This window comes from Arachis hypogaea, chromosome 16, assembly GCF_003086295.3.
Source record: "Arachis hypogaea cultivar Tifrunner chromosome 16, arahy.Tifrunner.gnm2.J5K5, whole genome shotgun sequence".
Lineage (NCBI taxonomy): Eukaryota > Viridiplantae > Streptophyta > Magnoliopsida > Fabales > Fabaceae > Arachis > Arachis hypogaea.
In genome coordinates, this window is record NC_092051.1 from 146,019,069 (window position 1) to 146,124,926 (window position 105,858).

Below are 105,858 nucleotides of genomic sequence, written 5' to 3' on the forward strand. Positions count from 1 at the left end.
ACAAAGTGGATAGAAGCAGAACCATTGGCCACCATCACTACTCAAAGAAGTCGGAGGTTCCTCTACAGAAATATCATCACAAGATATGGGATACCTTATTCCATTACTACAGACAATGGAACCCAGTTCACCGACTCTACCTTTAGAAGCCTAGTAGCCAGTATGAAAATCAAGCACCAGTTCACCTCGGTGGAACACCCGCAAGCCAATGGGCAAGCCGAGGCAGCCAACAAAGTCATACTGGCAGGGCTAAAGAAAAGGTTACAAGATGCAAAAGGAGCCTGGGCAGAAGAGCTCCCACAAGTGCTATGGGCTTATAGGACGACCCCCCAATCCGCCACGGGAGAAACACCCTTCCGACTAGTTTATGGCGTAGAAGCCATGATACCAATAGAAGTCAATGAACAAAGCCCAAGAGTGATTCTCCATGACGAGATCAGAAACATACAGGGGTACAAAGAAGAGCTCGACCTACTTCCCGAAGTACGAGAACAAGCCCAGATAAGAGAAGCAGCGCTGAAACAAAGGATGACTACAAGGTACAACAAAAAAGTCATTCGAAGAACATTTGCCCCGAACGACTTGGTCTTGATCAAAAATGATATTGGAGTCAACAAATCGGGGGAAGGAAAGCTCGTTGCAAATTGGAAGGGACCATACAAAGTCAATGAGGTCTTAGGAAAAGGTTATTACAGAGTGACCGACCTGAACGGCACTGAGATCCCAAGGTCGTGGCATGCTTGTAATATGAAAAGGTACTACAGCTAAAAGCGAACTCTACTCCCTGATGTACTCTTTTCCCAACTTCATGATTTTTTCCCAAAATCAAAGGGTTTTTTCTGGAGGAGGGTTTTTAACGAGGCATCATAGTAGAGGCTAAGGGAAAATAGGCTATCAAAAACCCTTAGTAGCAAGAACGTACCTCCCCAATCAATAAAAAGATCTTTTTTTTTTCATTTACAATATCTCTTATAAATTCCTTTCTATTTTCTAAGTCTTTCTACGAAACGCGCCGACTTAAGCTCGACAAAACGTGAAAATCCCATGAACTGATCTAGATGGTCGTCAGGATAAAACGACGAGGTACAAGTCGGTGTAAAGAGGTTATATACGTTGATCGTAAAAAACTTGGAAACAATCCGACTCATAAGTCGAAATGAAAACCCGAGTAGAGAAGCTCGGAAACACTTCGACCCGTGAATCGGAGTGAAGAACCGAGTAGAAGAAAAACGCATCGCAAAAATAACCTAAGTCATAAGAACTCAATAAAGCAAAGTTGAGTATAAGGAATAACAAAAAAGAGATTGAAAAACCTAGGAAAAAGTTTAAAGGCTTGTCCTAAAATCCTTAAACAAAAAGGCTCAGAAAAACGGACAAGCCAAAGGGAAAGGTTTTCAGGAAAAGATCAAGGGGACTTCGAAAAATCAAAATCAGAAAAGCATACACGCATAAGGTAACTTAAACCCTTATCCAAAAAAGGGTATTTATTTTGTTAATTTAAAACCCTTATTAAAGGGGTATTTTTAAATATTTTGTTTACGGCCTCGAAAGGCCAAAAGAAATTGTTCAACAAATACCACCAACCAAAAGCAAATAAAAGAGTTTAAAAATGGGGGACCCACAAGCCGGGCCCCCAAATAGCCCACAAATCATTTTTTAGAAAAAGGAGTAGACAGATCACCACCACCGGAGTCAGGAGGAGCGCCACCAGGACCGCGAAGAGGGGCATCCATAGAAGATGAAGAGGAAATAGGAGGAACTACTGAAGAACTCGGAACATCCTTTCCACGAGGAGGAAACTCAATGATCCTCTGCCCTCGAGTCTTCAACTCTGATTCAGAAACGATCACAGGGACAGGGGGATCAACTATGGCTCCGTCAATAACAACTTTGTCAGGATGTAAAGGAGAAAGATCCAAGTCGGGAGCAATAACTCTGACTTGCTCCAGGAAGATCCTCCAAGACTCCTCGGCGCCATCAGCAATAGAGTCCTCCAACTCATCGTATGCCTTCCGAGAATTCAGCAGATCATTCTTCACAGACACAAGGTCATTGAATAAACTTTGATAGCTGGCCTGCGCTGTTTTCCTCAAATCCATCTCCATGTTGCATTGGGCTTGTAAAACTTTCCCCTTCTCCCGGAGGGTATCTCTCTCCTCCTTCAGTTTGGCGACTTCCTCCTTCAACTCCCTCTCATGCTCTTGGTATGAGCGAAGCCTTCCTTCCAGCTCCTCGACCCTCGAGGTCATCCCTAAAGAGCTGAGAGGAGCCTTCTCAAAAATATCCAAAAGTTTGCTGCAAACCCCCGCCGCCTTGAGACTCTCCTCAACCATATTGGTAAGGTGGCTCCGAACAGACACATCATCCATGCTTATACGAGCATGGGGGTAGATGTTCTTTCAGACGAATGCAAGAGCATCCGCCTTAACCTCACTAGAAGAGCCAGACTCTAAGGTCTTGCGCTTCTTCTTTTCTGGCTCAGGGGAGGGTCGGACGACGGGGGACGGTTGAGAGGAAGCTGAAGAAGAAATCACAATGGGCTTGGAGAGAGTCCCAACGTTCCGAGGAGGAGGAGGAGGAGAGATAACCCTGGTACCACCAGTCCTGGCGCGAGACTTTGCTTTAGCCTCCTGGACTCTCTGGTAAGATTCCTGAGCATTCGTCTTCGCCATTTCTGAAAAATAAAGCAATAGCTAATGAATTAAACAAGTCGGAAAGTTCAGTTAACGAGTCAGAAACCTAACAAACGAATGAAAGCTACCTAACTGTGCTTGGATAAAGGTCAGAGACCCTTGGAGAAACTTTTTAGTGTCCAAATAAGGGGTCCTCCCCCACACTTCTCGGAGGAACCCCACAATGGTGGCCTCTACTTCATCCAGGTCATCCAGACCATATTTCTCACAAGGGGAGGCCTCCAGCCAGTATAAAGGAAAGCGAGGAAAAGAATTATCATCCAGGAAAAAAAGGTGGTGACCCTCTACAGCTTGCACTTTGAAAAAATAATTTTTAAAGTCGTGGAAGGATTCATCAAAAAGGGTGAAGATTCTCCGACCTTGTATGGCTCGGAAGGAAACCCATTGTTGTTTATTGTTTAGCCCACTGAAGGGCTTAGTCATATGGAAAAGATGGAAAAAGATTTTCAGAGAGGTCGGGAACTCCAAAGCATGGCTAATAAATTGATAAATTTTTAAAAAACCCCAAGAGTTGGGGTGAAGCTGGGTAGGGGCAACCTGGCAGTGTTGTAAAACAGACATCTCAAAATCTGAAAAAGGTAGAAAAATGCCCAAACGGGTGATCATGCATTCATACATAAAGAAGAAATGAGGGGCCGTTCCGTTGGCCCTCCCATGGCAAACTCGGTCCTCTGGACTTGGGATAAGCAATTCATACTTAGGCTCGTCCTCATCCGAGGTACAGAGCCGGTGGTGAGTACGAAGATGGGTAATAAATTCAACATCAACCAACGGCTCCTCCCCTAGGACAGTAACATCAACCCAATCTACGAAGGCCATTTTCTTTTCTTAAAGAAGATGAGGAAACCTACAAAGGGAAAAAGAAAAGAAAAAATCAAAAACATGGTCTCTAAAGGGAAGAAAGAGGAACCAAGCAGAAGTCTACAAACCTACTTATCTACAAAATAAAGGCATACGAAAAATACGAAAGAGAAAAAGAAACTGACCTTTATCTGAAGATGAGGGTTGCAGGAAGTAAAAGCTTCGAGATGCAGAAGTGTGGCACGAACGAATGAAGAACGAACGAAGAGAAAAATTAGAAAAATCGCAGAAAGAAAATAATGAAAGAGAGGGAAAAGTATTTATAAATACTCTAGGGGCATAATGGTAAAAACTGGGCAGTCATTAATAAGAGTGCACCGTTACCAAAGCCATCAATCCCTAGGCGCATCCCTAACGGACACGACGCTTGAATAGACGTAACTGTCAGAAACAAAAGGTCGCAAAAATCACGTCGGTTTAAAAACCCTCGTCTCCTCTAGGAAAGTCGGCTACGAACCCGAGTAAAATACTCGAACCCAAGTCTTAAAGAGATCTTGGGCTCGAGTAGGGGCACTGTTCATACCCTGGCCCAATAATAAAGGCCCAGGTCCAAACGAAAGGCCTAGTCCAAAGGATTGAGCCTTGCTGAGCACCGACCTTCGTACTGAGAAGTCGGTCTTGACTACGATTTGCTCTAAAGAAGTCGGGACGGAGAATAGTTGGCAGATCAACATCAATCCAAACGAGTAACTGCCCCTAAAATCTCTCTAACCACTTCCAGGAGCCATATCTTAACCTCCCTAAGATAAAGGGACGGTTATCACCCTAAAAGGGTGGCACTACTTCAGCGGTGGTTATTGGCTCACCACTATAAATACACTGACACTCTTCAGGTATCTCTAAGCCCAATACATTTTATACCTGCTCACACCCTTGCTAACTTAGGCATCGGAGTGTCTTTGCAGGTACCACCCCCCATTCACTCACGAACACAAGTCGGAAGGAGGTTCCAGCGCACAAACCTGCTCTGAGGCTGCAATCTGCTGACGATCGGGCCGGCTAATACAGTCCAGTCCATTAATCTCCGGTTATCCACCGTAACACAAACCAATGAATCTTATGTATATACACACTTGATTCACAGAGTTCATCAACTCCCAGCATCCAGAATTTACTCTAATGAGACTGGCTTATCAATACAAACCATTATTTTGCCACAAATTTATTATTCTTAGCTGTTTTTTTTTTATCCTTTTATGGACCTTTTCATCAATACACATTATGCAAAAGGACAAAAATTTTACTGATCACCGATTTATACACGTTATTCTGCTGTACCTAAAATGGCTGGTATATGTGAAAATTTTCTTATTTTATTTATTGGTGGTATATATCATTATAAATTAAAGTATATATTTTTTTAATAATAATTTTGCATCTTCACATTTGACATGTTATATATGTTTTAGGGTAAGTATATGAAATTAAGAGGTTACTAGTCAAAAATTAAATAAAATCACATTAATTTATATTAATAATTAATTTTAAATTTTTTAAATTTAAAATTTAAAAAATTTAAAATTGATTAACTAAACTTAATTAAAACCTATAAAAACATACCTCTTTTCTCTCACATTAACCTACCCATCTTTAATAATCATACATATAGAGCTCTCTCTCTCTCCATCAAGTCCTCTCTGCCTCTCCACCGCGACCTACTCCTCTGATCGCTTCCGCTTCCAGCTGAAACTGTCTTTACCAGATCGAGAGCTCGTGAACCTTATGTTTGGACTCGGTTCGGGTCTCGTAGCTTCCGCACGTCAACGCACGTGATTTTCTCCTCGGCGCCGGCGCTAACAGCGACAGGAACAAGCGCGTCGAGACCGAGTAGCTCCGGCATAGGCCTGAAGGAGCCTCCTCGGAGCACCGTTTCGACGGCGGCCTGGCACATGTGCCAATTTTCAGTCCAGTAGTCCAACGTCACCGTTAACCGGGTTAACCGTTCGTCCACATGCATCGAAAAGTAAAGATTGAAAAAGAGCTGCACAGAATATATGTTCTTGCTTTTGAAGATGGACTTGGTTGTAGGGTACTATGATGCAAGTGATCATGTGAAGTTTGAATTGTCAATGACTTTCACAGTAGTCGCACGGTAGCAGCATCATCATGATGTTGCTATCTGCGTTTTGGGATATTAGGTGCTATTTTGATGATTAAAGAGACTACAAATTACACAATAACAGAAATATAAAAAAAATATTCATTTAATATGAAAAAAAAATTCTAATACTTAACAAAAGAAATATTCAGTTATATTTTAACAAAAATAATTAAATATTTATAAAATTTAAAAAAATATGAAATCTTTAAAAAAATATAGACATTCATATTTATAATACAAAAAAATTCAAAAAAATATATAAAAAATATCTATTTAGTATAAAAAAATATTCTAACACTTAACAGAAGAAACATCCATATATATTAATTTGTAAAGATTTTAGATTCACAAAAAATATTTTAACTGATTTTTAACTAATATCATTTTAATTCTCTAACATTATTCTATACTTTAAAGTTAGAAATTAGTATTACCTCTCGCAGTGTTGGAATACAGATTTATAGGACCGAGACATAAAATTATAATGGATTTTTTTACTCTTGATTAATATCTCAATGGAAATGAGGTGTACCTGAAAGAGAGACTGATAATTAAGTTAATAATAGTCTAAAAAATATAAAAATTAAAGATAAATAATATATTTTAAATATATGTTAATCTTATTTATTTATATTATTCAAAAAATAAATTTTAAAAAAATATAAATACAAAAAATAATTATTCTACATAGATATAATTCGAAGTACGTTTTTGTTAGATCGACGTGTCCTCAAACAGGATGCTCTTGGGCCGATTAGGGGTATATAATTAATTTTAGTTGGGTGTGTGTACTTTAAATCTACTATTCCTGACTCTCCTAAAGCACAAATGTATGTATGCCTCTCAAGTCGCACCTATAATTTTAGTGAAAATTATTAAAATTTAATATTTTTTATTATTATTTAATTATTAATTTAATTTATTTAGTTTATTAATTTAATAATATATTTTATTTTATATTACTTTTAAATATTGATAATTAATTAATATTTAAAAATAATAAATTTTGATAATTCTCCAATATTATTTTTTATTTTAAAATGATGCGTAGAAAAAGGATATTTAAATAATTACAATATACACCATGACGAAGCCAAACCCTCAAAGTCTTCGTGAAAAAACTCAAAAAGTCTCTTAAAACTAGTGTAATTATTAAATGAGTGAAGTTATTAGGGCTTTTAAGATTTACAAGTGCATTTAAAAGGAATAAGTATGATTTTGGTCTATAATATAGAGACTAAAAATTTATTTTGTTTTTGATTTTTTTTTTTACTACAAAATAGTTCTCAAGATTTTAGTTTGTTTTAAAATCGTCTTTCGGACGAAAATATCCTTCTCTCCCATCTTCTTCCTCAACACCCCTCTTCTTCTTCAACATTAACGGAAGCAAAAACAGATACACAAATGCAAAAAAAAAAAAAAAAAAAAACAGCCAACAATGGATAACAACAACAATAATAACAAAATTGAAAATCAGAAGAATTCACCACCACCACCATTATCATCATGGTCATTATCATCATCATCAGAACCATCAACAAAATTGAAAATCAGAAAAACCATCAACAAAAAACAGAACATCAAACAGAAGCAGAAGAACAGTAGAAATAATTTTCAGCAATTCAATAACAGAAGCTCAACAACAACAACAATTCAACAGCAATTTTCAACAATTCAATACCCTAAAATCAACTAACAGAAAATTAAAATCCAACTAAACTAATCCATAATCAAATCAAGCATCTAACACTAACAAAAAACAGAAATTAAAAGCAAAATGATAACTAAATTATGAAAATAGAAAACAGAAAAGATGGGACAGGGAAGGCAGTGGTGGAGCGCCAGTGGTCTGGACATGATAGGAAGGGGCTGGAGGAAGGGTAACGGGCTGCGGTGAGCTCTGATTCCTTCTGTGACAGAGATTGAGGGACGGGAAGCAGAGAGGCTCGCTGGCGATGGTGAAGCAGGTGAGGCTCTATGTTGCTGCGCGATGATGAAGCAGAGGAGGCTCGCCGGCGGTGAGCTCTAGTTCGAGGAGTTTGAGACAGGAAGGAAGAAGAAGAAGAAGAAGAAGAATAAGAAGAAGAAGAAGTGGCGGGCGACGGTGTGGCGGCATGGCATCCCTCTTCTCTTCCCCCTCCACATACACTCCCCCCTTTCTCGTCCTCCCTCCCCCCCCTTTTCTTTCTTTCTCTCCCCACCCACCCTGCTTTTCTGTATCCCCTTTCTTTCTTTTTATATTTATTTTATATTTATTTTATTTTAAAATTTTTTTAATGAGGAGTAATTTAGTAATAGAAAATAAAATTGGTAAAAAAATGATTTTAAAACAAACTGAAATCTTAGGAACCATTTGGTAGCGAGAAAAAGGTTGGAGACGAAATAAATTTTCGACTTCTACATTTGGGACTAAAATCGTACTTATCCCACAATTAAAATTAACTCAAATATAATAAACAGAAATATTAGTCAATCAAATTTTTTTAGTCAAAATTAATTAAGTTAAATTTATGTATGTATATGTGTATGTTAAAAATTTAAATTTCGTTTTGTACATAATAATTTATTAGTAATAAATTTTTTAAATAAAATTTTAGTCTATAATAAATTAATCATTGACATATTAAATTAGGAGATACAAAAAAAAGATATACACTTTTTTAAATTTATGTATGTTTTTGTTCTTCTACTTCAATTTTTTCGTCTTCTTCCATCATTATTATCATCATGATCATCATTATTATCACCATTATCATCATGGCTCTCATCCACTTCTTCCTATTTCTCTTATTTTTTTTTTTGACTTTTTTTAATATCTCTCTCCCTCTCTTTCTTATAAAAGAATAAAAAAAATACATAACAAAAAAAAGATAAGAGCAACAACGAAGAAAGAAGGAAAAAAATTAAAAAAAATTACGACATTAATTCTAATACATTATTTAGTTAAAAATAGTATCAAAATTTGTATGTATAACATAAGAAATCTTTAAAAAATCACTAAATTCAAAATTGTCAACTGAAAATTTTTTTTACCACAATTAAAAATTAATGTCATTGTTAAAAATTGTCGTTGCTATTTTTTTCTAACAGCTTCTAACAGTTAAGAAATTTCATATACCACAATTAAAAAGTTTTGGTATAAAAATAAAAAAGAATTTATGTCACAGTTAAAAAATTTTGATATTATTTTTTTTCATAATTTTTTTATATTTTTTGTTTTACCTCTTTATAATTAAAACTCTATTTAAAAATTTTTTATTGACTAATAAATTATTATACACACAAAACAAAATTCAAATCTCACATTTGATTAAACAGACTAACTAACCGCCAAACTTATCAAATTGGATTTTCAAACCTAATTTATTATTTGACGATGAACACAAACTCTGTAAGTAACACTGTTCTTCTCCTTATAAAGAAAAAGTATAGGGAGTCAATAGCCTAAGCGTATAATGTGTATAATGGAGGTTTAGGAAATATTAGAGATATGACCATTAGTGATATATTGTCGTGTCAGATTACGCTTTTGGGATGAGTGGGTTCATGACATGGTATTAGAGTTCTAGATCCGAAAGGTCAAGAGTTCGATTCTTGATAAACCCAAAAAATCCATTGTACACATCATATACTTAGACCATTGATTCTCTAGTACTACTCTCTTATAAAATCTGGTGCTAGGAGAACAAGACATTCAGCCAACCATTACAAACTCATTACATTCTTTGACAAAACAAATTAAATAAGAAAATGGGTTCTGTGAGCAGAATTGATTCGAAGCCTCATGCTGTGTGCATAGCATACCCAGCACAAGGCCACATAACTCCAATGCTGAAGCTAGCAAAGCTTCTTCACAACAAAGGCTTCCACATAACTTTTGTTAACACTGAATACAATCACAGACGTTTTCTCAGATCAAGAGGACCCGATTCGCTCAAAGGCCTTCCCTCGTTCCGATTCGAAACCATCCCAGACGGCCTTCCTCAGGACCCTGACGACCATGCTGACGTCACTCAGGACGTGCGTTCTCTGTGTGAGTCCACAAGAACGACTTGCTCTCCGCACTTCAAGAAGCTCATTTCCAAGCTCAATAGTGATGGCGGTGTTCCTCCTGTGACTTGCATTGTGTCTGATAGCATCATGAGTTTCAGTGCTGATGCTGCTGAAGAATTTGGCATCCCTTTGGTGATGTTTTGGACTGCAAGTGCTTGTGGATTTGTGTGCTATATGCACTATCATAAACTTGTTCAAAAAGGCTTAATACCATTCAAAGGTAAATTATTCATCATTTCATTTCTTTAACAGACTAACAGTATTTGGTTGAACTTTAAAAAAAAATAGTTTTTTTTTTCTATTTTATAAAAAAATAAAAATAATTTTATGTTTGGTATTTTATGTAAATTTTTTTTATATTTATCAATTATATTTAGACATAATAATATAAAAATATTTTTTTGTTTATTATTACGTGAAAAATATATTCTTTTAAGAAAAAAAAGATCTTTGAGAAAAAGGCGGAAAATATAACTTCTCAAGAGGTTTTTTTTGGAAAAGTACTGTTTTGGTCCCTAACGTTAAGGGCCAGAATCGAAACCGTCTCTCATGTAATTTTCGACTTAAAATCGTCCTTAATGTTGCATTTCATTTTAAAATCGTCATTTCTAATAAAATTTTTTAATTTATTTCGAAATTACCTTTACTTTAATAAAAAAATATAAAATTAAAAAAAAGAAAACGCGTTTTGTGGGGGGGGGGGGAGGTAAAGGGTATACGAAGGGGGAGGGGAGGGGGACGGCGCCGGCGGCGAAGCTTGGAGGGGAATGGGAAAGGACGTGGGGTGGAGGTGGGGGGAAGGGGAAAGGCGAAGGGTGGAGGGGGGAGGGGGAAGGGGAAAGGGGAAAGGGGGGAAGGGGACGGCGGCTGTCAGGGTCACCACCTCGCCGCCTCGCCACCTAGCGAGCCTCGCCTACCTCGCGGTCTCTGCCTCCTCCTCCTCTTCTCACCTTTGCCGCTTCATCAACTCGGGTCGTCGCAAGCTTTCACTTCGCGGAGGCACTGCTTACTGCCGCGTCCGTGACCTCCTCGTCATCGTCGGCTTCTGCTCCGCTGCTCCTCGCCGCCTCGCTGCTACTCCTCGCTACCTCTGCTTCTTGCTTCGATCTCTATTTCTGCTTCATCTTCTGCTTTTTCTGTTTTTTGATTTGTTGAATTTTTTATTTGTTGAATCATTGTTGGTTTTGAGTTGTTGGTTTTCTTGATTTCTGAATTTTTTTATTTCTAAATTGTTGTTTACTGTTGATGAAAGAAGTTTGTTGATTGATCTCTATTTGTTATTTGCTGTTGTGTTGGTAGTGGTGGTGGTGGTAGTTGTGTTGGGGAGAATGGGAGGGGACGTGGGGTGGGGGTGGGGGAAGGGGACGCAGGATGGTGGTGGTTGGAAGGGGACGTGGTGGTGGTGGTGGGTGGAAGGGGACGCGGTGTGGTGGTGGTGGTGGGGTGGGGGTGGAGGGGGAGGGCATTTTTGTCCCAAAAAAAAATAAAAAAGGACGATTTTAAAACGAAAAAAAAATGTTAAGAACGATTTTAAGTCGAAAATTACATCAAGGACGGTTTCGATTCTGACCCTCAACGTTAGGGACCAAAACAGTACTTATCCCTTTTTTATTTTTCTAATACTTTTTACTATTAGAAATTTATCAAATACGCTAAAAAAATATTTTTTTTAATTTAATGATGTCCAAACAAATACAATAAATTTATTTGGGTGAGTTTCTAAAAAATATATTTTTCAATTTTTTTTAAAAAAAAATTATAAAAAAATAAAAGTAATTTTATGTTTAGATATCTCATGTAAAAAGATATTTTTATTTATTAATTATATTTGAATATAATAATACAAAAATACTTATTTATTTATTATGTAAAAAATATTTTTTTTTACAAAAAATATTTTAAAAAATTATATAAATTATAACTTTTTAAAAAAAATATTTTTTATTTTTCTAATACTTTTATTTTTATAACTTAATAACATCCAGACAAATGTATTATGTTATTTGATTAATTTGTATTCTCTTCCACTCCTTTCTAGCGCCAACCCAACAGAAACTCACAAAAAATTTAGCCACCATAAAAATAATCTCTAAATTGTTGTTAATTTGTTGCAAATAATAATTTGGACTAATTAACTATCATTTAATGATCGATATTTCTATGGTTTTCGAGAACGAACCGAATCAGCCAGTTTGAGACTTTGAGTGAAATAATTGAAGGATGAAAATGTTAAAAATGTCCTTTTTTTTAAATGTTTTTAAAATTTAAAATTTAATATATATAATTAATTAAATTATATTATTTTTATTAAAATTAGACCGTATAAATCAGTTTAATAAAAAAATTAATAAATTAAATTTTGAATCAGTATAAATTAATATTTTTTATAAAAATAATTACAATATTTTTATTATAAAAAATAATTAAAATACGTCTATTTTATATATATATAATTATATATATATATTAATTTTAAAAATTCTAAATTTTAATCATTTATAAAAAAATATTAATTTAGACTGATTCAAAATTTGATTTATCATTTTTTGATTAAATTAATTTATTTAGCCTAATTTTAACAAAAAAAACAATTTAATTGATTATATATTAAATTTTAATTTTTAAAAAAAGATGTTTTAGACATTTTCATGAGAATGAGTTTCATAATTAAAACTGACTATTTAATTGTCAATACTCAATTCAAATTAAAATTTAATGGCCTGCAAATCGGTCAAATACTGAATCGAACCAATTTTATTTTGTAGCAATTAACCGCTTTAAAATAATTAATAAAAAATTATTGTTTTTAAATTATAAATTTTATATATAAATATATTATTTTATTTTATTCAATTTAATCATTGTTAAACTTTTAATTTAATTTTCAATGCCACCTTAGATGATTCCGTTACTAATTTCAAATCATTAATTAATAAGAAAAACAATTATTCATTAATCTATCGCAAATTCGTTAAAAAATAAAAAATTAATGTATTTTTTATTAGAATTTTATATTATTCTATCAAATATTTTGATGGTTTGAGTTTGTGAGATACGACAGATTAATTTATTAAATTACTTAAATTAGTATTATTTTTCAGAATAAAAGTATTTAGATTAATTTAAAATAGCTATATAATTTTACAATTTTGGAGATATTTTTCGCTTTAAAAATACTTTTCAATTTCACTTTTAAAATAGTTAATCTTGCCTAAGCAAAGTAATTATTAGAACATAGCATATATGAGTATATTAAGTAAGTAAATTATGTGGATTGACATGCAGATATGAGCTATGTCACAAATGGATATTTGGAGACTACCCTAGATTGGGTGCCCGGAATTAAAGAAATTCGATTGAGGGATATGCCCAGCTTCCTCAGAACCACAGACCTAAAAGATATTATGCTTGATTTCTTCATAGGAGAGTGTGCAAGAGCTCACAAAGCTTCAGCAATAGTAATGAACACATTTGATGCTTTGGAGCATGATGTTTTGGAAGCATGTTCTTCCATTCATAACATGCCTCCTATTTATCCCATTGGTCCCTTGAATTTTCAACTGAACCACTTCAACAACGAGCACTTAAACAAAATTTCATCCAACCTTTGGAGAGAGGATCTAGAGTGTCTTGAATGGCTAGACAAACAAGAGCCCAATTCAGTTGTGTATGTGAACTTTGGTAGCATCACAACTATGACCAATGAAAACTTAATAGAGTTTGCTTGGGGACTTGCCAATAGCAACAAAAAATTCTTTTGGGTAATTAGGCCAGATCTTGTGGCTGGTGAAATTGCTGTGTTACCTCCTGAATTTGTGGAAGTGACAAAAATTAGAGGCATGTTAGCAAATTGGTGTCCCCAAGAACAAGTTTTGGCTCACCCTTCAATTGGGGTGTTTTTGACACACAGTGGTTGGAACTCAACATTGGAAAGTGTGTGTGGTGGTGTGCCAATGATATGTTGGCCCTTCTTTGCTGAGCAACAAACCAATTGTAGGTTTTGTAATAAGGAGTGGGGAAATGGGTTGGAGATAGAACATGTTAGTAGGGAGAAAATTGAAAGCCTTGTGAGGGAGTCAATGGATGGAGAGAAGGGTCAAGATATGAGACAAAATGCTTTGCAATGGAAGAAATTAGCCAAGGATGCTGCATCTGCCCCACATGGATCCTCATTTCAGAATCTAGAGAATGTGCTTCATCAAGTTCTATTGAACAATTTCACTACTACAAAGTAGCTAGCTTTTTTCTTTTATGCATAATGTGTTTAACTCTACCTATATATATGAATGCAGGCATGGATAATTTTACATACATATGTTGTATTACATCTTACATCTATTATATGTATTTATCATTGCCATCTTTTCTAAACTACTTAGTAGGGATGTTCAAATCTAAATCGATCCAAAATTAAACAGTTCATCCAATCAACCTAAATAAAAAATTGATTAAAACTATATTAATTTGGATTTGATTGGATTTTATTTTTGACAAACCGCATAGATCGGATCGGATTTCAAATCTACTTCTCAAAACCAATTCAATTCAATCAAAACCACACAATGCGCTATAATATTATTATTTTATTATTATATTTATAATTTTGCTTATAATATATTCAATTTGTTATATATTTTTATATTATTCATATATTATTATTATTTAATATATAAATATTTTATGTTCAAAATGTGATTTATTTATTTATTTTAACTAATTTATAATTTTGTTTTTATTGTTATGTTATTATTGGTTTTTTAAGATATTATTGAGACTTATTATATTATTGTTAGTTATTTAAAATTTGATATTGAGATTTGTTATATATATTTAATTTTTTTTGTTTACAACACTACAAGAAAATAGAGTTATTTTGACACTTTATTTTTTAACACCATAATTAAATGTCAAAATTAATATATATTTTTGACAAATATCACAAATGTCAAATTTTCTATATTTTCTTGACGAAAAATTTGACCGTAGAAAATTACTCCTCAATTTTGACATTCATTTGTTTTCAATTTACTCTACTATTTTTTTTCTTCTTTGGGCTCTGTTAATTTTGACATCACACTGCTCTCAGTTTAGGATTATACTACTCATTCTTTATCTTCAAAATCTCAATTTATTCTTTAGTTTCAAGATCACATCTCATTCTTTGTTAAAATTTTTTGTTGAAAATATTTTATAGTCAATAAGTGTCAAAATAAATAGTATTTTTGACAATTAATAAGTATCACAGAAAATATGTTCTCAAAATTTTCTAACAAATTATTTTTGACAGCCAATATTTATCAAAATAAGATTTAAATTTTTTTCACAATCGCTTATATGTTAAAAATACTATTTTTGACAAAACTTTTATTAACATATTTTCATAGTTAAAATAGTGTCAAAATTTATTTTTTTGACAAATTTTAATTTTTTTTACACATTATAACCCTCAAAAATAATCTATATTGTTGTAGTACAAAACTGCAACTTCAATCTAATTCAAATTGCTTGAAATTAGATCAGATTTTTTTTTAAAAATATCATCAAATTTAAACTACATCGCAAATAAAATTGATGTTCGAATTGAATAAATTTTTTATTCAAAATTAATCCAAATCGTAATGTAAACACCCATACTCTTTAGAACATGCATAGCTGGTAAAGTATTGAAATAATAAGGGTGTACTTAGATGGTATTATATGTGAGTTTTCTTTATTTAGTAATCAAATATGAAGGTGGAGGTTGTTGTGTCTGTTTGGAAGAATGTTTTTATATTTGTGTTTTTTTTTTCGAAATATAATTTTTATTTAGTTTTCAAAGCAAAAAATTAGAGTCGTTCATGGATTAGATTTAGTTATATTGAAAGAGGAAATAAATAGAAGAGTTGAATTGGATTAGAATAATCTGTGTCAATCACTATCTCCTCATATAAAGGCAAATAAATGAAACAATAAGGCTGTACTTGGTTAGTGTATATTAAAGATATAGACATTGAGACTTATAAAAAAGATTTAGACACAAAATATATGTATATATATTTTATGTTTAGAACATAAATACAAAAGACACATAAATTATTAAAAAATTTATAATATTTTTATCATCTATTTTTATCACCATTATTAACAGACTCTTCGTTAATTCCAAAAAATAAATAACAAAATTTTTTAATAATTTTAACAATAAATTTAATCATTAATAGCAACAAAAACTCTATTTAATAATCAATTTAACAAATTTTTTAAGAAAAAAATTAAAATAAATTTATAAAAGAATGGACAAAGAAAAAGAATAAGAGAGATGCGGCAGTGAAGAAGCAGCAAAGAAGAAGCGGAAGTGGCAGTCTCAAAGAGGGAGAAAAAGAGCAGCAAATTTAGAGATAACGTGAAAAACAGATTTGGAGACAACCATGGCAAAAGGCGACAATAACAATAATGGAATAGAAGCGAAGAACAAAAAAAAAAGAGAAAGAAAAACAAGGAAAAGAAGAGAGACAACGGTTGTCTGGTTGGAGAAAGGGAGGAGAAAGATGAAGATGATGATTTGGGTGCGAGGGAGAAAAGGAAGAAAATCTGATGTAGAGAGATAAAACGTGAAAAATAGAAGAAGAAGAAAGAAGATCTATAAAAGGTATAATTGAAAAAAAAAATTTGTGTCTATGTGTAAAAATTTGTATTCTATCCCTTAGTTCAGTACACAAATTTTGTGTATTTGTGTACTTACATATTCATTTGTGTTTGTTAAAAATCTGTATCTCAACAAATAAATAATAAACATATTATATATATCATCATATTTATATTTTAGTGTCTATGTCTCTCAAACCAAATACTACTTAATGCCACCAACACTCAATCTACAAATCATCATGATTGTTCCATTATAAATATTTTGTAAAGATTAATAATAATTTTAATGTGATGGACAAACACTATCCCAAGTATGCCTTCATCAGTAAAAAAATGTTGATCCTCTTCATTGATTTTCGATTTTCCATAAAGTATTCTATATCAAACTATGAATATGGATACTAATAAGGTTACCTGAAACGGCTAGGCATGGCTTGGAGATGATTCAAACACCAATGAGAAGACTCATGTCCACTTCCATGATGACAGTGAAGTACATGTAAGAGGCTTTAATACATAAATTAGTAAGAGTTTAAGGAAGATGTGTGTAAGTATAATACCCACAATTTACTTGGCCTTAGAATCACTCACTCATATAAAAGATACTATCATATTTTTATCTCTCAAACTCATTAACACTCACAAAATAAGGAGAGAATTTCAAAACATACACATTTCATTATGAAACACACACATACATTTCACAAGGCATATGTGCCTTTATATAGGCAATGTTTCCTACTAAAATAATAATTTATGAATTACAACTCAATTTTGTAATGACTACTATTTTATGAGTTTGCTTCATGAATTTTCTTTCAACTTGTATTCATGTAGTTTCCATAATATTCTAATTTGCTTGACTTCCAATTTCAATTCAATTTGATTTTAAATTTCTTCAATGTTGTAGAATGTTGTAGGTATACTACTCTCTTGAATGTTTTTAAAAAATCTTCAAGCTTCCAACATTAGCTTCTAGCAATATCTAGCCAATTGATGATTATTGTATTCAACTAAAACTTTGCTTCTTCTTTGACCATTTTGACTTCAAAAACTCTTCATGAAAATTCTAGTGATGCAAGTTGATTTATAATGAATTAACATTGCCTCCCTTAAATCAAGCTTGCAGAATTAATCATTCCAAGCATCTTCTTCAATTTGTAAAATAACTCTGTCTTCAATGGCTTTGTAAAGATATCTGCAACTTGTTCTTCAGTTGGACAGTACTCGATCACAACTTCTTTCTCATTTACCAACTCTCTGATTTTATGAACCCGAATATCAATATGCTTCGATCTTCCATGGAATACTGGATTTTTGCAAAGTGCAATAGCTGACTTGTTATCGCAAAATATTGTTGTTGGAGTATTTTGTTTCTCGTTCAATTCCTCAAGAATTCTTCTTAGCCAAACTGCTTGTGTTGCACAACTTGCTGCTGCTATATATTCTGCTTCTGCTGTAGAGAGAGCCACTACTGGTTGTTTCTTTGAAGACCAAGAAATTGCACCAGAACCAAGATGAAATGTGAACCCTGAAGTACTTTTTCTTGTTTCTATATCTCCAGCCCAATCACTATCAGTGTAGCCAACAAGGTTTACTTCATTAGTATTCTCATAATAAATTCCATCATTTAAAGTACCTTTGATATATCGAAGAATTCTTTTTGCCGCTTGCAAATGGTTGGTACAAGGTTCCTCCATGAATCTGCTAAGCAAACCAACTCCAAACACAATATCTGGTCTAGTCGCAGTCAAGTACCTTAGACTTCCAATCAAGCTTTTGTAGTATGTGGGATTTACTGCTTCTCCTTTATATTCTCTCAGCAATTTGAACTTCTCTTTGACTGGAGTAGAAACTGGCTTTGAATGTTCCATTTGAAATTTTTTCAAAATATCATTTGCATATTTCTTCTGAGAAATGTAAATTCCATCATCTCTTTGAACTACTTCAATGCCAAGAAAGTAAGACATCAAACTACTTCAATGCCAAGAAAGTAAGACATCAAGCCCATATCTGTCATTTCAAAGTGCTTTATCATAGCCTCCCTGAATTCTGCAATTATCTTCAAATTGTTCCCAGTAAAGATCAAATCATCAACATAAAGACACACGATCAAGATATCTCCATTTTCAACGAACTTGATATAAAGAGTATGCTCAAACGGACATCTTCTGAAACCATTCTCAATGAAATAAGAATCAATCTTCTTGTACCATGCTCTTGGTGCTTGCTTTAATCCGTACAAAGCTTTCTTCAATTTATAAACTTTATCTTCTTTTCCAAGAACTTCATATCCTACAGGTTGCTCAACATACACTTCTTCTTCTAAAGTGCCATTTAGAAATGCAGACTTAACATCCATTTGATGTATCTTCCACTTATTTTGAGCCGAGAGTGAAATAATCATACGAATAGTATCTAATCTAGCAATAGAAACAAATACTTCAAAGTAGTCGATACCTGGTTTTTGTTTGTATCCTTTTGCAACTAATCTTGCTTTGAAACGATCAACTTCACCACTAGGTTTGTACTTAGTCTTGTAAACCCACTTTACTCCAATCGGCTTCTTATTTGCTGGTAAATCTGTCAGCTCCCATGTGTCATTCTTCTCAATGGCATGAATCTCCTCATCCATTGCTTTCTTCCAATTGTTGTCTTTAAAGGCTTCTTCAAAGTTCAACGGCTCACAATCTGAAAATAGAGCAAAGTTTATGATTTCTTCATCGGACTGAACGTTGTCATTGCCAACCTCATAATCTGCTAATCTAGCAGGTAGTCTCTTCTCTCTTTGAGGGCTTCTAGATGATTCTAGTTGCTCGGTTGCATCAGGTTGTCTTTCTTCTTCATCATCACATGTATTTGAAATTATAATCGGATGCTTTTCTGTCTTTGTGTTCCAGTCCCATATGTCTTTCTCGTCAAACGTCACGTCTCTGCTGATGATCACTTTCTTTGTTTTTTGATTGTACAACTTGTATGCTTTTGAGTCTGTGATATAGCCAATAAAGATACACTTCTCGCCTTTGTCATCTAACTTCTTCCTTAATTGATCTGGTACGTGGGCATAAGCGATACACCCAAAGACTCTGAAATGATGAATGGAAGGCCGCTTTCCACTCCAAGCTTCCTCTGGAGTTTTATCACGAACACTTTTTGTTGGACACCTGTTTAAAATATGATCTGCTATTGCGACTGCTTCTGCCCAAAAATTCTTTAGGCATTTGTTTTGACTTGAGCATGCATCTGACCATATCCATGATGGTTCTATTCTTTCTTTCAGCAACTCCATTTTGTTGAGGAGTGTATCTAGTTGTTAGTTGGTGTTGAATTCTGTGTTGCTTAAAGTATTCTGAACATGTAAGGTATTCTGTTCCTCTGTCTGTTCTGAGAATTTTGATTTTACAGCCACTTTGTTTTTCGACAAACGCCTTGAATGTCTTAAAGACATCACATGCTTCTGATTTTTGCTTCAGAAAGTATACCCATGTATATCTACTAAAATCATCAATAAAAGTGATAAAGTACCTGCTACTACCATTACTTGGAACTTCTACAGAACAAAGATCTGAATGCACAATTTCAAGTAATCTTCTAGCTCTCCAAGACTTTCCTGTAGGGAATGGATCTCTGTGCTTCTTTCCCAGTTGACAAATCTCACAAACACAATTGGGAATATGAATCCGCGGTAGACCAGAAACAAGTCCTTTTCTTGACAGGTAGTTTAGGCCAGAAAAATGAAAGTGCCCAAACCGCATATGCCACAACCAGTTATTATCAAGTATCACAGAACTCATACAAGAGGGATTAACATGTTGAATTTTTAACGGAAACATTCTGTTTGAAGTCATCTTTGCTTTATCAATGAACCTTCCATTATAGTCAAATATAGTGCAATATCCACGATAAGTTATCATCTTATATCCCTTCTCAGATAATTGCCCCATACTCAGTAAATTGTAATCAAGTTCAGGAGCATAGAAAACATCAGAAATATAACTCAGAGAACCATCTTTCAATCTAATTGGTATGTGCCCTTTTCCTTCAATAGGGATCTTTGTACTATTACCAAACTTCAATAATAGTTTAACTGAATCATCTATTGAAGAAAATAACTCCTTTCTACCAGACATATGATTACTGCAAGCATTATCCAAGTACCATATATTTTCATCTTCAGCACATGAATGACTTGTAAAAAATAAAGTCTGAGTACCCGGATTATCATAAGTGTTTTGATGCTGATTTTCTGCAACGTGTGCTTGATTGTTATTCACCATTTTGAATCTGCAATCTGCTACTTTGTGTCCATACTTTCCACAATGAAAACAATTGAAATTGGTTCTTTCTTGATAAAAATTGCCTCGACCTCTTCCTCGGTTGACAGGCCTGAAATTCGTTCCACCTCTTCCTTGATTAGGTGGTTTAAAATTGTTGTAACTTCCTTGGTTGTAATTGCCACGACCTCTACCTCTAAAACTTTCTCTGCCTCTACTGTGAAAATTAAAACCACAACCTCGTCCTTCTTGTGTACGGTTTGATTCTGCAACGTTGTTAAAATTCACTCGACTTTTCAGGGCTTCCTCGGTTGATTTTTCTGACTTCTCCAGTATTCTACTGATGTGGCTTTCCATGGTTCCTTGCAACTCTGCAATCGTCATAGTATCCATATCGTGGGACTCTAGTATCATAGTCACCACATGGTCATACTTCATCGACATGGTGCGAAGAATTTTCTCCACCACTTTGCTATCGGGCATATCTTCTCCATAGACTCTCATCTTATTGACAAGATCTGTAACACGAGTAAAATATTGCTCAACGATTTCTGAGCTAGACATCTCGTACCTTTCATATTCTCTTCTTAAAGACTGTAGCTTTGCTTTCTGAGCTTTATCTACGCCTTTGTATGACAGCTTCAATGTGTTCCATGCTTCCTTTGCACTTTTGGCATTTGCTATTTTGCCAAATACCGTATAATCTACTCCTTGATGAATTTGAGATAGCGCCAATTGATCTCTCCTTTGTTGGGCAGCATCTGCTCCTTCTTGCAAACCTGGTTCAATGAAATTTCACAGGTTCTGGGCCTTCAAATGGGTGGACATCAAAGTCTCCCAATAACTATAATCAAGTTTCCCATCTAACTTGGGACCGGACCACACAATATTGAAAGTGTTTGCCATACTGACTCTATGAATAAACAACTATGTGAGAACTCTCTCACACCTCACAAACTCTCAAACACCAGGCGCTGGATTAACCAGCTCTGATACCAAATGTAAGTATAATACCCACAACTTACTTGGCCCTAGAATCACTCACTCATATAAAAGATACTATCATATTTTCATCTCTCAAACTCACTAACACTCACAAAACAAGGAGAGAATTTCAAAACATACACATTTCATTATGAAACACACACATACATTTCACAAGGCATATGTGCCTTTATATAGGCAGTGCTTCCTACTAAAAAAATAATTTATGAATTACAACTCAATTTTGTAATGACTACTATTTTATGAGTTTATTTTATGAATCTTCTTTCAACTTGTATTCATGTAGTTTCCATAATATTCTAATTTGCTTGACTTCCAATTTCAATTCAATTTGATTTTGAATTTCTTCAATGTTGTAAAATGTTGTAGGTATACTACTCTCTTGAATGTTCTTCAAAAATCTTCAAACTTTCAATATTAGCTTCTAGCAATATTTAGCCAATTAATGATTATTGTATTCAACTAAAACTTTGCTTCTTCTTTGACCATTTTGACTTCAAAAACTCTTCATGAAAATTCTAGTGATGCAAGTTGATTTATAATGAATTAACAATGTGTATAAAAATTGAATGAAAAATATATGAAATATTAAAATATTTATAGAATGAAATAATGACTAATGACTTAGACACTTAGTCATTAGTAACATAAATCTTTTTGGACAACCGTGGGTGATTATACTTGCATTGTGTAAAAAGTTATGCAAATTTGGATTGGTTATTTGGGTATTGAAACGGGACTGGATTGGTTATTATCTAGACGATCATAACGAAGCACAAGGATCCTTTAAGTCCGGTGGAGCCAATGGACCACAATTCTAGGGGACTCGATCTACTTCCTTTAATCCGGTTGATCCATTCAAGAGAGGAAAAGACAATTCTAATTTATTGGGCCAAGTCGTACAAAAAAGTCTAGTTTGACTTCCCATTTTTTTTATAATAAAAAACTCGCAAGGTTTGTCGGTACAGTTAGAGAGTCTCGGCAACAAGTAAAACAATACCAACAGCTACCAAGATACAACCCCAAGAGAGGAGATCAGTTCCAATCCAATAGTATTTGGTGGAGAGACAGAGATTGAAAGATTGAAATTGAGAGACAGAAATTAAGAGATAAAGATAGAAATAAATTTTAGTATTCTATTTGGTGTAAAGTGAGAGACAAAAATTAGAGCAAGAATGAAATTCTAATTTAATTTGTACAAAAAATAAAATTGAAATTAATTAATTAAAATGAGGGTATTTTAGGTATAAAATATTATTAAAATTTCAGTCTCAATCTCTAAAAATTTTAGTCCTATGTGTCCTCACTTTTTGAAGGTACTAAAATACTGAAATTTTAGAGATAGAGACAAAAATTTTAATACCAGTCTTTAAATCAACGAACATGATATTGAATTTCGGTCTCTGTCTCTTCAAAACAAACACTACCTACAAGTCTACAACCAACAAAAGCCCAAACTTAAAATTGTTAGACCTATATAGGAAGTAGAAAGTAGAAACATAGGAACAAATTTTACTAAGTTATTATGTCAACATGTCAGATATTAGGGGTGTACATGGCCCGACCTAAAGACTTGATCTGGCCCCGAACACTTTAGGAGTTAATTTAGTGTGATTTCATCAGGTCTATAACGGGGTAAGGGTCTCAAAAATAGATCCGGTCATTATTTCAGGTCAGATCCAAACCATAACTCGGGTCATCCGAACTCGGACCGGTGGCCCGGTCATCATACACAATTAATATTTTGTGTTATTAGTGTGGATGATAGTTATTCTTATGTGGAATTTAAATATTGTAAATCTTAATATTTTGTGTTATTAGTCATTATAAAATTATAAGTTAATGTTTAAAATACATAAGACTTTAGACTAATGCATAATATTGTGTTATTTGTATTGATTTAAATATTTAGTGTTATTAGACAATATTAGTATTAATTATGGTTATACTTTAATTCTAGAGAAGGGTTGGTTTTTGTTATATTTTTTAAGTGAATTTTACTATGTGAATTGGGAAATAATGGTTGAAGATTAGGTGATTTTTACATGCTAAAGATGCGGTTTTCATCCAACACGAATGTGCATAGGTTTCATTGAGTTTAAGATCGGGTCATGGTCTAAAAATTAGGTCCGGTTTATATTTCAAATCGGATCTGGATTAAGTCAAACCCAGTATGATCCGGGCCATGTACACCCCTATCAAACACATTTTAGACATAATATTTTTTGTGTGTTATTTTATGTCAAAATATGTCTTAAAAACACAAAAATATATATTTTTAGTTTGAGCACATTTAAATACGAGTCAGTATATTTAATTTAATTTTTAACTAATATTTTTGAAATAAATTTAAAAATTATATATATTATTATTTATTAAAAAATATTTTAAATATCATCATTACAAAATATTAAAAATACTTAAAAATGTTAGTTTGTATTTTAATATTAATAAAGTATTATTATAATCTATGTTTTATATATATATTTTGATTGTCTACGGTATCTCTCAGTTCAACAGGTCAAATACTAATTTATTACGAATTAGAACTCTATTTAAGGGTTTGTCATTAGCTAATAAATTACTGTATATACAAGATAAAATTCAAATTTTTGACATTTATTTAAGCTGGACAAGTGAGTTAATAATTCCGACCAATCCAAATTGGCTATGATATATATGTATACAAATTCCCATTGTGACACTTCCCTGATTATTCATTAATGCAAAGACTTTCCACTTTCCACTTTCCACTTTCCACTTGCTTTTTGATTCGACACTTTCCCTCTTAAATGATTTTACTTTAAATAAGCATATTTTTTCTTATTTAAACGGTTAAATCCCTCCTTCCATATGAATATTTAATCCTTACATGTAAAATTAAGAAGAGAAATATAAAAAAATTGTAAAATTAAGAAAATAAAAAATTGCCACAATGGTCAGAGGCACACTAATTTACTCTCCTTAGTCATTAATCATTATCCAAATCCAAAAAATAAATTATAGAAGACGGTTTGTGTTGTTCACGTGTAGCCACAAGTGACCTATAACATAATAGTGACCGAGAATGGCCCAAGTCTCACACCACCAACAACGACAACTCACAAATTCGCTTCCATTCGCATCAAAACCCCCACTCACCAATAACAACTTCAACAATTCTCTGCAAAAATGGCTTCTTCTATGGCTTTCTCTGCCGCCACCTTCTTCACTACTACTCAAGCTAGAACAGCAAATTCAAATTCTTCTTTTTCTTCGCCATCTATTCCCTTTATCAAACCCTCCTCCTTTGGTTCCTCCAAGTCAGTGTTTTTTCAAAATGGGTTTTCTTTGAACTCATCCAATCTTCCTGGGTTTGTAGTAAAGCCTCGATCTTTTTCAGTTAATGCAAGAGCAGCCACTGAGAAAACCATTTATGATTTTACAGTCAAGGTATCAAGTTCTATTTCTTCATACTCTTCATTTGATTATTATAAGGTGCTTTTTTTCTATTTTGTTAATAAGAAAAGGATTTTGGGGGGTTAATCTTATATTTTAGCTATGTACTTGTGGAATTTGAATTTGGTGCGTGAAGTAATATGGATGGCTTAACTTGGAGGGTGCCAGGAATGGTTATTTGTTAGAAGAATTTCTTAAGATGCATTTAGAATTTGTTTGGTAAGTGTTTTTAGAAAGGAAATATAGAAACACTTAGACCGGGATAAGATAAAACAAGATAAGAAAGTTGTATCTTTGACTCTCTCTTCACTGCCCCAATTTTCAATGGATAAAAATTTGGATATTTTCCTCTAGGACAAAAGTATTTTAGCTTTTTCTCCGGTATATGAAAGTTTAGGTATGTTCGGCACCAATCTGTCATTCTATCTTACTAGTGTCAGGCTATTAGCTCACCCTACTAGTGTTCTCTCTCTCTCTCTCTCACAGGATGTTTTTCATGGTCATGGTGCAGGATATTGATAAAAAGGATGTTCCTCTTAGCAAATTTAAGGGCAAGGTTCTCTTGATTGTCAATGTTGCTTCAAGATGGTATGGACTATGGACTGTCATCAAACATATCTAGTTGTTAACCATAGTGAAAAATGCTTTACCTTACTAGGGTGTATAATCAATAAATTAAAGAGATATTAAAGATACTAACTTTCCTTATTAGGGTGTTAGGCATATTGTTAGGCACATTTGTTTGTAGGATATACCCAACTGATACCTTAGTCTACAAGTCTTAATTGTGCTATGGCCTAATTTTTCCTCTTTTGATAGATGCTTCTTCCTTGCCATATCTTACTCAATGTGAACATGAATGCCAAATCCATAGCTGAAATTATAATTTCTGGACAGTTCTGATTAAACTGAATAACATTACTTTGAATGACAGTGGTTTGACATCATCGAACTACTCGGAACTGGCACGCTTATATGAGAAATATAAAAATAAAGGTATGTTATGCATAAAGCCATAGAGGATAGTTATTTGCTTGGTGAGCATGACAAATCAAATGGTCATGTTCCCTGCACTTCAACTTGATGTTTCTACAGTGCAATTGTTTTGTTCTGAAAAAATCTAGTTCCTTTTCAAATCATTCTGCTTTGTCTTTTTGGAATTTTTTATTTATGGTGGGGTGCAGTTTTTGTGGGGGGCTGGGGTTGTAACATTGTAAATAAATTAGAAGAGAAGTGCTGTAGTCCTCTATGTGTGTCTATAATAGACATCCTGCTAATCTCCTCCACGACACTAATTTGTTAATAAGGACTCCATGGAATATTTTAAGAACCATTTGCGGATAGTGGTTAAGACCAAAAAAGAGAAAGAAACACAAGATTTACAAATTATTTATCTTACATTGATGCCAGGTATGACCAAATGAAGTGGAATGTATTACATTCTTTCTTATCTATACCAAGAGCATCTTAAGCTACTTATTAATATAGGTGGCGTAAGAGATTGAAAATTACTTACTTAGTATGGGTAGAAAATGGGTAAATTTGGCCTTGGATGCATCTTTGATCTCTTCATATTTGAAGAACTTTTGTGGTTTCCTTTAGGTTTTTTAAAAAAGAATATAGGAGATTGAAAAGTGACTTAAAAAGTTAAAATCCAACTTTATGCATCATCATAGTCTTATTGTTTCTCTTGCACACAGCTCTAAACTGTACTTAAAAAGTAATATATTTTCTCATCAACACCACTTATGGAGTTTCTTTCCAGGTTTGGAGGTTCTAGCATTCCCCTGCAATCAGTTTGGTATGCAGGAGCCTGGATCTAACCAAGAAATTAAGCAGTTTGCTTGCACTCGATTTAAAGCAGAATTTCCCATTTTCGATAAGGTTTGGTAGTGTTTTTCTCCGTTGAGTAGTACGGTTAAATTTGAATAAGCAACCTAATAAAGTTTTGTAAAACAGGTTGATGTGAATGGACCATTTACGGCTCCAGTTTACCAGTTTCTGAAATCAAATGCTGGAGGCTTTCTAGGTGATCTTATCAAGTGGAACTTCGAGAAGTTCTTGGTTGATAAAAATGGTAAAGTTGTTGAAAGATATCCACCAACTACCTCACCTTTCCAAATTGAGGTATGTTAAGCACTCCCCTGGTCCTTGAGATTCAGTTCGTAGTTGTTACAATGATGTTGAATTTGTTAAGTAATAAGGTACACAAGAGGTTTAGGGTTCTTGATGTTCATAAAATAATTGGGATATCTAGCACTAAAATTCAGAGTTGAAACTTTAATGCGGAAGACTTCACTACCAGATCCTAAGGTTTGAATTTCATCCGCATGGCATTTCCCGTAACTTAAGTGTTATAATAATCTCCACATACTATCTTCAAACTTAGGATAAAAATACTGGAGGAGATTATCTATTTCATTCTACCCATGAAGTACCGAGTTTTAATTTAGAGATATGATCGATTACTGTTGGGTTTGGTTTTGTCATATCAATGGAGAAATTTGGTTGTAGCTCACTTTTTCTTCTATGTTGGGTTTGTTAAAGATAAACAATTCCTTGGAAATGTGTTATTTTACTAAGAGCGATGGTCTTTTAATGAAGACTGAGAGCCATTCATACAATGTTTCTATTTTGAAAAAGTGTTCAGCAGAAAGTGCTCCTTAATTGATGCTAATGACCAATAGCAGAGACGTTAGAGACCATAGTTAGCTGTGAAGTTCATAGCTTATAGCATCATTAGTGATGCTTACTATGAGCTCATATCCACAAATGATGACATATCCTCTTTTATCAACGCGTAATTTTGTCAGTTCTTAAAAAGGCTTGGTACTTGAAATGAGGAATCTTGAGTTATTGGCTAATCATACATGATGGTTGTTTTGATAGAAACCACACTAAATTAGGCAAGTAATACTAATAGTGTGTATTATTCAAACCTTAAGACAGATATCAGTGTGATATCAAGATAGGAGAGGAAGAGTGTGCAGAACTTTGACCCAGGAATATTGTGAATGAACGGATTCTTGTAAATTGGATTAGATTTCATCAAGGGAAAGGCGAAAATGGCACTTAACCCTTAGAATACAGGCTATGTGCACTTTAGGTCCTACAATTTATAAGTAAAGTTGAACCATTAAACTTTTGAGTGTGAATTTTAGTCAAAATAACTATATTATACCCCGAACATTAGGTCATGTGCAAATCGACCCAGGAAGTTTTTTGAATGTGCAACTCAATATCAATAAAGTTTAGGGATCAATTTTCACTTTTCTCTGTGTTAAAGTTCAAAGAATTAGAATGCTCTCATCCCTTTCATAATTTTGATGTCTACCACTCTTGCTTTTTGTATTTTGGTTGACATGTCGATATGTAAATAATTGTCGCGACAACTTCTGATGAAATACTAGAATGCCAAGTGAGGCATAGACACTGTTACTCACCGGACCCAAAGTTCCACCACCTTGGATATCTTCTCTTGTAGGCATAGCATTTTGAGATTTATTTGCAGTCCAAAGAAACTTTTCTCCATATATTCATGCAAACATGTTTAAGGATGCCACAAACATGTGCTATTATTATACTAAAAGCTCTTAGAAAAAGGCTTACCCTTTTCTTTTTTAACATTCTTCAGAAGGATATCCAGAGGTTACTTGCTGCATGAGTTGGAATCAAGAGACACAGGATGAGTACACCTAGGAGCAAGAGCCGAGCAATACTCTCATGTTACAGACGATGAATAATTTCTATTATTATCAATCAAATTATTGTTTTGTTGACTTTACTAATGTGATTACCAGTATAGAGAAGTCAAGTTACATGTTACTAGCAAATGAAAATAAATAAACTGGTAATAGAAATGGGTATAGATTTGCTTCTTTTATTTTTACTCGAAAGAAATCTTTGGTATGAAAACTTTTACTGATCTTGTTATCCCTTGATTAAGAGGTAAAATATGAGATCAGTATGGGAATAAAAAGTTACAAATTTTTTAAAATCATTTCATGTTATTTTTTTTTAAATTTTAATGCCACAAATGTACCAATCCCTTAAATTAAGTCAATATTTTTTGGACATAAGTAATCATTTTTGTTGTCACAAAAATGCTATCTTTTTAGTGTGGAAAGAGGGCCTAAGCCCAAAGAATGAACAAGGCGAGGCATAGCAGCCCTTGCAAGTTGCAATATCATCAAACAATTAGACAAAAACAATGCAACTGGAAGCATTTAGTTGAAGTGGTAAATCATGGCGTCTTTCAAATTTTAATGTGCTGCACTCATGTTTTAAAATTTGATGAGACGAAGTAGTGAATAAAAACTCTTGGGTGAATTTGTGATATTGTAAATTTGTAATACATAGAATTAAGAATTGTCTAATCCATTTGAAAAGAGAAAAAAGAAAAAAAAAAACCACGTGTGGTTTGGTGCTTCATTACTTGATCTTTCAATTAAAATAATGTTGGGAGTTCAAATCAAAAGCATGATAGTGTGATGGTAATGGTATGGCTAGCTATTGTATATTTGTATTGGCTGTGGATACCCCTAAAAAATAAAATAATTAGACAATAAACAAAGAAATTTCACCAGACAAGATCTCCCTTACTGAAAACTCTACAAATTACTATTTTGGCAAACAAATAATATAAATGCAAATACTATATAACCAGATCCGGAGACTTTGACTGAAACACACTGGGAAGTCTCAAAGTCCCAATCAACCTTCAATATAAGCAAGCAAGCAAAGCAATAACATAAACATTGACTCTCAGACTCTCACTCCTAAAACTAAACCATGTCATCAATCACTACTCAAAACAATGACCCTCCTCCTCCCAACACCCATTTCTTCACAACAAAACCCAAACATAACAAAACCGTTATCCTTTCAACCATAACTCAACCATTTCAATGGCTCCAAAACCTCTCAACCCAGCTAAACCCAACCTTCATCCTCGGAATCTTCCTCATCCACGGCCTCCAACAAGGCTTCACCGGCTCCTTCTTCCGCGTCGCCGCCGACTACTACTGGAAAGACATCCAGAAGCTCCAACCCTCACTCGTCCAAATCTTCGCCGGAATCTACTTCATCCCATGGGTACTGTCCTACGAACGATTCGATAAAATTCTAGATTCTACGCCAATAAAATATTCTATAATTATTTTCCGTCATATTCATAACAGGTATTCAAACCCCTATGGGGAATCCTCACCGATGCTTTTCCGATCAGAGGATACCGGCGGCGACCATACTTCATCGGCGCCGGAGTGATCGGTACGGTTTCGGGGACGGTGCTGGCGGCGAAAGGGGAGATGGCGGCGGGAGTGGCGCTGGCTTGCTTCGTAGGGGTTTCAGCGTCAATGGCGATTGCTGAGGTCACGATTGACGCATGTATCGCGAGGAATAGCATTGAAGTGAGATCTCTGGCGCCTGATTTGCAGAGTTTGTGTTCGTTTTGTTCTTCTTTTGGTGCTCTCGTTGGCTTCGTTTCTAGTGGTTTTTTTGTTCATCGTCTTGGACCTCAGGTAAAGTAAAACTTATCGAATTTTATTTATTAGAATATACTAAAAAGTCATTTGAATTTGACAAAATAAATATTTTAAGGAAAAATATGGAAGCTAATGGAATATTTATACAATGCGTACAATAGATAAAGATTTAGACAGTATTAGAAATATACTTAGTGTTACTTTTTTTATTAGTGTAGACCTCTGAGAAGAGTAGTATACTTTAGATCCAAAAGCTTAAGAGTAGCTTTTGGAATGAGTAGTTTTATAAAATAAGATGTTTATTATCTTTAATACTTAATAGTTATTCTGAATATTATGGATAATATTTATTTTGTAATTCATATAACTCATTATACACATCGTATAAATAAGTCATTCGTTAAATACCATTATTGGCACCTGTTTGACTGTTTCGCAAAAGGAGCCATCGATTTTGACAAATGAACGAAGCTAGATCTAAATATTCTGTATTTGTATGAACATAACCCAACGAATGAATATTTGGTAGGATAATGTTAGTTATAAAGTTAAAAAGGGCACAACTAATAATTACACTTAAAAAGTCCTGATTGATTTTTATGGAGTCTGTTTTTGTTTTTCATATGAGGGCAATTAATTTTTTTAAAATGTAATTTGATTTAATTTTTTATATATATATACACACTATGTAAAACTTTCTACACAGTTATGAATTATCTAACAATTATATTTGTTTTTTATAACTATTTATAATTTACACAATAAATATAAAAAAATAATTATTTTTTTTATCGAAATTAAATTAATACTAATTATCGGTTGTTGCTTTTTTTAAAAAATTGTATAATTAGCATTCCCTATAAATGCCATATCGATTATCTTCTACTTGTGTATATATTGTAGGGATCACTGGGTGTTGTGGCGGTTCCTCCAGCTTTAACAATTTTGCTGGGATTCGTGATTTATGAACGCAGAACAGATGCCTTGCATAATGAAAAGAAGCAGGTTTGACCACGTTTTCTCCTTTCGACCTCCCAAAAATTTAGCTTGCTTTGTCCTAAAATTGTTAATTCATGATGGCACAAATACGAGAAGAGGACAAATAGCTTTTCGAATTTTTAATTCGCAAACACATGTAGTGAATAAAATATAAAAATATATTTTATTTTTTAAAATACGAAATATTTAATTTTTTTTGTCTAAAATATATAAAAATAAATAAATTTTTTAAAAAGATTTAGATGCTCATATTTAAAAAAAAAAATTTAAATTTTTTAATTAATCAATAACTTATTTACTTTTAAGATAAAAGACTAAAAATCTATTTATGGTTTTCTCTAAAATAATTAACGTTGTGGTTGTTATAATTGATAGATCGCAAAAGGTCCAGTTGCGTTAGATACCATATTTTTATTTGTTTTATGTCTAAATTTTCTCCATTTAATTTCCTTTACATTTTTCGGAAATTTAATTTAAGGAGCTTAGACCATAATATACCTTTGCTGTGAAGGAGGCCTCTCCTTTTTCGTGTTATATGCTGAGAGATATTATCAAGAGTAGGATGCACATGTTTAGGATGCAATTGGCTTAGTTTTCGTTTTTTATTTTTAGTTTTAATATTTTTATTTTAAAATAAAAAATAAAAATAGAAAATCAAATTCTGTTATTTTTATTATTTTTTATTCTTCAGTAGAACCTAAAAAATTATGATCTTGACAATTTAACTTTTAAAAAATATATATACATAAGTAATTCGTAAAAGATGAATAATATTTTAACTAATATCTCTAAAAAATAAAAATAATTTAATTCCCCTTTCATGGATTCATTTGGCACATTTTAAAATTTTTTATTATAGTATATATTAGTAACGAGTACATTACAAATTTTTATAGTATTCACGATAACATCTTTTAAAATTTTATAAAAATGTTCAATTTAAAATTGTTATGATGAGTACTATAAAAATTTGTAATGTATTCATTACTAACCTGTACATAATAAAATTTTTTAAACTTTATAAAATATATTTTTTTCCAGATCGTGTTATCAAACTAATTGAATTCGATTTAGTATTGACTTCATATAGATATAATTGTTAGTGTATCAAAATACAGTAAATTGAATTTTATAGATTCGATTTATGCAATTTGTGCATTTTGCACATCAATCGAATTTAATCGCTTCAAATTGTTTATATGCATGCTAAATTGAATTTGATAGGGTCGATTTATCTCGAAGCAAATTTACATCAATGCTAAATCAAATCATATCAATTCGATTTTACCCTTATGGCTAATAATTCGAATTTAATCAATTCGATTTATTACTTGTATGCCTAAATTGAGTTGCATCAATTCGATTTATATAGAAATATGCTCCATGACATGCACGTAACAAATTTTGATTTGGGGATTTACGTAAAATCCATCTCCCTTTGGCCTATGAAGGTGTTTTACCCTAGTTTTGTTTGTTAGGGTAAACTATTAACCCCCCAAATCTCCAAATTACTAGAATGCCGACAAAATAATCTTTATTTTTGTTAACGATAAAATATTCTCTTAGGCTATGTTTGGTTGAAAGGAAAGAAATAGAGAGGAAGGAAATAGAAAGGAAAGAAAGGAAAGGAAAGAAATTGAGTGGATTTTTATTTTCTTTAGATGTGTTTGGTTGGAAGGAAGATAAGAAGGAAATAAATGTTATTACCCCTATATTATAATATATATTGAAAAAGTAAAGGGGTAGTATTGGAAATAGAGAAAAAAACATTAGTTTTCTCTCCATTTTCTTTCCAATGTTAGAGAGAAAAAAAATTGGTGGGCCTCGTCAATTTTTTTTCCTTCCATTTTCTTTCCCTTCAATTTTCATCTTCAACCAAACAATGAAAAACAATCATTTTCCTTCCCATTTTCTTTCCTCCCTTTTTTTTTCTTCCATTTCCCACTCAAACAAACATAACATTAATATTTAAAAATCTACAAAAATACCCGATTATAAAAAAAAGATTTTTCTTTATTAATGAAATAGACTGATATAACAAATGAAAATGTCAATGTGACATCTATTACATACTAAATCCCGTTAGTAGTGTATGTTTAATTTGCTAGCCAGATGATCTTACTAGTAACTTAAATAAGACATTTTTGCAGGCAGTGGAGGGAGTAGGAACAAAAATTAGAATTATGTACAAAACAATGAGACACCCTCAAGTATGGAAGCCTTCTCTCTACATTTTTCTCTCCTTGGCTCTTAGTGTAACCACTCACGAGGGACATTTTTACTGGTATACTGATCCAAAAGCCGGCCCTGCATTCTCTAAGGTTACCATTATATCAAATGTTATTCCGATTTGCACTTTATTTACCATTAAATAGAATATAAAATTTATTTAATTTAAACTCACATTCCATTTAACATTGTATCTCATTATATATGTGCACATATTACCACTGTTTTCCTTTTCTTATTTTTTGGGAGTAACTATTATTTCTAATTATAAAAAATTTAAGCTTCAATAATTATAATAATCATTAATCATGAAAGATGTAGATTAACTTGATAGCTCAGAAAAAACAATTTTCGCAAGATAAAATTATTTTCTTACGAGATTGTTTTCTATGCAGGAGTTTGTTGGAGTGATATATGCAGTAGGTGCATTTGCTTCAATACTTGGTGTCATGCTCTACCACAAGTCTCTAAAAGACTACCCATTTAGAACCTTAATATTCTATGCACAACTTCTATATGCGATTTCTGGGGTAATAGACCTATTCTTCATCCTCCGTTGGAACCTAAAAGTTGGAATCCCTGATTACATCTTTGTGATCATAGAAGAATCATGCACAAGAATCACAGGCAAAATTAAGTGGATGCCCATGTTGGTTCTAAGCACACAATTGTGCCCTTTGGGAATTGAAGGCACATTTTTTGCATTGTTAATGTGCATTGATAGCATTGGTGGGTTAATTTCCAAATGGGGTGGAGGGTTGCTTCTTCATGCGGTTAATGTCTCTAGGACTGATTTCACTAACCTATGGTTCGCTGTGTTTGTAAGAGACTTGCTTAGATTTGGGACACTGGCTTTTGTTTTCCTTGTACCTAAGAAAGGTCAATCTGAGGGGTTGCTCCCTTCTGAACTTTCCGGAGAGAATGTGAGTAGTGATGGCAATGTGGATGAAGAAACCTTAGAACTTGTCCCCCCCAATGTAAAAAATGAAGTATAGATAGATAGTGACATTTTTATATTTGTTACAATGATTATGCAAATATATATTTTTTTCACCCACTTTATAAGAGGAGACAATATCAATTTAATTATGGCAGTTTGAGGTACACCTATCATAATTCTTATGTAATATATAAGTAAAATTCACCTAACTTAATTAATATTTCTGATGTAATTATTGTTCTTTGTTTTATATTACATTATTTTACCACAATAATTTGCTCTAGTTGTACTTTCTATACTCATCTAGTCATATATTTTTAGATTTAATGCATTATTCCTACAATTAAAATATTAAAATATTAAAATATTTTTTATTTTTATATTTAGAAATTAACTTTTACTACCCTAGTTAAAAATTTCACAACCCAATTATGTATGTGTGTAGTATATAAAATGTTTTAATAGGCATGAAAACTTTTTAGAAAAAAATAACATAATAAATTTTATAAGACTGTGTAATTAAATTCATATATGATGATTATCAGTGGCTAAGAGAAGGGGGTTGAATCTTAACTTTTTTTCTTCTAAAAATGCTTTTTGATTTTTCAAAGAAAATTATGAGATATTTTTATTTTTGTCTCGTGATGAGTTAAGAGACACTTTAATTTTATCTCCTAAGTAACAGAGCCAAAATTGAAATAGAGAAGAAGAAGTAACACACAGATATATCCTGATTCAGCTGTCTAGTGCAATGTAGCCTACATCTAGTCTCCATCACAACAGTGACGGAATTTTACTATCTTTCAACAAGATTATATTCACCAATTCTTCCCTAGGATCTATCCAATCCTATTTGGGACAAATCCAGATTCTAACCCAACCTGAACTTGACTAGGACTCAAACCTAGCTTTCAACAGTCAAGTGCTAACCCAACTTACAAGGAAATTTCTACAGGATCATGAAACAAAACAGAAAGATGTATAAAGGACCTTTGAGATATCTTATGACTTTTTCTCACAGTTTAACTCACTGCATTTTTACCTCTCATTGGCTTTTTCTTACAAACCTCACATTGTTTGCCTTTTTCAATGATACTCAAATAGACTAAATTGAGAAAAAGAAAATACTAAATGAACATTATGAAGGAAAAGAACTCAATAGGTTTGGGTAGCTATGAGAAATGAGCTATGTGCTTTTCACTTATTCTCCTTGTCTTCAACCGTTGGCCGTTCACCCTTAATATAGAAGAGTGAAGCTTTCAAGGTTGAATCACATTCAACCCTAACGCTGTCTTCTTCTCCATCATCAGAGACTAGCAACGGTTTCATCAGAGAAGAGAGAAATCTGATTCTTTGCATGCAACTCAACTATTATCTCTCATCTTTTTTCTTCAAACTTGACCCTAAATTCTTGCTTTGGCTCCAAGTTTTAATTTTGAGCGTTGATGCATTTCTGACCATGATAGACCTCACATTTTTCATGGTTGCTTCTTCAGTGTTTGAGACCTTGTTGATTTCTTTCTTCGTTCCTTGGGCTAGCGCAAAAGAGTGAAGAATTTTCTTGATATGCTTTTGGCCGAGAGAGACTAGCTACTTTGTAGTCATTCCTTCTTGTTTTGATTTGAAAATAATCCTTTTGCCTTTTTCCATAATTTCTGAAATTTCCATTTTCTTCTTTCTTCTTCTTTGAATCACGTGACCGAGACGAAAGAGAGAGAAAAGGAAAGCTTTGGCTTTGGGTAAAAGTTTCAAGAAAATTAATTGGAGTTTAAGATACTTGAAGTGATGCTTAGGTTATTTCACCTAATAGGCTATGATCTTTTCATTGGACCCTTTTTGTTTTCTTTCTTCGGCCACTAGTTTTTGCATCATTTTAGTATAAGGCTGAATTAATCAAGATGGACTTGCTGAATTGGGCCAACATGAAAATTAGTTTGCTTTCCTGCACACTAAACTAAATACATTATCAACACAAGTTGGCACAGATGGATGAGGGTCTGTGTTCCTTAACCATCTCTCCCGAGTTCGATACTCACTGGAGGATGGGAATAGAGCTTTACTTGCTTGGAAGAGTCGCCTACTTTGCCTCTGCAGTATCCGAGGAATTAGTCATTGGGTTTCCGGCCTTATGGATACCCTGGTGCAAACAAAAAAAAAACTAAATACATTAAACAAACAAGGAAAAACTACCGAAAGTATCCATGAAGTTTACGAATGCTGACATAAGTACCTATAAACTAAGAAAATTAACGATGTACCCATGAAAGATGAGTTTCGTACGACAAAAGTATCCAAACCCTCATTTTTTGTTAATTTTTTAATAAAATTCCCAAACTACCCCACCCTTACCCCCATTTTACCGTCACTCCCTCTCTTCTCACTTCTTCCTCTCTCCTCGCTTATTCCTCTCTCAAAAACCCTCACAGAGTATTCTCCCTTTCACTCTTAAGGTGACTACAACACCTTCAATGCGCGCCTGTGACCCAACCTGGGGAGAATATCACCGTGGCGCACCTGTTGCAGCCGAAGAGAACGTTATCGTGGCGCGCCTGACCCAGTAGAGGAGAATACCATGGTCGCACACCTGAGAAGAGAGAGGGGTTGTGGTGCTCTCACATGTAGGAATAGGGTTCGGTAAATAGAAATCAAAAAAGAAAGGGAGGTAGCGCTGTGGATGGAGGTTCTGCCATTGACGATGTTACAACCGGCGAAGAAAAGATATTTCTTTTTTTTTTTTTGCTGAAGGATGAGATTAATTTACAGAAGATCAGGTTGATGGCTACTTCTACTTCTGATTTTTGCTGAAATAAATTTTAAATTTGTTGAATGGATTTGTTGATTTTTTATGGTTGATGACTGTTTCTACTTCTAGTTTTGCTAAAGTGAATTGAAATTGGATGAATGGATTTGAAAATTTTTATATGTTGAGTATTTTTTGGTGTTTGATTGATTTGGTTTGGGTATGGATTGTAAACTTATGAGTGAATCGGTTGAGATCCGATCCTCCACCACCACCATCACTACCATTGATTTCGTCTGGTTTGTTGTAGGAGTAGTTTCGGACTCCATGGCAAGGGTTGGTGCAGATTGGGTTATGAAATGTTGAAAAAGTGAGTTAAGGTTGAGTGTAGGGTAGTTTAGAAATTTTATTAAAAAATCAACAAAAATTTAGGATTTGGATACTTTTGTCATACGGAATCCATCTTTCATGGGTACAACGTTAATTTCTTTAGTTTATGAGTATTTTTGTCAGCGTTCGTAAACTTCATGGGTACTTTTGGTTGTTTCATCAACAAATAATTTATAACAATATAATAATGTTTGTTCATCACTTAGATTAGTTTTTCAAACTCAACAATATATGTTAATGACTTTTAAAGTAATAAATTTAAAAATAATTTATTTTTATGAATGTAAAAATATACGTTTAATTATAATGTTAGCATACATTAAAATTTCTTTCTTAAGGTAAATATTTTAATTAAAAATATTTTTTTTAGTTGTGCAAAATATTTTATAAACAGATTAATGATTAAATTTTTATTGATCTGAATTCTATTTAAAAGTGTGCTATTAATTAATAAATAAAAATAAATTTTTTATTTTTTTCAATTAAAAGAATAAAATATAATTTTTAATTTTTTAATATTTTTTATCTTATTCACAAAATATATAATAAAAAATATAAAAATTCATATATAGTTAATTTTATAAAAAATTAATAATTAAAAATTAATAAATAATAATTTAATCAAATTTATCAATACATTTAACTATTTTCAACTTTTAACTTCACTAAATTGCACTTAAATTTTTACGAATAAAAAATCACTAATTATCCTTTCAAAAGTAAAATAAAAAATTGAGAGCATCCGTTTTCAATCCAACATGGCAATATTTCAACCTTTCCAGGGACCAAAACGAAAAAAAGAAAGTTACGTGGATCAAACCTAAACAATTTTGTGTTCACCTGACATTTCCGGAGCGTCTTCGTGTCCCTCATTTCATTTCCGAACCTCCAAAAACAAAAAAGTTTCGACTTTCGAGTCTGTGTCGTCTACGCGTGCCGTGCCCTGCTACCTACTTCGGCGTCGTTTCAACGTCCCACAACAGCAAACGACACTGCAACCACTTTCTTCCTTCTCCTCCACCGCTACCGCCACCACTACCTTAGCTGCTGCTGCTTCTTCTTCTTAGATGGTAAAAAACTTTCTTCCCACTCTCGCATATTTTCTTTAAAAACACCGTTTATTCATCACTGCTTCCAAATTTCCTTTCTCAACTAACAAAAATTAGGGTTATTCCTTCTTGTCTTTAGTTCCTGTTTCCATCACTTATTACTACTAACTTACTCTGCCGCTTTTGGTTCTTATTTTTTGTTGTTTGTTTTTCTACAGGCTAATCGCCACACGATTATTCTAATGCAGACCTCTCCGAACAGAGCAACTAGAACTTTCATGGATTTTGAATCAGTGGCTCAGGCCATGGATGGTATTTAACTCTTTCAACCATGTTCTTGTAGTAGCTGTACTAGTTTTTATGACTTCTTTTTTGTTCTAATTAATTGTTTATGGTTGTGGTATTTTTCATTTTCAATTGATTGAACCTCACTTTGGATGCTTTTGGTTCTGCTTTAACACTTGGAATATCATAAAACTGAAAAGTGATAAGAACATAGTGATAAGCACAGCCTTTGTGTTGCTGTGATGGTATGTTCCCGCCACTACAATCCGGGGTGGGGTGGGTTTTTTTTAGTGTTTTTGTTTTGTGTTTCATTCTGTATTTCATTGCAATGCATGAACAAGTTTGTCATGGTCGCAGAGTCCTGACAGTTAGAAGCTTAGGGCTTGCTTGGTGTTATATTTCCTTTACAAAATCCTATAAACAGGAAACAACTTAGGTGACAGATTCGTATTTCGTAATTAATTTTAAGGGTTTTGGGTTTAGTCTTGATAGTTAGTAAGTTGAAACCTAGGATATGTTTTAGTTTTTTTTTTTTTTTTTTACATTTACAAAATCATATAAGCAGGAAACAAATAATGTGAGAGGTTTATAATTGATATTAAGGATTTGGGGTTTAAACCTTACAGTTAGAAACCCATGTATAATTTTGTATTTCCTTTATAAATTTCTTTAAATAGGAAATGCTATAAAAATAAGGTGGCAGGTATATAATTAATATTGAAAGCAAGAAATTCTGGAAATAATTTTATGAAAGTAAACAAAGCCTTTAGAATGTTAGCTAGCCTTGTACATCGATTGATGCATTGTGCACCTTCTAGTTTAGCGGCAGTATATAATCAGTCTAGGTTTGATGACATAGTAGTGACGTGAACTTCTGCTAGTGAAACTGTAAAGATTGAATGAAGAACGATCAGAATCTTCAGATTGAACTTATTATATTTAGAAGCAATGAGTTTGAATTATTATATTCTTTGGTTTGTTTAGAATGGTTTCCTAACAATTTGAAGAGCCCTAATCCTACTTTCTAGTTGTAATGATGCTTTCTTTCACAGGTAAATCATAGTCAGATTGATAAATTATGCACGCTGGTATAACTTAGTCATTTAGAATTTCAGATCTTTATGTGTATCTCATAAGAAACACTGGCTGTCACTTCTTATTTATGTGTATTTCATGGAAACAAACTTTTTGGGCTATTTCAATGAATGTCTATTACTTATCCCTATCATAAATTTAAAACTTAGTTTGCAAATCATGAACTGAATTTTATCATGATTTCAGGGATCTCATGGTCAATAATTATAAATAGGCAATAACTTAAAATATCTTTTAAATCAATGAGCATATATATTTACAAGTTTAATTGCATGCATCAAAATAATTTATGATTCAAGTCATGCTAACCAAGACTATGTGATGCAAAGCTCATGATTCTTTCAAAGGTCTTTTCCTCTTTAGACATATTGAGAGATTGGAAAGCTATGCTACATAAAGAACAGAAAAGAAGAGAATTCATAAGTCACAGTGACGATAATAAGGGAGTTATTGTTATTATTTTTTTAAAGAACTAGGTTGAGCATGACTTGACTAACCTGCACACAAATCACAGAATGTGATCCATATTGCAAACAATATTTGCTCATGATTCTTGCTATTCAGAGCATGAAACAGAGCATAAAGGATTCAGTTCACAATTTGTGTTGCTGAATCTTAGAGTTGCATTGAATCATGAGTCTTGTCTGGCGATTCAAGCAATACTAACTACCATGATACGCATACATCCACATAATTCTGTCGCTGCAGCAAAATGGTAATAAAGCAAATTAAAATGGTTATTAGTAGATAATCAAAGTTTGCCGTTGATATAGTTTCTTATTATGAAAATCTTTCTTGATGTTTTTGCCTATTGTGGATTAACTTCCTAGCATTAATTAGAGGTTTTTACTCTATCTATACAGGCATATGTGCACTGTATGAAAGAAAACTGAAGGAGTTAAACCCAGCCATCAGAAATCTCTCTTATGATATTGCAGATCTCTACAACTTCATAGATGGACTTGCAGACATGAGTGCTCTAGTGTATCTCTCTCTCTCTCTCTCTCTCAAATCATTTGCATCATAGAAGTGCTTTGATTCAGTGACAAAGCATAACTATGTCTCTATATTATGATTTGCAAAAGTTAAATGAAAAATTATATACAGCATATAAATAAAATGAAATGAAAAACGGAGTAGAGAAATTTAGAGGTAAATGGTAGATTGATGCTGAACTAGAAGTTGAGTGTTCTTTTCCGCATGACATGAAAAACATAGATCTATGACACTTGACTAAAATTGTGATCGAGACATTTGGAGCAATTTTGAGCCTTAACTGGATAGTTTTGCTTAATTCTGATGCTTTCTTGCTGATGAAATATATGGCCTCTTAAAAAAAAAAAACACCTTGTCAGTGTCCGAGAGAACCTGGGTTCTACTTTTGAAGAGAACACTAGTTGGGAGAGAAAATAAAACTGACTAAGCTCAGAAGAATTAGTCTCTCTCTAGGACTAAAGGCGAGGAATACATTGGGAAACGTAAAACGCTCTCGATAGTACCTACCTCTTTTGTTATTATGGTTCATTAGTTTTTGTTTGAGCATCTTATTGTGGAAGTGACTAATACGATTTGTTACCTGGTTTTTCCTTGCAGTTATGATAGTTCAATTCATGCTTACTTGCCGCATGATCGACAGTGGATCAAACAAAAAACCCTTCAACATTTGAGGAAGTTGGCACATTGATGATAAAAATCAGGATAGAACCGGTCTTTCATGTGATCTATACACTATGCTCTGATCTTCTATGTTGTTTAACATGAAAAATGGCACTTGCCTTTGGTATGTAATTTTAATATCAGTAAACGGTGCTGCTAAAATTTTTCTGAAAACAATGATTGTTGTAGGCATGGTTTAATTTTGTATGTGTAGTTAAAACTTGTCCTTTTTCGAACAATCTCCTTCCTTTAATGTTCATAAATCATAATTGAGTTGCTTACTTGCATGATTGGGTATATGGAAGAGAATTTTGAGAGTTCATATCCCACATCCTCATGAATAATTTGCCTTGAAAATGTATACGGGTTTATTAACTTAATGGCTTGAGGAGAAATGAATTTCATGAAACCCAGTTTAGGAAGCGTTTCAAGTATTCCAAGTATTTTAAGAATATTTTAAGAATATCAGTATTCTTAGAATAGTTGAAAATTTTTTTTGAATGTTTAAGCTAAATAGCTAATCACATGTCATGTCACAACTTAAAAGTTATTTTCTTATTGGTTATAGTATACACATAGCGATAGCGTTCCATGACTATTCTATTCTAGTGTTCTGTTGGATTGTTAATATGTTCTATTATAAACAGCACAGTATACAGAAGTTTAGAACAAATGAGGGGAGTAAACACCAATCCGGTCCTTGTCTATTTTTATGAAGGACAAAACGATCTCTGTCTAAAAAAAAGGACATTTCGACCTTCGATCTTTTTATTTTGGGACAATACGATCCCTCTATTAAAAAAATTATTTAAATAATAATAAAAATTGATTTTGTGGGGGGTTTTATTTGTATTTTGTGGGGATTTTAAACCTTCACAAAATTATTTTCAATAATATAGATAATTACTACCACTAGTACCACTACCTTCTTCATCCTCATTATTATTGCTCCTACTTCAATTATTTTTATTGATTTATCATCATCATTATCTTCTCTACCGTCATCATTACTAATACCAATATTATCAACATTAAAGTTTTCTTTTTTTCATTTTTTATTTGATGTTATTTTTTTCTTTTAAAAAGTATTTGTACTATAATTATTATTTTTTTGTGGCATCATTTTCATTGATAGTTTTTCTTCACTTAACTACCATTGGTGAAGAAATTTTTCAAAAACAAACTTATTAATAGTTTGTGGAGGTTTAAAACCCCACAAAATACAAATAAAACTCCCACAAAACCAGTTTTTATTATTATTTAAATATTTTTTTTAATAGAGGGATCGTATTGTCCTAAAATAAAAAAGTTGAGGGTCGAAGTGTCCATCTTTTTGGACAGAGATCGTTTTGTCCTTCGTGAAAATAGACAAGGACCGAATTGGATGTTTACTCCAAATAAGGGTCTTGCTTACAAACAGAATACTATGAAATGAAATTAAACACTTAATTTGGGACTAAAAAACTGAACTGCAAACAGAATAAGAAGGTAATCTTAGTTACTATTACAATAGTAATTGTAACATATAATTAATTATTGCAATATTTGTGATTAAATAAAATTTGACAATTTTTTTATTCAAAATAATAATCTATTGATGATAATTACGGTAGTGTTTTTACTTTGTAATTGGGCCATTAATTTACACAAATATACTATAAATCAAATTGGACCATCAAGTTTTTAATTTATATTTCATTCGAATCACAACCATAATTTTGTATTAATTTATAACTTTTTTTTAATTTTAAAGATGCATTGAAATAGACATATAATAAAAAAAATAGAAAAGATATCTATGATGCACGGATACGGGACACGACACGACGTATAAAATATAAAGTATTTTTTAGATAAATCGTAGTGATATTTTTATATTTTTCTTGATATTAAAACATCAATTTTTTTAATTATTTTTAATGTTTTATTTTAATTATATAAAATATTTAAAATATTTGTTTTTTAAATAAATAATAATATATATTATTTCTAAATTTATTTTAAGAATACATGTTAAAAATAAAATTGAACACGTTAACATGATGGTATTTAGATGGTTGAACACAACAAGCGGGTAGGACGAGTGTCAGTGAATGTGGTCGCAACTCAATGTTTGTACTTCATAAATCATAAAAAGATATAAATATCACCGTTCAAACAAATTCAAAGAATTAAATAATATAAAAATAAACAAAACACATGTTGTTATCTTTTATGTATTAGAAAATAATTAAAAACTAATTTTTTATAAACAATTATACTATTAACATGGTTAATTTGCTTGATGCAATTAATAGATGGAGATGGATTGATCCGGACTGGAGAAGGATGTTTTCAACATAAAGGGGAATTAATGTGGATCTTAATGTAGAAGATCACAAAAGATACAATCATTTTAAGTTGAAAAATGTTTCGGAGAGTGGAAGCTGTGGACCAATAGAGGAGAAGTATCTATTGAGGATATGGAAGTAGCTATTATTTTAAAACTTAAACCAGAGACATATTTGACAGGAGTGGCTTAAGACTATTGCTGTTATTGCATTATTGCTGAGTCAACTAAAAGAGATTAGGAAGCATATTTTTCTGTTTAAGAGAAGTTAGATAGAAGTTAGCAATTCAGTTAGCAGTTAGTAATTCAGTTCAATAGTTAGTTACAAGTTATCATTTTTATATTCTTTTAGAAGGATTTTTTTTAAGTATAAAATGACTCACTCACTGTATACTTTCTTTTACTAATTACACATTTAAAATGGATTCAGGTCACATTTTTTTTTTCTATATTTTTGAAACTCTGCTTCATTACTCACTCTCCCTCTCATATCTGATTCTTTCTATCACACACCACAAATTTCTGATATCTTTTAATATCATCTAAATATTTTTTTTTTTGAAAAAATAGATTGGAGATATTTTTGTAAGATTCCTACTAAATATGTAAGCTACACCTACAACAATAAAAAACAGATCAATGACATTTTCTTGGACAATCAACAAGTTGTACTTTTTGTCAGTGGCATCGTTTTTGGACAGATCTTCAAACCTCAATTATATCTTCAGTTTAGACAAGAGTAAGGATAATTGGAGTGAATTAACAAAATTTTCATTATCAAATATGACAGAAATAACAAATAAATAATAACTTTATTTTAAACAAAATTTTTAATAAAATAATAAAGTGATGACTAAATACCCAACTAAATCAAATCTCAAATATACTCAAAATAAATAAAATGGTGTAATGAATAGTGAACAAGAATAAATAGGTTTAGTATACAAATTAAATGTAGAATTAGGAGTTTCCTAACTCACATCCATAACTCCCTAACTCCATTGTCTTACATAGTGAAATTGCACACTATGAAGCACCAAACTTATAGCTAGCCTTTATATATATGCAACTAATGTGAATAAATTGGCAAAAATATTCACCACATATGCATGTGAATACACAACTTTTAACTTGATGCATAAAACACACAAGTTGCATTCACAATAAATTTTTAATTTAAATGTAACCAAACTACCAACCATATTTATGTGAATACACAAATTCTAACTTCGTCCATTCACAACCAAAGAACAAATTTTAATTTGATCTTTGCTCATTTGAGCCTCCTTAGCTTATTATTTGATCAAATTTTGAACAACTTTGACAAATAATATTAGTAATTCTCCTAAAGAAGATAACCACGCAAAACCGAATAGGACGTGCTGATGATGCATGCATATACGTAACATACATGTAATGGAATACCATATTTTTTTACCTTGAGGCGGCTTCATTTGACTATATAATAAAGGGATCTTAGCACTTATTATTAGCACCTCCCCACATTGCATACTCATATTAAACGTATTATTAGCAACCATCAACTACATACATTTATTTTGTGACATTATAATATAATGTCTTCAACAACAAAACTAGCAGTCCCTAATGTTGTCCTACAATCTTCATTCAGCATGCCGGTGATCGGCTTCGGAACTGCTTCCGAAACAAACGACGGTGACACTGTCAAAGCGGCAGCCCTTGAGGCCATCAAGCTCGGTTACAGGCACTTTGACACTGCTTCTTGTTATGGGTCCGAGCAGGCTCTGGGAGAAGCCATTGCTGAAGCTCTTAAACTTGGTCTCATAAGCTCTAGGGATGAACTTTTTATTACTTCCAAGTTATGGTTATCTGATAATCATCCTCACCTTGTTCTCCCTGCTCTACAAAAATCACTTCAGTAAGATCATACAACTCTTTTTTATCACCTTGTTTCAATATATACAATTATACTTTCATTTTGGCTGATTTTCTTTGGTTATTAAATATTTCCATTCATTTTATTCGTGTAATACGTTAAATTGTCTTTTTAACCAGTGAAACAAATTAACGCATAATGAAATCAAGTTTTTATATTGAGAGAGTTTCATACCATTATTTTTCAAATTTAAATTGATATGCACAATTTTCTTTAATAATTTTTGTAGTTGTATACTAAAATAAGCCACTAATATTAATTAATAGTATAAAATATATGTTAAAATAAAAAATACACAATTTTATATATATATATATTAAATAATTTTTTATTAAATAATAGAACTACATAATTAATAAAATATTTTTATTAATTACTCAGTTCTATTATCTTCTTATTTTTTTCTTTTTTTATTTAGATAAAAATATATATATGTTAAAAGTTGTACTCACATAAAAATATATTCATATAAAAATAATATTTGATAATCATTAAATATCAATTAGTCAAATATTTTAAATTATTTAATACTCATTCTCATCTATTATCTTCATATAACTTTTTGTAAATGGTCACCTAACTTACTATTGATGAATAATAATAAAATTTTTGGTTATGCATGATGCAGGAATCTTGGATTAGAATATTTGGACCTTTACTTAGTCCACTGCCCAATGAGTGCAAAGCCTGAAATAAGAAAATTCTTTTATAAAGAAGATGAATTTGTGCCATTTGACTTGAAGGGCGTCTGGGCTTCAATGGAGCAATGCCACAACTTAGGCCTCACAAAATCAATTGGAGTTAGCAACTTCTCTACCCAAAAACTTGAAGATCTTCTTTCTTTTGCTACTATTCCTCCCGCGGTTAATCAAGTAAGATTTTTTTATTTATTTATATTAATTGTACACATAAACATTAACTTATAAGAAGTCAATTGAATATTTGTACAATTGATTATTTATTTAATTTAATATGAGTTAAAAAATAAACATTTAAAATAAAATATTACTAATTTCTCAAACATAATACACTCATACTATCTAGAATAATCATTCCAATACTAGAAATAATAAACATCTGATATCCTACTAAATCGAACATCCTTTATACCCCATTGTATATATTATACATATATTCCATTAACTCCCTATACTTCTTCTTAACTTTATTCCTTGGATCACTAAATTAAATATTGTACCACACCAATCACACAAAAACAGGTGGAGTTGAATCTTTCGTGGCAGCAAAGGAATCTAAGAGAATATTGCAAAGCTAAGGGTATTATGGTAACTGCATATTCTCCTTTGGGTGCCAACGGAACCAGCTGGGGTAGTAATGATGTTATGGACAGTGAAGTGCTCAAGCACATTGCACATGTTCATGGAAAAACTATTGCTCAGGTAAAAAGAAAACAAATAGAAAATCCAATTAAAGTTGTCCATATTTTTTAGTTTGATTATAATTAATAACTCTTTGTTAATGTATTTAAATTGATTATAGGTAAGTCTTAGATGGTTGTATGAACAAGGTGTGACTTTCGCCGTGAAGAGCTACAACAAAGAGAGAATGAAACAAAATTTAGAAATATTTGATTTTTCACTTATAAATGATGATTACCAAAAGATTAATCAAATCAAACAGGAGCGCAAAGTGAAGAACGGTCCAGCTGGATTCGATGTTGCTGATCTTCTATGGGATGGAGAAAATTAGATACTACACTCATTCATGTTTTGTGTTGTGTGTTAATAGAAGGATTAATAATCTTCAAAATAAAAGGATTTATTCTCAAGAAAAGCAATGATACTTATGTATTTCATGTGTAGCTTTTGTTTTAAGATGGATCATCATGTTTGGTTGATGTTTTAAATTTTGAGTTTTAGTTTTGGAATTGAAATAATATTTTGATATATTCTCTGCATTTCTCCTTACATTGAGGGTCATCAACTGTTATATATTATATTTTATTGTTTATCGATTATATATATACTGTGCAAATTTTGATAATATAGATGCAAACTCTGATAAATATAAATACAAATTATATATTTTTTGTGTACAAATTTCTGTAAACACGAGTCTAAATTATTATTGAAAAAATATTAGATCGAAATGATAATATTTTAGCATTGCTCTTTATTATATGCAAATAGTCTATGGGCAACATCATACAACAGTTGAATTTGAGTAAAACTCTTATCTTGCTTGGTAATTAAACATCTTGATAAATACGGCAAAAATCACTGCAAAAACTAGTGCGAATCCAATAACAATGGTTGCAACCACTCCCAAAAATTCATGCCTAAAACCATAGTAATTTTTTAAGAAGTCTTTCACCGGAACATATATTCCATTGAACTCAGTATTTTCTTCTATATCTCCATATTGTGAAGCCACCAACCCATACAAACTCCAAGCTACTGGATTTATCAAATTGTACCATCTCCACCATATTGGTATCCGCTGTTACAATATCACAAAAAACAAAAAACAAGAGAAAGTCAATGATAGAACACTCATTTTAGTAATCTTATCATTTTGGTGCTATTTACTGTCAATTTGACTTGAACGGTTGTAAATTGTGATAAAGAAAGTTTAGGAGTTATCACTTTTATTAAAATCTGACCAGCACTTAATTAGCAAAAAAAAAAAGTAAATAATTTTACACTATTAAATATAATCTCACACCATTAAAAACATAAATGATAATTAATTGATAGCTACAAATCACAAAACCTGCTGGCCCTAACACTCCTCATATATTATTCCATTTCACAACCTTTTGAAAATTTCAAACAAATACAATAACAAAGGGATTGGAAAAAAAAAACGAACATGAAAAAAATGATAAGAACTAAAAATAAAATGTGTTTAGAAATGTTCAAACTGAAGCAAAAAAAAAATTTCACAAAATTTACATGTACCGAAATATATCTATCATTTTATTTTCAAAACATGTAACTGCATTAATGTATTGTATGTTAGTCATTAACGGTTAACTAATAATAATGACACTACTTACTGTACGTGGAATCAGAAAGCCAGAGAAAAGATTCCACATAGAATATGTTGCACTTCCAACTATTGAAGCAATGTGTGGATTTGGGGCTGTGGCTGCCATCATCATTCCATAGTATGTAAAATATAGGAAAGTGAAGAACATGAAGAACAAGTACCAAAAGAATTTAGCTACGCTCCACTCATAACCAATCATTGCATAAACTATTACTCCATATGCTATAGACTGTAAGAGAACATGAGGGATTTCAATTAAAGCCTGCTTAAAAAAAATGAAAAATAAAAAAAAAATGTTAGTCACTTATTAGTCACTTATTAGTTAAACAATATAACTATGTTACGTGTACATAAAAAATTAGTTAATCAATAGTAGTAGTTGATTTAGTGGCTAATTTTTAATGTGCGAGGATGCTTGCCTGAGCAAAAGCATATGCCAAAGGAGAATACATTCCGGCGGCTTGTTCTCTGTAAAATACAGTTCTTTCTACGGTCACCACCGGTAGTACGGAAGTAGCATTCTTGTTACCAATAAGCATCACAGCAACATACATCAACCCCATGGAATTAAATAGATCTTGGTGCTTCTCACTGCAATTCATTCATATGTAAACTTGTTTTAGTTTTAGAACTTTCATAATAAGCAAATAAAAAATGTTATTTATACGCCAAAAATCAATTACCAAATTAGTTACTATGTATTTTGTTTTCTACCATGTATTTGATAGGAGTGACTGATTTGTAGTTAATTTTTAGTGTATATATAGCATAGTTATAGCATGATATCATACATTTTGGAGCCAAGTTTCCAAAACATGCTTCCAAGTACCAAGGCGAGTGTTGTTGTTAAGAGAAATCTTATGGCAGTGTATAGAGGATTACGCCAATATGACCAATGTTGTTTCCATAAGCAAGCCATGCATTGAGTAAAGAAGCTCCTTGAATACTTTGAAGGAAAATAAAGCTCCTTGGAACATGGTTTTGGAGTACTTAGTTCTCTGATAAGCACCTTGTTTCTCCTGAAACACATCACACAAGGAACATATATATATAACTTATGAATTTAATTTTGATGTATTGTCTGTGTAAAATAGTTTTACATGTGTATTCAATTACGTAATGTCACATAATCAAAAGTAACTACTATTTTTATTAACTGCGTAAATGATCATCTAAAAGGATAGATGTTATTGTACGGCTATATAAAACAATTTCCACATGAAAAATACCTGTACAAGTCTGAATTTTTGTACAGTTGAGCAAAATCAATTCCCAATTCCATTTCTTTTGCTGAACTTGTGACTTCCAACATCCATGTTGCTGGATTATAGCCATCACTGATTGCATTAACACCTTGAATTCCCTTTTGTGAGAAAAGTGTTTTGGTAAATAAGTCCAATCAGTATAATAGATACTCACTTTTATAAAGTGTCAAGACATGAATCAATTATATTCACCAAATTTTCTCTAAGGTTTTACCTCAAAGTAATGAATTAAATCAGAAGAATTATGGCCAAGTGGCCCAACATATATCTCTTCTCCTCCTCGCTTCATTAGAAAAAGCTGCATTTCATTCAAATAATAAATAGAAACAAGTTGATTAATTAAAGTAATTAACAAACATAAATATGTAACAACTTTATTACCTCATCAAAAGATTCAAATATATCAATGCTAGGTTGATGGATGGTGCAAACAATTGTTCTGCCAGTGTCCACTATGTTCCTAACTGCTCTCATAACAATAGCAGCAGCCCTTGCATCAAGCCCAGAAGTTGGTTCATCCATGAATATGATTGAAGGATTAGCCACTAATTCGATCGCGATAGTTAACCTTTTGCGTTGTTCAGTCGACAAACCATTAACACCTGGCAATCCAACTATTGCATTCCTTAGCGAGTTCAACTCCACAAGCTCCATCACTTCATCAATAAACATCTGCAAAATCTAACTGTCATGAAACCACTTCTCCCAAAAATTTAAACCGATAGACGAAGGTCCGCACATAAATAGTTATATCTCTAATAGTAACAATTTATATATTGAGAAACTGATAAAATATTCAAACCTTTCTTGTTTCAAGGTTGATTTCGGAGGACAACCGGAGCCAGGCCGAATAGAACAAAGATTCATAGACAGTAACATGAGGAGAGTGGATATCATTTTGTTCACAATATCCGGAGATTCTTGCAAATGTTTCTTGCTTCTTAGGATATCCAGAAATTGTGATGTTCCCTCCAATATATCCCCCTGTTTTTCGACCGGCAAGTACGTCCATCAAAGTTGTTTTTCCGGCACCGGTGATACCCATTAGAGCAGTGAGAACATGTGGCCTAAAAGCTCCACTAACACCCTTCAAAAGAACCAACTTTTCCTCAACAACACCATGTTTCCTCATTTCCTACAAGTTCATTTCAAGGACTTAATCTTTCAACTTAACAATAAACTAAGGTGTGTGATTCCTAAGAATTTTACAGATTCTTAGAGATGTAAAAACATTATTAACTTCTTTAGCATTGCTTATTCTGTTTCTACAATACCTGTGGCATGTCAACAGCATATGCTACTTCATCAAAGGTGATGAAATGTGGTTCAAAAGGGAGAACCATTCCTCTTTTCCGATTAGATAAAGATTGAACAGAGGTGCTTCCACCATTCTCCTCTGACTTAGCAGTGTGACTTGCTTCAAGTGCTATATATACAATCAATTTGTTACATTAACACATACTATATATATAAGATCTCATGTTATATATTAAACATTCAAGATGAATAAAGAAACTTACGGTTCAAGTAAGTGAGAGCAAGGATGAAAGAAAAATTGAACAATAATGTGAATCCAACTAATGCTCCAGCACCTATCCAATACCAGTTTGATTCAGTAAAGAAACCGCGAGATTTCAAAACTTCAACTCCTAATGATTCTGTTGAGTTAGGTAAAACCTGTCATTAAAAACATAGCAAAACATTAGATTGATTAGCACAAAATTAAGTAGTTAACATATTAATATGGTAACATATAAAAAAATGTTACATGTCTCCAACTCTTCCCTAAGAACTCGTTGTTCATTAAGGCATTTTGTGCATACACCATAGGTGACATCCAATATCCCCATAGCCAACCTTTTCTTATGTTGTCTATAAGGCAAACAAAATAGAAAAACATTGTTAGCTTAATATAATTAAGATTAGAATGAAGGTAAGAGAAACATTACAAAATTTATATAATTATATGTTACCTTTGGACAAGATAAAGCCACTCATGGCAAAAACAAGGGTTAATGTAAATGCTCCAATAGTGGAAGCCATAATAATTTCTCTACCAATTGCTGCAGTTAATCTGAACAACCCTGAAGCCATTTGGTTGGCTAATGCTAGAATTAGCCATTGCCTTAACATTCTGCATAAGACAGCAGAGTTGAACGGATGTGATTAGACGGCTGTATTAACTTTCGGTGCATCAAAATTAAACTCTGTGTCATGTTGATGTAGTTGTTTTACCTTCCAAAGTGAGGATCAAAACCAATGACAAAGTAAGTGAGTAGTACCCAAAGAAGCACTTCTATAACTGTTATGGGGATTCTTAGAATCCATTGAGGAAGACCATAAGCCCATGCTGGATAAAAGAGAAAGTTCTTTTGCTTGTAAAATACTGGAAGCCTCTGAACTACCATTGTAACTTCAGAACATCCATTAAACATGACCACAAAAAGGCCATAGAACAATGCACCAGCATAAATGCCTCCATCAGTCATTGAATCTCGGTGCATTTCGGTTCGAAGGAAAACTGTCATGGCAACAAGGGCCATCATAGCCACCTTTAGAAGGAGGAGGAAACATTAATTAGTAATGGATTTGAAACTTAACTATAAAACTCGAATAATAATGTTAAGACCTACTTGGCAAAATTTGAAGATATAGGTAAAGGAATTGCGTTTCATGAGTAAATATTCTCTTGATAAGCAAGCTTTTAAGAGTTCCCATTTTGCCACTCCATACTTGTGTTTTGCCAAAGCAGCAGGGTGGCTTTTAGACTTGTCAAATTCAGTAGCAAGTTCTTCACCAAGGCTTCTACCAATGTGAAATGACCGAAATTCCTCTGCAAACTCTTTGGCTGTCACAAATCTATATCTTTGGTCTTTGTGTGCCCAATATTGTTCTTGATCTTTCATTGATGTCACCTATAATATTAACATAAAAACAAAAAATTGTACAATCAAAGATTGAATATCATTTTTATTCACCAAAGTCCTAGTAAATGACCAAAACTAAACATAAATAAATAGGTCTAAAACTAATGGCAAAGATTCATTTATTTACATCAATAAAGTGAATCTCAATTAAGCGGACTAATCCGCAGCGAATCTCAATTAAGCTGACGAATGAGCTAATCGCTCCACCAACCCAAGTCAGTTGTTTGAATCCTAGTTATTTATGAAGGGTTTATGGACAAATCAATAGAAACTCAATTTCTAAATCCATAAAACTATAAATATTGGATCCAAATATAAGATAAATTTGTACTTACTTCTTGTAAAAAGTCTGCTACACCTTTTCTTTCAGGACATTTAAAACCCTTGAAAGCAAAAAATTCAAGGACATTTTGACAAGGGCCCTGATAAACTATATGCCCATCAGAGAGCAAAATAATGTCATCAAAAAGATTGAAAGTCTCTGGTGGTGGCTGCAAGAGTGAGATGACAGCAGTTCCCTTCATGAGTTGGACATATTGCTTTAGTGAATTCACAATTTGGAATGTTGTTGAGCTATCCAAACCGGTTGATATTTCATCCATGAAAAGAGCTCTGGCTGAACCAACCAGCATCTCCGCTATATATTTTTCAACCGTGTGAGTTATTTTAATTAGACAACAAATGCTTGTCACATTACATAACAATATAGAAATTAAAGTAAAGATTGTTAGACAGTAAAATTGTTACCTGTTGTAACACGTTTTCTTTGTCCACCAGAGATACCTCTTAACATTGCATTCCCCACAAAAGTATCTGCACAGATCTCAAGTCCCAAAACCTGAAGAATCAAGAAGATCCAATCTGTTATATTCTTAATTGTAATGACATAATTATGTGTTGAGTGTATGAATATTATTTTACCCTTAGAATGTAATCTGTTATAATATTCGCTTTGTGGCCTCCAGCTGCTCTGGCCTGAGAATCATAAGATACATACAAGTTCAAACATTTACAGTAATAATTGTGAATTATTTGAAGTTTAAAAATAATAGGTGTATTAGTTAGTATAGTTTCAGTACTATTCTTACTTTCATATAAACATCGATATCTGGATCAGGTTTAATGTTTTCTTCTATCTCTCTTCTACACACCTCTGCTAGCAAATCTGCAGTGGGTTCAAATCCATCAATTTTAATATAAATATTTTTTATATAATTAATGAGAATCATATCTATTATTGAAGAAAGTGTGAGTTCAGGCTCACTGATAAATATCTCTTAACTACTTAACTGCCACGTAACTAACTCTCAAAGAGCTGCAACTAACTGAAATAACAAATTAATTATGTACTTCATCTATTCACTATGTTATCATGTGTATAAAACTATGATAAATATAGATGCAAACTATTATGTATAAATTATTGATGGCAAAAAAATGATAATATTTGACGGTTATGCAGGATGGAGGAGGATACTCTCGCAAAGACACAGCTTTTTGTGAAGACACTTATGTATTGTATTATTATTGGATGTATTAATGAATCTGTTATTTTTAAATTTTAAAAAAAAATTAGAATAAAACTGATTTTTTTATAACAATAACAACAAACTCAATTGTTATCAGATTCGGTTAAACCGACTAATTTACATAACTCACTGGATCATAGTTTTTTTTAAACAAAAATTAGAGATATATTTGTCTTCTTATCAAAAAATTTAAACATGATTCACTTTAGATTGTGTAAATCAGTCCGATCAAATCGGGTCTAATAATTATAGTACGAACAACTGAGTTTATTATTGTTGCTATAATAAATCGATTTTATTATAGTTTATCAAAAAATAAATTATTAACCAGTTTAATAAAGATGTCCAATAATATTATTAACTCGTATAAACGTCTTTAAAAAAAACATTTTTAATGTTTTTATTTAAGTGTTCAAAATTAAATGCTCCCTTTAAATTCTAACCATAGCGTGTCCCAATTCCTTGGCATCTTGCTGAAAAGGTCAATGTTTCTCTAACAGTCATTTCTCCGGTATGAACATCATTTTGACCAACATAAGCAGAAGTTCTCTCTGGCACAAATTCATGCATCCTATGACCATTATAGGTCACCTTTCCATCAACCTGATGACCAACAATTAATATAATTTAATTATAAGCAATATTAGTTTTTTGCATTATAACAATAATTTCCCACACAGAAGAATATACTAAAATAAATAAATAAATAAATAATGCCATAGAATATATCAACATATTGTTAAACAATTTTAAGAGATTTCTTTCATTATTTAACTAAATATTGACCTTTAGTTTTGAATTAAGTTTTCCCGCCAAGGCCAAGAGGAGTGTAGTTTTGCCAGAACTTGGAGGGCCCAAAAGCAATGTCAACCTATAGGAGAGGGTAAAAATGTCAATCCAAAATTGCTAATGGCCATTGTGAATTATAATAATATACAAAAATGCTATTCGTATACTAAAATCAGCTACCAATATATTTGTATATAAATACATGTGTGATTTAATTTATTTTTAATATATATTTATATTTTAACATGTATTTTATATTAATGACTGACTTTGGTAGCTGATTTTAGTGTACACGTAACATAGCCGAATAGTACATGCATGATTACCTGGCAGGCTTTATTATACCACTAACATCCTGAAGAATATTTATTTGTTGCCTTTTGCCAAGTATATGAAATGAGTTTAACAGTCCCTTTAAAAGAACAGCCAAAATAAATCAAAAAAGAAAAAAAAAACAACAAGAAGAACAAATTAAATGGAGTATTAGATTAGCTAGAGTAGTCAACATCAATTTAAAAATGATGATTATATCACTTATAATTACTTCCACTATATTAAAAATGAAGTTGGTGAAGGTTGGTAAAGCTCTGCTTCCTACTTGAACTTCTGCTTTCACCTTCAAATTCTCAAATCGAACTTCGATTGTAGGGATTTGAACTTTAACCCTGAAAAATAATGTCATCCAAAAATAAAATAAAATTAGAGGAAACACTTTTTTTTGTCTTTTAAAAAATGTTTAAATGATATTTTTTCTCTTATAAGAATAAATTATAAAAGTACTTTTTAATAGTAATTATATATATGCAAATTAATTAGTGATAATGTTTTGTTAAATTCAAATTATAAAATATAAAATATAAAATATGTATTTATTAATGAAATAAGTAATTGTATTTATTTTTAATTTTTTATTGTTAATGATACATATATAAATATTAAATTAAATATTTTTTTAGAAATTAAATATTTTATTTCATGCGATAAAATATTTAAAACAATAGAAATAGGTTTACTAAATTAATAAAATATATTTGATATTATTATTATAATTTGAATAAACAAATTATAAATGATCTCTAGTATACATATATACCTATCAATACGATTCCTAAGCTTCAACAAGAACTTCTCATTGTCCTCTTCAGCAATCTTCACAAGCCTTTCAAGCAAATACCTCCTTTCTTGCATTCCAAGTTTCTTCACATCGATTTGGCTGGTCACCCCATCCGGGGTGGCCAGCAAACCTTTCCTCAATCGCGCGATTGAGGGAAGCTTTTGAATAGCATCCCATTTAAGAGCTTCTTCATCATCTTCTTCTTTGTAAATGGAGTTGTTATCAAAACTACTCTTCCTCCAAACTGAAGAACTACCAACCCTCTCTATCTCCATTTTTTCCAAAACCCACCAAAATTAAAGTTTCCTTTCAACACAAAATGTTGTTATTAGTATGAGTCTGTATACAGTGTATATATGTAGAAGTATATTACAGTGAGAAAGAGAGAGTTTAATTTGCATGGGTGTATGGTGCAACCACATATGCCATTTGTGCAGTGTTTCATGGAATGAAAGTGGATGGTTCTTGGGATTTGCAGTGTGCAACAATGGTTCACATAAATGAGGGCAGCATCTTTTACAAGGTAAGATCAGAGTTGTCTTCAAGAGGTGCCAGTGTTGGTTAGAGGTTACATTAATGCATACTGCATACATAAAATGTTGCATTTCAATTTTTCTTTCTTTTTTTTATATTTTAATCATTAAAATTGTAGCACAATACAATAATTAAGAAAAAATTAGTTCAAAGGACCATTGAGAGATACAAATAAAAAATACCAATTATTTTTAAATTATCAACAAAAAACCAAATAAATTGATATTTAACTATTTAGAAAAATCTAAGGTTTTGAAAACCAAATCGCCAGTCATTGTATTTTGGTAGAGTTAGAGGAGTTTCAAAAGTTTAAAAATTGAATCGAAGTTCAATCAGAATTAAATGAGATATAATAAAATAATATATTCATATATAAAATATTTTTTTAAAAAATAAGAGTAAAGAATCATTTTTGTCTTCAACGTTTAGGGTACGTAAATCCTATTTGTATCCCTAATATTTAAATCGTTCTATTTGTATCTCTAACGTTTGTAAAAGTGATTCAATATTATTTTGCCGTCAATTACACATCATGAGGGCTTTAGTTTGAGTTTTAAAAATCTCTTCTTGAAGTTAAAATACAAATGTCTGAGATAGTGGGATAGAATTAATGATCTACTCTGAAAAATAGCTCATCAAATGTTGAAACTAATTCCTACAACATTTACATAATTCACTTTTCTAGAGACATAATTGAATCTAAACACAAATAGTAGGTATAATATTAAAATCGAACACATCCAAGTGAGACCTAATTGAAAATGAATACATTTAAGTGAGAATAATTGAAAAATATAATCTAATTTGTTAGCATAATTGATAGTAGGATAAAATTGAATCACTTTTATAAATGTTGAGGATATAAATAGAACGATTTAAACGTTAGGGACACAAATAAAACTTATCCAAACATTGAGAACAAAAACGATACTTTACTAAAAAATATAACTATTTTAAGTTTTATTATTTTAAATTGATTGACCGTAAAAAAATCAGACTAGTTTGATCCATTAATCAATCTTTAATTAATTTTTCTTGTCTTTTAATTAATTTGCTGTCAATCTATTTTTTACCTTAACTGAATCGGGTTAATAGCCAATTTCCATTAACCTAGTTGAACTGCTAGGTTCTCAAAATTAAATCATGGAAAAATCACAGTAAAGTGAGGATTTTAAACAACAACGTAACATTAATAGCTATAATAAACATCAAACGAATGATCATCAACACTGCGAATTGTTTCCGATCTATAATAATGGCAGAATTTTAAGAAATATAATTGCTAAAATTGATTATTTTAGCTTAAATATATAGCTAGTATACTTTTAGATAAAATATAATTAAATAATTGAAATCCAAGGATAGATATACTTGAAGCACATGACAAAAAGGTTGTTGGTTTATGGTATAAACAGAAATATTTAGGACAGAGATATAAGAAAAATACGTAGGTGAAAGGAATGGGAATCACACATTTTTACTTTACTGAAGTAGTACATTTATAGGATTTTAATCCATGACACTACCACATCACCACTAAACTAGGAAGTGGGATGAACAGAAATTGCCACATACCCACTAGATAAGGAAGTGGAATAACAAAAACTACTTTTCTCCTAAAGTGCAGAAACCACTAATTGACTAAAACAACAAACTGAAATAATAATAAAAAAACTTAATGCAGTCCAAAAGCAAATAATTAACACTCCTCCTTGCTTTAGGATCTGCAAACTCCAATTTTCTGCCTCAATAGCTCAAACTTGCTGACAGGAAGTGGTTTTGTAAACAAATCTGCCAATTGATCTTCTGACCTGCAATAAACCAAAGTTATTTCTCCATTTTGCTGCATCTCTCTTAAGAAGTAGAGCTTGATGTTAAAATGTTTAGTCTTGCCATGACACACTGGATCCTTTGAAATCGCAATTGCTGCCTGGTTGTCGATAAACACTTCTGTCTTGTGATTCTGTTGGAGATGTAAATCACATAAGATCTTTTTCAGCCACAAAACTTGATTTACAGCTGCTGTTGCTGCTATGAATTCAGATTCTGCAGTGGATTGTGCTACTGTCTCCTGCTTCTTTGTGCACCATGAAAAAACTCCTGAGCCTAAACTGAAACAATATCCGGAAGTGCTCTTCATGTCATCAATGGATCCAGCCCAGTCACTATCAGAGAATCCACACAACTTGAAATTTTGACAGCTCTCAAACTTCACACCATAATCAACAGTACCTTTAATATATCTCAATACCCTTCTTGCTGCCTTTAAATGCATTTCACTAGCACAATGCATAAATCGAGAGAGAAGACTTACAGCAAACAAAATGTCCGGCCTTGTTGCAGTGAGATACATTAAACATCCAATCAAGCTCCTGTAATAGCCTTCATCAACTTTATCAGCACCATCTTCTTTGCTCAACTTCTCCTTTTGGTTCATTGGTGTACTAACCGCTTTGCACTCCTCCATCTGAAATTTTTTTAAGATTTCCTTAGCATATTTTTTTGACATATGAACACATCATCCTCATTTTGTTTGATCTCAATTCCAAGAAAATAAGACATAAGACCAAGATCAGTCATTTCAAAAACTTGTATCATTTCTTGCTTGAATTCTTCAACCAAACTTGTATCATCTCCAGTTACTAAAAGATCATCAACATAGAGGGAAACTATGAGAAAATTTTTTTCCTTATGTTTTACATAAAGAGTGGCCTCAGACAAGCTTTTTACAAAGCCTATGCTCAATAGGTGTTCATTTATCCTACTGTACCAAGCTCTTGGTGCTTGTTTTAATCCATAAAGGGCTTTTTTTAGTAGATAGACTTTATCTTCTTCTCCATGCATAACAAATCCCTCTGGCTGCTCCACATATATCTCTTCTTGTAAAACTCCATTTAAAAAAGCTGATTTGACATCTAAATGGAATACTTTCCAGCCTTGTTGAGCAGCAACTGCTAACACCAATCTAATTGTATCTAATCTGGACACTGGTGCAAACGTGTCAGAATAATCAACACCAAAAATTTGTGCATACCCTTTTACTACAAGTCTGGCCTTGTATTTATTGATAGAGCAATCCGCATTAAGCTTTGTTCTGAACACCCATTTAACTCCAATAACTTTTCTGTCTTGAGGCTTGTCAACCTTTTCCCATGTGTTGTTTTTTTGAATCATTGAAATCTCATCCTCCATTGCCTTTTTCCATTTTGGATCCTTAAGTGCTTCTTCACAGCAACTAGGTTCGCATACTGCTACATTGCATCTTTGATAAATGTCTGACAGCAGTCTTGTGCCTCTGATGGGATGATCATCTTCTAATTCATTTTGACACAACTCTGTTGTTTGGTTTTTGCCATAATCATCTTCAATATTGTTACAAGGTCCAATTGTTTTTCGTGGGTTCTTCCAATCCCATTGTTGATCTTCATTGAAATGCACATCCCTAGACACAGTCAACTTTCCAGATTGAGGATGATACACTTTGTAGGCTTTTGAAACAGAACTATAACCCAAAAAATATCCGGAATTGCTTTCTTGTCAAGCTTGTCGCGCTTAACCTGTGGAACATGTGCAAAACAAACACAACCAAACACTTTAAGAAAGGTTAGTGAAGGCTTATATCCATACCAAGCCTCAAAAGGAGTTTTGTCTTTCAAAGCCTTGGATGGAAGTCGATTTTGAAGAAAAATGGCTGTGTTGGCCGCTTCAGCCCAAAATTCTTTAGGCAATTCCTTCTCATGCAACATGCATCTGGCCATCTCCATTACTGATCTATTTCTCCTTTCACTAACTCCATTTTGCTCTGGAGTGTATGGGGTTGTGAGTTGATGTACAATACCAGCTTCTTCACAAAATTGATCAAATTGTGTTGAGGTGTACTCCTTCCCATTATCTGATCTTAGAAATTGTATCTTGCACCCACTTTGAGTTTCCACCATATTCTTGAACTTTACAAAGACTCCAGCCACTTCATGCTTGAATTTCAAGAAAAAAATCCAGCACATTCTTGTAAAATCATCTATGAAAAGAATAAAGTATAGACTACCTTGTAACGATGGAGTTCTTTGAGGTCCTGCCACATCAGTGTGGATGAGTTGCAGCTTTTGAGAGGCTCTCCAAACTGTTTTGGGAAATGACACTCTGTTTTGTTTACCAAATTGACAGGCATTACAATTTGGCAAATGATCAGAGAGTATTGGTAGACCTTCAATCATATCTTTCCTCTTCATGTTCAGCATCCTTTGAATATGACAGTGACCAAGTCGCTTATACCAGAGTTCAGTGGGACTGACTTGGGTGATGTAAGCTGTCTGCTCCTCCACAATTGGATCAAATGAGAAGCTTTTTCCTCTCATTTTAACCCTTAAAATCTCCCGACCGGTAGTGTCAAAGATAAGACAATGTAGATTTTCGAAAAAAACTTTAAATCCCTTTTCTAACAATTGACCCAAACTAAGCAGATTTTGGTCAATGTCAGACACATACAGAACATCTGAAATGGTTTTCATACCTGAGCTAGTGAAAATTACAATTGTTCTTTTTCCTTTTGCAGAAATATAGTCACCATTCCCAATTCTGACTTTTGAGAATTTAGCAGGCTTCAAATCCTTAAAAAGAGTTTTATCATATGTCATGTGGTTTGTACAACCACTATCAATCAGCCAGCATTCAGAACTACTCCTTGCTGAGAGGCATGTTGCCACAAAGATTTGATCTTCTTCATTTTGCTCTACAACATTGGCATTAGCTTCATGTTGTTGAGATTTGCCTTTGCAAATTACAGCTTCATGTCCAAGCTGATTGCACTTGTTGCACTTTGCGTCTGGTCTTCTCCAACATCTGAAGGGTGGGTGACCCATTTTGCCACAATGCTCACAAGGTGGGTAATTTTTCTTTTTACCTTTGTCTTTGCTTTGGCTGCTTTGACTACTTCCAACTTCATGATGCTTGGCTGGTAAAGCACCTTCAACCACGTGATCTTGTCTCATAAGCCTTCGCTGCTCTTGGGCCTGCAAGGCATGTAACACTCCTGCTAAGGTGATTTTGGACAGATCCTTCGTATTCTCCAAAGTAGTTATTGATGCTTCATATCTCTCTAGCACTGTAACTAGAATTTTTTCCACAATTCTAGAATCAGTGAATTCAGTGCCGAGTAATCTAACTTTGTTTGCAATAGAAAGCAACCTGTCAGAGTATTCTTTTATTGTCTCAGAATCTTTCATTCTCTGCATCTCGAATTCCCTCATCAAGTTGAGCACTTGCATGCCTCGAATCCTCTCATTCCCTGCATATTCTTCCTTTAAATAGTCCCAAATTGCTTTTGGTGTTTTGAGAGTCATGATTCTGGTGAAGATTATTGATGAAACACCAGTAAAGAGACATGATCTTGCCTTTGCCTTCCTTGTTTTTTTCTCCTTGTGCAATTTTATTTGAGCCATGGTAGGATTGTTTGGCAGCGGAGGAATTTCGTAATCCTCTTCCACGGCTTCCCAAAGGTCCAATGCCTCCAAATAAGACTCCATTTTAACTGCCCAAAGGTCATAGTTTTCTCCATCAAAGGTGGGCGGAGCAATTTGTGAGAGACTTGCTTCACCTTCCATTTTCACAGGCCCGTAAGAAGAATGCTCTGATACCAGTTTGTTGGTTTATGGTATAAACAGAAATATTTAGGACAGAGATATAAGAAAAATACGTAGGTGAAAGGAATGGGAATCACACATTTTTACTTTACTGAAGCAGTACATTTATAGGATTTTAATCCATGACACTACCACATCACCACTAAACTAGGAAGTGGGATGAACAAAAACTGCCACATACCCACTAGATAAGGAAGTGGAATAACAAAAACTACTTTTCTCCTAAAGTGCAGGAACCACTAATTGACTAAAACAATAAACTGAAATAATAATAAAAAAACTTAATGCAGTCCAAAAGCAAATAATTAACAAAGATAAAGACTATGATAAACTATAAACATATAAAAACATTAGAACACCTAAAATCAGCAATGATATGGAATCACTCGTCTCAATTTGATAAAAAGTACTTGAATTTCTTTCTATTCATTGGAGGATTATTATTTAAATTCCAATTCACGTCGAACCTTTCCACAACCAATTAACAACCACGAAGGCACTCCCTCAATTCCTTCGGGTTATTTTGATACCGACTCCAACATAATTCGGCACACTCTTGCACACTAGATTCAGCATAATGATCACTCCAACCTCTCTTAGGAATAGTGTTAAGAAATTTAGCATTTACACAACAAATAATTATTCCAATTATTAATATTACGTATACACTTATCATAATGTTCGTACCCATTTGTCTCTCTTATTTTTTACTTACAATTACATGACGAGCTTTTATATAGGCTTATAAAATCGTTCCTTGGTATATTATTATATGTAATAATTTAATAATTATAGATGCAAGGCACCGATATAAATAAAATAAAAAGTCTCATTGTAGCAAATTGATGTTGTTCTATAATAGTTTATTAGTTACGTTTGATTGACTCTTCAATTCTTCGAAAATTATAATTATATAATAATTATTTAATTTTACGTAAAATTTTGATTTATTTTTAAATGCTCCTTAATTCATACGGAAAGAGTGTTGCATAAATGAAAAAGAAGAGTTAATACTTAAAATCATCCCTAAAAGATATTCCGATTTCTATTTTGGTCCTCGAAAGATAAAGCTAATCAAAATCGTCCCTGAAAGATACACGATTTGGTCACGTTAGTCCTTCCGTCAGTTGGATGATGACGTGTCACGTTAAGTGTCACGTGGCACATGATGACGTGGTGGGTGCTGCCACGTGTCACGAGATAATTGGTTGTCGTGTCAGATAAGTGACACTGGCACGCCACGTGTCAGGTCAGTGATAGTGGCATGCCACGTGTCATTTGACATGTAAAAAAGTTATTTTTAATCAAAATAGTATTTGAAAGTTCAAACGTAAGTCATTTTCATCCCTAAAATTTTAAAAAATAATCAAATTAGTCCTTATATAATTTTTTTCTTGATAATATTAAATTTGAAATATTTTTTGATACTACTAATTTTAATAGAAATGTAATTGACAAACAAAAAATTAGTAATTGTATCTTTTCTTCTTAAAAATTTTGTCAATAAAATTATCTCTCTCCTTTAAATCTTCTCAAAATCTCTCTTATTCTTTTCTATTCTAAAATCTTTTTCTTACATTATCACATTTTGCTATAATATATATATATATACACTCAAAATTGAATGTATATATTTGTTAACCTAAACAAAGTTATATGCTCAAAATCAAAATTTATTTATTAAAAGAAAAATTATATAATCTATCTCAAACGTATGAAATACACAAAAATTATATAGGGTGTTTGCTACGGTACGATTATAAATTCATACGTATCGATATAATTAAAATGTGGACAAACTAAAACACGACACGTGGATTATATTTTCCACATCAATAATTAATTTTTTCTTTTTTTAAATATATATCATATCAATTATTTTACTAAACTATCCTTATACTTTAATAAAAATAAAAAATATTTTTTTATTTAATATTACAAAAAGACTAAAATATCCTTTTTTACATTAAACAAAAATTATTTTAATTTTTTTAATTTAATCAAAATTTAATTAACTTTAATTTTATAATTTTAAATTAAAATTAATTTAAAAATCAAAATTAAAATACATCTCATTATTCATATACATTGAAAAATTAATTCATTGATCATGAACCCTAATCTAATCTTTCTCATCTCAATTCATACCAAAAAGAATACATCTAAACAATTTTTCTTCATCATTGAATAATAATCTACCAATAAAATACAACGTCAACGGCACGCAAATCAACGAAACCAGTTACGATAAGATCTTCAACTTGACACACTTCAGCTTCTCATCGAGTAAAAACAAGCTCACAGTGGTTGGTTGCAACACAATTGGAGAAGTAGTAGAGTATAATGTTATAGAGAGAAGAAACTATGCCACTGGGTGCTTTTTAGTGTGCCTCAGTGTTAATGAAACAACTAGCGGGATCTGCACCGGCTTCGGTTATTGCCAGAGCCCAATACCGGCGAATGGCCTATCGGATATTGGTATTGGATCTTATAGTAGTGGTGCTGACAGCTACAACGCCGTTTTTTCCTTCATCAACCCCTGCGGCTATGCGTTTGCGGCGGAGGATGGAGCCTAAAATTTTTTTTCATCATTGAATATCAATCTACCGATAAAATACAACTTCATCCCTAAAATGATGAAGAAAAATTGATAAATTGATATTCAATGATAAAGAAAAATTGTTTAGATGTGTTCTTTTTGGTATGAACTGAGGTGAGAAATATTAGATTAGGGTTCATAATCAGTGAATTAATTTTTCAATGTATATGAATAATGAAATGTATTTTTATTTTAATTTTTAAATTAATTTTAATTTAAAATTATAAAATTAAAGTTAATTAAATTTTGATTAAATTAAAATAATTAAAATAATTTTTGTTTAATATAAAAAAAGGATATTTTAGTCTTTTGTAATATTAAATAAAAAAATATTTTTTATTTTTATTAAAGTATAAGGATAATTTAGTAAAATAATTGATATGATATATATTTAAAAAAAGAAAAATTAATTATTGATGTGAAAAATATAATTCACGTGTCGTGTTTTAATTTGTCCATATTTTAATTATATCGATACATATGAATTTATGATCGTACCGTAGCAAACACCATTATATAATCTTCCACAATTATAAATTGAAACTAATTAAATTTAGAAAGTTCTAAGAAAAATTGAATTTCTTTTCAAATTCGTTATTTAGAAAAAGTAAAATGACACTCCTTCAACCCTTGAATAACATCACTTATAAATTTAGATGTGATAATCACGTAATTAGTATAATAATTTCGTTTGTGCTATTTTATATTTGTTTCTTGTAAATATTTAAAAAAAAAAAAGAAAAGATTTGGATCTTTTAATAGATCTATTTGACTCAAACTAAAATAATTTGACAACTAAGATATTAACGCTGGTAACGAATATATATTATGACCAGATTAATATTTTCTTTAGTACTTCCATATAGTTAAAAATATTTAATATTTTGTGTGTTTTATATATTTGAGATAGATTATATTATTTTTTTTAATACATAAATTTTGATTTTGAACATATAACTTTGTTTAGGTTAACAAATACATACATTTTAATTTTAAGTATATATATATATATATATATATATATATATATATATATATATATATATACTAGCAAAATGTGATAATGTAAGAAAAATGTTTTAGAATAGAAGAGAATAAGAGAGATTTTGAGAAGATTTAAAGGAGAGAGATAATTTTATTGACAAAATTTTTAAGAATAAAAGATACCATTACTAATTTTTTGTTTGTCAATTACATTTTTATTAAAATTAGTAGTATCAAAAAATATTTCAAATTTAATATTATCAAGAAAAAATAAAAAATATATATAAAGACTAATTTTGATTATTTTTTAAAATTTTAGAAATGAAAATAATGTACGTCTGAATTTTTAAGAACTATTTTGATTAAAAATAATTTTTTTACATGTCAAGTGACACGTGGCATGATGCCACGTGTCACTGACACGTCAACCAATCATTTCGTGACATGTGGCATCACCAACTACGTTATCACGTGTCACGTGGACTTAACGTGACACGTCATCATTCAATTGATGGAAGGACTAACGTGACCAAGTCGTGTATCTTTCGAGGACGATTTCGATTAACTTTATATTTCGAGGACTAAAATAGAGATCGATGTATTTTTTAGGGATGATTTTGAGTATTAACTCTGAAAAAGAAATTAGAAAAAAAGAGAGATCGGATAAATTTAGAATTTCAAAATTTAGTAAGAGATAAATGTGAAAAAAATTTATCTCATATCTATGTCTTAGTATCACAACTTTAAGATGATATAAAAATTAATTTTTATGTATTTGTGTTCATTTATGTACTCCTGTCTCTTAAAAGTTTGTGTATCAAAACCTAACACTAAAACATGTGTTAGCATATTCATGTTTTTGGTCAACATAATAGTTGGTCATAGTTGTTACCTTGTGGCACAAAAGAATTGATATGTATCTTTTTCCTCTCTAGTGCAAAGCGTTTTTGAAAGAAGCTAGGGGCATTTGCCTCAATTAAATAGACTTTTTTTATGCATATTGATTGCTACATAAATGTAGCCAACCACCTTGGCCAAAGATCGATGACAGGTAACTACGTGCAAAAATGAAGTTAGATTAGTGTAATAGTTAATTTATTAGTTTGCGTAAATAAATATAAAAAAATTAAATTTAATAGGTTGCTAATCCCGTGGTTCATTAATCTGATTAATCAACTAATCTTGTAATTAATTAGAGCTTCCATTGATCACATTCTTGAAGGCCAAACGCTAATTAATTAGAGCTCTTATTGGTATTCATAAACTTGTTATGAATTAGAGTTCTACGATATTATGTGTACATTAAAATTAAGGGAAAGTATAAAGTACCAACATATTATCTGCTAACTTATTATCAATAATAGTTAATTATTATATTTTAAACATATATATAAAGAGACACATTCAGAAAATATATTTATAAAGACACTTCTATTAAATATAGCCATAAAAAAGATATTTTTATTAGACACATCCACAAAGATACTTCCATTAATACAATTATAAATAAGAGTTGGCAGAAGTTGACAGATATGCTGTTGGTAACGTAACGAGATTGTAAAATTAATCATTTAAATTAATTATTAGTATAAAATATATATTAAAATATAAATATATATTAAAAATAAATTAAATTATATATGCATTTATACACAAATATATTAACAGCTAATTTTACTAATTGATTTTAGTGTACACAAATAGTATTTTTGTTATAACAAATAAAACCATTAATCACATTCTTAAATGGCCAAACCCTAGTTAATTAATTAGAGCTCAATATCTTACTTTTTATATACAATGTCTTTTTTTTCTAAATCTAAAACAAATAAACATTATCACACATGAATATCTTACTGTGTCTTAATATCCAACCCGCGGAAGGGCACATGCGGTATGCTTTAATTTCTCCTCCTTTTTGCTGATAAGGTTGGGAGTGTATCAGTGTATGTCCATCCTCCCTTTGACTCTCGTGGACTTTCAACAGAAAATATAATAAGAAATAATTAATAATTGATTGTGAATATACCATCATATGTACCATCGAATTGAGTTTGCAGTAGGTGAATTTGGTTTCTTTGCAATGCTCTTGACTTTGAGCCATCTGGATCTTATTTTATTTTATTTAAAAAAAAGAGAAAAATGCTGTCATGCCATGCTGATGAGAGTCGTAGTTATAATTTTCCGACTACTTAAAATAATTATATTTTTAATAATAAAAATCCTTTTTTTTTATTAAAAGTATGAAATATTTGAACTCGGTTTATCTAATTTATTTATGAATTTTACAAACAAGTATTCTAAAAATACTGGTTAAAATGATTACTTATGTTAGTTTTTTAAGAATTTACATTTTTTATATAATAAGTACTTTAGAAATTCAAAACTTTTAATTTTTTGATACAAACTTTTTAATTTAAAACTTATTATTATTGCATTACTATTAATTTTGAGTTTTCTAACATTACAATTTTAGCCAAGTGACTAATAAAAGAAAAAAAATTCATAAGAATAATGAGTAAGGTTTGTTAATTTTAATATCTTTGTATAAATGAAAGTTATAATTTAAACTATTATATACATGACAAAGCATACCTGCAAAATTATGATGAACCTAAAGTACTATATATTAGTTGGCGAATTATTATTTCATGTGTCAAAAACTTTACAAGGAATCAGGGTCTAGTAAATATTTTATTATTTAACTACCAACTTGCACTTGGAATTTTGTTTTGGTCTTCGTCAATAGTTGCATGCTTAACCCCAGTAGCGATATCATATAATTAATATATAAGATACTTTATATATGAATACCTAAATTAATAATCTAATAATTTTAAAATAAGGGATTAAATTAATATATTAAAATAAAACCATATTAAAATAATAGAGTCCAAATATTATTTAAAAAAGTTTTCTAAAATCAATATCACTTTAATTTTATATACCTATGTTTTTTTTTATATGTATATAGCACTTTCCTGGCACTTTCAAAATTCGGGAGAAAAAAGGGGAAAACATATCCCACTGAATTTTCAATAAAAAGTTGCACCGCTTTAAGGATGGTTTCTTCTTTCTTACACACAGATTTTGAAGGCATGTGATTAAATATATAGGGGACCGTTGCTCTTGGAACCAGCGTACTGAGTTGGAAAAATTATCACGTAATAATATTTATTATTATTTTAACGTGTTTTATTATTTTTAGCTAAATTATTTTTAACCCATTATTATTAGGTGAAAATTCAGGTGAAGCCGACTTCACGTAAAGTTAATATTTAAGAGACCTAAAAGTTATTAAATAAAAATTTATCAATTTCACGCATATGAGTTTTCACCTTATTATTAGTATAAATTATTTCATATAATGGTTCGTTAAATTCTATTTCATTTTTTATACAACTAGAGAAGTAATAAAACTAAAAGTAAAATATCTTAATAACACTATATATAGTAAATAATCTAATAAGTATGCAATAATAATAAATATTGATCAAATTTAAAAATTATAAAAATACATATTAAATCCAAATAAAATAACTATTGTCATATATAATAATAGAAACATACAATTATTTTTCACTTGAGTGGTACTGGTCCATTTCTCATGCACTTTGGTTGAACAAAAATTATATGACAGTAGTTGATGGCATACATATATAAATTGAAATGTTTTAAAACGTGTGATATATATAAAACCAAGTCAATTCTCCCCTAATTGTATGTTTAATAGAAGTTTATTTCTTGGACTTTGACCTTCCTCCATCTTACATAATCCATTTCAATCTCTCACTCCAAATTATACTAATTTTGATGGCACAGTATCTTCTGTTTTATAATTTGATGGAAACTCAGGTGCAGTCGACTTCACGTGAAGTTAATAGGTGAGAACTGTTAGATAATTTGACTGATTTGACTGATTCGACTTCACGTGAAGTTAATAGGTCAATATTTTTAGTGAAATAATAGAAAATTCATTAACATTATTATTTAATTTTAATATAAGATGAATAAAAAATATTAATTATTTAATAATTTTTATTATCATCTGCTACTATCACATACAGTTTCATAATTTTGGACAAATGTCCTGGTAATTATATTTTTATGAATAAATAATATATGTTTTTCTAATCGATCATGCTCTTAAGAAAACAGAAGAAAATATAGATAACAATTCTGTTTTTTGGTTTTCGTTTTGTAGAACTCTTCTAGCGAAAATTAAAGCACAGCAGGCACAAAAAAGGCAAGCTTATCAGTTGGTCAACTAGTCCAATTAAGTAATCGCTATAGATGCATGCATGTATATAACAGGCGAAATCCAAGGCACCTAACATTGTCACTATCTTTCTCTGTCACTATATGTATAAAGAATTAACCTTATTAATAATCTAAAATTTCAATTTATGCAATGTGGAAATTAGCAAGGATAGTTCAGTAATTCGTTTAAATAAATGTTAAAAATTTAAATTTTATTTTATATAAGTAATAATTTATTGATTTATGATAAATTTTTAAATAAAATTTAGATTCGCAGTAAAATAATCCTTGACTTATTAAATTGAAAAATACTGTAAAAATCAAATAAAAAATTATAAATCATAAATTTTAAATTAAATATTAAATTTTAATAGTATAAAAATAAAATATTTAAAATAAAAAAGTGTTAATCATCCTAATATTTTAAAAAAATGTTATTCGTATATCAAAATTAACCATCAATATATTTATATATAAATATATGTTGTTTAAATTATTTTCAGTATTTATTTATATTTTAATATATATTTTATATGGATAACTAATTTTAAGAAAAAGTATAGGGGTCAGCAATTTTATTGTATTTTGGCCAGTATGTAACCCGTAGAAAAAGGTGAGCCATTGGATGAAATCTCACACCAATCTCACACTATCAAATCATCATTGATGGCTAGTTGATGGCTACCAATTACAAATGTTGCTGGCCCTCTAGCATTGCTCTAATTTTAATAAGGTGAAAACTCAGGTGAAGTCGACTTTACGTGAAGTTGATATCTAAAAATTGTTAAATGATTTAATTAATTTGACTAAATTTTCATCCAACGACTCTCAGATATCAACTTTCACATAATTTTCACGTTTTAGTAACTAATTTTAACTTACACGCATCACTCGAACATTTCGTATCAATCGTATAAACCCCTAACTAAGAGTCTCATCATCGATAAACAAATTATCAATCATTATTTCAAAAGAAAAAGAAAAGGAGTATAATGCCAAGCATATAACACACATGAATGATTGCTACGGCTGCTTCTAAAATTTAAATTTCAATGGCTTCTCTATCTTCTTCTCATCAGTTCTTCAATAATCTTGTTCCTTCTATTCTGCATCTACTTCTTCTAATCACCCTCTCTTCCCTTCCAATTTTGGTTCATCCATTATCCTTCAACATAACCAACTTCGATGACCCTGCTAGTGCAAGCCAAATGGCATACGAAGGTGATGCAAGATCCAGCAATGGATCCATCGACCTCAACAAAGTCATCTATGACTTCAGGGTTGGCCGTGCCATTTACGGCCAACCCCTTCACCTTTGGGATTCAGCCACCAAAGCTCTCACAAGTTTCTCCACAAGCTTCACATTCACCATTGATGCAGTGAATGACACAAAGATCGGTGACGGTTTTGTGTTCTATTTGGCACCTCTTGGCTACCAAATCCCACCAAATTCAGCTGGTGGAACTTTTGCTCTCTTCAATCAAACAACCAATCTCGTCAACCAACCACAAAACCATGTTGTGGCGGTTGAGTTTGACACATTTATTGGCTCGATTGACCCACCATTTCAGCATGTGGGAATTGATGATAACTCTCTTACTTCACTTGCTACTGCCAAGTTTGATGTTGACAAGAATCTTGGTGTCAAGTGTTTCGCTTTGATTTCTTACGAAGCTTCGACCAAGACACTCGCAGTGTCCTGGTCGTTTAGTGGAAGCAGTCGTAATAAAACTATTGCCGCTGCTTCTACTTCGAATTCTCTGTCTTACAACATTGACCTCATGCAAGCTCTTCCAGAGTGGGTGAATTTCGGGTTTTCGTCCTCGACCGGGTTATCCACCGAGCGAAACGTTATCTATTCATGGCAGTTTCATTCAACTTTGGGTGGAGAAATGGGGAAGGTTCAAAACAAGAAGCTGAACATTGTTGTGGTGGTTGTCCCGGTGGTTGTCACGGTTGTTTTATTGACTGTGGTGGTGGTTGTTGGTCTCTTGATCATCAAGAAAAGGAGGAGGACTAATGAGGAAGGTGGTGGCGAATACCCGGGACAGTTCCCTGTCGAGTTTGACCTCGACAGAGCAACTATCCCAAGGAGATTCGACTACAAAGAATTGGTTGCGGCCACCAACGGTTTCGCCGAAGACAAGAGGCTGGGACAAGGAGGGTCAGGAGAAGTCTACAAAGGCGTCTTGAGCTATCTTGGAAGAGTTGTTGCCGTGAAGAGAATCTTCGCCGACTTCGAAAACTCGGAGAGAGTTTTCCACAACGAAGTAAGGATCATAAGCCGTTTGATCCACAAAAACTTGGTGCAATTCATAGGTTGGTGCCACGAGGAAGGTGAATTGCTTCTTGTTTTCGAGTTCATGCCGAACGGAAGCCTCGACACACACCTTTTCGGAAACAAGAAGACTCTGGCATGGAATCTGAGGTACAAGGCCGCGATTGGCGTCGCGACCGCGCTTCATTATCTCCATGAAGACGCAGAGCAATGCGTTCTTCACCGAGATATTAAGTCAGCGAATGTGTTGTTAGACAACGATTTTAACACGAAGCTGGGCGACTTCGGCATGGCGAAATTGGTGGATCCAAGATTGAGGACTCAGAGAACAGGGGTTGTGGGAACCTATGGGTACCTGGCTCCGGAATACATCAATGGAGGGAGGGCGAGTAAGGAGTCAGATCTGTATAGCTTTGGAGTTGTGGCATTGGAGATTGCAAGTGGGAGAAGGACTTTCAGGGATGGAGAGTTTCACGTGCCAATAACAAATTGGATCTGGCAACTTTATGTTGATGGGAACCTTATGAGTGGTGCTGATGAGAGGTTGTGTAAGGATTTTAATGTGAATGAAATGATGAGTTTGCTTACTGTGGGGTTATGGTGTACACACCCTGATGTTAAACAAAGGCCAAAGGCAGCACAAGTTATTAAGGTTCTTCAGCTTGAAGCTCCATTACCAGATATTCCTAAAGATGTTCGTTATAATAATGTTGTTCTTCCACAACATTCAAACATTGTGCAACAACCACCACATCACTCCCTTGAATCGCCGCCTGACATTACTACTAGTCTTGTTTACGGTGGACGGTAACCATCACTACATAGTTGGTTAGAAATCATTTTTGTTATGAAATCTCAGTTGTTTCAAGTCTTAGAATAAACTGTTTATAAGGTTTTGTACAAGGTAGCTATTTCTTTAATTTTTTGTTTTTATGATGTAAGTAATTGAGTTCAATTTTGAGGATTTTGGATCCTCTAAATTTTGAATTTCACTTTAAAGAGTAGAATGTGATATCTCATTATTAATTTGATAGGTGAGACCAATAATAAATATGAAAGAGAAACTATTCAAGGATTGAACATTTTACTTTCTAAAGTGAAATTCAAACTTTAAGAATCCAAATCCCAATTTTCAAACCAAGAGAGAGCAAGTTCTCTAAAAAATGTTGTGTGTGATTTGAGAGTAAATAAATATTTTTATTTTTACTCTATTTTATATTGTCCAACCACTTGATTAATAAAATACATATTAAAATATAAAATATAATTAAAAACAAATTAAATATTATATATTTATATATAAATATATAATAATTGATTTAATAATTAATTTTTAATATATATAATATTTTATGTTGTTAGTTTAAAATTATTTTTTATTTTGTTAATATTTTAAAATTTAATTTAATTATAATAATTAACCTATAATACTAATATAAAAAATAATTAATCCTTCGTAACAAAATGGCTCACTTGTTATGAAAACGCCTAACACTTCTCTATGGTTGTGTTTAAATGCACTAAAGAGACCAAAAAAATCAATATCACATTTTATAATATGTTTGATTTAGGAGACACAAATAAAATACATATTTATGTTGTTTAGTTAAATTTATGTATAAGTCTCCACTAATAAATACATATAAAGATACAAAATTTAGAGGTTATTTTAATAATTTTTTTATTCGTAATATATTTTATAGGGATAAGTACTTTTTTCGTCCCCAAGGTCTGGGGTCAAAATCAAAATCGTCCCTGAACTTTTTTTTATTAAAATCATCCTCAACGTTACAAAACGTTAAAAAATCGTCATTTTCTATTTTTTTGGACCAAATTACCCTTAACTATTGAAAAAATTAAATATAATATTTAAAAAAAAAATTAACCCCCCCCCCCCCCACAAACACCCATTTCTTCGTCTGTCTCCCTCCCCCTCCCCACACCATTTCTTCGTCCCTCTCCCTCAGCCCCCGCCGCCCCTGCGTCCAGCCCCCGCCGCCGCCGCCTCTGCGTCCAGCCCGCCGCCCCGCGTCCAACCACCCCCGCCTCTGCGTCCAGCCCGCCGCCGCCGCCTCTACGTCCAGCCTGCCGCCGTGGCCGCCTCTGCGTCCAGCCCAACCCGCCGCCCCTGCTTTTCTGCTTTTGCTTTCTGCCTTCTGTTTCTTCTTATTCTTTTTCTTCTTCTTCTGTAATCTGTTGATGAAATTTCTGAATTTCTGAATTTATGAAATTTGTTGTTGTTGATGAGGGGTGAGGGGGTGGTTGAGGGGAAGGCAGTGAGGGGTGAGGGTGGGTTACGGTGAGGGTGGGGGTGGTTGAGGGGGGAGGCAGTGAGGGGGTGGGGGTGAGGGGGGTTACGGTGAGGGTGGGGGAGGCAGTGAGGGGGTGGGGGTGAGGGGGGTTACGGTAAGGGTGGGGGTGGTTGAGGGGGGAGGCAGTGAGGGTGGGGGTGAGGGAGTGGTTGAGGGTGGGGGTGAGGGGGTGGTTGAGGGGGAGGCAGTGAGGGGTGGGGGTGAGGGGGGGTTACGGTGAGGGTGGGGATGAGGTGAGGGGGTGAGGGGGTGGTTGAGGGGGAGGTTGAGGGGGAGGCAGTGAGGTGACGGTGGGGGTGAGGGAGTGGTGTTTGTGTCTGTTGTTGTTGTTGTTGTTGTGGTGGTGGTGGTGGTGGTGGTGGTGGTGGTGGTGGTGGTGGTGGTGGTGGTAGTGGTAGTGGTAGTGGTGGTGGTGGTGTGGTGGTGGTGAAGAGGAGAATGATGAAGATAAGGGTATTTTGGTCCAAAAATTTGAAAAAAGACGATTTTAAAGCGTTTTTGAACGTTGGGGATGATTTTAATAAGAAAAAAAGATTAGGGACGATTTTGATTTCGACCCCAGACCTTGGGGACGAAAAAAGTACTTATCCCTATTTTATAAATACTAAAATTTGTCATTCTTTTATCAACATCATAGCTTCATCTTCTTTTTCATTTTGCGCAATCAATAAAAAAAAAAGCTCATTCAATTTGGTGCCTTTTTTTTTCTTCTTTTTCTTTTTTTTTCTTAGAGTAAAAAAGATAAAAAAAATAAAGAAAATAAAGAAAATATGAAACTTATCTAATTTGATATCATTCCTTCTTCGTCGTCTGTGTTGTCTTGACGTGATCATTTCTAAAGTTTGTCTTCCTCCTATATTTACTAGTGTCATAACAGGAGAAGTAAAAGTAAAAAAAATAAAAAGACGAAGAAGATGAAAGAAGAGTATAAAAATAGAATAAAAGAAATGGAGGATTGAAAAGATAAAAAAAGAGTATAAATGTGAAATGAAAAAGATAAATATTAAACTAGTTGGAGTTTGATAAAAAAAATTAAAGAAACACAGAAAATAGTTTTTTTTATTATAAAATGAGATTTGATTGAAAAAATTTTAATTTAAAAAAAATAAAAAATATATAATGTTTTTTTATTAAGTATTTAATTAATTGTATTTATTTTTTCAAATACAAACCAAAGATATTTAACATTTTTTTATTTTTTCTAAATATAATACAAAAATATAAAAAAATTAAAAATAATCTCTGTTTTTTTGTCTTTATATTTTTGTTTTTATATTTTTATCTTAGGCATAAATGCATAATATCTAAACATAGTCTATATGTATAAATTCTTGGTCTAGCATTATCTAATAATGGTCAACTGAGTCTTTGTTCATATGTACGTGTACTTTATGGAACTGCTCACATTATTCCCATTGATCCTGATTAATTTATGTGATACCATTTGACAACTTAGACAAATCATTGAATAGATAATTATCTAACTTTTTCGTTGTTTTCTATTCCAAGTTGCAAAAGGCGTTATAAATTATACTATTTGATTGACCCCACATTAAAATCATTACTACTCTAGCCCCAGCCACCAACTATTATTTAAAATTAATCTTAATCATGATAATATTAAAATTTAGGAGATTAAATGAATTTAATTAAAGAAACTATCCTTTTAGGAGATTGAAGGTCTCTAACAACCACCTTAGATCAGATTCACTTGTGAAACATAAGAATTTTGCCCAACTAAAATGTTGACATGAAAATCCTTTCCATTTATGGCTTTTAGAATGAAGAGCGTTAGAGAACTAATAAATTTTATGATTTATAATTATTAATTAGTCATTATTAATATTTTTAATAGTATAAAATTATATTTAATAATATAAAATTATTTATTTTTATATTAATTAAATATTAGCAAAATTTTAATAAAATTATTATTTATAGACTTTTTCATATTATATTATTCAAGGGTCAACTAAGGAATACAGTCATTAAGTCTGTCATCTATTGTAACCACTTTCCACTCACAAAAAGGCCTGAATTTTCCTATTTATTTATGAAGTAAATCTTAATTTGTTGTTTAGTAATTTACTCATATTTTCTCCTCAACAATTTCATCTTCACAATATTTTTACACACTTCAATTTCATTCATCAGTTCAAATGTACTCCTTTTTAGAAATATAATTAGGTTATAAAATGTTCGATTAAAATCGTATTTTACCAATTTAATTAATCATTATCGAAGTCCTTTGCAGAACAAATTCCACTTTATCCAAATTAATTATTACTGAACAAATCTCTAAATTAAAAATAAAAATCGTCTCTACGACAATTTGAAAAGAAAAATTTGTCCTTGCTAGTCTTTTCACGTATACACATAGCTCTATGTCGAAGCAAGCGGTGACATTTAAACTCTTATTTGGTTAAAAAATCAAATAAACATGCCATTCAAAAGGGGTCTAAGACACTAATGTTTTTCTAGCAGTGAATATGAATTTATCTGATTAAATTTTTTATTAGAGATGTTAAGTAAAATAAAAGGGATAATAAGAGATGAATTCTTTATCGCAAAAATTGTTAGCGACTATAAATTGGTTTTCATTGAATTATTTAAATGTCCACAACAGAAAGAAAGCAAGCTAGCTTGTGTGCAAGTTCCACTCCTTGACAATTTCAGTAAAAAACTATGATGCACAGACAATGATACAGACATGAGACACACATAATATGGGATACACCGACACGTGAATTTTAAAATTTTATATGACACGGGAATATGTATATATATAAAATATAAAATATTTTTTAGATGAATTATAATGATATTTTAATATTTTATTGATATTAAAATATAAATTAAAATTTTTAATTATTTTTAACGTCTTATTTTAATTATATCAAGTATTTAAAATATTTTTTGTTTTAATAAATAATAATATATACTATATCTAAATTTATTTTAAAAATATATGTTAAGAATAAGAATGGACACGTGGACACGTGATGGTATTTAGGTATGTCCAAGCATGTTCGGAGAAGAATTTTTTTATTTTTTATTAAAATACGGTTAGACAAAGCAGACATGCGTGTCGGACGAATGTAGATGAGTATCGTGTTCGAAATGTATCCAATACGTAGACACGATAATTCAATAAAGTGTCCGTGTTTTATAGATGTAAAGAAAACATACCATACATCTGTCAACATTATTGATGTCACTACATGTCACTCGAGACAAAATAAACCCTTGTTTCTTATACTATTTCTTGTTTTTCTTGGCAAATCTGGCAAAGGCATCCACTGATTATAGAAGCTCTGACAATTCATTTAAAAATTATTTTTTAGAAATTAATGTTTTGAAATTATTAAAAAAAAACCTTGACTCATATTAATATCTTTTACTAATTACTAACTAAATTAAAGCATTAAATTGGTTTTTACTTTTTAGAGATCAACTATATTTGTGTGACCTTTTAAAGACCAATTTCATCTTCTTAATTGAGATAATTATATAATATGTTTATCTATTATTTAAGGAAAATCTTATCTTTTCGTAATCATTTTAACATTACCAAGATTTATTTTATATTAATATGTATTCTTTTTATTTTAGACTATCATTTTAAAATAAAGTGATTTAATTATATCAATATATTTCACGGTTGCATTTTATTTATGTCATAAAAGTGAGTAATACGTAAAATAAAAAAGTTATTGGATTAAATATCTACATAAAATAATATAAATAAGATGATATTACATAAGCAAATTATTTTAGTAACAAGTTTAATCAAATTAGTCGAATAATTTATTGACACAATAAAAATCAACTGACAATAAAAAAAAAATACATAACAAAATTTTTTTAATTAAACTAAAAATAACTTATTCAACTAATATTTCTCAAAAAAAAAAATAATAGATGGTTACCATTAATAGGTACTAGTCAGTGCCACCGATTTGATCATAGCAATAAGTAAGGCATTCCCTTAACTTCCTTGATATATAGGGATACTGAGTCCAGCACTTGCTTATACACTCCTTCGCATCAAATGCAATATAATAATATGGAGTCCAACTTCTTTCTTCTTCAGGAATAGTATTATCAAATTTCGCAATAACTGAACAAATAACTATTTCAGTTATCAACATTATTACAATTGCATTTGTCACAATGCTCTTAGCCATATCTCTCTCTCTCATCTCTTAGTTTTTATTTGGAGACCAGGCCAGATTTTTATAGAGACTTAAAATCTTGCCTGATATTATTATTATATGAAATATGATTTTAGAATTAGGATATTCCTCGCTTATTAGTTTAATTTGTACCCCCTCCTCAAACTAAAAGATGCAAAGAACTTTTCGTTGTAGCAAAGTAGTGTTGTTTTAGATTAGTTTATTATCTCAATTAAGCTTAATTTACTCTTGAAGTAGTCAACCTTTCAAAAACAATGATTTGCGTAAAAACTTGTAACATTATACATACTAGAACGAGACCCACGTATAGCGCTAAAAGATAAATTAATTATACTATATAATATATTTTAATATTATTGTTTAGAGATTGATTAGATAATATGCAATTATATTTACTAACGATGAATTTAAAGTATTTTATATTAAAAACATTTTATAAAATATTTATTTAATAATTTATATATAATTTTAATATTTTCTAATGTTGACATCATTATAAAATAATTTATAGAAAAAGCTGAGCTTTGGGAATTTATGACGACTTTAACCTTGGACTACGGGAGAGGAAAATCATTATATATAGCAATACCGCTGTTGTTATAGCCCCTTATCAATAATCCGCGAGAATTCCATAACCATCCCAATCTTTTAGTGCGTTTAATTGCAAATTAGAAGAAAAAAAATTGAAAAATTTGTTTCAGCAACATACTCAGAGAAAGTAATAGAGTGGCGGATAGATTGGCAAGAATCAATGCTGAATCTGAGCAAAATGGCTAAAACTCATTATATATAAGATGGGTATCAACTTTTATAAATTATAAAAAGAGAGATAAATAAATTGGATATGATTATGCTACACGGTTCTAAATACAAATATAAAATATATATTAACAGATTCCTAAACCAAGAGTATAGTGTAATAAACTACAAGATTTTAGAAGAATTACAATAACAACAGAGCCTTATCCCATCTTGCAAATACTCATCATAGCATCCCTTCCTTTTTAAGAGCCGGCGTTCCGATGACCCCAACTTTGCGATACTTCACTCAGTGGCACTTCATTTGACCTTTTTACCAGTCAGAACCTTCCAAAAGTAGTTTTTTTGTTGACCAATTCTCAATGAGAACACCAATGTAATGGACAGACCTTAAGAGAATTATCATCTTAAAAACTAGTTTATTTGATGGGAGAATCCAAAGTCTTATAAGACTCTTTTTTAGGTATTGATTCTGTGTAAGACTCTTTTTTAGATATTGGTCCTGCGAAACTCATAATATATAGTATATCTAAGCAACATGTTGGGATCATCAACTCCCTCATATCAATCAAATATGTTGTTTGTTATTGAAGGCAACATTGCAAAACAAGGTAAGGTTGTGCTTTGGTTATTTATGCAGAATAATGTGGGAAAACAGCCTAAGTCCAATCGCAACTTTGTTGGTTCGTTGTGATTAATCTTTTATTATGTACTATAAAATAAAAGGAAAAATGAGACCAATCATTAATTATTAGTCAACCTTAGTTTTCATCGATTTGCTTCACTATGTTAGAAAGTATTATATCCACCTTCTTGTTTTAAACTTTGGCTTTAGTTTCACAAAAGTGCTACATGCACGTAAAAAAAACCAATCATAAAGTATTCATATATAAATATATATGTCGTTTAACTTATTTTCAATATATATTTTATACGAGTAGTTGATTTTGATATAATTATTAATTTCATCTTGTGATTGTTACAATGTACATCAATGAATGATCCACCATGTTTTAAAGTTCTAATCTGCCATGTTATCCACAAAGCCTGTTTCCACTCTTGAATATTATTGATTGCACAATGGTTTCTTCTCTGCTTTTGCTTCTTCTTACCCTTTTCCCTTCAAATGTTCACCCATTAAATTTCAATATAACAAATTTCAGTGATGTTGAGAGTGCAAGCAAAGATATGGCATATGAAGGTGATGCCAAAGTTGCCAACGGGTTCATAGAGCTCAACAGGTATGACTACTATCGAACCGGCCGAGCCGTTTACAGCCAGCCTTTGCACCTTTGGGATTCATCTGCTAAGATTCTCACAGACTTCACAACCTCTTTTAGATTCACTATTCAAGGACCAGAATCCAATAGTAGTGATTATAATGTACTTGCTGATGGATTTGCATTCCACATGGCTCCTTTGAGTTTCACAACTCCACCCAACTCAGCTGGTGGCAATTTTGGACTATTCAACATTTCCACACATTTTGGAATATCCCAAAATCAAATGTTTATGGTGGAATTTGACACATTCCAAAATAAAGATTATGATCCTCTAGAACTAGAGCACCATGTTGGGATCAACGAAAATTCTGTCAAATCCATCAATTATACTAAGTTTGATATTGAAGGAAACATTGGGAAACAAGGTCATGCTTTAATTACCTATAATTCTTCTAGCAAGAACCTTGTTGTGTCTTGGTCTTTCAATGGAGCTAGCACTCATACTCTGTCTTGTGAGATTGACCTCTCCAAAATCCTACCAGAGTATGTGACAGTTGGATTCTCAGCTGCAACTGGTTACCGCTCGAACACACAACACAATATTCATTCTTGGGAATTCAATTCGACTTTGGATTCCTCTGATTCTGAGGTAACCAGAAAGAAGAGGCAAAAGAGGATCATAGAAATTGTTGCAATGACTTGCTTAATAATTGTATTGGTGCTTATGGTATGTGTTTGTCTTATCAAGAAAAGAATTGCCAAGCTTCTACATGATGATGGCAACCGCAGACACAAAGTATCAGTCTCCAATGACTTGGACGAAGCATCACTACCTAGAAGATTCAAGTGCAAGGAATTAGTTCAAGCCACCAATGAGTTCTCAAATGATAGAAAGCTTGGAAGTGGAGGATCAAGTCAAGTTTACAAAGGTTTTCTAAGTCACTCAGGACGTGCAGTCGCAGTTAAGAGGATTTTCGCTGATATTCAAGGAGGCGAGAAAATATTCATCAATGAAGTGAAGATAATAAGCCGTCTTATACACAGAAACTTGGTGCAATTCATAGGGTGGTGCCACAACAAACAAGAGTTCTTCCTAGTTTTCGAGTACATGCCTAATGGAAGCCTAGACACTTATCTCTTTGGAAAAAGAAGAGCTCTGCCTTGGGATGCAAGGTACAAGATAGCTTTAGGTGTGGCCACGGCGCTTCATTATCTTCATGAAGATGCAGAACAATGTGTGCTTCATAGAGATATTAAGTCTGCTAACATTCTATTGGACACAGATTTTAGCACCAAGCTTTGTGATTTTGGCATGGCAAAATTGGTAGACCCAAGATTGAAGACTCAAAGGACAGGAGTTGTAGGGACATATGGGTACTTGGCACCAGAATATCTCAATGGAGGAAGGGCTAGCAAAGAATCAGACATGTATAGTTTTGGGATTGTAGCTTTGGAAATTGCATGTGGAAGGAAGACTTACCAAGATGGAGAATATCATATTCCTCTAGTGAAGTGGGTATGGCAACTCCATGTGGAAGGGAATATTCTGAATGCTGCTGATGAAGGATTGAACAAGAATTTTGATGAACTTCAAATGACATGCTTGCTAATTGTGGGACTATGGTGTACCAACCCGAACGACAAGGAAAGGCCGAAAGCAGCACAAGTGATCAAGGTTCTTCAACTTGAATCGCCACTACCTGAGCTTCAACATGATATGCATGATCATCCTCTTCAAGCAACCATGGTGAAGTTTAGAACTTCTTTTCAATCATCATCCATTAGCAATAGCCTTGTTATTGATGGACGTTAGTGTCTAAGCAGAGATAAGATATTTCACTTGAAATGAAATTGCTTTGGTTAATATAAATCGGTGGTACAACTTATATTTACAAATAACAGTGGCACTATAACCTTTTTCTCAATTGCATACTCTATATTTTGGTTGACCTGTGTTTATATAAGGAAAAAAAAAAAAGACACATCAATGATTAATAATATAATAATGGAGATTTATCATTGACTACCTCAAAGTCTTTCCCATGAAAACATTTTTGTAACAACCTTGTTGGCATCTAGTTTTTGGCTTATTAGCTTATTAATCTTCCACTTGGATGCTGTACCTGCTTTTCTAATTTTTGCATTTCCTTACCAAAAAGCTTATAAATCAGCCAATGCATATGGATATTACAGATCAACCCTGTTTCCAAGTTATGATCAAACATGTTAGCTACTTTAGTCTCTTTCCACTTCCATAACATTCTTTTTCTTCTTCTTTTCACCCTTTCCCCTTCAATAGTTCACTCACTGCACTTTAATATAAGTAGCTTCAAAAATGTTGAGAATGAAAAGGACAATATGGTATTATATGAAGGTGATGCCATGCCTATTGAAGGGTCCATAGAGCTAAACAAAAATGACATCAATCGAGTTGGACGTGCAGTCTGTGGCGAACCTTTGCACCTTTGGGACTCATCAACCAAGGCTCTCGCTGACTTCTCAACCGGTTTCTCATTCACTGTTTCTCAACCAACTAACATAACCGCCGACGGCTTTGCCTTCTACATGGCACCTCTTGGCTACCAAATTCCAGCCAACTCATATGGTGGCTCTCTTGGACTCTTCAACACAACTACAGAGTATGGTGTAGTACAAAATCATGTTTTTATGGTGGAATTCGACACATTTATAAATCCTGAGTTTGATCCCCATGAACATCATGTTGGGATCAATAGCAACTCTCTCAAATCCTTAACCTATGCTTGGTATGATATTAATCACAACAATGGCAAAAAAACTCATGCTTTGATTACTTATAATTCTTCCAACAAGATCCTTAATGTGTCTTGGTTTTTCAATGCTACTAGCACCAACACATTGTCCTATGAGATTGACCTTATGGAAATCTTACCAGAGTATGTGATGGTTGGATTTTCAGCTGCAACTGGCCCTTATAATTTTGAGCGAAATGTTATTCATTCTTGGAATTTCATGTCAACTTTGGAGTCCATTGATTCTGAGGTAAACAAAAAGAAGAAGAAGAAGAAGAAGAAGCAAAAAATGGTTATAGTTGCAGTAGCTTCTTCAATTTTTTTAGTGCTGGTGATAGGTAGTGTCTATTGGTTGACCATAATCATCAAGAAGAGAAGAACCAAGCATGTTCGAGATGATAATCTCGGAGGAACATTGGTGACTTCAGATCTTGGCAAAGCATCTATACCTAGAAGATTTGATTACAGAGAATTAACTGCAGCCACTGATGGCTTCTCAGAAGATAAAAGGCTTGGAAGAGGAGGCTCTGGTGAAGTTTACAAAGGATTCCTAAAAGATTTAGGACGTTTTGTCGCTGTGAAAAAGATTTTCGCCGACTTTCAAAACTCTGAGAAAATATTCATCAATGAGGTGAAGATTATAAGTCGACTTATACATAGAAATCTGGTACAATTCATAGGGTGGTGTCATGAGCAACGAGAGTTCTTATTAGTTTTCGAGTACATGCCTAATGGAAGCCTCGATACGCACCTCTTTGGCAGTAGAAGAACTTTGGCTTGGGATGTAAGGTACAAGATGGCACTAGGCATTGCCACAGCACTTCATTACCTTCATGAGGATGCAGAACAATGCGTGCTTCATAGAGATATTAAGTCTGCTAACATTCTATTGGACACAGATTTTAGCACCAAGCTTTGTGATTTTGGCATGGCAAAATTGGTAGACCCAAGATTGAAGACTCAAAGGACAGGAGTTGTAGGGACATATGGGTACTTGGCACCAGAATATCTCAATGGAGGAAGGGCTAGCAAAGAATCAGATATATATAGTTTTGGGATTGTAGCTTTGGAAATTGCATGTGGAAGGAAGACTTACCAAGATGGAGAATATCATATTCCTCTAGTAAAGTGGGTATGGCAACTCCATGTGGAAGGGAATATTCTGAATGCTGCTGATGAAGGATTGAACAAGAATTTTGATGAACTTCAAATGACATGCTTGCTAATTGTGGGACTATGGTGTACCAACCCGAATGACAAGGAAAGGCCGAAAGCAGCACAGGTGATCAAGGTTCTTCAACTTGAATCGCCACTACCTGAGCTTCAACATGATATGCATGATCATCCTCTTCAACTAACCATGGTGAAGTTTAGAAATTCTTCTCAATCATCACCCATCACAAATAGCCTTGTCAATGATGGACGTTAGTTTCATGTAAAAGAAATTGAATTAATCAATTTGGTGCAGCAAGTTTTCAAGTGGCTATTCAATATTGTGCATTTTCTAAGACAAGATAAGATATTTCACTTGAAAATGAAATTGCTTTTGCTAATGTGGTTATAAATCCGTGGCACAAGTTATATGATAAAAAAATATTTAAAAATAATTAAAAACTCCAATAACAGAGAGGTTTTAACCTTTTGTCAATTTCATACCACAATCTCTCCACAATTTCAAGCATCAATAGCTTGGTATTTTCATGTATCCTAATGTGAGAATCTAACTAACTAAGAGAAGGTAAGAGTGCTCGGTCTATTTACCTTCAACACTGCTTACTAGAGACACTAATTCAACATTCTTGGATTCTAGAGAGTGATCAATAGCTACCTTGGAGTCTAAGCTTTCCCTTCGATGAATCAGACCACTCGGATCAGCTCTAGGCAGCAAAAACAGCAAGCAAAGCAGACTGAGTCTCAGAATATTCCGAATCAAAATAGCTAACCAAAGGTTATCGAACCTTAAACACTGAAACTTTAATCTTTTCTCTATTACATACTCCATATTTTGTTGACCTGTGTTTATCTAAAGGAGAAAAAAAGGACACATCAATGATTAATAATATAATTCGGAGCAGCGGATGAGTTGTCTCCACGTGACCTCAAGGTCACGGGTTCAAGCCGTGGAAACAGCCACTGATATAATTATCAGGTTAGGCTGCGTACATTACAACCTTGGTTGCGGCCCTTTCCCGGACCCTGCGTTAAACGCGGGACGCTTGTGCACCGGGTTGCCCTTTTATCATTGACTATCTTAAAGTCTTTCCCATGAAAACATTTTTGTCTCAACCTTGTTGGCATCTAGTTTTGGCTTATTAGCATATTAATCTTCCACTTGGATGCTTTGTATCTGCTTTTCTATTTTTTGCATTTCCTTACCCAAAAGCTTATAAATCATCCATTGATTATGGATATTACAGATCAACCCTGTTTCCAAATTATGATCAAACATGTTAGCTACTTTAGTCTGTTTCCACTTACATAACTGCACAATGTTTTCTTCTCTGCTTCTGCTTCTTCTTACCCTTTTCCCTTCAAATGTTGACCCATTACATTTCAATATAATAAATTTCAGTTCTGTTGAGAATGCAAGCAAAGATATGGCATATGAAGGTGATGCCAAAGTTGCCAACAACGGGTTCATAGAGCTCACCAGTTATGACTTCTATCGAACTGGAAGAGCCATTTATGGCCAGCCTTTCCACCTTTGGGATTCATCCACCAAGGTTCTCACAGACTTCACAACCTCTTTTACATTCACTATTCACGGATCAGAATCCAATGGTAGTGTACTTGCTGATGGCTTTGCTTTCCACATGGCTCCTTTGAGTTTCACAACTCCACCCAACTCAGCCGGTGGCAATTTTGGACTATTCAACATTTCCACACAGTTTGGCATACCCCAAAATCAAATGTTTATGGTGGAATTTGACACATACCAAAATAAAGATTATGATCCTCTAGATCTAGTGCAACATGTTGGGATCAACAAAAATTCCCTCAAATCCATCAATTATACTAAGTTTGATATTGAAGGAAACAATGGGAAACAAGGTCATGCTTTAATTACCTATAATTCTTCTACCAAAAACCTTCTTGTGTCTTGGTCTTTCGATGGAGCTAGCACCCATACTCTGTCTTGTGAGATTGACCTCTCTGAAATCCTACCAGAGTATGTGACAGTAGGATTCTCAGCTGCAACTGGCCGCCGCTCGAACACACAACACAACATTCATTCTTGGGAATTCAACTCGACTTTGGATTCCACCGATTCTGAGGTAAAGAGAAAGAAGAGGCAAAAAAGGATCATAGAAATTGCAATGACTTGCTCAATAATTGTCTTGGTGCTTATGGTATGTGTTTGTCTTATCAAGAAAAGAATTGCCAAGCTTCTACATGATGATGGCAACCGCAGATACAAAGTAGTTGCCAATGACTTGGACGAAGCATCACTACCTAGAAGATTCGAGTACAAGGAATTAGCTCAAGCTACCAATGAGTTCTCAAATGATAGAAAGCTTGGAAGTGGAGGATCAAGTCAAGTTTACAAAGGTTTTCTAAGTCACTCAGGACGTGCGGTCGCAGTTAAGAGGATTTTCGCTGATATTCAAGGAGGCGAGAAAATATTCATCAATGAAGTGAAGATAATAAGCCGTCTTATACACAGAAACTTGGTGCAATTCATAGGGTGGTGCCACAACAAACAAGAGTTCTTCCTAATTTTTGAGTACATGCCTAATGGAAGCCTAGACACTCATCTCTTTGGAAATAGAAGAGCTTTGCCTTGGGATGCAAGGTATAAGATAGCTTTAGGTGTGGCCACGGCACTTCATTATCTTCATGAAGATGCAGAACAATGTGTTCTTCATAGAGATATTAAGTCTGCTAACATTCTATTGGACACAGATTTTAGCACCAAGCTTTGTGATTTTGGTATGGCAAAATTGGTAGACCCAAGATTGAAGACTCAAAGGACAGGAGTTGTAGGGACATAGGGGTACTTGGCACCAGAATATCTCAATGGAGGAAGGGCTAGCAAAGAATCAGACATATATAGTTTTGGGATTGTAGCTTTGGAAATTGCATGTGGACGGAAGACTTACCAAGATGGAGAATATCATATTCCTCTAGTGAAGTGGGTATGGCAACTCTATGTGGAAGGGAATATTCTGAATGTTGCTGATGAAGGATTGAACAAGAATTTTGATGAACTTCAAATGACATGCTTGCTTATAGTAGGACTATGGTGTACCAACCCGAATGCCAAGGAAAGGCTGAAAGCAGCACAAGTGATCAAGGTTCTTCAGCTTGAATCGCCGCTACCGGCTCTTCCACATGATATGCATGATCATCCTCTTCAACCAACCATGGAGAATTTTAGAAATTCTTCTCAATCATCACCCATCACAAATAGCCTTGTCAATGATGGACGTTAGTTTTATGTAAAAGAAATTTAATTAATCAATTTGGTAAAGCAAGTTTTATAGGTTGGCGGGAGCTATGTTTTATAGCAAGTCCCTTTGATTTAAAGATGAAATTTTCAAGTGGCTATACAATATTGTCTATTTTCTAAGCAGAAATAAAATATTTCACTTGAAAATTAAATTGCTTTTGTTAATTTGGTTATAAATCTGTAGCACAAGTTATATGACAGAAAAATATTTAAAAATAATTAAACTCCAACAATAGAGACATTTTAACCTTTTGTCAATCTCATGCCACAATTTCAAGCATCAATAGCTTGGTATTTTTATGTATCCTAATGCGAGAATCTAACTAACTAAGAGAAGGTAAGAGTGCTTGGTCTATTTACCTTCAACACTGCTTACTAGAGACACTAATTCAACATTCTTGGATTCCAAAGAGTGGTCAATAGCTACCTTGGAGTCTAAGCTTTCACGTGGAAGAATCAGAGCATTCGGATCAGCTCTAGTCACCAAAAACAGCAAGCAAAGAGGACTGAGTCTCAGAACATTCCGTATTAAAATAGCTAACCAAAGGTTTTCGAACCGTGTTCTCGTGATATTCAATACATGGAGCACAAATCCTCCAGCCCATGATGATGATAGAACTCCAACATTATCAATAGACATAAGCAAGGCAAAGAAGGTGCCTTCAATACCTGAGGGACAAAGCTTTGAGCTAAGCACAAGCATAGGCATCCATTTGAGCCTACTTGTCATTTGAGCTATGCTTTCGACTATCACAACAAAGAAATAGTCAGGTATACCAAAGTTGAGGTTCCATCTCAGGACCAGAACCAGATCAAGCATACCCGATAGACCATACAGCAACTGAGTCCAGAAGAGAACGTCTCGGAATGCATAATCCTTTAGAGCATATTGGTAAAGTATTGCACCCAAAAGGGATCCCACTGAACTGATGGAGAATATAAAACCAACACTTTCCTGCATAGGAAATGAAAGAAAAAGATTAGTGGCATGCTATACACTAGATATGTTAATTAAACTAGGTAGAATGAAGCTATAAATGAGCACAAGGATCTAATCTCCCAATTATCCTATTAAGTTAATACTAGTGATGGAGACAATTCTCACTTAATACTAGTGATGTTTGTGGAAATTCTTCCTATCATAAATTGATTTATCCTCCTAAGCTGTCATCCTTAACTTTCTCTTAATTACTAAATAGAAAAAGATTTGATTACTTTGTAAGATTCCAAGACATATATTATATCTACTTTGTTCTTTATTTACTAATTATGATGATTTTTAAAATGATATTGCATCACTTTTTGCATATAGGAAGAGTAGTCATGACAATACCTCAGAGAAAGCTGGTCCACCCTTTGAATCTGTATACCAATAGAACATTCCTTCAAGGATATTCAAACTCAATGCAAGGGATAAATACATGTATAAGCAAGGCCTCCAAACACTTTCGCTCTTCAAAGTAGTCCACATTGCCTTGCCAGCATCAATAAACTTTTGGTTCACCTATACACAACATGGGAAATCAGATTATCCATGTTATCCATGGAACAACATAAAGACTCAAAATTACTTTTGCAATGAAGTTTAGACATAGAGATATGTTATACCTGTCTGTAGGAAAAGTCGTGCATATGGGGTTCGTCAAGTAGAAAACCAAGCAAGATTAGAAGTCCAGATGGGATAGTCATCAAACCAAACACTCCCTATGAAGAAAGATCATGATACAATACAAGTGATGAAGTGCACAAAAGACAAGAAAAAACTGTGGATTTGATTTTTAAAAAATGAAAGGTTGAAAGAGCTAACCATAGGGCCTATAAGGTGAACAAAGATACCACTAATGGAGAATCCTAATAGTGCTCCAACAGAAGAACTGAAGGCACATAAACTCTGCATATCAGCAGCAAGTAAAGGATGAGCGATACTGTTCTGTGCCACACAGGCATCAATCGTCACATCTGCTATTGCCGCCCCAGCACTTCCAGCTGTTAATGACAAAAGTGCCAACACAAGATGCAGGTTTTCATGCAAGGACAACAAAAGCATTGCAATTACTCCTAAGAAACCTGCAATCAGAGAGGAGCAGAAAATCACATTGTTATGTATTGTAATGAACCAAATTCTCAGTCTCTTCACCAATCCTTGCAAGAAGCATTTATATCTGTAAAGCACCATGTTAATAGAATCACATGATGCAAATTTCATGGTTGTAAACCCTTCTAAAGTTGTCACAAGAGAAACCAACTTGTACTAAGGCTAGTGGTAAAATTCCAACTTAGAGGCAGCATCATACCACTCCTAAGGATATAATATGTCAACAATTCATTTCACCAGAGAAAGGTAAATACTTCAAATGATATCATTGCAACTCACAGGACTAGAATGTTGTGATTCATTTTCTGTAGTTAAATAGAGTATGAAAATGTAATGAACATGTATCTAAACTGCTTAGTTAAGTATAGTTAGGATAACCAAGATCAATTCAGTCAGTTACAAAATACATATTACTTTGGGTTGGTTCAATTAGGTAGGTGGTTATGATTAATTAGATGATTGGAAACATTTCTTGTAGTAGGCGGGTTACATTGTGGTAGAATGGTAATTTAGTTAGCATTTTCTCCCAAACCTTTCTTTAGTAATACCAAATGGTCCTTAATGGGTTCCTATAATAAGAAGTTTATCCACTGATACTAATACTATATATTATAAAGTTAAAACCAACTATGGGTTGGTTGAGTGGTAGGCAAGCTCATCCCCAATGATGGGACAAACCAACTCTGGGAGAGGCAACAAAAGTTCCTCAAGCCAAACTAGTTGGATTCCTGGTGATCGAGTTCGGAACTCGGAAGCACACTGAGCCACTGCCCAATATTTCAGTGTCCCCAATTAAGACTTATGAGACACTATCTGATTAACTTTCCAGAAATAAGATATGCCATCCCCAATAGCACTATAGTACTGTGAAGAAATGAAGATCACAATCCACTTCCTTTCCTTGAAATCAAATTATTCAAAAGTATTGAGAAGTGCCACCACTAAATGGCTTTACTAAGATTCAATCTCCCGTAACATCTAAATCTAATTTATTGTTCTCCTCATCTATTACTACCGAGCTTCAACTATGTACACTCTGATTAAAAGTCACAACATACACACATTTAGTATTCAATCAAGTTCATTTAAAATGATCAAGATTCAGGAAAAACATAAAAACAACAAAAGAAGTAATTAAGTAAAGCTATACTAGAGTGAACAATCAATCTAAACTTCGGATTTAAAGCATTAATTCAGCTGAACACATAACTAATATTATGTATCTGAACTAAAGAAGATAAATATATATGTATACACACAACAACAACAACTAAGTTTTATCCTACTAGAAGGTCAGACAAAGTCATAATATCTAGTTATGAAAACATCACAAGAAAAGATCTTCACAATGTATTACATACCAGCAAAAATGAAATAAGGTCGCCTCCGGTAGCCGAAAATGGGGATAACATCAGTGAGAAGTCCCCAAAGAGGCTTAACAATCCAAGGAATGGATGTGATTCCAGCATAAACCTGTGCCTCAGATGGCTGCACCTTCTGAACATCTTTCATGTAATACTTTGTTCCAACACCAGCAAGAGAACCACCAAGTCCTTGGCTTATTCCATAAACAACAACCACACCAAACACAAAGCTCCAATGCATTTCCCTTGAAAGCATTCTAAACCAATTGATTGGAATGCACACCCAACCCCAAATAATACCCTCTGTTGGGTGAAATTGTTCATTTTCCTCTGTAGATTCAGCAAAGGGTTCTTCTTCCTTGGTTTCCTCCTCTTGCATTATCACGCACCCTTTGTGTTATAGACTCAACTACCAAACTTGAAACATGAAACTAAACAAAACCCTCAAATAAAAATTGAACTTTCTATATCAAGCTATCAATCTATCAATCTAGCAAGTGTTAGGTGAACTTTTGTTTCCCTTCCTCCTTCCTAGATTTCAGTTTTGAATCACTTTACACGTAAAACAAAGAAAAATGCGGAATTTTGAAAAGTAAACAATAGGCTGGACCAAGAGGTAGTTGAAAAAGAAAAGTAAAGAAAGGAAACAAAACTTGAACTAAATGAAGCAACTTGTGTGAATTGAAAGGAAAATGCCAAAAAGGGTACCATTGGCTACTATTCCTGTGAAATATTGAAGCAACTAAAAGGACAATGATAATAAGATTCAAGACAAGTTGTAACTAGTAACCTTCTAAGATAACAAAAAGGTCTTTTTTTTATTCCCATGTTTGAAGAATCAGATAAATTATAGTAAATCTCATAATGCTCATATTAAGAATTTTTCTTCTTCCTTCCCTTCGTTCCATCATTTTCATTGTCAAAATGTGTCATATCTTAATTCTTCCGACTGTTGATTTTGTTTAAATTTTTATTTAAGGTGAAAATTGTGCAAGGGAAAAGTGGAATACATATATGATATAATGATGTAAATAAGCAATTAAAAGTATTATAATGCATACTAAAAATTTATGTATTTGTATATTAATATATGTGTTGTAATTGATTTGTTGTGTGCACCTAAAATAATTAATATGTGATAGATGTTTTCGGTTTTTCTTTTTCCTTCCAAGAAGGTAGGAAAAACAAGAATCTACGTTTTTCTTTTAGTTCTTATATACATGGATTTGAGCATATTTCAATTCTTCTTTTTTATCTCACTCAATAATAAAAATGAAACAACGCTTTCGGTCTTAAAATTTATATCCAAAATTATTAACAAGATTAAAATATTTATTATTTTAACTCATTTTTTATGAATTATCATTTGATGTATTAACAATAATATAACAAGAAATTGTCAAGCATATTATTCAATTTCTTGTTTGCCATGGCGGCTAGCAATTGACTTGTCAAGTCAGGATTATACATCCTCAGACACATAAATGTTACACCTTTCAATTTTCACGAGACAATTCAATAATACAAATTTTAACATGATTTTATATTAGGAAAAATAACAATTAGGAATTATTCCTAAATGGTATTTGACAAGGGGATGCAAATAGAAAACAAGGACTTGAAACTCAAATGTTACATACAAGAAAATAATCATATGAAACTATAAACTCAATGGCAGAAACCAGTTTAAGAGATAATAACTTGGCAGAGCACAATCACTAACCACCAAGGCTTCAGATTGGAGCAAATAATACTCCTCACATCACCTTTTAAAAAGAACAATACCTTCACTTCAACAATAGCCCTGTATCATTTGCACTAAGAGATGCTACCTTTTTGAATAATCTGCGCTCTCACATCAAAAGGGAATGCAAATAATGGCAATGTGTTCAAGCACAAGGCACATCACTGTTGCAATTCATTAATGTTGTTAATTAGCAATATAAACTCTCTCTCTCTCTCTCCCCCCCCCCTCTCTCTCCTCCCTCTCTCTCTCTCTCAATCTTTGTCTCCCAGTTGGGGTATGTTTGGTTAATGCACATGACTAAACTGCAATCAAAGAATTTGAGTAAGCAAAACATGAATAGCTGTTAAAAAATTTAAAGGGGGTTGAGTTTCTGCTGTTCTGTCTCCTTAATCCTAGTTTCAAAACGCTGAATGGGATTTCCGCAGGACGCAGCTATTTGATTTCCTTCCCATGGATACTTTTCATCATCTGAAACTTTTAACATGCTCAATGGAATTTGTGAATCCATCTTGCTGAAGACAATGAGTTCTTTCAATGAGCAAGTGAGCATAAAGCTGTCTTCAGTGTACAGAAGATGCACATTATAATCTATCAACTGATGCCATGAAAGATGAAACTCCCTTAATGTCTCTCTAGCAACACCCCACAATAGGAAGAAAGAGATCTCTTTCAGGGGACTTTGGGACATGACTAAGATCTTCGCCGGCTTTACTGTACAGTGTTTTCTGCACGTAAAAAATCATATAACACTGCGAGGCTCTGACTGTCGCTTCATCGACCTCGGTAATCCAAGCATCATCACATCGGTACCACCGCCTCCTTAACCGCACGAAGGAAACATAATGACCGGACTCAAGCGTCCCAGAATGTGTCACAACTGCAAAGATCTCATACTTGGAAAACATATCTGATTCATTGCCTCCAAAAGTGAAAATTCTGTTTCCGTGTCTGGCTCTGAGGATTGAGGAGGACAAGTATGGGGTCATGTCCAATGAAAAAGGAAAATGTAGGTACTGATCTATTTTTCTTGACGACCTTTTAACAAAGGAGTGCTCGAAACGTTTCACGTGCAGACTAAGTACCAATGGAAGCTTGCCAATAGACATTTGCTTCAACGAATCCTGCCTTTCCTTACAATTCTGGCAGTAGAGTTTCTGGTCGGACCCCAACTTCTCGAGTCGAGTGAACAAATCTAAACAACCAAAAAGCGTAGACATACTGCCTTCCTCATTCTGTTTGATCGGCTTTTTACCCTTTTCAGCTAAAGAGAAATTAGTGTCCAAATCAAGGGAAATATCCATACAAGGGTCAAAGGTTGTTGAGGTGAATCCACAGGCCATACAGGTCACATCTGATCTCAATAGCCCCGAAAATACCCTATGAGCAATACATTCGCAGTCTCCATGACCTGTGAGAAACAATAATCATACATAGTGATATTTGGCGAAAAATAACAACTGACAGAGATATCAGACAAGATTGCATTTTGTTATTATTTCTCTGCACTTCCTATATGAAAACCTTTAGATATATCCACACTGTATACCAGGAAAGTTTCACTCTGGTTCTTTATCTTGTAAGCATAATTCATTTTAATCCTTGACATTTTAAAATTAGCATTTTCGGTACTTGAGATTGCACTCTCTCAATTATTTTAGTTCCAATATACAGATCCACTGATGTGTTACATGTGCTAGCATTGCCATGTGACATGCACATGCCCAATCGTCAGGGCACATGATATCTTGGTTGATTCATAATAAAGGGACTAAAATGACCATCAGAGTGCAATCTCAAGGGCCAACATACTCATTTTCAAAAATCAATGACAAATAAATCATGCTCTTCAGACAAAAATACATCAGTATGTACATAACTGCAGTTATTAACACATAAGTTCACATTATGCCGAACTGCATTCTTTGTTTCCATAAACATGCAGTAAAAGTACCTCTGCTTCCGTTCTTTGTTTTCCCCCCAGTCTCATGGAGTGCGTCTAACAATGAAATGAAAAACTCATGAGCATCTTGCTGTTCATAACTTGCTAAATTTGCTGAATGCTGCCACCAGCTTGAAACAAAAACAAAAAGTTTCACCATTCGAAGGAAAACAATAATATGAGCACCAAAGTTATCATAAAATTTTTGAATTTGAATATAAGTTGCTCCCACAAACTTTACAAAAGGATTCACATAAACACATCATTAACTTCGAACTTATTACTATGAAAAGCATCAAGTTTAGAGCTGACAGCATTCGTCAGAGGTGATCAAAAAAAGACTCGCTTTTGTCAAAGATGCCTTCACTATCGAACTTGCTACTTTTATCACTTCATGTCTTAATCAAACAAATTCATCTCAAATCATAATCTTCAAACTTAAGTCATTCACAAGTGAAGAAATATTATGATACTTGAAAGGTATAAACTGCTTGACAAATTCACCGCAAATTTCATCTTGATTTTGTTTCTTTTAACAGCGGTGCCTATGTGAGTTTAGGGTAATTTTTCAACCAGAGTGCATTGTTTTGGGTACCATGGGTTTGTTTAGTGGATTTTGGGAGCCAAAATGATTAATGTTGCAAACTTCATATGTTAAATTGATAGCTTACTCTAAAAACTAAAAGCACCAAATGAAAGCACACTTTGCCTTCAAAAATGTCACTCAACAATTATCTTCACTAGAAATTAAAAGTCACACTTTGCCTAGTGTAATTTAAGAATGAAAGCAAAAGATGTTAGCTTTTCTAATCAAAAAAGTTTTTTATAACGACAATTGATGTGCATTTTTATTTGAGAGTAAAAACTAAATTGCAAATAAAGATATATTTAGATATCAATATTGTGATTGTGACCAAACCACAGTTCTTTTTGCCTCAACCACTTATAAAGACGACACAAGGTTAAAGAGGAAAAGAACATATGTGACATGTATAACAACTTTCAGACCTGTATAGAAACTGAGCAGGGCTATACGGATTTCGATCTCCCGAAAACACAGCTGAAAAGATATCATTGACATCACAAATCAAACAAATCCGATCTGCCATTGCTGTTCTTCTCGAACAAGTCTCGGAATGGTGTCCACCACTCAAGAAATAGTCCCTAAAAGGAGGAGCATGTAGCAAAGCCTGCAGCACAGAATTCATGAAGCATGTGCTACCCAAATTGTTCAAACCCCTCAAACCCATTGGATAACATGATTTTTCCCTCAGATCCCTCAATTTTGTTCTTTGCAAATCCAATCCAAAAACAACCCCAGGAAGCATTCTCCTCCTCTTGATCAATCTCTGGCCAATGCTCTCATCCTCAGTAACAACAAAACCTTTTGGAAATGAGTGCTTTGACATAACAACTTGATCAAAATCAGGGTCATAAATCTGATCACTACACACCCCACAATAAAGTTCAGCCCTTTCAATGTCCACAAACAAATCATGACCAGAATTAGATTGAGGGTGCAAACGGGTGTGATCCAAACAAGTGAATGAAGAACAAATCAAGCATAAATAGAACCTTCCCTCAGAGGCATTTTTACAGTAACCATAGCTGCATCTTGGTACTTTTGTGTTTGGTTTCTTCACAGTGGTTTTCCCAATTGGGGTTGTTACAAGGAGCTTCTGAATGGCTTTGTAGCCATTGAAGCCATGCTTGAACTTGTAATCAGCAAGGTGCTGACAAGGTTGTGGGTTTGTGTATGAAGAAGAAGCAGAAGAAGAAGGAGGGTTTCCTTGGAACATAACGTTTATGGATTTGAAAAGGTTAAAATGAATTGACTATAACAGAAAAAGACAAGAATTAAGGTGGTTGTTGTTGCAGAAACTGAAGTGTTTGTTATGGTGCCTCTGAATGATGTGATCGGAAAAGAATGAATGAAGATGATGGAAAAAAATCTGACCAAAAAAAATGGAAAAAAAATGAACTTTAATGTTGATTAATACTTGTAGTTAAAGTGTTCATGTAAGGGAAGATGATAAATGATAAATTATGATGTTACAAAATAAGAACAAAACATGCTTCTATCTATCAAAAGATTGCTTTGCTTTATCTGAAAAAAATAATCACAACTCAAGTCTGAAAGGGAAGACCCAAATGAAATTGCTTCTATGCTTTTGCTTTTTCATATTAAAGAAAAACAAATAAAAAAGAAAAGGAAAAAGAAAAGAATTAAAAGAAAAATGAAAAAGAGAAACCGACTCAGTAATCCATTCATATAATAATGATCATATTGAGTTAAATTGGTACTTTAGCAATTATATTTTCATCCAATTAAATAATTGTGTTTATAAAATTTTTAATAAAGAAACAATTGAATTAATATTGTTATTGAATTAATAATAATATATCTAAATTAAATCCAATTCAATTGATTAATATATACAAGAAAAGAATTAGTATTCCTTAGTTATTGAATAGAGTGTGGTGGTAGTGTTGCCAACCATTAAGTAACATATACCATAATTGGGACTATGTAAAAAGTAATGATCTAAATTAGAATAAGAAGGAAATGGAAGAATTCTAGACAAATCTGAGGGGTCGGCGATGAAGCTTGAAGCTTATGATGATAGATAGTTGCGTATCAATGCTTCTTTTTTAGGGTAAGACTTTCTTGGTCTTCTTATGATTTGTGGGTCTTGTGGTTGTTTTATGTTTTTGTTCTAGTAGTTTCTTTAGTGGGCTATTTCTTGGTGTTTGGGTTATGCTATTCAGGGGCTCTAGTAATACTGTACTGTCCAATGAATAATTGAATATGCTCTTTAGTTGTCAAAAACAAAAAAAAATAAAATTTCTCTTGATGTTTTTTTTTATTAATTAAAAATGAAGCCTAGTACAAATTCACAGCTACACTCAGATTCGACCGCACCAAAATGTTTGGATCATTATAATAAAATATATTTTTGAAATTTTTTAATAATTATTAAACAGTCTTTATTTAATTTTAATTATAAATTAATTTTTTATATATTATTTAATTATAAAATTTATTTTTATTTTATAAATTATTATTTTATTATTAATTTATCATGTTTATTAATAATCAAAAATAAAAATAATAATAAATTAAATCTTCCATTAATTATAATAATATTTTAACAATCCTAATCCATTAAAATTTTATTCTTAATCCATTGTATCCGTATAGATTTGTGAAATCGTGTTTGTTAGAAAATTAACTAATTAGATACACAAAACAATCGATTGAATGTCTGGTTTTTTCAAAATTCAATCGATTTGAATTGATACACAATTGATTGAATTTTGCAAGGCATGTGGTTTTTTTCTTATTCAATCAATTGAAGTCATTAAAGCAATATGATTTTTCACAATTCAATCAATTGGTTGTGTTCCCAATCAAAACATGGCTCGGTGCATAAGACGTCTTGGATTTGGTGAATGATTCGGATTCAATCTTTGGCTTTTTAATTTCTCCTGCGGGTAGGGGTGTTCATGGTTCAGTTCTTTTATAAACTGAACTGAAACTGCACTAAACTATTTAAAATGGTTTAGAAACTGAACCAATTAACCAAACTGCTTTATCACATAAGAAACTAGTTTTAAACCAGTTTACAATACAGTGCACCAGTTTAAACCAATTCATAAAAATAAAATCAGTTTTAATTGAAAAAATTAGTTTAAACTGATTTATAGGCTAAAACTAGTTTTAACTTTTAACATATATAAAATTAGTTTTTATATTTTTCTCTCTCCCACTCTCTCTCTCCTTCTCTCACACTCTCTCTCTCCCTCCCCCTCCTTTTTCTCTCTCCTTCTCTCTCCTCCTCCTCTCTCTATCTCCCTTCTTTCCGTCTCTCTCCTTCCCTTCTTCCTCTTTCTCTCTTTTCTTCTCTCCCTCTCTCCCCCTCCTTTCTCTCTCTCTCCCTCATCTCTCTCTTTTCCTTCTCTCTCTCTCTCTCTCTCTCTCTCTCTCTCTCTCTCTCTCTCTCTCTCTCCTTCTCTATCCATTTCTCTCATTCTCTCTCTCTCCCTTATCCCTCTTCCTCTCCCTCTCCCTCTCTCTGCTTTCCTCTCCCCTCCTCTCTCTCTTTCTCTCCCTCTCTCATTCTCTCTCTATTTTGCTCCCTCTCTCTCAACATATATAAAATTAGATTTTATATTCTCTCTCTTCTCCCTCTCTCTCTCTCCCTCCTCTCCCTCCTTCCCCTCTTCCGTTCTTTCTCTTCTTTCCTCCCTCTCTCTCCCCTTTTCTCTCTTTCTCCCCCTCCTTTCTCTTTATCTTCCTCTTTCTCTCCCCCTTTTCCTTTTTTCTCTCTCCCCCTCCCCCTCTCCCTTTTTTTCTCTCTCTCCTTATCTCCCTCTCTCTCTCTCCCCCTCCTCTCTCTCTCCCCTACCCCTCTTTCTCCCATCCCCTTTCTTTCTCTCTCCTTTTTCTTCCTCTCTATCGAAAAAGAGAGAGAGAAAGGAGAGATGAGGGGAGAAAGAGGAGAGAGAGAGAGAGAGAGAGAGAGGGGGAAGGGAAAAGATAGAGTGAAGGGAGAGAGAGAAAAAGAGTATGTAAAAACTAGTTTTGGAGTTTAAATAAAATCAGTTTTAATTTGGTTTAAAACTAAACTGAACCATAAGAAGTGATTTTTAATAAACTGGTTTTTATAAAAACTATGGTTTCAGTTCAGTTTTTTATTTTAAAAAACTGGTATATTTAAAACAGTTTCAATTCAGTTCAGTGAAACCAGTTTTTTTGCACACCCCTACCTACGAGAATGAAAGGTAATTTTTTCTATGTCCCCATAACAGTCTTACCCTAATAAAAAAAAATAGGTAAATGAACACTTATTATCTTGTTAAGAATATACCAATAAAAAATATTATGATGTATGAATTTTACTACATATGCTTATACCTTTGATATGTTTTTCTTTCTCGTTGGAACTCTTACAGTTGGGGATACTGGTTTGTCCATATTGATTTCGATGTTGAACGCATCGTCGGGAGTGAAAGACCTCTTGTCCAACTCAATAAGATCATCTTTATCATCCGATATAGCAGTGTGGATATCAATATCCGAACCTTTAGCCTTCAATCTGTTTAGAAATGAACGTGTCTTTTGTGAAGAAAGTTTGGTTGGAATCTCAAAATCATTGTTCAGAATCAGTTGTCATCATTGTCTCAATGCGGCTTACAAATTTAAGTATTTTATCAATTTTTTTTGTCTCGAGCCATGTTTGCAATTCTCATTGACGGCAAAAATTTTAAGTAAAATAACTCTATAAATGTAAAAATACAAAAAGATAATACTCTTAATTTTGTCATAAAAATACAAAAAGAGTGCCGGTTGTTTTAAGGAGATTGTCAATGGAAAAAGACAAAAATTTCTCTAATCACAACTAATAGCGAGAAAAAGATAGAAATTAAACATGAAGAGCATAAAAACAACCCCATTGATGTTGTATAACATGAATGGGACAAGAAGAATCTCTAAGAATGTTGATTATATGTTGGTTATTTTCATGGGATTGATATACATAACAAATCGATTGAATTGTGAAAACTCATATTGCTTTGATGACTTCAATCGATTAGGTAACACGACCAATCGATTAAATTTTGGGAAAACCAAAAATTCAATCGATTGTTTTGTGCATCTAATCAATTGATTTTCTAACAAACACGATTTCATAAACCTATACGGATATAACGGATCAAGGATAAAATTCTAATTGATTAGAATTGCCAAAATATTTTAATAGAAGATCTAATTCGTTATTATTTTTGTTTTTTATTATTAATAAACATGATAGATGAATAATAAAATAATAATTTATAAAATAAAAAAATAGATTTTATAATTAAATAATATATAAAAAATTAATTTATAATTAAAATTAAATAAAAATTATTTAACAGTTATTAAAATGCTTAAAAAACATGTTTTGTTATGAGACCATTTAATAGTCTAAATGTTCTGAAACTATCGAATTCGGTGCCGTCTTTTTGTTGGGCCAACCGTGGGGAGCTCTCGACAACCGGAGAGATTTCGGGGAGTAATCAAGTGAGAGAACATAAGACGAGAAGACACCACATCCAACTCAAAATCTTAAGGTGTCAAGTTAATGGGTCTCTCATCTTATAAACTCCTCACTCTTCCTTGCTTTCTTTGATGTGGGACTAACTTCAACACTCCTCACACTTGCAACACTAACAATCTCCCCCTCAAGTGTGAGCCTCCACATCAAGCATCAACTCCCCTCTAGCTCCTCCACCACCACGAGTATTTGTCCATCACACCGCCGCAAAACACCGTGGGACACGCCGCTCGGACCACCTTTGCCGAGAAGATTTTCGATGCTTCACCTTGAATACTCCTTAAACCAGACCGATTAAACCATCGGCTTTGATACCACTTTGTTGGGCCAACCGTGGGGAGCTCTCGACAACCGGGAAGATTTCGGAGAGGAATCAAGTGAGAGAACATAAGATGAGAAGACACCACATCCAACTCAAAACCTTAAAGTGTATAGTTAATGAGTCTCTCATCTTATAAACTCCTCACTCTTCCTTGCTTTCTTTGATGTGGGACTAACTTCAACACTCCTTACACTTGCAACACTAACACTTTTGCCTCCTATGATGCACGGATACTCATATTACAACTCCTAGTATATCATAATCATATAAAGGGTTAAGCACTATTAACTCACCTTACTACTTATTAACTAACATTTATTATATAAGTTTTATTAGTTGTTAACATGTTGTCGTTTTACAAGTAAATTTTTCTTTAAAAAAAATTATTGAACAATTTGTCATCGCGAGCGTATAGAAGTAAATAACAACGCACATGAATATGAACGAAAATATACACATATTTTCATACATTAGTGTAGCGTTTAAAGACCCTGACAGTATACACCTCATAGAAAAAATATATACATATATGAACATATAACATCTCGGATTCTGGCCATACAAAAAGTCACCTAACTGGTTTCAGGCTAGTTTAGCACTTTTAGACTTTTCTATTTTTCTGTATACCCCGTACATATTATAAAATTTCACAAAATCTCAAACAAATAGAGACAAACATAATACACACATAGAAGTATTATCAGAGAAGTTATGCAACAAACAAATATGATGCATGTCTATTCCTATACAAACCATGAGTTTATGTGTCGATTGATTGCTCGTAGCCCGACAATATTTTTAGAATTGGCATTACGTACTGCCATTCTCATAAAAAAATCATCCTTTCGACCTCAAGTGGAAAATACATATCACCATCTCCACTGAACCTTATCCTTCGAGTCTCAAGTGAACGTTATATCGCCGTCCCACTAAGTCTCATTCTTCGGTTCTCAAGCGGCCGCCGTTAGATATTACTGTCCCCACTGAGCTTAGCATACATTTTACCTTCCTCACAAGATTGTGTTTGAAATCAAATTCTTTAAATTTAATAATTCAATATTCTTCAATCTTTTTCTTAATATTTATTCCTTAAATCTTATTTTTTAATTCCTTAAACTTGAATTCTGATATCTTAAACTTTAAACTCTAAACCTTAATTTCTTAAACTTTAAACTTTTATTCTTTAATGGCCTCTTTTTTAAAACGTTTTCTTTAATTTTTAATTATTTAATCTTCCTACTTTAACCTTCAGTTCCATCTCATCAACATTATTAAGATAAATTTATTACAATGTCTGTCAAAGGCATTTAAGACTCAAATAAAATATTTTAAAAAGATATTAATTTCTCAAACTTATAAAACAGATAATTAATCTCAAATAAACACTTAACATAAATTTTAGTCATCAAACATCAAATTTATAAATTATATATCTAAAATATAATTCAGACAAATTAATTTAATTAAACTCTTGCCCTTTCTTAGATTCAAATTCGATTTTTTTCTTAAAATTTCTAACACCAATTAATTTTCAATTAAATCAATTAAAAAATAAAATAAAGTTTTCTCCATATATTACTTTAAAACTAAAACTATTAAGGAGAAAAAAAATAAACAATAATTTTACCTTAATTTAAAAAAAATAGTATAAAATTGAAGGAAAAATGAGAGGACACTTTAATCAATTTAAAATTTTAATAAAAAATTTTGTTATGAAATTAGTCGAGATTAAAGTTTGGGTAAAAAACTCTAATAAGCCAAGGCAAGAATCATCTAACGTAAATACGCCAAAGCGAAATTCGTTTCAGCAATAAGCCAAACACTATTTTAATGTAATTCGAACCAGGGTGGTTCGAACTACAATCCTTAATAAATCGAACCAGGTTGGTTCGAACTAGGGTGAGAGAAACGTTGAACGTAATTCAAACCAAGATGGTTCGAACTCAAAATCAACGTAATTCGAACTGGGGAAGTTCGAATTATGCACTCGAAATCAAACCATGTAATTCGAACCAACCTGGTTCGAATTACACTTGAAGTGGCTCCTTAGGGTTTTATGTTAGTGGTTTATGTTAGTGGTTTATGTTAGTGGTTTAAGTTAGTGGTTTAAGTTAGTGGTTTATGTTAGTGGTTTATGTTAGTGGTTTTTTGTTGGTGGTTTATGTTAGTGGTTTATGTTAGTGGTTTTATGTTAGTGGTTCTACTTAAGCTGTTCTATGTTAGCGGTTTAGTTGTGCGGTGTATTGGTTTGTTTTGCATGTGGTTCTTGTTGATGTATTTTTATGCGGTTTTACTTAGTATAATGTTTTGTTGATGATTTATTATGTTGGTGGTGTTTGTCGTAGTTTATTAAGATGGTTCTAACAATGCGGTGCATTTCATGCGCAGCCTCATCGATGCATCAGGAGCATGCGTCCGCAGCAGGGCATGCGACTGGATGACAGATACGTTCTGTACTTGCAAATGGCCGGTCTATACCATCCAACGGAGTGCCCTGAAACACCCTCCTGCCTCATGGCATCCAGGTCCAAAGAGGAAAAATGCGGTGGATACTGCTGTGTGCCAGAACTAGAATCACCGACCGCCAATGCAGGCTCAGTCGCTCCGACATCGTCGCCGCTGTCATCCTCAATCATATCCGGCTCGACGTCGTCCTCCTCTGCATCACCCAACAATCCGTCTCCGACGCCAACCGGTGGAACGCCCTGTAAAGCGTTCGGTAGATTATCAAATGATCCTACCACGTCGCCTACTCCGTCATTGAGATCAACAGCAAAAGACGGGGAGGCGACAGGTTGGACCGCTGGCTCGTACACAGGGACGGACGAAGAAGCAACGGCAGGCCTGGAACTGGAACCGACTGCCGTGGCTACAGTGGTGGTATTCCGGTTCGAACCCCCTGAGCTGGATACCACATCAACCAGCTTTGCCAACAATTCTGGTGTCCTCACCTCTGGAAACTACCTCCGACAAAGAAACATGACTTGCAGGTCCTCATCACTACCAATCGTGAAACAATCATACTTCACGGTATCCTGCAGGACCGTGATTGGAATGCGATAGAAAAACTTCTTAACCCGCTTCGCACCTTCCAGACCAAGTTTCATCAGCACAGATCTATCAAGGTCATCATAGCTTGTCGTTGGATTCACGACAATACAGAGAGGATCCTTATCCGTGAACTTCAAACCGGAACGAGTTTTCCTCTTAATGGATCCTCTGTGGTGAACCAAAACAACAAAACTCTCCTCACTAGCCATCTTACACCCTCGAATTAGGAGTTATGTAATTCGAACCAGCTTGGTTCGAATTACTTGATGCAGTATCTCTCTCTATAATTCGAACCAGCCTGGTTCGAATTATATGAAGCAGCTTCTCTCTCTGTAATTCGAACCAGCTTGGTTCGATTTACTTGAAACATCTTCTCTCTCTGTAATTCGAACTGATTTAGTTCGAATTATTAACGAATGGAGTTCGAACC

General features: G+C 32.8%; 13 protein-coding genes and 1 long non-coding RNA gene across 16 annotated transcripts; 9 read left to right on the top strand and 5 right to left on the bottom strand.

Moving 5' to 3' along the window:
• The first annotated feature begins 9,348 nt into the window (after positions 1-9,348).
• On the top strand, positions 9,349-14,070 carry LOC112697586 (7-deoxyloganetin glucosyltransferase-like). The gene is made up of 2 exons (XM_025750813.3): positions 9,349-9,928; positions 12,994-14,070. The coding sequence occupies exons 1-2, from the start codon at positions 9,406-9,408 to the stop codon at positions 13,941-13,943; spliced, it is 1,473 nt and encodes a 490-aa protein (XP_025606598.1). The 5' UTR covers positions 9,349-9,405; the 3' UTR covers positions 13,944-14,070.
• Positions 14,071-24,650: 10,580 nt separating this feature from the next.
• LOC112697588 (phospholipid hydroperoxide glutathione peroxidase, chloroplastic) lies at positions 24,651-28,935 on the top strand. Its single transcript, XM_025750817.2, has 6 exons — positions 24,651-25,046; positions 25,564-25,640; positions 25,987-26,048; positions 26,818-26,936; positions 27,012-27,179; positions 28,687-28,935. The coding sequence occupies exons 1-6, from the start codon at positions 24,786-24,788 to the stop codon at positions 28,714-28,716; spliced, it is 717 nt and encodes a 238-aa protein (XP_025606602.1). The 5' UTR covers positions 24,651-24,785; the 3' UTR covers positions 28,717-28,935.
• Positions 28,936-29,712: 777 nt separating this feature from the next.
• On the top strand, positions 29,713-34,977 carry LOC112697587 (probable folate-biopterin transporter 6). Of its 3 annotated transcripts, none has more exons than XM_025750814.3 (5): positions 29,714-30,146; positions 30,233-30,574; positions 31,442-31,543; positions 33,676-33,858; positions 34,162-34,977. In XM_025750814.3, exons 1-5 carry the CDS (start codon positions 29,844-29,846, stop codon positions 34,759-34,761), a joined length of 1,530 nt encoding a protein of 509 aa, XP_025606599.1. In that variant the 5' UTR covers positions 29,714-29,843; the 3' UTR covers positions 34,762-34,977. The 3 variants fall into 3 exon arrangements, with proteins under 3 accessions (XP_025606601.1, XP_025606599.1, XP_025606600.1); XM_025750815.3 differs by having other exon boundaries at positions 29,716-30,146; positions 33,688-33,858; XM_025750816.3 differs by lacking the exon at positions 33,676-33,858 and having other exon boundaries at positions 29,713-30,146.
• A 3,614-nt stretch (positions 34,978-38,591) lies between these two features.
• Positions 38,592-42,160, top strand: LOC112697593 (enhancer of rudimentary homolog). Its single transcript, XM_025750820.2, has 4 exons — positions 38,592-38,906; positions 39,104-39,197; positions 41,129-41,249; positions 41,859-42,160. The coding sequence occupies exons 1-4, from the start codon at positions 38,904-38,906 to the stop codon at positions 41,947-41,949; spliced, it is 309 nt and encodes a 102-aa protein (XP_025606605.1). The 5' UTR covers positions 38,592-38,903; the 3' UTR covers positions 41,950-42,160.
• Positions 42,161-45,732: 3,572 nt separating this feature from the next.
• LOC112697592 (NAD(P)H-dependent 6'-deoxychalcone synthase) lies at positions 45,733-48,096 on the top strand. Its single transcript, XM_025750819.3, has 4 exons — positions 45,733-46,150; positions 46,797-47,040; positions 47,389-47,568; positions 47,669-48,096. Exons 1-4 carry the CDS (start codon positions 45,828-45,830, stop codon positions 47,876-47,878), a joined length of 957 nt encoding a protein of 318 aa, XP_025606604.1. The 5' UTR covers positions 45,733-45,827; the 3' UTR covers positions 47,879-48,096.
• A 171-nt stretch (positions 48,097-48,267) lies between these two features.
• On the bottom strand, positions 48,268-57,222 carry LOC112697589 (pleiotropic drug resistance protein 1). Its single transcript, XM_025750818.3, has 23 exons — positions 56,784-57,222; positions 56,235-56,355; positions 56,017-56,102; positions 55,688-55,772; positions 55,345-55,504; positions 54,461-54,537; positions 54,294-54,347; positions 54,120-54,210; positions 53,708-54,009; positions 53,079-53,360; positions 52,681-52,997; positions 52,419-52,579; positions 52,214-52,317; positions 51,966-52,122; positions 51,720-51,871; positions 51,248-51,580; positions 50,827-51,117; positions 50,660-50,743; positions 50,410-50,543; positions 49,972-50,199; positions 49,600-49,771; positions 49,188-49,442; positions 48,268-48,628 (listed from the first exon to the last, which is right to left on the bottom strand). The coding sequence occupies exons 1-23, from the start codon at positions 57,077-57,079 to the stop codon at positions 48,362-48,364; spliced, it is 4,209 nt and encodes a 1,402-aa protein (XP_025606603.1). The 5' UTR covers positions 57,080-57,222; the 3' UTR covers positions 48,268-48,361.
• Positions 57,223-59,055: 1,833 nt separating this feature from the next.
• On the bottom strand, positions 59,056-59,805 carry LOC140180312 (secreted RxLR effector protein 161-like). The gene has a single exon (XM_072220778.1). The coding sequence runs from the start codon at positions 59,803-59,805 to the stop codon at positions 59,056-59,058; it is 750 nt and encodes a 249-aa protein (XP_072076879.1).
• An 11,838-nt stretch (positions 59,806-71,643) lies between these two features.
• On the top strand, positions 71,644-74,309 carry LOC112697594 (L-type lectin-domain containing receptor kinase IX.1-like). The gene has a single exon (XM_025750821.3). The coding sequence runs from the start codon at positions 71,873-71,875 to the stop codon at positions 73,907-73,909; it is 2,037 nt and encodes a 678-aa protein (XP_025606606.1). The 5' UTR covers positions 71,644-71,872; the 3' UTR covers positions 73,910-74,309.
• A 4,224-nt stretch (positions 74,310-78,533) lies between these two features.
• LOC140179871 (uncharacterized) lies at positions 78,534-79,737 on the bottom strand. The gene is made up of 2 exons (XR_011873704.1): positions 79,340-79,737; positions 78,534-78,724 (listed from the first exon to the last, which is right to left on the bottom strand). It is a non-coding gene; the product is annotated as an uncharacterized lncRNA (long non-coding RNA).
• A 1,620-nt stretch (positions 79,738-81,357) lies between these two features.
• On the top strand, positions 81,358-83,458 carry LOC112697596 (L-type lectin-domain containing receptor kinase IX.1-like). Its single transcript, XM_025750824.3, has one exon. It carries the CDS (start codon positions 81,446-81,448, stop codon positions 83,399-83,401), a length of 1,956 nt encoding a protein of 651 aa, XP_025606609.1. The 5' UTR covers positions 81,358-81,445; the 3' UTR covers positions 83,402-83,458.
• Positions 83,459-83,670: 212 nt separating this feature from the next.
• LOC112697595 (L-type lectin-domain containing receptor kinase IX.1-like) lies at positions 83,671-86,012 on the top strand. Its single transcript, XM_025750823.3, has one exon. The coding sequence runs from the start codon at positions 83,812-83,814 to the stop codon at positions 85,786-85,788; it is 1,977 nt and encodes a 658-aa protein (XP_025606608.1). The 5' UTR covers positions 83,671-83,811; the 3' UTR covers positions 85,789-86,012.
• Positions 86,013-86,714: 702 nt separating this feature from the next.
• Positions 86,715-88,941, top strand: LOC112697599 (L-type lectin-domain containing receptor kinase IX.1-like). The gene has a single exon (XM_072221479.1). It carries the CDS (start codon positions 86,807-86,809, stop codon positions 88,349-88,351), a length of 1,545 nt encoding a protein of 514 aa, XP_072077580.1. The 5' UTR covers positions 86,715-86,806; the 3' UTR covers positions 88,352-88,941.
• Positions 88,942-88,943: 2 nt separating this feature from the next.
• On the bottom strand, positions 88,944-93,526 carry LOC112697598 (probable folate-biopterin transporter 2). The gene is made up of 5 exons (XM_025750826.3): positions 92,266-93,526; positions 90,617-90,876; positions 90,418-90,513; positions 90,143-90,313; positions 88,944-89,764 (listed from the first exon to the last, which is right to left on the bottom strand). Exons 1-5 carry the CDS (start codon positions 92,645-92,647, stop codon positions 89,162-89,164), a joined length of 1,512 nt encoding a protein of 503 aa, XP_025606611.1. The 5' UTR covers positions 92,648-93,526; the 3' UTR covers positions 88,944-89,161.
• Positions 93,527-93,787: 261 nt separating this feature from the next.
• On the bottom strand, positions 93,788-98,647 carry LOC112697597 (ubiquitin C-terminal hydrolase 22). Its single transcript, XM_025750825.3, has 3 exons — positions 96,963-98,647; positions 95,967-96,085; positions 93,788-95,423 (listed from the first exon to the last, which is right to left on the bottom strand). Exons 1-3 carry the CDS (start codon positions 97,751-97,753, stop codon positions 94,648-94,650), a joined length of 1,686 nt encoding a protein of 561 aa, XP_025606610.1. The 5' UTR covers positions 97,754-98,647; the 3' UTR covers positions 93,788-94,647.
• Between the last annotated feature and the right edge of the window lie 7,211 nt (positions 98,648-105,858).

What these genes read in the sequence shown, in the direction of transcription:
- LOC112697599 (XM_072221479.1), top strand. Translation starts at nt 86,807, where the DNA reads ATGTTAGCTACTTTAGTCTGTTTCCACTTACATAACTGCACAATGTTT.
- LOC112697597 (XM_025750825.3), bottom strand. Translation starts at nt 97,753, where the DNA reads ATGTTCCAAGGAAACCCTCCTTCTTCTTCTGCTTCTTCTTCATACACA. An exon ending in CCTGCTCAGTTTCTATACAG is followed by an intron (nt 96,086 to 96,962) that starts GTCTGAAAGTTG and finishes TTTTGTTTCAAG; the next exon opens with CTGGTGGCAGCATTCAGCAA. An exon ending in AACAAAGAACGGAAGCAGAG is followed by an intron (nt 95,424 to 95,966) that starts GTACTTTTACTG and finishes TGTTTCTCACAG; the next exon opens with GTCATGGAGACTGCGAATGT.
- LOC112697587 (XM_025750814.3), top strand. Translation starts at nt 29,844, where the DNA reads ATGTCATCAATCACTACTCAAAACAATGACCCTCCTCCTCCCAACACC. An exon ending in GAATCTACTTCATCCCATGG is followed by an intron (nt 30,147 to 30,232) that starts GTACTGTCCTAC and finishes TATTCATAACAG; the next exon opens with GTATTCAAACCCCTATGGGG. An exon ending in TTCATCGTCTTGGACCTCAG is followed by an intron (nt 30,575 to 31,441) that starts GTAAAGTAAAAC and finishes TATATATTGTAG; the next exon opens with GGATCACTGGGTGTTGTGGC.
- LOC112697598 (XM_025750826.3), bottom strand. Translation starts at nt 92,647, where the DNA reads ATGCAAGAGGAGGAAACCAAGGAAGAAGAACCCTTTGCTGAATCTACA. An exon ending in ACGACTTTTCCTACAGACAG is followed by an intron (nt 90,314 to 90,417) that starts GTATAACATATC and finishes TGTTGTGTATAG; the next exon opens with GTGAACCAAAAGTTTATTGA. An exon ending in GTGGACCAGCTTTCTCTGAG is followed by an intron (nt 89,765 to 90,142) that starts GTATTGTCATGA and finishes TTTCCTATGCAG; the next exon opens with GAAAGTGTTGGTTTTATATT.
- LOC112697594 (XM_025750821.3), top strand. Translation starts at nt 71,873, where the DNA reads ATGGCTTCTCTATCTTCTTCTCATCAGTTCTTCAATAATCTTGTTCCT.
- LOC112697595 (XM_025750823.3), top strand. Translation starts at nt 83,812, where the DNA reads ATGTTAGCTACTTTAGTCTCTTTCCACTTCCATAACATTCTTTTTCTT.
- LOC112697588 (XM_025750817.2), top strand. Translation starts at nt 24,786, where the DNA reads ATGGCTTCTTCTATGGCTTTCTCTGCCGCCACCTTCTTCACTACTACT. An exon ending in TTTATGATTTTACAGTCAAG is followed by an intron (nt 25,047 to 25,563) that starts GTATCAAGTTCT and finishes GTCATGGTGCAG; the next exon opens with GATATTGATAAAAAGGATGT. An exon ending in CCTCACCTTTCCAAATTGAG is followed by an intron (nt 27,180 to 28,686) that starts GTATGTTAAGCA and finishes AACATTCTTCAG; the next exon opens with AAGGATATCCAGAGGTTACT.
- LOC112697589 (XM_025750818.3), bottom strand. Translation starts at nt 57,079, where the DNA reads ATGGAGATAGAGAGGGTTGGTAGTTCTTCAGTTTGGAGGAAGAGTAGT. An exon ending in TTTGATCCTCACTTTGGAAG is followed by an intron (nt 52,580 to 52,680) that starts GTAAAACAACTA and finishes TGTCTTATGCAG; the next exon opens with AATGTTAAGGCAATGGCTAA. An exon ending in TCAACCTTGAAACAAGAAAG is followed by an intron (nt 51,118 to 51,247) that starts GTTTGAATATTT and finishes TAGATTTTGCAG; the next exon opens with ATGTTTATTGATGAAGTGAT.
- LOC112697596 (XM_025750824.3), top strand. Translation starts at nt 81,446, where the DNA reads ATGGTTTCTTCTCTGCTTTTGCTTCTTCTTACCCTTTTCCCTTCAAAT.
- LOC140180312 (XM_072220778.1), bottom strand. Translation starts at nt 59,805, where the DNA reads ATGGAGGAGTGCAAAGCGGTTAGTACACCAATGAACCAAAAGGAGAAG.
- LOC112697586 (XM_025750813.3), top strand. Translation starts at nt 9,406, where the DNA reads ATGGGTTCTGTGAGCAGAATTGATTCGAAGCCTCATGCTGTGTGCATA. An exon ending in AGGCTTAATACCATTCAAAG is followed by an intron (nt 9,929 to 12,993) that starts GTAAATTATTCA and finishes ATTGACATGCAG; the next exon opens with ATATGAGCTATGTCACAAAT.
- LOC112697593 (XM_025750820.2), top strand. An exon ending in AGTGGCTCAGGCCATGGATG is followed by an intron (nt 39,198 to 41,128) that starts GTATTTAACTCT and finishes CTATCTATACAG; the next exon opens with GCATATGTGCACTGTATGAA. An exon ending in GCAGACATGAGTGCTCTAGT is followed by an intron (nt 41,250 to 41,858) that starts GTATCTCTCTCT and finishes TTTTCCTTGCAG; the next exon opens with TTATGATAGTTCAATTCATG.
- LOC112697592 (XM_025750819.3), top strand. Translation starts at nt 45,828, where the DNA reads ATGTCTTCAACAACAAAACTAGCAGTCCCTAATGTTGTCCTACAATCT. An exon ending in GCTCTACAAAAATCACTTCA is followed by an intron (nt 46,151 to 46,796) that starts GTAAGATCATAC and finishes TGCATGATGCAG; the next exon opens with GAATCTTGGATTAGAATATT. An exon ending in ATGGAAAAACTATTGCTCAG is followed by an intron (nt 47,569 to 47,668) that starts GTAAAAAGAAAA and finishes AATTGATTATAG; the next exon opens with GTAAGTCTTAGATGGTTGTA.